General features: G+C 37.7%; 1 protein-coding gene across 1 annotated transcript; it reads left to right on the plus strand.

The window, feature by feature from the left end:
- The first annotated feature begins 64434 nt into the window (after positions 1 to 64434).
- Positions 64435 to 116301, plus strand: LOC131479855 (MICAL-like protein 1). Its single transcript, XM_058661323.1, is given in 6 exon segments — positions 64435 to 64719; positions 100192 to 100197; positions 113352 to 113669; positions 113671 to 113850; positions 113853 to 114630; positions 114633 to 116301. Coding segments are annotated over 6 exon segments (2862 nt in total). The 3' UTR covers positions 115928 to 116301.
- Positions 116302 to 144179: the final 27878 nt, after the last annotated feature.

The raw sequence follows: 144179 nt of genomic DNA on the forward strand, positions 1-144179 counted from the left end.
ATTGCAGGAGCAAAATTAATCATGTTAATAAGTATACATAATGATTCAGTAAGCAAGGAATAATTTTTCTTATTTCTCAATGATGAACATCAGAAAACTTATTAAGAGTATTCTGCTGTTGTGTGGACAACATTATGAACATATTCCTGTTCTTCTATCATGTGTTTTTATACATAGATGTAAACAACTCAAACAACTTATCCTAGTGCTACTAAACTGATACAGAACAGAATGGCACAGAATATGCAGTATATAGAAAGAAAATAAAACATATGTACTAAAATTAATATAAAAGTATAGCCTATACTGGCATAAACAGACTGTGCATTTTTAATGAGTAATGTAAGTGGGGAATTCCTTCGATGTATAAGTAAAGGTGCGTATTTTCAGTGTCCATTACAACACTCCTTCTTGACATAACCATGCAATGCATTAAGCAAAATAAATATAAAATTGAATGCTGAGAACATGACTTTTCCTTTATAATGCCAACTCAGCTCTAGTGAATTCACTGACAATTTCAAACTTATACTGGCTTATCTGGCATAATGAATAAGAATGAGGAAACAACAGTAGCTACATATAATCAAAATCATACAATAATATTTTAATTAAACATACAAGCAACTTTAAATAAATTAATGAAATAAAATGAAATACTAAACTATATGTGAAAACCTTATCGACTTTTAAATCTTGAAGGTTATTCAAATACCTACTGTAATATAAATCACTAATTTACTATTATTTCTTTTAACATTGCTAGGAATCCTACACAAAGAATGTGTTTTGTCTATTAAGATTCATACATTTATGTGTTTCATTATAACTATTTAACTACAGATGTATTTGACTACATTATTCATTCTAGGTTAAAGATAGTAAGCTCAGAGCCTGGTGCAATGGCTCACTTGCCTACTCATCCCTTTTCAAATGCTGGAATCCCATATGGGCGATGGTTCATGTCCTGGCAGCTCCAGTTTCTGTCAAGCTCTGTGCATATGGCCTGGAAAAGCAGTAGAGGATGGCCCCAAGTCTTGGGACCTTGCACCAATGTGGCATAGCCTGAAGTAGCTCCTGTTTCCTGGCTCCTGGCTTCAGATCAGTTCAGCTCTGGCCATTTGGAGAGTGAAACAATGACCAAAATAGTTTTCTGTCTGTCTCTGTTTCTCTTTGTAAAACTGACTTTCTCATAAAAATAAATCTTAAAAAAAGTAAGGTCATAAATTTGACTTTGCACTTAATGGCTTGCTAAAATAAAGTTTGGTGTATAACATCAATTGCATTGAACAAACTTAAATTTGTGAAGAAACAAATCTAAGCATTTAATTCAAAGCAAATAAAACCTGTAGTGTCGATGTTATCAGAAAATTTTCAGAATATTTTTGCAGCGAGTAAACCAAATCTTGTCAATTTAACTAAAATGGCAACCCTGTTACTTTCCATTAATTAAGATGTATGTATAAAACTGAACAGTGCATAATCTGAGATAGTAAAGATTTGTAGAAATGTGAAGATTTATGCTTTGATGATGGTTATATAAAATGATGTAGCAACTGTGAACCTAGCATGGTGTTTCCTCAAAATACTAAGTGCCAGGCATCCAAAGCCATCAGCACATCTTAATCTCATTGTCAAAGCACATTGCAATTTGAGAGAATCAAATAGAATCTCATTAGATATGGTTTAATTATTAGTAATTAGTTTTCAGCTGCTTTCTTTAACATTTCTTAAGTCACAATTTTAGATAAAGCAATTTTCTGATCTTTACAATAATCTTTTGAAATAAGTCACTTTTCTTATAATAGATAATTACCTCTAAATTCATTTTCACTTACTATGCATAATTCTCTCCATTAGTGTGAAAAGGAAATCTACTGTTTTAATGTGATCTTTATCTGGATGTCTCACTCTGTGAAGGCGGCAACTCTGCCTCTCATGTGTGCTACTGCACCAAATCACACATTGCCTTTACATAATCAGTAAAGCTTTCCAGAACAAGCAGGTGAGAGTTTGGATAAATATTAATCTCGTGTCAATGCTACCTTTAATACCTGAGGAGATTAAAGAAATAGCAAAGCAATTCACAACGCAGCAAGAGCAAAGTCAAACGGCAAGTGAGGCAGACAAGGAGAGAAAATAGCACCTTTTGCAATCTAAAGATGATGAAAACAGCCTTGCCCCTCGTCTGGCAAAAGCTTCATTCCAGCTGGGCATTCCGTAAGTTTCATTAAACCCTGCTGCTCAGCATGATAGAGGTTAAAATGATTAGTGGTGTTATGACACTAGATAACCACAATGATGAAAACAGCTATATATTCAGTCCCCAGGGTTCAAGGACAGGGGAGAACATCTTCTGCTTTTACTTTACCAATATATCCACCCAGATCTGGTAGTTGTGGGGAGTAGAGCAGTGAGTTGAGAATCTCTAGGAAGAGACACAGAGAGAAAGAAAGAGAGAGAGAGAGAGAGAAAGGGAAAAGAAGAGAGGGGAAAAGAGGTCTCCTATCGAATGATTTATTCCCCAAATACCTGCAATAGCCAGGGCTGCACAAGTCCAAAGGCAGGATCCAGGAATTCCATTTAGGTCTCCCACATGGCTGGCTGGTACCTAAGTACTTGAGTCATCATCTCCTGTCTCACAGGGTACAACATAGCAGGCAGAAGAACAGAAAGCAGACCAGGGACCTGAAAGCAGGAGCTCCAAGGCAGAATCTGGGTTTCACAAGCACTGAGCTAGAATGCCTGCCCCCTTTTATGTCATTTTTGTATTCCAAATAGTACACACCTCTATAACTGTAAATCAACCTATGTCATTTCTTAATCTTATTATAAAATGTACTAACTTATTTTCTAGGTTATGCAGCATAGAAAAGCAACAGGTTTACAGATGACATTCACAAATCCGTTGATAAATTTGTAGCCTTTCTTCTTTCCCATCTTTGCTATACTTGCTTGCAAAAGGCAGGGATAAAGGAAGAATGAAGCACACGAGTCAGGCAGTACACATTTACTGCAGCAAATTCTTCAGCAGTTATTTTGCAAATCAGTATTGGGAAGGCTTAGACATTCTGGAGTGTAACTGGAAATTGTTTGTGTCGTACTCACCACCATTTGGGAATGGAACCTTCTGACCCCTAGAGTGAGATCTCTCATATCCTTGCATATTAGCATTGGAGCTTGTTTCTGAATAATCCTACTTGTTATACAGAACTCATTATAGATATCATATAATAAAAAAGAAATTATGTGAGTATGTCACTGAATAGTAGGCATAAAAAGAAATATTAACAAGTGGTATGCTCACAAGTAAACCATGATTCATTAACTGAGAAACAATATTGCTCATCGTACTAGGTCACTGGGAATTTTGAAAAGAAAGAAATAGGAAGGACTTTATAAACAAATCTTATTTACATTGCCCTGTGAAAATGAAATTCATTTTTACTCAAGACACAAGGTGAATTAACATAATTCACAATTATTTATTTTATATTAATGTCTTAGTCCAGGGAACAACGGTAGTGGTACGATGGAATGTCCTTTGTACAATAGATATATTTCTTTCACATTATCCCTTATCACTATTTTTTGTATTTAATAACAAATCTAATCCTTTGATCCAAACATCAGACAGATTCACTTACAATAACAAATTTGTTACTTACAGACACTGCATGACAAGGAGTAAAATTTGTATCATGTCTGGCAATTGACTTTAAAAATCATTTTGTCTTACTTCAGCCAAAAAGCATTAATGATACAACCCACTTGTTATATATTGTCTAAAGACTAAAATGAATGTGAATGCGAATGAAATTACAAAAAATTTAAATGTTAGTTGAAGTTATTTAAAAGGCAATATACACATACTTAAATTATGTATTGGTATTAAAAGATCCATAATTTATACATTTTATAAAATGTATATTCATTTAAATACCTATATCAAATATATGCTGAATTTCATCCCGTGCAAAGGAGAAATTTATTCATTAACTAAATCGAACCATGTTGCATTTTGTTTCACTGATTTGGATGGTAAACTTGGAGACCTGAATTGTTAAGGAATATGTGGTAACAGATTTTCAGGCTTCAATTATTAAAAGTTACCATAGAATCTTCTGCCTGGCATAATCTCTTATTTATTCTGTTATATAATGTCTCTTTGTACTGATACATTGAGTATTCTTTCCTTTATTGTTTGTTCCCACTTACAGGGCACATTCTTTTAAGAAATTCATCATGTATTGATTTATCCTCAGTATATTGCATCTGGACCTGCCCTGAGGAAGATAATAGGCAGCCACAAGAAATCACCCTTTACAGTTCGCTCAGGATAAATGCACCTGGAAAAGGTGATTTTGGATCCTCCAAATATAATTAAGACTGAAAGCATGGACTTACATTTTACCAATATTTATTTTACAAAGTGAGAGTAATTCTCAGAACTGTTTGGCCAAAACGCCTGAGCACAGGAGACAAATCAGTCATCCAATTTTGTTTCCTTAAAAGGAACACTTAAAAGTTACGCCATTTTAGGTGACACATTTCTACTCCCTAAGTAGTATCTACCTGAGGATTCAATAGTTGCCCCTGAAACAAAAAAATCTCAAGCATTTTGTTAAAGATCCAAAGCACACAACACACGTATATTAGTCAATTCAGCTGACAGCTGTATGTTGAAAGGCTATCATGTAATGATCACTGCTCCGTGAAATAAATGTTCAAGAATGAACAGAAAAAGTTCAATACTTTTCTCTGTAGAGTTATGTCTTTTCTTTTCCCCTGAAGTTCAGTCTTTTGAGTTGGAACTGATTTAACCGGAAAAGATGTGAGACTGGATTACACATTAAAAAACAACTCTAAGGGTAATATTCAATTTGGAGAATTAATTCTTAACTTTCCCACTCTTGCTTTATTAATTCCTATTACTTCAGAGTTATCAACCTCTTTAATTAATTCAGTAGGTAGCACATAAATGGATTACTGTATTTATTATTCACTGTTTAAATTTGTAAATATATTTATTCATGTGTTACATTAGAATATTATTTTCTGCAGTGGTGATTTTGCCATAGAAATAATTAGCCAAATGCTCAAAGGTGACAGCAAAAACGCAGTATATTTTCTTTAATTAACATTCTTAAAATTCATAAAGATATAGCATGAAAATTGATAAATAAAAGCATTTTTAAAATTACAGTGTGCCACAGTTAAAGTGCAATATGATTTAGATGACAGCTAGTAAATGGTGAGCCTTTGATTAACAACTAAGATTCACTAGAAGTTTTCAGAATTCTCTGAGCATTGGCTATTTTCATAAAGAATCATTTAAACTATTTTGTTAAAGATTTATTAATGTCTGATTTATTTTAAAGGTGTATCAACAAAAGAGGAGGAACAGAGAGAAGAATCTAGTTCTTGGCCAGGCTGTAGTCTGGTCTCCCATATGTGTCGTCATGACCCAGGTACTTGCGCCATCTCCCCCTTTCTTCCCATGTGCAAAAGTGGAAACTGGGTCAGAAGTGGAGGAGCTGGGACTAAGACCAGCACTTCAATGGGGGATGGTGGCACTGTCAGTGGTAGCATAAGATGTGGCAACATGTCTGTCCAAAACTGTATATATATAAACTACTTTACCATGACCTTAGTACAAGACATCTATTTGTGTCACACAATGAAATAAAATATTCTATGGAAATAGAAATCTTAATACCTATTTGTTCGCAACAAAAATAATCTGAAATTGTTTTTCTGATTAAACAATTCAGATCCACTAATCACTCAATGTGAAGAGCATTTTGTAAGGAGACCAGAAATTCAACTACACATTCAGACCAGAAATTGAGCTAAAGACACATGGCTGCTGTCAATTAGTCCTGTGTTTTTTCTTGTCCTTGAGAAGTAGAATCAATCACTCACGCTGATAAGCTCTCACAGAGACACACTTTACACACAGACTCAGGCTCACATCAGCATTCACCCAATGCCTTGACTCATGGGTTCATGGGTGCTTAAAATCCAAAAAAATCACTGGGATGAATTTTTAAATTAAAAGAAATTGTTGAGACAAGCAGTTTTTAGCATTACATATTCTCTGCAACTTACTCAGTATTATGAGATGTACTATTCTCATAATCATATGCATTATGAATATTTCCCAATTTTCTGCTCATTTATTTTCTACTTACATCTTTGAAAACTACAGGTATTCTACTACCTAGTTACTCTCTAACAACCTATAAATATCCTGGATCAAAAGATACTTCACAAAGCTTTTTTTTCTCACTGAGTGTAAAGATGATTATTTCAGTGTTGTATGCACTGTACGTAATTCTAAACTAAATGTGAAAGGATTGTCCTTCTCTAGAGCCTGTTTTTTCTCCATCTGAAGTCCTGATTTCTTCACTAAATTCTTTAGATGTATACCAGCATTTTTGATGCAATTTCCTGCTACAGTTTATTTTCCTAAAAAAAGGAGCAGACATGAGCTTTATCTTCCCATTAAGATTCAATGATATTCATTGTAATGAAGACCCAGAAAATGACAGCACTCATGCTACTTAGAGGTAAATATGACACTCTTCAATAGCACATAGAACTTAGCTCACATTAAACTACTTATTTCCTTTATATGAGGTTCATTCATATCACTTTCGAAAAAGATTTAAGTTTGAAGTTGAGTCACTAAACAGTGGGTTGAGTGCTAGATAGTGTAAGAATCCAGTTTCCATGCTTTCCTTGCTAGCTTAGCTCACTGAATTGGGTGAGCCGTACAGACAGCCATATAAGATAACATCCTCATAATTTACATAATCTCAAGAGGTTCTGTTTAAGAGAATTCCAGGCCCAGGGAAGAAAGCATTGAAGCCCAGTTTGTCTTCATAAAAATACTGTGAAAAGTTCTCTTCAATCAAACATAAGGAAAAGTTTCTTAAATATGTGCATGAAAAAAATCAACTAACATTTAAAGGAATGCCAATTAAATCTACAGGAGACCTCTCAGAGGAAACTCTACAGGCCAGAAGAGAATGGAGTGACATATTCCAGATTCTAAAAGCAAAAAATTGTCGGCCCAGGATAACTTACCCAGCAAAACTTTCCTTTGTCTTTGAAAATGAAATAGTTATTTCATATTAAAGAAAAGTAAAAAGAATGCACCTCTTCCAAACTTGCCCTACAAATGATACTTAAAGATGTTCTCTTGACAGAGAAAAGGAATAGTGTCAAACAAAACCAAAGGCAAATGTGAACAACATACGAGTAAAATAACAACAGAAGAATAAATCAGTGAACACCCCATTTCTAATATTACAGAACCAAATTACCACCTATTTGTATTAACCCTGAATGTCAATGTAGTAAACTCATCAATCAAATGGCATCGATTAGTAGACTGGATTAAAAAACAAAACCCATCTATTTGTTGCCTACAGGAGACACATTTCACCAACAAAGATTAGTGGAAACTGTATCATATGCATTTTGATTTGCTTTTGTTAATTTCATCTCTTCAAAAAATGTCTTTCTGATTAAATTCTTCAGACTCAGATTATACAGTAGCCTCATTTTCTTTTTTTTAAGAATTATTTTATTTTTATTGGAAAGGCGAATATACAGAGAAGAGGAGAGACAGAGAGGAAGATCTTCCATCCGAAGGTTCACTCCCCAAGTGAGCGCAACGGCTGGAGCTTAGCCAATCCAGAGCCAGGAGCCAGGAGCTCTTCCAGGTCTCCCACGCAGGTGCAGGATCCTAAGGATTTGGGCCATCCTCAACTGTTTTCCCAGGCCACAAGCAGGGAACTGGATGGGAATCAGGGCCACTGGGATTAGAACCAGCATCCACATAGGATCCTGGCTCGTTCAAGGTGAAGATCTTTACCACTATGCTATCGTGCCGGGCCCACAGTAACATCATTTTCTTTTCCTTTTTTTTTTTTAGATTTATTTTATTTTTATTACAAAGTCAGATATGCTGAGAGGAGGAGAGATAGAGAGGAAGTGGAGCTGCCGGGATTAGAACCAGCGGCCATATGGGATCAAGGCAAGGACCTTAGCCACTAGGCCACGCTGCCGAGCCCAACATCATTTTCTTCAAGAAGGTTCTTGACTTTCTTTTTCATAATAACATGCTACTGAATGACTAATGTGCTGCTGAAGAAATGAGTAAATGTTATTTAACTTCATGGTGTTGTTAATTTCTTTTTTTCTTCTTGATGTTGATTTTGTTTTGCAGCTTTTCATTTGAGGAGATATATAGTATCTGTGTAATGGAGACTATCATATCTAGCAACATGTCATTTAGCTTCATGACATTGTAAATTTTGATTTTTCTTCCATTTGTTGATTTTGCATTTGGGCCTTTTATTAAAGGGAATGTGCAGTAAATGTGTAATGGGCAGTGTCATATCCAGATGTGAGGATACAATGCAGTACACATCTGTACTTCCAGACAAAGATGGACTCCCAATGAAACTATTTGCTATATCTTGACAATTGGATGCTGGACTCTCTGCCATTGTCCATGCCCGCAGTAATGGACATATGACTTTGTATGAGGAACTATACTATAGTAATGGTATATGGGAACTCAGTGGTTGGGGGGAGGGAATTGGGGAAGTGATAAGGGAAATCCCAGGGCCTATGGAATTATATCGTAAAATGATAAAAATAAATAAACAAATATTGTGAAAAATAAAGCACCACTGAGCAACCAGGAAGTAGGAGGAGCTAAATGTGTGACTGAATTGGATAGCCAGTGTATCTGCAAGCAGGCTCTGTAACTGCACAAAGGCCAAAATTCATCCAATCTTATCATCTGTTCCCTTTATTCCTGGTTCACACTTCCTTCTAGCCTCCTTGAAAAATGCCAACATAGCCAGATCCAACAAGGATGCAGTTCTTGAGATGAAAGTCTACTCTCCCTTCATCTAACAACAGATCAAACATCCTGTTTCTTTTACCGTAAGCCTTATCTTGATGCAGGACCAGTATTGAGCAGTTGCTTACTGTCTCTCAGAATATGATATATAGCAGGAAAGTTGGAATTGGAATGATTGCTGAGATTTTTTTCTTTTCTTTTCCTTTTTATTATTATGTTTTAAAGATTTATTTTTCTCTTTTGCTCATCCTCTGCTGTTTTCCAAAGCCACTAACTGGGAGCTGAATGGGAAGTGAAACAGCTGGAACACAAACCAGCACTCTTATGGGATTCCATTACTTGTAAGGCAACGGATTAGCCATTCCAGTCACTGCACCTGGCCTAGGTTGCTGAGATCTTTACAAAACACTTTGATACAACATAAAGGCATGGCAAGAGACACCCAACTGTTACACCACATATGTGATAAAGTTTAATTGATACAAACGGTGCTTTCTAAGCTGCTTAATAAAATATCCTCACCTTGCAATGCGTCAGGATCCCACATAGGCAGCGGTTCATGACCTGGCTGCTCCACTTTCTTTTTTCCAGACTGACTCCCTTGTTTTGGTCTGGAAAATCCATGGAAGATGGTCCAAAGTGTTGGGATACCCACGTGGGAGACCCAGAAGAAGCTCCTGGCTCCTAGCTTTGGATTAGCTCAGCTCTGGCTGCTGAGGTCACTTGCGGTCACTTACTCTCTGCTGAGACCAAAGATCTTTCTGTTTCTCTTTCTCTCTGTAGATCTTCTTTCCAATAAAAATACATCTGTATTTAATATCATATTGAGAGATAATTTTAATTAAAGATTTAATATTTTATTTTGTTGCCTATAACAAGATGCTCAGGAGATTTCTACTTGTATGCTTTTTTAAGATGCATTTATTTTTGTTGGAAAGTCAGATATACAATAAAGTGACAGAGAGGAAGATCTTCAGCCCAGTGATTCACTCCCCAGGTGAGCTGATCCGAAGTCAGGAGCCTGGAGCCTCCTCTAGTTCTCCCAGGTGGGTGCAGGGTTCCAAGGCCTTGGACAATCCTTGAATCCTTTCCTAGGCCACAAACAAGGAGATAGATGGAAAATGGAGCCACAGGGAATAGCTGTGGTGTGAACTGGTGCTCCTACGGGATGCTGGCTTTGTAGATGGTGGTTCTATCTACTACAGAAAAATACTAGCCCCTATCTTCTGTTTCTCTCTTTCTAAATAATTATTTTTTATTGGAAAGTCAGATCTACAAATGGAAGGGCATGGAGAAAGACACCAATCCTTTGACTCCCCAAGTAGCCGCAAGGGATAGAACAGAAATGATCCGATGCCTCCTCAAGGTTTCCCAGGCAGGTTCAGAGTCCCAAAGCCTTGGGCCATTCTCCACTGCCCTACCAAGCCAAAAGCAATAAGACTGATGGTAAATAGAGCAGCCAAAACATAAACTGGTGTGCAAATGGAATCCTGGCACCTGCAAGGCGAGGATTCAGCCACTGAGACATGGCGCCAGGCCCCGTCTTGTCCTTTCTTAAAGCAAGTAATCAATTTATAAACGTCTGATTTCTGGTGAGCATTTTATCTCATGAGGTTTTTAATTAACACCAATGAATTAAACATTCTCCCAATTTCTTAAATTTCTCATATTAAAGCTGAACAAATAAATTAAATATTTTAGCTCATATAATTTTTATGATATATTTCAATCAGAAATATAGCCAGTACTAACGGAATCCCCATGTGTGCAAGGCAAGGCCTTTAGCCACTAGGCTAGCACACTGGATGCCATTATTCCAATATTGATGATCAATTTAATTTTTATTTTCACTCAAATTTGAACAAAATTCATGTTGCGCTTCCAGGTGGTCTTGTTAAACTGAAATGTAATCCATTCTTGTATCTCAAACTATCAAACATATTAATACAAGTTAGTATGAGCCTAATCAATGCAAAAATATGACTTCCATGCATACAATTTTTTCATAATACATGCTGCATAGGTGTTATGTGGAGAAACCGTACACAGCCTTTTACTCTCCTAGCCCTGCCTTATATGTGTTTGTACTTGATTGTTAATAAACACATAAGTTCACTATAATTATCTCTGGTTCTCCTTTATTGAGAATGCCCTTGCCACCCCATGTTACCTGGGTGTGTGGTTTAGGACCAAGACATCCACCAAGTTCTATGATGTGAAATGAAAAATACAAACATTAATATAATATTTGTACACTGATAATGAAGTACCCGAATAAGAAATTGTGACACTCATCTCTTTTAGCATTGCTTTAATAATAATAAAATTGTATAAAATATGGAAAGGTCCTGGCATAATGTTCAATTGGCTAATCTTCCACCTTCATGGGCCTGGATCCCATATGGGCCTCAGTTCAACTCCCCCTGCTCCTCTTGCCATCCAGCTCCCTGCTTGTGGCCTGGGAAAGCAGCAGGGGATGGCAAAACCTTGAACCCTGCACCCATGTGGGAAACCTGAAGGAGTGACTTAGATCTGCCTTTTGAATGGTGCAGCTCAGCCATGTTAACACCTGGTAACTGAATCAGTGGCTGAAAAATCTTTGTCTTTCCTTCTCTTTTTAAATCCGTCTTTCCAACTAAAAAAGAAGTAAAGATATATATTAAAAATCTAACTAGATATAATACTCTTTCTGTTTTCAAAATATATTAGATGCCACACTAATCAGAGAAGCATGACTTAAGGATAAGAACATAAAAAGAGACCGATCATAGAAAACAGCCCTTAAATTATTTCATGCCTATGTGTTTAGTTTATCTTTAACAAAGCAACCAAAAGCACACAATAGACAAAGGATAATTTGTTTCCCAGATGGTATTGGATTGCACACTCATATGAAACTAGAACCCAACCATATACTACCAAAAAGAAAAAAACAGAAACAAAGAAAAACAAAAATAACTCTAAATAGTTTTAAGATTTATTGATGGAATCTTAAAAGGTAAATCATCCAGAAGAAAGCAAAGTGAAAACTTTATGACTTTGTTTTGTTATTATTTCTAGTGTATGAAAGTGAAGCACAAAAACAGAAATACAAAAGCACAAAAAAACGCAAATTCTCCACAACAGAGTCAGTGACAGAATAATTAGATAGACATCACAAATTAAAAAGAAGTGCAAACTCTACCTATGATAAGCAAATAATATCTTGCAACTAAATAGCAAATAAAGGGATACTTAAGATAAAAAAGGGAAAAAATTAACAGACATTTTTCCATAGAAGACAAACAAATCATGGTTGGTGCTTATTGTCTCTCAGTTCAAGGAAAATGTTAAAGAGAGATATCGTAATGTATCACTTCACATCTGTCAGATTTGTCATCATAAAGCATGAAAAGGTACTGAAAATGCTAAGAAATTTGAACTGATATAGCTTTGTTGGTTCTATGGATAACACAATGCATGTTCCACAAAAAATTACAACTACATAACTTAAAAATTTTGTTTGTGGTTTTATTCAAATGAACCAAAGCAAGGACCACCAGTAAACATTACTGGGAAGACATCATATATGCTATGAATGAATAAAAAAGAAAAAATATATTTTCAGACATAAAAATGAGTTAAATTTTGTCATACATGACAACATAAATGAACTTGAATAATTTATACTGAGGGAATTAAGTCAATCGTAGAAAAGAAATGAGGCAAGATTTTACTTACATAAGATAAATGATGTAAATTTCAGAAACAGAGTTGAATATTAATTAACAGGATGCTGCGAGTCAGAGACTTTGTAAGTTACTAATCAACATGCACAGTTTCCGCTGCATGAGACAGGCCAGTTACAAAGATCTGCTAGTTCTGAAGAGCGTGATTTACCACACTGCCTGTATTTGCCAGTATTTTGTCACGTCATTATAAATATGCTAGGAGGGTACATGTCAGACCAGGTGTTCTTAGCCCAATAAACACAAACAAAACTGAATATATTAGAGGCAATTATCATATGCTGTGCCTCTTCAAGCAAATGTAGTATCTTGCTTCAGTATCATGCAAAGCTCAAAGTACGTAAGGAATTTGTATTTAGACATGCATTTTAAGCATGTGACTGTTAAATCAAGTTTCCTAGATGAATTAATCATTAATTTAAGAGCATTCAGGTAGAACAAAGGGACACATTGACCCACTCAGTGACAATAAATTCCTGGAGTGAAATAAAATAATTACCCTAAGTTATAATCTATAGGATTTCTAACACAATCTTTTTATGTCTGAAGTTACTTGTTTAGACTTCAGATATAAGTATTTCTATGCATTTTTAAAAGGATAGAAAGTATTTTTTAATTTGTATATTATCTTCAGAATATTACAAAATGTCTAATTAAAATGGAGAGCCAAATGGTGAAGTGTTTCATATATTTAGTTACAAAAAATTAGAAACATACTACCTAAGGCATTGCAGCTAATTATTTTCATCTAATTTCATGTGAAATACACATTCTTCATTTGTGCTTATATAGTATGTAAAAATAACCATGTCTTTAACACTCACAGATACCACACTTAATCATACTTAGGACTAAACATTATCAGGAATATATAGTATGCTAAATGATGAACTCTAAAAATCTTCAGGATTTCCATGGACCTTACATGCTGTGAGCTGTAATTATCTACTCCCCGTTTACAAGAAGCATAATTTTGGATGGGCCAATGACAGCATCCAAAATACAGGTTTCTTTTAAAAATATATATTTGTTTAAAAATACATTATATGTATTTTAAAATACATTTATTTATTCTGAAAGAAGTTCAGAGAGAGGGTGCAACACAAAGATCTTCCATTTTTTTTGGTTCACTCTCGGATGGCTAAAATGATGAACTCTGGGCCAAGCTGAAAGAAGGAACCGGAAATGTCATCTAGGTCTCCTTCAGGGAGGGTAGCAGAAGCCTGTTCGGCTGGGTTGTATTTTGCTGCTTGTGTCAAGAAATTTAATTGGAAATGGACCAGTTGGGACATCCTTGACCACCCATAAAAGATGTCGATATTATAAGCGGTACCTTTTTCTGCTATGCCATAAAACTGAGCTCTTTTTAAAAGCTATCTTAAAGTCTTCAAATTATTATACTGAATTATTTTGATAATAAAATAAACATGATGTACTTATTACACTGTAGTTAAGATCTAAAATAATCACCACTAATTCTTTTAAAATTCTCAATTGTACATAATTAAATAAATGATAGCATAATATGTAATATATCACATTATGTGTAACTTCACAGAAATATTTGAAATAATAATATCTTTCTTACATAAAACATTTTAAAGAACTGTCTAGAGAAGAAAAAAAAACAAAATGTTAGAAGCAAATATTCCAGAGAATATCTCCACTATTTAATAATGTTGCTATTTTCTTCAAGGAAAAAAACTCATTTCATACAGAAAAGGGAAAAAAAATTGTAACTGACCCAAACATTTCATTTGACTTTCTCTCTTTGTAAATAGTTGATTTGTAATTTATTTCACAGCATTGAGAATCAAAAGAAAAGTATTTGTAGACATCACAATAAATACTTCAAAAAGTAATTGGGAATATGAATATGACATTCATGTGCTGTAATATGAAGGCAATTTATGATTTCTTCTGGCTTAAATATGTATTATTTACTATAAAAATATAATATTATTAGGTATTGATAATCCATTTTCATAATTTGTTGCATATTAGTCTCTTCCTATTTCTTTTCCTTGTAATTGGGAAAAGCAAATATTTTTACAATATTCACCAAGTAGTAAAAGAGATAGTTGGAAGAATAAATAGATTTTTAGATGGACAGGCAGCTATACAGTAAAATTACAGTGTTCCTCAAATATCCATTGTTTCATATTTTCTAGATCAATCTGTATTTCTTTCCTAAAAGAGATGTGCATATCATATTCTGTTTCATACAATATTGAGAGCTACATTATAATGGTAGACATTATAAGAAATATTTAAAATAAGTCTTAGGGAATAAAGACCAAATGTAAGCAACAATCAATATTTCCTAAATCTCTAAAAATGCCCAGATTTCTCAGGCCAGGATGCAATTGAGCCCTTTAAATAAATATGTTATGAGATATCCTTCCTGCTGATCATAATCAATGAGATCATTCAAAATTAGTTGAAGTTCAACTTAAGATTTCTTCAAAAACAGGCTTCGTGTAGCAGTGTCTCCTAGCAGCTAGAATCACCCCTCGCTTTGATATGAACTTCTCAGCACTGCTTCTGTGTCTCCCTGTGGCTGGACCTCGTACGTCTGCTTCAGTTTGATGTTCTTTCTTGTGCACTTCCTTAGCCAGCTGCATCCGAGCTGACCTGTGCCCTTGCTTTGATTTCATTTTATTCAGTTTCAGATCATTATTTGTTTATAGAAATCAGGGAGAAGATACAAATGGAGACAGAAAGATGAAAGGGTCAGATTTAGTGGGTTCAAGCATGAATCAGGTATGGCAGTGGAAACGTTGGAGCATCAGGCTAGTTCACCTGAGTTCACTGCTAAAGAGCACAATATGGCAACTTGAGTTAATAATGTCAGACAAACTAGAAGCCAGTTCTTTGCCATGTCTTCAATTCTGGAAATAACATAGTGTTCCTTTAACATGTATGGATATTGACGAACTGATGGCAGAGCTCTGTGAGAAGTCACTATCAAGCACATCATCTCACTGGCCTTTGTGGCCATTTTATTAATTACCTTAAATCCATGTCAATGTGCAAGAGACAACATCATTTTTATTAAGCAGCACTCGGAGCATCAAACACGCATGTCCTTATTTTAATGAAATTCTTAAGCAATCCAAAAATATACAGAATCCTTATGTAGCTGGACTTTGTAAAGTCATTTCCATGTTTATTAGCTCTTTATGTTTTACTGGATGTTTTATTGAAACTCTTTGGCAAAGCTTTTATTTTGCTACTTTAACAATGTAAAAAGTCCAATTCTAGAATATACAAAACCCATAATATGGGTCATAATTTTGTAGTATTTAAAAGCTATAATATTCTTCAATTAGAGTGAAAATTCAGGCTACTGATAGTTGGTTTTGTTTTCTGTACTAGTACATGAAAATATTATGGTTGTCCTAATTTTTAAATTGCTCAGTTCTTGGTGCTGCAATGAAATAAATAATTAGATGAATGATTACCCAATTATAATGATTTTATTTTTCCAGACTTTCATTTTTTAAAAGCAGAAGATTACTTGGGTAGAGATAAAGAGAAGAGAGAGAGGAAAGAGAGGATGAAAGAAAAGGAGAAACGGAGAGAGCAAGAGAAAAAAAAAAAAAACATTTATCTGCTGATTCACTCACAAAATGGATACAGCAGCCAGGATTGGAGCAGGCTGAAACCAGTAGGCCAGAAATTCACATCAGTCTCATGTAGTTGGCATAGGTCAGAGTACTTGAGATGTTCTTTGCTGCCTTCCTGGTTACATAAAGCAGGAGTTGGATCAGAATGAAAATCTGGGACATGAACTCATGGTGCAAAACTGTCTGCACGCAACTGGCAATTAAACTTGCTGCACAATGATGCTGCCCACTATTGTTTTATTAGTATGGAGATCTAACTTTTAAGCACAATTTCTGCCTTTTTTTAAAACTATTTTGAATGTTCTTTAAAATGTGTAAATGTTTCCTTTGCTTCAAGGTCAGTTTTCCATTTTGTTTTGCTATAGTGAAACTACTGCTTGTATTATCTTTCTTTGTATTATGCATGGAATATAAACAATGAAATCTGTGACAAGAGTTTAGGTACATGATCTTCAAATACACAACTACTCTTCAGAATTTTCTTTGTTTTAATTGTAGTGTGTGTGTGTGTGTGTGTGTGTGTGTGTGTGTGTGTGTTGTGTGTTTAAATCTGCCATGTGAAATTTGCGGATAGAAATTAGGTTGTCCTGCAGGTCTGAAATGACTTGATAGAGACAAGGGTGAAAGCTAGCTTAGGTCATTACTATGTTTAGGGGCTGAGATAAGATGGAAGGTTACTTCTGACTTAGTAGGGTTCATTATTGAGCTTACTGCTGATGCAAGCGGGGGGCTGCGTACCTGGACTGTATGTTTAGCTTGCTCAAAGATAGGGGACGATAGTGGTGAAAAAGAAACCGTCCCCCCAAAATCTGGTTTTGAGGAGCCACACATGCAGGGACAGGGCTTATACACAATAAGGCTTCAAGTACAAATGATGAAATTTAAACCATATGATTCTAAGTCAATCACCTGTTATTAGATCAGTTACATAGTTGACATGTAATAATTGAAATATTATTTTCCCTTTGGCCAACATCTCCCTACCATCTTCCTGCCTTCCTTCCTTCTTTCTTTCCTTCTCTCCTTCATTCCTTCCTTCCTTCCTCCCTCCCTCCCTTCCCCTTTCTCTCTTTCTCTCTTTCTCTCTTTTTCTATAAAGACTAAACACAAGATAGTATTGGGATACATTCTTAACATCTAAATTGTAAATTTTGCTTTCTAGTTTTCTTTTTCTCTTTTCATAATACATAATAGGGGAATAAATCTGGGAGATTTAAAAAATCAGTCTTATTTCAAATTTCATTTGATTGCTTTGCAGATAGGCATAGACTAGTAACAGCAAAATATATTATATTTTCATTTAAGAAGTTAAAAACCTTCCTCAGGAATGCTTTTGCATAAAAGCTTGCCATTTCCAAGTTCAGGTTTAAAGGCAAGAGAACTGTAAAATGCTCAGTACTCATGAAAAAGCCATTGTCATTGATAATGACATCAATAATGACATTGATAAGACTTACATAGCAGAGATGATAACTTACATAGTAAAATAGAATAATTATTGCTTCTATAATGTTTAACTTTTATTATGAAAGCCAACATTCAAAACATTAAGATTTATTTACACAAGAAATCAGTATTCTTAATGCATCATCTATGACACCAGAAGTAGTAAACGCATTGAGGTGCAGGTGTTGGCACATTGGATGGTGGGCCATTCACTGCTGCTTTCACAGGCTGTCAGCAGGGAGCTGGATCAGAACCAAAGCGGCCAGAACATGAACCTGTGCCCACACGGGATGGAGGCACACGCAGGAGTATTAGCTTACTGAGCCTCTGTAAAGGGTTCATGAAGACATTTAAACCCAGTCTCATGTTAGTGGTTAATAGATTAACATCAGTGAATTTAAAGTGGAGACTTGAATAAATCATGATATCTTAGATCCCTATTGGAGACCTGTGGGTCATTGAGAGACTGTCCTTAAAAGGTAGTATTCACATGGAAGCTTTCTTTTATATATATTTTATATATATATATATATATATATATATATATATATATATATATATATATATAGTCATATTATCTTTGGCCTGGGTTCCTTCTCTGCTTCTGGCTGTTATCTGATGATTCCCCTGCACATTTTCTGCCATTTTCAAGTGGATCTGCCTGATCTGGCCTTCACACCTCCACTTCAATGCATAAATAAAGTTTTATCTCTGTAAGTGCTTCTAGAAAAATATTTTGGCCATTGAAATGAAAAATGACCAATATAATTTTGATTTAAATGTAATATAGCTTTTGGAAACTTTTGTTTCATACTTTTAGCTAATACATATGAAAAAAATCAGAAAATAAATACATTTCCATAAAAATAATGGTAAAATATTGCATTATTCATTGTTGCAGTTGACATAATAATGCAAAGCAAAATGCCTCTTCATGTGTTTGCATGATGTAATTATCAGTTAAAAAAATGAAATAGTGATAAATTAATGTCCTATAAACTGACTATGTCTTTTGCTCAAAAATGTTATTTTTTTTAATTATTTATTATTTAACTTCAGTAATTACATTGTATTATGTGACACAGTTACATAGATACTTGGGTTCTCCCCACCCCTCCCCAAGCCCTCCCACCATGGTGGATTCCTCCACCTTGTTGTATAACCACAGCTCAAGTTCAGTTGAGATTTCCCCATTGCAAGCGTATACCAAACATAGAGTCCAGCATCTTATTGTCCCGTCAGGTTCAACGGCTTCTTAGGTATACCCTCTCTGGTCTGAAGACAGAGCCAGCAGAGTATCATCCCAGTCAATTGAAAGCTCCAACATACCATCAGCAAAAATTTACATCATTATGGAATTAATTGACATAGTAATGAGTAACCAATATGTTAAAAGTAAATGCGAGTTCCCAGCCACCTTCTGTGACCACCTCACCTACACTTCAATTTTAGTTTATACACAACATATAACATTCAAAACATAACATGTTATACATAACATCATATCATCTTAAATTAAGGCAAACATGTGGTATTTAACCTTTTGGGATTGGCTCATTTCCCTTAGCATTATGGTTTCCAGTTTGGCCCATTTGGCCACAAAGAACTGCATTTTGTTTTTTTTAATAGCTGAGTAGTATTCCATGGAGTAGATGAACCATAGCTTTCTTATCCAATCCTCTGTTGATGGGCATTTTGGTTGTTTCCATGTTTTTGCAATTACTGATTGTGCTGCTATGAACATAGGAGTGCATGTTGGTTTCTCATAGAACAAGTGTTCTGGATATATTCCTAGGAGTGCTATTGCTGGATCATACGGTATGTTGAATTTGAGTTGTTTGAATATTCTCCATACTGATTTCCATAGAGGCTGTACCAGCCTGCAGCCCCACCAGCAGTGGAGTAGGGTTCCCTTTTCCCTGCAACCTCGCCAACAAGTGTTGTTGCTGCTTTTATTCATGTGGGCCAGTCTTACTGGCGTTAGGTGGTACCTCATTGATGTTTTAATTTGGATTTCCCTTATTGCCAGGGAACTTGAGCATTTTTTCATATGTTTATTTGCCATTTGGGTTTGTTCCTTTGTGAAGTGACCACTCAATAATATGGATGAACAATGTATTGTCATTCTATTAGTCTTTCATCCATATATGTATATCTATATGTTCTATCTATCTAGCTAGCTATCTTTCCATCTCTGTCTCTGTGTCTCTTTCTGCCTCGATAAAAAATGAATAAAATAATCGAAAGTAAAATTGGGCAACAGTAACTAAAATGATGACTGCTTTGCTGTACGGTCCCTCATAAACTTGGCATCATCACCACCTTCTATTAAATCCTGAATATCATAAGCATGCTGGTCATTCCATTTGTTACTCTTCTTACTTGATTCTGGTGAAATTGCACCATTAGGAAAATCTCACTCAAAGTTTGGATAGAAAGAAAATTAGAAAAACACCATTTTAGGGTGGCTAGTGTGGGCTCCTGCTTGATCAAACACTTTATGTGTATAGAAATTCACATTTTTTTAATATCTTAAGAAGCATTCATGTGGGTTTTTCATGCTGACATAGTCAACTGCAAATTCCCAACTATATCTGAGGCTTACAGCACATTTTAATAGAGCTCTTAAACATCTTTAGTGCTGTAGTCTAAGACCATCATTATTGACTTTAACATTCAGCTCTGCTAATAATTATATGTGTCTCGTCTTTGCTCTGTGAAATCTTTTCATGCTTCAACAAATAGGAGTTCTACTTTCTTGTTTAAGTTAATAAATGTGGAATGATTGTCTCAGTATAAAATAAATGGTCACAGGCTTGTGGACATGATAATAACAAAGATAAAACCGTATACAAAGCATTTAAATACAGGAAATGTAATAATAATACTAGACTTATTTTTAGAATTGATCCTGTATCTATGGCTTCGCAAAGCCATTTTATTGATGTTATAGGTTAATGTGTAACAAATCACATATAGTAATAACATTTATACAATTGTTCAATGTTCTCAGAGGTAAAGCAATTTAACATTTGCTGTTTTCCTTTTAATGTGCTAGCCATTCAAATAAACATTTTTTCATCTTTGAAGATTCTGACAATTAATTCAAGCATGCAGTTGGCTTTCTTACTTAGAATTTATTGCATTTACATCAGTGACACAGAGTCCTTTCTATTTTCTATGAATTGGTATAGCCAACTCCCTAGTGAGACCAAACATAAAAAATAATTCAGATACACACATATATACATATTAAAACTGCCAACAGACTCCACAAAAAAAGCAGGAAAGTTCTCATGATTAACTAATATTGTTTTGCAAGGATAGGAATTTTCTTCTTGGGAAAGAAATACAGTTTAATTTCTTGGGCACAATAAACATTTGGTTTTAGCATAAATCAAAATAACAGCAGTGGGCAGTTTCCCAAAACATTAATTGGCTGCTATAGTGATAGTGTTTAGTTGCCAGCATTTAGTAGGAATAATCACACACACACAAAAAAATATCATGTTTTCTAACAGGTCACCAAAGCACATTGAGAATCTTTGTTTTGGAATACTGAATATATATGTAAATTCTAGAGTGTGAATTGATATTTTTAGTATTCATTATTTTATGATTTTGTAGTAGTTATAGAAAGTTGCACTACTTTCTTGTAAAGAATTTTCTTATTGATTAATTGAATTTTGACCTTGTGTTGGAATAATTAGGTCAAATCTTTGAAATCATAATTGCTGTGTAAGAAGAAAGATGATTTTTTTCCTTAAATAAAATATTTCAGACCACTGATACAGCTGAGAATTTCAAAAAGTATAAAAGACATGCTTCATGAAATGCAAACCTAAAATCTGAAGTAAGAAAATGATCAGTAATTTTTAAAGGATTTTCGTGGCTGAATGAAAATATCAACTGTGGGCCCAGCGCAATAGTCTCGTAACTTAAGAACTCACCATGAATGCACTTGGACCTCATATGGGCCGCTGGCTCTAGTCCCAGCAGACCCCCTTGCCATTCACCTCCCTGCTTGTGGCCTGAGAAAGCAATCAAGGACGCCCCAGGGCCTTGGGACCCTGCACCCAAATGGGAGACCCACAAGAATTTCCTTGCTCCTGGCATTGCATTAGCTCAGTTCCAGCTGTTACGGTCACTTGGGGAGTGATTCATTGGACAGAAGAGCTTTCTCTCTGTCTCTCCTCCTCTCTGTATATCTGCCAGATGGTAATTATACTTGTGCTCAAGACTCAGTCAGCATTGACTTCAAGTTAATGGTAAGTGTAGATTGATAATCCTGTCTTTACTGTTGCACTTTAAACTCTTATCCTGCTTCTAATCACCTACTACATAAATTCATTAAATTTAATGAGATCACCAAAAGACAGATCACCAAGACTTATTTTAACAATTTAAGTGATTTTCCTTTTCTGTCATGCTATTGAGCCATTTTCTATTGCTTGGAGACATTGCAAAGAAATTTTTGCTCCGTAGTTTCTTATTGTTATTTATAGTAGATTTTTTATCACACCATTATTTGCACACTAGTAATGATTAGATTCATTGCACATTAATCTTAAGTTTTTAAATGAAAAACATTGCAAATAAATGATAATAAATAGATGAAACTAAATTAAATTATAAGAAGCAGGATTTTTTTTTTTATTTTGGAAGACCTATTTATTTTTATTGGACAAGCTCATTTATAGAAAGAAGATACAGAGAGAAAGCTCGGAATCCCAGATGTGAAATATGGGAACACGCTGCTAGGCCACTGATTCTGATGGTGAGCATGAGAGCTAAGACTGGGGACAGACCAGGCCTGGCAAGGCTACAACACCTGCTGGCTTGCATGTGCATGTGAATTGGGTAAGGGGTAGAGGCAGGATGGGCTAAATGACTGTATTCATTGGTGCAGACATGAGACAGAATAAGAGAAGCCTGGTTGGGATTTGCCACAGCATCAAATGGCAAGTGTTTGGATTGGGGGCAAATCCTGTCAAGTTAGACTACAGAAGCACCTGGAAAGCACAGGATCCAGGGTAGGGTGTGGGTCCAATAGAGAAACAGTCAGCATTTCTTTGATGGATTGCAACTCCTGTTGAACACGAGACTGGGGCAGGCCTGGCTAGACAAGCAGTGACACCTACTGGCATGAGTAATTGCTGGAGGGTGGAGTCTTAGGCTTCAATGCCCAATGATACGTATGAGAGCTTAATGGGATGTGGGACAGGTTGGACCAGTCCACTGCACAATCTCGGCAGGAACAAAACAAGGGCTGGGAACTGGTCCAATGGGGATTATTGGGGCTCGCTCTGACTGGGCTGCAGTTCACAACAGTGTTCATGGGTGTTGAATGTGTGGTGGGCATGATTGGACTGGATTGTAATACCTATTAGTTTGCATAAGAGATGGAGCTAGAGATAGATCTAGCAATTGCTACTATCACTGTGTGTAGGTTGATGTGAGTGACAGAATGAGTTGGACTCTATACTGGTAGGCGCACATAAGAATGAGGTCTGGGATCACCTCAGATAAGATTTCTTTGAGGGTCCCACCAAGTGAACTCAGAACTCTAACCATGGGGAGTGGCAGGACTTTGATTTGACAGTGGAGTAAAAGTGTCTGAATGGAGCCTTCTCACTAAAGATCACGCAGTAGATAGCATACCCAGATGAACATGAAGGATTACGGAGTCCCTGAAATCCTGCAGAAGATACTTATACCATAGCAGAGGAAATAAGGTGGACCAAATTAGTCAGCTAACCTAGTGAAGCTTGACAGCAAATGTCTGGGTCAACCAATGGACCTTGGAAGAATTTCCTCATCCTTGGATCTGAGAGAGATCAGCAGCATGTCAGAACTATTGTAAACACTTGAACAGAACCCTAAGAACATGTTCCACATCAGGGAATCTGGGATGACATCAGTGACCGTTTCCCATTCCTTGTTCCCCCTTTGTTCCCAGGTATAGGAAGAAAAGTATGGAAATAGTGGTCTCACCCATGTTTCCCTAGTCTTTGAATACTCCCACCCGAAGCAACTGTGTAAACATCATCAAAAAATAAATTTCAAAAAACTCAAAATGATTCAAAAAAGGGGCATGACAGGGTTATTTATATTCTTCAGATGACAAATCAGGTTAGCTAGCAATGAAAAATCAATAACAGCAAATATTTGGTAAACATCCATGTGTACAGCATTTTGATACACTACAGAATGAAAAAGTCAAATATAAGCCTAAAGGCAAGATAAGTACTTTTCTGATTTTGTCACTTTGCTAATACTGACATTTACATGATAATGGTGGTTTTTGTGATCAATGCTTCAATGAACCATGTTTCACATACACACATACACATGATGTATATATGATATACATAGAAATACTTATTCAACTTTTTCAAAAAGCAGATTTATAGAAAGAAGAAGATACAGAGAGAAAGATCTTATGTCCATTCCTTCATTCTGCAAGTGGCCGAAATGTCTGGAACCAGGCTGATCTGGAGTCAAGAAGCAGGAGACTGTTCCAGGTCTCCCACGCAGGTGCAGGTCCCATGGCTGTGGACTGTCCTCTGCTGGTTTCCCAGGCTACAAGCAGGGAGCTGGATGGGAAGTGCAGCAGCCCAGATAAGAACTTGTGTCCAAATGAGATCTTGGGGCATGCAAGGCAACGATTTAGCCACTGAGTCATTCTACTGGGCCCAGGGTGTTTTTTTTTTTTTTTTAATAAGTGAGAAGATCAATATTTCGAGACTGGATACCTGGGAAGTTTTAAACATGCCATGTAACGTAGGATAAAAAGAGCATTCAGTGGCTCTTCAGTAATGCATTACAAATTAGAAGAACACAACAATTAACTTGGACATTATCAGATCATTTTCAAAGATCAAGGGAAGAAAACGAAGCTAATTTTAGCATTCAGATTTTTAATTTTTTTTTCAAGATTTATTTATTTTTATTGGAAAGGCAGATAAACAGAGAGGAGGATAATCAGGAGGAGGAAAATCTTCCACCTGATGGTTAACTGAGCAAGTGACCACAACAGCTGGAGCAGAGCCAATCTGAAACCAGGAGCTCTTCCGGGTCTCCCACATGGGTGCAGGGTCCCAAGGCTTTGGGCCATCCTCAACAGCTTTCCCAGGCCACAAGCAGGGAGCTGGATGGGAAGTGGGGCCGCCGGGATTAGAACCTGCGACCATATGGGATCCCAGCGCATACAAAGTAAGGACTTTAACCACTAGGCTATTGCGCCAGGACCTAGCATTCAGATTTTTTTTTTTTTGCATTCAGATCATTTTATTAAATAATCAATTGCAACCTAGTAATTTTATGGACTGTTGGAAATTATTTCACATGAAAGTCAGCTTTAATAATTTTTTTAAAGAAAAATCATGCTTCAAGTGGCCACAATAATGATAAAAGTAAAAAACAAGAAACAATCCAAAGATTTTTGTTTTAGAGAGTCACAATTATTATGGTGCTTATGCAAATGTGAATATGCAAGCATGGAGTTAGGTTTGAACCTTTGGAACAGCGCACTAATGATAAACTCCAATACACATTCCTTTGCCTACTAGCAGACGATAGAATATATATGAAAATCCCTCAGAAAGTATATCAAATGGATTTGTTTATATTTTAAAATGAATGAGCATTTTTATTTCATTTTAGATTTCCCGCCTTATACTACATGCTTCTTCAAGAATCAACAGGCAATGTATATAGAATGTGTTTGAAATCAAGTATATTTAATATTCATGGTTTCAGCCATGAGTAAGTTCTTTAAGCAGAGCATGATATTTTCCTTCTGAGGAAAAGTTATAAGATTTTGCTCTTATGCTGAGGAAAATGATATTTATGCATTTTAATTTTTATGCATCAAATGCTGCAATATTTTCCATTTATATGTGTGTATGTGTGTGTTCTCTTAGTAATGTGCTGCTGTTACAACAGTAGTCAATTCTTTGCTCTTCAAAATATATAATAGAGACTCACAGACCATAATCTTGTAAAGATTACAGAAGCAAACTGTAGGGAGCTATCAACATAAGATTTGATCTCAATGTGAGAAAATTTAGTTATTTTTCAGAAGTCATGTTGAGTTTAAATGTCTAAATCATAACGGTGAGAGAAAACCTTAGCAACGTAGCTAATATAAAAAGCACTTGAATTCAAAAGTCCCTAAAGATGTACTTCTAAACTACTCAGTATTGTGATGTCTAACATCAGTGATTTGGATAATGTTATACAAAAGATACCAAATCAGTCCCTTAATGTTTGGTTCTAAATATGTCACCATGTAGAAGTCTATTTGTTTGAGAAGTGTTTCCCAGAAAGGCTATATTTCAACTAAATTTCCCCAGTTATACTGCCCAGCCATATATATATATTATATATATATATATATATATATGGCTCAATTTCTTTATTTACTTCCATTATATTATATTAAAATCGACATAATAAAATTACAGCTCTAAGAATTGAGTCTGATCTATTCTTTAGATATTAAAATTTGGTAAATTATAAAACAGTGTCATTCTTGCTAACTTACCTTTGTTTGCTTGGTAAATAGTTTTTCTTTAATTTTTACTAATAAAAAGAGAACAGATTTCTTATATTCCATACATGGAATTCTAAAAGGATATCCACATTTCACGTTCCCTCTCCTGCATGCCTCCTTCCTTCCTTTCTTTGCCTTTGTTTCAAATTTCGCAATGCAAGAATTTAATCCATGAAAAATTGCAAAGATTAACAAGCAAAAGCTTGAAACATCACTGTTTCTAAAGAATATACACAAGAATAAAAACAATAATCAAATGTTAAGGATAATATTCATTCAGGAAAAAAAGAATGAAACTGTGTTTTGTGTGTGCAACTGGATTTCACCATGCCTAGTGAAGTAAGACAGACCCCAAAAGATAAATATTATGTTTTCTCCAATATATAGTAATTAAAATAAGACATGAAAAATGTACAGGGATGAAACTGAATTATTAGCTTATTAGATTTTGCTATTTTGCTTTAAACAACATCTTTTATTTTAAATTATAATTTTATTTTCATTGATGTTATATAAGAAATATTGATTTCTGGGACTGGCATGGAGGTTTAGCAGGCTACTTCTACACCTACAAGAGCTGCCTTCCTATGAAGTATGGAATTTTGAGTTGTCACAAAGGTATTTCTTTCTGAAAGTACAGATAGACGCTTTCATACCATCGTAACTGACAGTTATAGAATAAAGATACAGACAGAAGTTTAATTATTTTAGGATAACAATGAAACCACGGGTGCAAGTAGAAGTTTGGATGACTAAATTCTTTGTCCCTGGCTGCTCTCTGATTTTCAAAATGAATCTTTGTTTGAGTCCAAAATGTCTTCCATTTTAGCTTTCTGAGTGATTACAACTGTCACAGCCATGCATTGGCTATTGGCATACCTTAGGAACTTTCAAGGGCAATTTTATCATGCAGATGTCTCAATTTGCAAATTATTACTGATATTTTTCTAATTTCACTATAGATGAAAATAAATTTTGATTAAAATACATGATTAAGTTGATAAATTTAAATACGTGTTGGCTTATATCACACACACATAAAGAACAGGTTGGGGACATTGAACTGCTAGACTTATCTGTAATACTTCATCAAACATAATTTGAAAATACTATGTGCCTGGGAAAACAGTGATGAAGTCTCTCTTTCTCTGTAAATCTGCCAGTCAAATAAAAATAAATAAAATCTAATGGGTCTACTAGATATTTACCTTTTTAATATACTGGGAAAGCTGAGAAGCAGGGAGGGAAAACAATCAGCAGAGAGGAAAGGAGAGAGAAGGGAAAGAGAGGAGGAGAGACTCTTCTAGCCTCTGGACTTCTCTAACAATTGCTTGTAAGACCGATGATTGGATCATGCCTATGGCAGAAGCTTAGGAGCTCCGCAATCCTCCTGAGTCTCTGGTGGGTGGAACTGGTCCAGGCAGTTAGACCTTCACTTGATTTCTCCCAGGATACATTAGCGGGAAGCTGGATCTGAAATGTATTAGTTGGAGCTTGAACTGGAACTCTAACATGAGATGCTTGTTGTTAAAAGTGGTGGTTAAAACTGCTGTGCCACAATGTCTATCCCGACATTGAATGATTTGATCAAACTTTTTAGTGTTTCTCAAATAAATGTTCTCATTTGGATGGCTTATGGAATGTGGTACACAAAAATGAAATTACAATAATAAGTAACAAAACTTAAAAATTACGTGAAAATATATTTCTTTTTATAATACATGTACTGGATTTATTCTCTCAAAGAAAAAAAAAGATATTTGACAGACAGAAAAACAAGATGAATTTAGTCTCCATATCCTTTTCTTTATTCATATATTTTTGAAATAAAATAACACTTGGGCTGAGTTATCCATATCAATATCATGAAATATCCATTTTGATTTATGTATATGTGAATAGGCTCAGTAGATCTTTACTTGAAAACACTTGCTTGTATTTGTTGGTTCAATGAATAACTATCATAAATATCATATGCACTTGTCATATTTTCTACTTAAATGTGTGCATTTATTTTTCATCTGGCATTCATTCAGTGTTCTGCTTGTTTGCCACTGAGGAATCAGGCCGCCAGCTGCTTACATGCAGAAAGGGAACAAGCTTTGATGGATGAAAACAAAGAGTTCATGCTAAAAAGTTTTTCTAACCCCACTTTTGGATATAATTTCTTTTGGCAACCTTTAGAGGAGAAAATTCTTGCATAAATTGGTGGTCTTTGGAATGTTGTCAATTACTATTTATGGAGAAAGAAATATAGTAACTTTATTCTAATAAAAATTATACCTTGGAAAATCATTTTTTAAACTTGAAGTGACATAAAAAACACATTTCAAACACTAATTATTACTAAATTTTGCATTCCTACCTATTGTTGTGTCATACATGAGATTAAAAGTACCGATTATAGACATTCTTGACCCATGGGTTACCACAAATGCAGACACAAGACCCTTTCACATTTTACACTCCCTCCCTCCCTTCCTTCCTTCCTTCCTTCCTTCCTTCCTTCCTTCCTTCCTTCCTTCCTTCCTTCCTTCCATCATCCATCCATATGAAATCTATTTATATGATTTAGTTTTGTGCTACAAAATTGCTGCAAATGCATAATTTAAAAACACTGAGCAACTACTTTTAGGAACCACTGCTTTTAACTTGAGCTAAGTTTCTGTTGGTCTCTGGTTCTGCTAATCTGTGTCACTGTTTCAGCCTGTTGACTGATATAAAGCCTGTATGCAAGCCATCACTTGAGAAGTCCATTTCCTGTTGAAAGTAATTTTCCCAATTTTTCTCTCAATTTATATCAATAATGTTATTATAATTAGTGCTATTATGATTATTAATCTTTTCCCATGGTCATTATCACCAAAAATATATTAAGCAAAACATTTCCAAAAGAAATAAATTGGGGCTGAAAATATAGAAATCTACATGTATGAGATTTAGTGAAGGTAAAGGGAAACTTCTTGGTCATATGCTATTCCTAAATACTTCAAAAAAACAAATTGTCCCAATTTCTATAGGTCTTATTTATAGTTATAGAAACATGTTCTTTAGCTAAAACATGCTATTTTTTTTTAAATCTGGGGTTTGATTCTAGTCTTAAAGCATTAAAAAGCTTAAATCTTGACTTGTGTACTCATCTACCCGTATGTTTTCTTTTACATTGATCTCTGCTGTGAATATACTTCTGGTCATTTTGAGTATAAAATCAGCATAGAAGGTAATTCAGTCTTTGTGGCATGGATAGGAAGATTGGACTGCTGGTGTTTGATGTAGTATTAAGTAGAACAATCGTGATGCCCATATCCTGTATCAAAAGTTCCCAGGACACAGACCTGGCAGAATTATTTGTTTGTTTGTTTGTTTGTTTGTTTGTTTAGGGGTCCATAGTTCCTGTAAGCGGCTCTTCAAGAAATTCATGTCACACTGGCTGCACTGCTTACAATTTTTTTTCCTCACCACACAGCTTACCTGCAGGTTAGGAACAGTGGAGATGTTCAATAAACATTTGCTGACATAATAAATGCAGGCTGTACTAAACTCATTTCTACCAACCTGCGAGCAAGGCTGTTGGATGAATAGCTCTGTTTAGTAATTGTGAGGGACAATTTCAAAGCAAAAGCTCAGTCCTTGATGATTTTGCCTTATAATTCCACAGCCATTGTCCTGGTTGAGCTCAGCGCCTTTGCTGTCCCTCACAGAATGTGAATTGGGCCATTGTAAAACACTTGCATCTTTTCCAAAGATTTATTGGATGCTGTGTCAATTTTTGCTTTGAGTAATTTTAATTCCTTAGAAAATATTTAACATTAGCAATATACAGTTTTTAGAGAAGTCCTACAATATTAATTTATCTCTTAAACTCTATAATTTATGGCAAATAATGCCAAAAACATAATCCAAAGTAATTATAGATTTTAATGGGGAAATGTTTAAGAAAAGGTAAATTGTTTCAGTGTGGAATACCAGTGTAAGGATTTTGAGTGAGATATTCTACTCTACGATTTAGCATATGCCTTATTTCTTCTGGCATAATTATGCATTGAGGTGGCATAAAATTTTCTTGGATTCTAAGTTTTTTTGTAAATACACTAAAAAAATAAAGAAAGCTCATTTCTTCTTGAGGCTCGATATATACCATGAGAATCTGACTTGAAGCATTTTGGGGTAGCTATTTACTCTAGTCCTAATAAACGTCATCTCATTTATCTCTAAGAAGGCCAAGATGCTGCATCCTTATTTAGGTGTTTTGAGTTAAACCACATATTGCTGGGTGACTAATGTGTAATTTGTAGGGATGCAGACCTGGAAGGTTGAGACATCTCTAGGCCATTAACTCTGTGACTGAGAAAACCACTTGATTCAACCAGAAGGATTACTTATATAACCAAAACTTGGAGTAAGGATGAAATCTTTTTGGAATGGAAAACAGCTGCCTTTCCCACCTACTTAAAGAGAGAAAATAATTTTCATCTCTTTCACCTATAGAGCTTCCCATGATGCAAAAACAAACTTGAAAACTGTCTGGCTGGTTTTCACTGCATGGCGTGACATAAAGGGAAACAATGCAAAGAGGTTGCAATGTAACATGCTTCTCCTGTACTGTAAGAAATTCAATGAGAAATTGGAATCTGAATATCTTCTGTGTGCAGTGGATTAACTTAATAAAGATGAGAGATTTTTTTGCACAGCACTTATGACACTGCTTGGGCTACTGGCAACCCATATCAGGATGAATCAATTCAACTACCAGCCCAGTTCCTGATTCTAGCTTTCTGCTAGTGTGCACCCTGGTAACTACCGGTTGAGGACCAAAGAATCTGGATTCTTGCCATACTCGTGGTAGACCCTGAATCAGTTCAGGACTGCTGCCTTCAACCTGTGCCAGGCATGTCTATGTGGATATCTGAAGTGTAAACCTGCAGATGTGTGACCCTCCTCTCTTCTTACTTTCTTCCTTCCTCCATGCTTCTCAAAAGTAAGTAAACTAGATATAACTTTGTTTATCAAAATATCTGTTTTTATTAGAAAGATATTTATGGGGAGAAGAACAAAGAGACAGAAAGATCTTCCATCCCCTGGTTCATTCTCCAATGCCTGCAACAGCTAGACCAAGGAGCCAGAAATTTCTTCCAGATCTTCTACCACTTTCTCAGACCATTAATAATGAGTTGGATTGGAAGTGAAGCAACTGGGACACTAAGCAGCACGTGTAAAACATGCCAGCAGTTGAGCCATTGTGCTGGCCCCTGTATATAGTTCTCTAAAACTCAATACATTGCTTCTCAAATATATGCCTTCAGTGCAGGCATTTTTGATGTGCCATCTAAAATCACCATAGCTCATATTTATTCATCCTCTGTTTTCTATGATCAGTCTCCTACCTGCCACCTTAAATCATATATTGCACTTATATTCTTTATCACTTCTCCACCAAAATGTAAATTTCAAGATGATATAAACTATGCCTGTATATTTAACTCAATTTTTATTGTAGGACTATATCTAGTTAAATTTCAGGTACTTGTGTATCTGAATGATCTTAGTAATATTGTGATGCTTGTTTTCTTGTTTTAGTATAATTTCTTTTTTTCTCTCTCTCTTACTGTCTTCCTTTATAAGTGATTTTCTAAAATAGTGGATATTGATTTATTGCTTATCATGTTAGAGGAAATATATTGTAGGTTATTATTAAGAAGCTACCATGGTGATGAAAAAATATCTTTTGAACATAACAAGTTGCTTTTGAAATGATAGCTTTTTGTCATTATTGAAACACTTGAAGGCACAAGAGATGAAATGCCAATGAGAAAGCTATACTTTCATTGTGTTTCTTTCTCCACACAACTTGATTTTTTTATGTGTCATCTCTCCATATTGCCTACATGTTAATATAGTATTATGATTATCATTAATTGGTTTGCTTTAGTCTTCATTATGTATTGTAGCATATATTATATATATATATATAATGTGCATGATATATATGTTATAGTTTCAAAAACTGTCTTATTTCCAAAATATTGTTTTAAATAAAACACTTTAGCATTCCCTCAATGAAAAGTACTGTAGTGATTCATTTCTCAGCTTTTTTTTTTGTCTTGGAATTTATCTATGTATCCTTCATACCTAAATCATATTTCAGGTTTACATTTTTTTCCAAATAGTTAAAATTTCATTTCTATCTCTTCTACACTTCAAATGGCTGTTTTCAGGTGTATGATGTTAGCTGAATTAGGTTGGATGTGTAGACTCTCTTTTCTTTCACTGAATTTTAATTCTCTTAAAATTAATTTTTTTGTCATATAAGCTAAATCTTAATAGCAAACTTTGACCTTCCTGTATCCAGATAGTTATTATGGTTTCTCCACTGGAGAATATTTCAGTTAACTTTCAATTACAATGACCTTTCTATGCTGTTGGCATTTTAAAGTTCTTCTTGAACTCCAATGACTCCAATATCAAATATATTCATGGTTTGCCAAAATTTCCATAAAATTCTGTAATTCCTCTCATGTATTTTTTCTCATTTGAATACATAGTTTCAATATTCTTACCTTTGAATTATTATTTCTCCTTTTTGGTGTATTCTACTGTTTATGCCTTCATCATGCTTGTAAGATTTGCTTGATAAATTTCCTGTTAAAACATGTATTTACTTATTTGAAAGTCAGAATGGAGAGACAGAGTGAGAGAGAGAGAGAGAGAGAAGTGATGGCTGCAATGCAATGTATAATGCTTTACCAAACTGAATTCAGGAGCCAGGAATGTCATCCAGCAGCCCCACGTCAGTGTCAAGAGCCTCCATACACTTCTTCTCCCAATGAGAACCAGTGTCCGTCCAACATGGGATTAAATCACCTCAAGCTACTGTCCCTCAATGCAGGCCCCAGCATACATTTCTACTGAAGGGTGTCTCTTTATTTACTCATATTTAAGGCTAAGCTTGTTACAGCAAGCTTAGGTTTCTTTAAATTCCCTGAGAATTTGCAGGTACCTTTCTCTGTTGAAACCTTTTGGTGCCTTGTGTTGGCTCTTCAAGTCAAATCACAGTTTGAGGAAAGCTGTTGTTGCCAGTTACTGTATAATGCCATCTGTGCCTTCAAGGCTTACATATTTATTACAGTACTCATAATCTTCGTTCTTGCTCTTCCAGAAAGTTTAAACAATATACTTGTTCTGTCAAAGTCTGTAGTTGACTCCCTATGTTTTCTATGTTTCACTATGAATCTGTTGTTTGTGTGTTGCCACTTTTTCAGTGTTAAGGTTGTCCACCTCTAAGATATTCACAAATCTTTATTTAGTTTGCTTCTTGTAGAAATTTGGGGATGTTAAAAAGCATAATCTATCTTTCCAAGACTCTGCCTGGGACCAGAATACATCCAGACCTATTGTCCATAATCATTCTGAGATTCCCCATGATTATTGATAGATGTCGTCACGCAGGAACAAACCACGGGCTGCTAGGCAGTAATTTTATTCCTCTAAGGGGAAAGCTGTTCTTACTGTGCTGAATGACTTAGAATGGGGAGGAATAGTGTGGCGGGAATTTTCTTGCTAAGAACTACTGCATTGCTTGATCACATCTGGCTCCTATACTTTGTCAATGTGATTGCAACACAGAAGTAGCATCAGCATACTGATATTTGTACCTGAACTGTGACGGATTCATGGTCCATGTTCACTGCCACCACTGGCGCCTGATGTTGCTTGAGACATAAATTCAACTGGTATTGTAGGTCTATGCTTGGCACTGCAAAGGATGCAGAGAACCTGTATGTATAGATTCTGGTACAGACTGTTGATATCTTACTAATTCTGTGTTTTATCATCCTAGCACTGAGCTCAAGGCAAAGTCCTATGTTCACTTTCCTACCCATCTTACGTGCAACTGCAGGCCAACTCATCACTGTCAGCCTGAGGCCGGTCTTTAGCCACCTGGGCTGACATTCACTGAGTAATTCTTAAGGCTTATAGCTACAGGGAACTACGTAGTCTAACATGCATGCTAGGCCAGCAGATGATTGCCAGCAATTCAAATTAAAACGTAATTTATTTTATTTGTGTACAAAATGACCCTTTTTTGAGTGATGACATGCAATGAGATATTTTGGACCCATTTTGTGCAACTTTTCATTGTGGCAGGCTTTCTGGGGATTTCTAAAACATTGGCTTTGCAAAGAGAACACTGAAATATACCACCTTCATAAAGTGATAAAAGTAGATATGGTGCCATGGCTCAGTAGACTAATTGTCCATCCTTTGGTGCCATCAATCCATGTTGGCATCAGTTCTTGTCCCAGCTGCTCCACTTCCCATGCAGCTCTCTTCTTATGGACAACGAAAGCAGCAGAGGATGACCTAATTATTAGGACCCTGCATCCATGTGCAAGACCAGGACGAAGTTCCTGGCTTCCACCTTCAGATCAGCTCACCTCCGGCCATTGTCCCTTTCTGGAGAATGAATCACAGGATGGAAAATGTTTTCTGTCTCTCCTCTCTCTCTCTCTCTCTGTAAACCGGCCTCTTAAAAATAAATAAATAAATTTTATTTTAAAAAGTTGATATTGTCAATAATGGGCCAAACTGACAATATGTGTCTCTGGGTTTGACTCACTGGGGAGAACATATGTTGCTACTTTCATACAATAACAGAAGATGTTTAGCTGAATCCAACTGTGAAGAAATAACAGACAAGCTCAAAACAGCACAACAATTAGCCTGGACTGAAAGAGAGCTGCCTATATCATACAGGACTTTTAAAGTTGTCCAAGAAAAGAAACAGACTGAGCAAGGTTTCCATATTTAAGAAAATGGGCATTAAATGCAGTATTTGATGCTGTTTTAGATCAGGAATAAGCAAATGCCTTATTAAGCAATTATGGTTTTTACCATTATATTTATCTATGTCAGAAATCATCCCTGTTTTTTTTTTTTAAATTCTTATGGTGATAAAGACAAAACTATGTCCTCTTCTTGTCATAATAATAGTGTTTTACACTTTACAAAGATTGGGGGATTAGGATGGTGCTGCACCTTCTATTGCATGGGCTCAGTCCACAAGTGCTGTGCTGCGGGCACAGGCTGTGGGTTTCTGTCCAGCGCTGTTTCACTATGACTGTGCTGGCACTTGCCTTCATTCTTAGGTCTGGACTAAATTTTCTTGCACTACGCAATAGATAGTCATCTTTACATTGCGCATTTCACAGTTGAAGGCTGGATGACCCAAACAATTGAATCTTTCTGCTTTCTCCCCTTTTCCTTTTATGATTGCAATAAGGAACTGGGTGTAGTATTCTTTCATTTGGATTTCATAACTGTTTAAATTAGGTTTCATGCCTGCGTTCAAATACATGTCTCTGTTGGGAGACAATTATTAGAGTATGTTTTTCAATCATTATCTTGCCCCCACTTGAAAATCACTTACAAAGTTAGATGCAACTGTGTGCTGCCATTTGTAAGGGGGAGAGAGAATTTATGAAGGAAAGCGAATAATGAAAAAATCAAGAATAAAGAAATGCTTTTGTGTAGAAGTATTGCTGCAGATATAGATTTGTTTTATATCTTTGTCAAATAAGTTGTCAAGAATGATATAATGTTTCAAATAGAATCATCTGCTAGAGGAAGTGTGTCCACTGTTTTAAAATAAATACACTGAAAATCAATTTATTTTCATATGTTCTGCTTTAGTAACATAGCCCGCAGGCTGCACTTTGTGTCTACACCATCTGCTCTTATTTAATGAAAGCCCATTTTTTACGAATGAGCTGAATGGTTATTTCAATCTTTCATTTCACTTGTCATTTGCAATCACAATTTTAAGGATATTGAGAAAAAGATACATACACTTTTCTTTGAAAAAGAGGGTCTTTTAAAATATCACTCAAGTGTAACAGTATTTTTTGTAATGAGAAATACGTATCCATTTCTGATGTATACTGAAAATTCAACACCCATTATTATTGGATTTTTTTAATTGGTGGCATGTTTCTTTAGCTCTTTCTAAAATTTAAATCTTATGTTTGCTCTTATTTAATGTTTAAATTCACATGTGTTGTATTTACATATGGACAACATACATGTTGTCAGAGCTTGTTACACAAGGAATTCATGCCATCCTTGTGGGTTTGACAGGATTCTAAAGTCAGGCAGGAGATTTATAGTGACAAGCAGCAGAGGTGCAATTTGGAGGCTACTTGGATGGAAAGTTCTACCTGAGCCTAATAGAATCTAAACACTCCACATGCTTGGATAGAGAACATTTTTGTCTCTCTTTAGTTACTCTTAGAAGCAGATAAAAATTAAATGCACCAGACAATGATTCCTTTAGTCAGGTCCCTGCCGTACACTTGAGAGACACAGATGCAGTTCTCAGCTCTTAGGTATTTGGGAATTGGAATACTTCATGACACTCAGGTGGCCTCTCTTTCTCTATTCTATAGATTTTTTTTTTACAAAATAAAAATTAGTATAAATTAAGGAGAAAACCCTGGCCATACATAACTCCTCTCTTTTAATAATTTTTGTATATTTGAAATGTATAGAAAATAAAAAGAGACAAAAAATGAGAGAGGGAGTGAGGAGGAGAGAGAGAGAGAGAGAGAGAGAGAGAGAGAGAGAGAGAGAGAAAGAGAGAGCAAGCATATTTCATCCACTGGTTTAGTCCCCAGGCAGCTACAACAACCTAGACTGAACCAGGCTGAAGTCAGGCGTCAGAAACTTCTCTGATATCTCAAAAATGGGTGATGGTGGGATCATCTGCTATTTCTTCCTCAGGCGAATAGCAGGGAACTGGGCTGCAGGTGAAGCAGGAAACCACATGTGATCCTGGGATCCAATGCCAGCCTGCATCATTTCATTTTAAATGTATATGAAGAACATCTTTCAGGAGAGATTTTTTTTTCAAAAGCATATATTCCCTTATTTTTTTAAAAAAATATATTTTATGTATTTTTCTTAAAAAGGAAGACCAGATTTATGGAGAGAAGGAAAGACAGATCTTCCATCTACTAATTTACTCCCATCATGGCCACAACACCTGGAGCTGAGCTTATTCCAACGCAGGAGCTAGGAGCTTTGTCTGGTCTCCCAAGGCTTTTGGCCATCCTTTTCTGTTTCCCCAGGAGGTAAACTAGGGAGCTGGATGGGAAGAGGAGCAGCTGGGACATGAACTGGCATCCATATGCGATCCTGATGCTTACAAGGAGAGGAGTAAACTATTGACCCATTGTGCTGGGCCCTTGTATTCCCTAACTTCTTAAAATATGTGAAGAAAAGTATGAACTTAATTTGTGGATAAATTCTTTACTCACAATCTTTCTGTTGAATTCATCTGTTTTCTCAAAGAAATGACTCTGAAGAATATAAAATATCTATTAGGATGCAAAACAAGCCAGCATAGTGGAGAGCAGAGAAGCATTCAATTTAGTAATAAAACACAACAAAGCCTCATTATCAACAATGACACAATTTTCACGGCAATATTGGAGAAGATTTTCTAAAGAGAGATAATAACATTTCTATTATCTGAATTATTCTGAAGAGATAATAATAAAATAGGAGATAACTGAAATAGGATGACTGTTTTTGTCAAGATTGAACATCATGATGATCTGTTACATGCAGAAATTCTTTTGACCTTTGATTTGTGGAAATAGCTCACACATTTCTCAAAGTGCAGCTGTAAAATTTAGCCAAAGTAATTTCTTTCCAGGGCTTTTGATGAACCATTTCGAACCTTATTTAATTATGATTAAACAACTTGTAATGACTTGGTGTGCTCTCTGCGACTATGCCTGTTTTTTGTTTTTTTTTTTTCATTAAGCTTCTAGGCCTAGTTTCAGGAAATAAGATTTAAATGTAAAAGTCTGAGCCTCTAGTCTGTTTGTAAATCTTAAGCCAATATAAGCAATTCAATTGATTTGCTTCAGTTGACAATTACTAATATCAGTCAGCATTTTAAAGCCATGTCTTAATTCTTCTATTTCCTTATTCCTTTATATGTTTGAGGGACATAAACGGACTCACCCAGATGTGCAGTCTGTTTGATTATTCTGCCAATGTCCACCATAGCTGGGACCTGGACAGGCTCAAACTGTGAGTGCAGAACTCCATCTGCATTTCCCAAGGTAGCACCAGGAACCCAACCACTTGATTCCTTGGCTGTTTCCTCCCATGGTACACATGAGCAGACACCTTGAACCCAGGTGATCCCACATCTGATGCAGGACTCCACAAAAGGATTTTTAAAAATAATTATTTGAAAGTAGGAGATACAGGAGAGGAGACAGAGAGAAAAAAGCACCACACACACACACACACACACACACACACACACACACAGAGTCTTCCATAGCTGGTTATTCTCCAGACAGCCCTGTAACTGGAGCTGGGCCAAGTAAAGCCAGCAGCCAAGAAGTTGGTTTCTTCTACATGAGTGGCAGGAATTTAAGAACGGTTGAGTTTTCTGATGCATCGACACTGAGCTGGATAGGAACTGGATACCAGTACTGCAGGTGCTGCTGCTAGCTGCTCTGCCACAACACGGGCTCTTCTCCTAATTTTGGTAATTAGAGATCATTGTTTAGTAGTCATTTCTGCTATTTTCAAATAATGATATTCAAAACAATAATTTTCTTTACACATGTAACTCATTAAGCTTCTCAATCATTTGTGGTGCAAATACCCTGACCATTGTTAATTTCAACTTATCAGCCTGAAGTCATTGAATATAAACTTACAAAGAAATGTACAATATCAGATATTAGAATTATATAGTACCGTTATCTCGAAAGGACCACAGATCAATATGAAGATAGTAAATGTTAAAAACATCCAGACATAGATTGAAGTCAAATACACTAGACTAGTCTGAAATAATGAGTTTGGGAAATTCAGTACTAATATGCTTACTTTTATCTAGGATCAGTTAACTTTTTAAAATTATAACTGAGTTTGACAATTGGTTTTCCAAACTCTTAAACATGAAAAAAAGATCTTGAATCATATGAAAGCTTCTAGAATACTATTGGTTCCAGGTGATAAAGATCAGCCCTTAAAATGAACTAATACTTACAAAGACTAGGGAAGGTTAGAGGGGTACGTGGGCATTAAAGAAGATAAGGATGGGCAGAGACTTGTGAGGAATTTTGCTGTTAGTTTGATGACTAAAACAAGAGAATGTTCTAAGCAAAGCAGAGACATATCTGAATATTATTTGAAAAGGGTAGCTATAACTGCACTGTTTTGAGAATGGATAATGAAATTAGAAAATATGATTTCAATATTTACTTATCTTTATTATTTTGTAAAGATTTTATTGGGAAGGCATATTTCACCAAGACAACGAGAGACAGAAAAATCTTTTATCCACTGGTCCATGCCCCAAGTGGCTGCAATGGTCTGAGCTGAGCCAATCTGAAGCCAGGAGTCATGTATCACCAGGCCCTATTTATCTTTTCTCAAGAGGCAGAGTTAGAGAAGAGGAAAGACAAAGATAAACCTTCCATCCACTAGTTCATTTCCCAAATTACCATAATGCAGGAGATTGGCCAATCTGAAGCCAGGAGCCAGGGGATTCTTCCATTATCTCTCACAAGGGTTTCTGGACCCAAGCATGTGTGACATCATTTGCTGCTTTCCAAGGTCATTAGCAGGAAAACTGAATCAGAAGTGGGACATCTGAGACTACAGCCAACAAACACTTAAATGGGTGGCTCGCAGAGCACGCAGGCATAAGCTTAACTGGCTATGACTCAGATATACCTAATCAGATGCAAAACTATTTGAAATGTGAAGGACTTTCATCCTTGTATCATAATAGAATGTATTAGAGAGCTATGTAGACACTTGACTAAGCATATATAGGTTATTCAGCATGTTCTTACCTGTACAATATTGACAATTCTGGCATTTCTGAATTAACATGTCATATAGCACAAAATAGGAGAAATATTGAATTTCCTGTATCAGGCTCTTAAGAATAACCCAAGAAAGTGCCACTTTCTTGGGAAAGAAAACAAAACAGAGCCTTTGCCCACGTCAGGGCTGCCATGAATTTGGCCCTTATGCAAGAGTCACCAAACATTGTCTTCCAAATCATGTTTTCACCATGGTCTAAGAATGTTTTGGATCAATTGAACATGAAAGGCACAAACCATGTTCACTATTTCTTCAGTTAGGCGAGACAGTTTAAGACCAGGCTGAAAACTGTCAGGTCTTCCGTCAAACCACTGGGTCTTGAAAATCCTAGCTTCCTAGCTTGATAGCTTTGATAGTCTTACTGCTTCTCATTGGACCATGCATATTTAATGTACTTATTTCTTTTATTGCTAAGAGACTATAGATCACTCAGCTGCAGATAATTATAATGTAGGAATTCCCAGTTTTCACACCAGGTACTGGGTCTGTGAGCTCAGGATGTGGGTAGTCCAGCAAGGCCTGGGTTACCTGGCCCCGGTACTTGGCTCACCTACACATTGGGTCCATGAGCTCCAAGGTGAAGGACTGGTAGGGAATTAGTTGACTGACTCAGATCCTTGGCACACCTGCGAGAACCAGTCCACCTAAGTGGAAAGATGTAGTAGTGGACAACTGGTCCAGATCCAAGTGGAGGATATTGTAGCACATTGGGACCTGCAGAGGACATCTGTACCATTCCAGAGGAAGTAGGACAGAACAAATTGGACAACCACCCTATCCAAATAACCACAAATATCTGGGCTAATGGAGAATGTAAGATCTACTATGTCAGCCAATGGACACTAAAAAGCCTCCCTTATCCTTGAATAGGGGAGATTGACATTTTAGGACTATCAAAACCACCTGGTAGAACTCTCAAAGTGTGTGCCACATTGGGACCCTGGATTGATATTTGGTGGCCAATCCTTAACCCTGGGTGCTGGAGTGGTTGAGAAGCTGGGTGTGGCTTCTTCCAGAACCCCTCCTCCCAACAAATAGGAACTAGAAATTAATAGAGATTTATAGATTTATAGAGAGAAAAACATCTGCTGGTTCAGTTGCTAAATGGCCGTATCAGCATAAGCTGAGTTGATCTGAAATTAGGTGACTCATTTGGGGTCTCCCATGTAAAAACAAGAGTCAAAAACTTCAGTCCTCCTCCCTTGTTTTTCAAAACAAGGAGTTGGAACAGAAGGGGAGCAGCTGGGACACAAACCAGCACTGATATTGGATGCTTGTGCTGCAAGCAGAGAATTAGCATGACCCCTGAGAATGGCAAATTAAAAATAGGTATTGTATAAGTAGAAATGTTCAGTGGGAATTGGGTAAATGAATATCAATTTTGTACAAATAGCTAATTAGCCATAACAGAAATGTAACTCACAAACTGCTCAACAGTAAAGGCCAAAGGGGTGATTTAATTGCTGTGTAGATAAAACAGTGACTTGCATCAACGAGGCAATATTTTAGTGATCATACATGAAATCACATAATAAGGATAACTAGTTTCAAGGAGATTTATTGAAAGATATGAATCATAGATAGTGGATAAATTGATGGAAATACCTTTTCTTAGTTTTAAATGCTGTATTTCAATAATCATCACCCAACAACTGTTGTGTAGGTTTTGTTTGTTGTTTCATTTAAGAGTTTAGTTTATTGATGCATTTCCTTGAGCTCCTTGAATTTCCCCTCTCACTTTCCCTCCCCCTCCCTTATTGTCTCCTATATTGTAAAAACAGTATAATCCTTCAACAGTCACAAATCCATCATTCTTCTATTTAAGTGTATCAAGACATTGCAGTAACTGTTAAAGCTCACAATCACTCAAGACGATTCTGAACAGCTGAATGCTCAAGTTCCTCATGCAGCCCACGAAAGCATGTGGATCTTCCTTACTCTACCCAGTTACAACTTAGAATAACAATAATTATATTTTGTAAGGATTCCTGTTACAAGTATACATGCATATGCACACACATACATATATATAATTTGCGTATAAACATGTATTTTAACATTAAGTGTTATTTCATATCTTAGACACAGAAGTCTGACTACTTTCACAGAAATATTTTTAAAAAGTGATTTGGTGTTCCTTTAAAAATTTAGTAGACATCATGTAAGGTAAGGCTTCAAATAATTCCATAAAGTAGGTAAATTTGCATAGGGAGAGTACTTCCACTTTGGAAGTCCTTGTGCAGAGGTTCTCTGCTGAACACCATCCTTCTGTCCATCTCTTATTGACGTAAACCCTTCTTTACTGGGCTGGAACCATGGGTCATCAGTATGAGACCCAGATAAAGAACCTGGAATCTATTGGCAATGCCTATTTGATTCAAATTAGCAATTCTGTACATGCTGGTAGAAATAATTTGTACAGTTCATTTACATTAGAGCGATATATAGCTATCCTTGTTCTCATGTTGTTGGGATGTAGGAACACTTAGTCAGTTACATTAAATGTCAAATATGTAGCTTAACAAAATGAAAATATTGCTAAACCTGTTGCAACAAAATTTATGAAATTGAAAACCACTACATTTACTGAAATAAACCAGTCCCAAAAATATAGATATCACTTGTTTTCTGACATCTGTGGTCTGAACCTTTGCGATTAGATTGACTATTGATTATAAACAATAATCTTAAAGAAAAGCATTATGTTGTTGTTTTGTTTTTTCTACTCTCTGTTTTTGACATCTTTAGCTAATGAAATGTTCAGTTTATAATTGCTACATAAAATTAAAATCATTGAAAAAATTAAAAGAGAAAGAAGAAAAGATGAAAGAAGGAAGGAAGGAGAAAAGGAAGGAAGGAAAGTAGGGAAGAAGGAAGGAAGGAAGGGAGGGAGGAAGGAAGGAGAGAAGGAAGAAGTAGAGGAGGGTGAGTTGGGACCAGGGCAGAGGGGTGAGTAAAGTAGGAAGTGTCACTATGCCCCTAAGTCTGAATTATGCAATATGTGTTAACCTTACATAAGTAAAATTATCTTAAAAGAACACAAAAGAAAATAAAGCAAAATGCCATGAAAATCACAGTAAAGATGTTTAAATAAAACAACACACTCTTTATGCAAATAACAGGATTGGATTTAAAGTTGGGGAATGAATGTTGAAGAACAGATTATTACACTGAGTTCACTAACTAGAAGGAAAGAATATGAAAAGTTGAAATTTTGTTTAAAGAGAATATATTTTAAAACCAAAAATATGAGTTTGGCTGGAATGGAAGTCACAGTAAATGAACCATATGTTCTAAGGCTGTAAGTGCTAAATAAGTTATTGGAGAGTCTGAAAGCTAGTGTGAAGTAATTTTATTTTATTAGTCAGTATAATTAATGTAAATGAGCTAATATGCCTGTACACTACTATGTCATGCATATTTGCTCTACCCCTTGAACTCTCTACTCTGAATTTCCAGTATTTGAGCAAACATTCTGATTTGAAAGTGTTTTGAAGCTTCTAGTTGTTTCTAGCTGAACACAATCCTTAATGGAATGACACAGTATTTTCCAGTGTCAACCTGCAGTATCATATTTATGAGGTTTGGCTTATCATTGCTAGGAACAATGCATCTTTTAAAAAGAAGAGAAATATAAACATCCCATCCCAAACTACATAATCAGTCTGATCTAACAATATGCATAAAGTTAGATATAAACTTGAAAAAAAAGGCATAGTTCTTTTCAGTTACAGGAATACGTATCAACTTTAAATGACTTAAATTTTCCATTACGATCGTTTTAATGATTCTATGTGACCATAAATTCATTTCAGAAAAAGTTTCAACAGTCAGTTAAATCAGGTATCAGCTGCAAAGGTGTAATATCTTGCTATTCTTTGATTTCTCATTGCTAGCATGTGGCATGGTGTGGCACAAAATGCAGGCAGATACAGGGAGGGAGAGTAAAAAGTAATTTTTCCCACTGGTGGTTTGTTTCCTTTGAGATAGGAAACATAGAGAAAGCACTGAAAAACCAACCAACTGGGGGCAAGAAAAAAACATTAAGACAGAAAACATGACTACTTTATCATAAGTAATTTATCTTTCTTTTTTCATCCTTCAGTTCCTTTGCACAGCTATCAATGATATAAAAATACTAAAGTTGTACTATGGAATATAAAAAGTAAATGCAAATTTAAACATTAAAGGAACTCTGAAACTCCCAATATAATTACTCTTCTTTCTTATTTAATTAATCAAGACAAATTGCTGTTTTTTTTATTTACTAGATCAGTGGTTTTTTTATGAAAAGCAAGGGGAACAGACACAGAAAATTACAAAATGTTCAGGACATATCCAAACATGCATTCAAAAGAATAAGCCAGAAAGCTGTTCCTTATTACATACTTCAAATATTCCCAGTAGAAAACAAAATACAATCACATAAAATATTTGACAAAATGCTTGATAAACATGCAGAAACATTGGGTTATCTACCTGTGAGATATTCCTCCTCTTTTTACATATTATAGATATAAGTTCTCATGAGTTCACTATTTGCTATAGAATTTAGATGTGGTCATCTTCACCTTTAGTTATTAAACCTGATGCGTTTAATGTAAAAAAATCAGGGAGCACCGCATTTTAAACTGATGGGATTAGTCACACACATTGGAAGTCTTTTCAAATAATAAGGCCATTAAAGATACATGCTAGAAAGTTACATGAAAATTTAGCAGGGGCTGCCAAAAGGCTTCTCATAGGTTAGGGCATCCTCCAGTGGTACTGGCATTCCGTGTCAGCGCTGGTTCATGCTCTAGCTGTTCTGCTTCAAATCCAACCTGTTGGTGGTAGGTCTGCAAGCCGGCAAAGAATGGTCCAAGGGCAAAACCCATGTACCATGAGGGAGATCCAGAAAGAGCTCTGGGATCTTTGCCATCATCAGTCTACTCTTGATATTTGCAAATGTCTGTGAATTTTGTGGATAGATTCAAGATCATTGTTCAGATTTCAACTTCAAATCACTCATTCACTCAATGAATTATTTTTTTTTTCAGCAAAAGGAAGTTTAAGTCATTCAAATAATACAAGATTAAGACAGAGGAAAGAAAGGAAAACAAGTGGGAGGGAGGGAGGAATGAAGGTACAGCATTTTTCTGCTGATCGATTTAAATGATGAGGCTAGTGTGATCATAGGATTGTTTTCATCTCAAGAATCTTGCCTAAGTGAAAGCACACTTAGGAAGAAAAAAAATTGAACGTAACCTAATTTAATCATATTTTTAGCATTTTAAAGATTTATTTATTTGAGAGAGTGGGAGAAGCAGAAAGACAAAGAGATCTATCTGATGAATCAATCCTCAAATGGCCACAATGACGGGGATACTTTTCATTTATGTTATCAAGAGGAAGAGAAGTGTGTGTGTGTGTGTGTGTAGATGGGGGATAGTTGGAATGGCTGATCAATTTTCTAATGGCTGATTCCCTCCCAAAATGCCTGCAGCATCTGGGGTTGGACCAATTTGAAGCCTGGATTCAAAAAATTCCTCCAGGTCTCCAGCATCAGTGGCAAGGTCCTTACTATTTGAGCCATTATTTGTTACTCCCAGTTGTACACATTTCCAGAAGGTTAAATTAGAAGAGGAAGCATTATTTTTAGAATGTGTGTTTCCTAAGTGGCAGATTGATTTGCTACACCACAATGCCTGCATCTTGAATCACAAACTTATGCTGCTGAATTTAGAAGAGTCTCTGTGTCTATATTATTATGTGACATGATAATGACTTCCAGTTGTTGAAGGTAAATGAGTAGTATTTTGTTACTCGCATCTTGAAGCAAGTTTGTTATCATTGCTGTACAGTAAATTAAACCATATTGGATGCCTGCCTACATCCAATATGAACATTTGAGCATCAGTTCAGCTCCCAGTTGCACCATTTTCAGTCCAGTTTCCTGATAGTGCACCCGAGAAAGCAGCGTAAAATGGCCAGACACTCAGGTTCTTGCTATGTGTACGAGAGATCCTGATGGAACCTTAGGATTGTGGCTTTGTCCCTGATCAGTCTCAGCCATTATGATCATTTGCGGTGTAATCTAACAGATGGAAGACAACTTCTCCCTGAGCCTCACTCTCTGTGTAACTCTGACTTTCACATAAACAAATCCTTTGGAGTGGAAAAGTCACATTGTTTTTAAAATATACAACACCTAAGTGAATTACCTACTGAATGAACATCTAGTTTTAGGGAAAAATATTAAAAACTTCTCTTCAATATTGGTTACATTCTCCCATGCAAAATGAAGACACATTTTTATCACTCGGATTTTAATTTCTAGGTAGAATAATTGATCGAATATTTCCAATCAACTTTTAAAACTGAATTAAAAATTCCTGAAGTTTATAGTCATCTGAAGTTAACAAATTGCAGATTCCTGTACTCTTTTGGGTCACAGTCCCTGGAAGGTGGGGATTAGAATTTTAAAATCTAGTTAATCCGTTTAAATCTTAGATGTTCTCAAGTTTGTAATAGAGATATTGTGAATTTTCTGTCCTATCATAGTTCTTCATTCCTTTATTGAATTCTTTTTTTTAAGATTTATTTGATTTTTATTACAAAGTCAGATATACAGAGAAGAGGAGAGACAGAGAGGAAGATCTTTCGTCCGATGACTCACTCCCCAAGTGACCGCAACAGCCGGTTCTGTACCAATCCAAAGTCGGGAACCAGGAACTTCTTCCAGACCTCCCACACGGGTACAGGGTCCCATGGCATTGGGTCATGCTCGACTGCTTTCCCAGGCCACAAGCAGGCAGCTGGATGGGAAGTGGAGCTGCCGGGATTAGAACCAGCACCCATATGGGATCCCAGGGAGTTCAAGGTGAGGACTTTAGCTGCTAGGCCACACTGCCGGGCCCCCTTTATTGAATTCTTAGTTTGCTTGATATTATTACAATGGCTAGCTCATCACAATTCAAATCTCTGTTAAATAAGATTCAAATCTTTGGTACCCCAAACTAGCCATTTTCCAAAAAAAAGTAACTGTCCTCAAAGTCATAGAATTTGTTAGGTATACTTTAAATTCTGAAGCTAGTTCACATCATAGCTACCATACCTAAGGATGAGTGTTAATTTATTTTAGATAATTTGAATCAGTTACTTCACATTGCTTGAAAAGTAGAGATAGGACAGAGGCAGAGGAAGTTCTTCCATTGTATTCTCCAAATGCCCTCAAGAGACAGAGTTATTCCAGTTTTCAGGCAGCCATCCTTAACTCAATCTGGACTCTTGTCAGTGTTGCAGGGACCCAAATCCTGAGACCATCATCTGATGCAACCAGAAAGTACATTATCGGGAAGCTGCAATCAGAAATGGAGTACACACTTTAACCCAGAGCCTTTGATACTGGATGTGGACATAGCAAAGGTCATCTTAGCTGCCTTGCTAAACACTCATCCTGAAAGTAGAGTTTCCAGTTTATCTCATTAAATGAATGTCATTTAGAAACAGAGTGTACTGAGGAGATTGCTAGACATCACAATTCCTGCATTTTGTATAATCACTGTTATATAAGTACACATATATTTATTTGAATGTTGCTAATTCAGTATAGATTTCGATGATCTCAACTGTTTCACCAAATCTGTTGTCCACGGTCCAACACAGCAGATGTTTCTCCATTTCTTAAGCAACACTCCCAAGGTTAATTTTAGATTCATCACAGACTGAAGGATTTCTCTCTTTCTACTGGGACCTGTTCCAAATCATTGGATTTCAGCATCTGCCTACTGACCACAAAGCAAACACAAATGGGTTATGGAAATTATCTCTGTCTTTCATAGCCTCACGTGAATTGGTCTACATTCCATGGTGATAAATCAGAGGATTGGGTTTGGAAATACGCAAGTAATCACATACTGCTCTTTGTACTGGTGATTAAACCACCTTCACCACTGAAGGTACAGGCTGAAACATAATTACGAAAGAGGCAAATATCTAGAGCTGTCAGTCCCATTCTCTATGAAGATGTTGTGCGGCAATATGACTGGTTATCAAGGAGCATTGTTTCATTTTAGTCTGTTATGCATTTGTTAAGCCATTTCAAAGAGGCCCCATATGTAAATGAGCCCAAATAATCTGCAATAAGCAAAAATCTGAATATTAAAGCACAAAGGTTGTAATTTGGTTATTATATCTCCACGTTCAACATGTATACATTTACTTCCTTATATATACCTATAAAATAATTCTTTGCCAGCCTACTAACTCAGATTTTCTAATTTTAGGAATAATTTCTCTAACAGTAATGTAAGATGGGTATAAAACCAGTTTACATAATGAGAATGATAAACTTTCTGTTGAATTATCATTTTAGTATAAATACCAGAATGCAGCATATTCACAACTTTTTTTTTAAATATTTATTTATTTTATTACAAAGTCAGATATACAGAGAGGAGGAGAGACAGAGAGGAAGCTCTTCCGTCCATTGATTCACTCCCCAAGTGAGCCGCAACGGGCCGGTGCGCGCCAATCGGAAGCTGGGAACCAGGAACCTCTTCCGGGTCTCCCACGCGGGTGCAGGGTCCCAAGGCCTTGGGCGGTCCTCGACTGCTTTCCCAGGCCACAAGCAGGGAACTGGATGGGAAGTGGAGCAGCCGGGATTAGAACCGGCGCCCATATGGGATCCCGGGGCATTCAAAGTGAGGACTTTAGCTGCTAGGCCACGCCTCCGGACCTCAACTCACAACTTTTTTGCAGCATGATTTTACATACAATGTTTACTTAATTTAGCTAGAAAATAGTAGTCTTTATTAAAGATTCTATTTCCATAAGCAGCTGAAACTTTTCCAATGAGTGCAATTTACATTAATGATTTAGTTCATGCGTAGGAAGGAAATTTTTTGCATGTATTTAAAGATTTACTTTCTTCTTAAAAACATTTTATTTATGTAGGTGAACAAATTTTCCGAATTGCCCAATACAGATGTGAGAGTATCATGTTACTTCCCACCTTACCCACCTGCTGTTGGTGTTCCTCACCCATCCTCCGACTCCTTTACAGTATTTTAATTTTCAATGACAATTAGGTCATATTTTCAGTCACTTCATACTCACAGACTAAATGCTACATTAGGCAAAGAATACAACAGGAAATAAGGAAAATGTTCCTCACGTGCATAGATATAGACAGACATGGGCAAAGGCTGTAAACAGGAATCAACTCTCAGGAGACCACAAACTATGTAAACCAAGTATCTTTAGTCTTAAATGAGGTGATAACATGCAATGCAATAATAATGGTGGCCTCAACACCACATATATGTATGTGTGTGTTTATATATAAACATGTGTTTTACATGTATGTGTGTGTAAATACATACAGATGTATGTATATATACATATACTTTTATGAAGAGCCTTGATTGACAGATGAGTGCTGTGTATGGTAGTAGAAAGCACTAAAAATAAAATATGACAAGAACAAGCAGTATTAGCACTGGATGGCTGCCTTTTTACTTTTTTAAAAATATATTTTTGTTGGAAAGACAGATTTACAGAGAAAAGGAGAGACAGAAAGATCTTCCATACTCTGTATCACTAACCAAGTGAACCTCCATGGCTAAAGCTGAGGCTATCTGAAGCCAGGCACCTTTTCAGGACTCCCATGAGGGTGCAAAGACCCAGGGCTTTGGGCCGTCCTCTACTGCCTTCCCAGGCCACAAACAGGGAGGTGGGGCAAGTGGAATATGTGAAAATCTCTGTGCTTGAAAGGTTACTGAGTTTTTGTACCGGGCCCTAAGAAGTCATTAGAGAACAGGTAAGGAAAATGAGTGATTCTTAACACTGTATAGTAGGAGCCGATCATTTCAGGCAATGCAAACAGCTTCTCAAAGTGTTCTCAGCTTAGACCATTTTCAGATTGTTTAAAGAAAAATGAAGCAGCCTGTCAGTCATTAAGTGAAATGGAAAAGAGACTTCTTAAACTGAATGAAACATGCAACAGAGGATGGATCATGTTGCATATGGCTAAATATTTATTTTTTAAAGTTTCACTTATTTCTGTATATGAAAGGTAGATCTATAGAGAGAACAAGACACACAGAGAAAAAATAGATCTTTCATCTGGGGGTTCACTCACCAGAATATTTGCAACAGCTGCCCATGGGTAGATCTAAGCCAGGAGCTAGGAGGTTCTTCTGTGTCTCTTACGTGGCTGCAGAGGACCAAGATTTTGAACCGTCTTCTCCTGCTTTTCCAGTCCATAAGTAAAGTACAGAAATAGAATTGCATCAGCTGCACCAGAACAGGTGGCCAAATAGAATGCCATTGCTGCAGATAGGGGATTAGTCTGTTCAATCACTATGCTAGTCCCTATATGGTAAAACTTTAAAGGACTTGATGAATCTATTTTGGCTGTTATTTGAGATAGATAGAAGTTTGGAAGTTAATGAGAGGAGAACTAGAGTGACTTTCATTGCTGGATAGAGAAAGAAAAGATATATATATATACAGTAAATACACACATAATACCACCTTTTGGGGAGAGAACCAGTCGATGGAAATTTTTTATTTCTGTCTTTCTCTGTGTAAATCTGTCTTTTCAAAAGAAAGAACTGAAGGATACATTGGAAGGGATGGGGACTGGGAACAAAGCAACAGTGACTCACTGAAGGAACCTTGTCATGTGCCTCAGAGTCTCCTTGAAAAAGTGAAGATGGTCTGAGAACCATGTCATTGTTCAAGAGGAGTTTCCTAATAGCAGGTACCTCAAGTGCTCTAACAGAACACTATAGTATAAGAAAATTAGCCTGCTGGTCAGCCAAGTACTGAAGCAAAGTTTTTAAACCCAGCTGTAAGTTGTTCTAACTGTATCTTACCTCATGTACCAAGTATTCTGAGACAAATATCCAGCAAATATCCACTGTCTTAGAAATGCTTTCAATATTTAATTCTATTCTAACTTTGTCATGGCAAGGGAAACCGTGTTAATCCTAGAAAATTGTAGAACCGAACCTGTATTACTTAAACATGTTGTTTGAAGGCTATGAATTTTACTAGGAGGGTTGTGTCTGAGTTAAATTAATCTCAATTTATTTTTATACCAATGCTGGAAGGGATACAAAGTTAAGATAGAGAAGAAAAAAAGTAAAAGTAAAAATTTTCATAAAGGCATGAGTTTATATATTTGTGAAGTATAACCATAGTATGGAAAAAAAACTGTAAACTTTCTGTTTCTAATACGTTCTCCAAAATCCTGATATTTATCTAAGGTAAATGACTTCAGAGAAAACTTAGAGCCCATGTAAGGTTTGCTGACCACCAGGGAAAGAAAAAAAGCCTTGGCTGACTGTTGACAAGAGGCCTTTATTGGGAGCAAGTCTGTTGCGCCTTTTCTTCGCCCAACGGAGAGGCAGAGAGAAAGTGGGCAGCTATGGGACTAAAAGCCATGCAAAGAAGTGTGCAGGAGGCTTTTATACCCCTTCTGATATGCAAACCAGAGCGGGTGCCCTCAGGTCCTTACTAGAAGAGGAAACGCCAGCCAAGCGCATCATTGGTCCTCCAGGACTCTGTTGTCCTGGTGACATGCAGGATCTACACATCTTCCAGTCCAGCCAGAGGTCCAAGTAACAGGTAAGTCAGACGCAAACTCCCACCACCCACTTTGGTAACCATGGAAACCTTCAGATGGATTTTTTTCAATGAGTTTTAGATATTTTAACTTTTTACATATTAATAAAAAATATTTTACAACTTTGCAATTATGAAGATTATACTTTTATTACTTAAAAAATGTTCATGAAAAATCATTGCTTGATCTCTTTGCATAATTGTCACCAGAGATTTGTTTTATCACTTAATGTCAACTTGGAATAAACATAATACATTGAACATATAATTATATTGAAGTAATGTGGGCTTTTGTTACACTAAATTGCTTAGCAATTTTTCTGCCTACTCTAGTTTATTTCATTATTTTATATATCTTTCTCAGGAGAGATTTACCACCACAAAGGGAAAGCTTTATTTTTGGGATTCATAACTTGATTTTTTTTACATGTATTTCTTTTAGTTTAAGCATAACCACCGAGGAATACTTGCTTAGGATTCACTATGACAGTCAACCAATCCGTCAACTCTGCGCCAAGTCTTGAACTAAGTTAGTCATGTTTCTGCAGCTGTATTTTAACCAATTAATACAGAGTCAGTGCAGGATTAAGGTAACACTAATGGGAAAACATTCTTGCAACAGGAAGAAATCGGCAAGGAATTCTGGTAGCAGCAATACTTTAATATTCTGGTGGTACTGGCTTTAGACAATTGCTATTTTGAAAATGAGATTTTGTTTTTAAAGATTTATTTATTTTTATTGGAAAGGCAGATATACAGAAAAGAGGAGAAACAGAGAGAAAGATCTTCCCTCTGATGGTTCACTCAGCAAGTGGCTGCAACAGCTGGGGCTCAGTCAATCCGAAGCCAGGAACCTCTTCCGGTTCTCCCACGCAGGTGCAGGGTCCCAAGGCATTGGGTCGTACTCGACTGTTTTTCCAGGCGACAAGCAGGGAGATGGATGAGAAGCAGGGCCACGAAGGTTAGAACCAGCTACCATGTGGGATCCCGATGCATTCAAGGGCAGGACTTTAGCCGCTACACTATTGCGCTTGGGCCTCCAAATAAGGAGATTTTAAAACTTTTCTTTAAAGATTTGTGCATGAACATATAAACACTGAGAAAATGCAAACTAGCACCATCACTCTACATTCTACATGATTTATACTTGATGTCCATTTTTCTCTAATTTTACCCCTGCATGCAAGTTTTGTGAGCATTGGTAGAAACTTCAAGATGCTATTATCATTGTTATTATTATTACATATCCTACACCTTAAAATATCAATGAAATAAAAAGTGTACAAGTAAAATGATTTATGCCATAAAAAATGTTTGCATTTCACTCCATGATACTGGAACAAATAAAAGCCGTGTCTTTAGTTTTAGAAATCAAAAGTTTGCTCTTTTTTATTTGCCATTTACTTGAGAATCATGGGCTTCACACACAGCTACAATAGTGATCAACAATGAAAAGGTAGAAAGACTGCTTCACAGGAATATGGACAAGAGATTTACACAATAGTTAAATCATGCAACATTACCATAATTTTATAAGCAGTTCTTATGAGATGCAAATTAGCAGTGTAAGAGCTAAACTCCTGTATATTCAAAGATATTTTCCTATAAATCACACTCTAATGCAAAAATTATATAACTTATGTATGATATAGCACAGAAATATAAAAGCAAACTTCAAATATGTAGAGAAAAATTGCATTAAAAGGTCTTTATTTTTGAGTAAAATCTTTTTGAATTCCATGAAGTTTTTTTCATACTATATTATTCCATGAACATTTGACATTTAAACTACCTATCATAGAAAGATATATTAATGCGATCCTAAATTAAAATATGTATTAATATATTTTAATAAAGTAGTGCATACACGCAAACATTTGTTTAGCTAACTGTGCTTTCTATAGCACTATGTGCTCATTTTGCTACTTTGCTGTTTCCAAAATGATGGCATCTAAGACCACACGTGAAACCAAATGTCTCATCTGAACTCCCTCTCTTCTCGGTCTCTTCCTGTCTTGTGCTCAAGATCCGCTGCACTGCTGCTGTGAGTCCACTGCTACTCATCTTCAACACATTGCTTTTCACACCTGTTCCCTGTCTGAGCTGCTGGGTTGTGACACCTCACTCCACTGGCATTCAGTTACTGTGGGCTGCTTAGTAAGTGGAACAGTCAGCAGAACTGAAACTATCCCCAGCTGTCTGCATGCATGGCTTTTGTCTCAACTAGGGGAAGATCTGTTTCATTGATTTCTGTTGAATCCAACACTGTTCTGGCTGCTATCATGATTTTGCGATGACCACTCTGGGCCTGTGCTCCAGAGTCTGAACTCTAGACAGTAAATTTTTCCTAATAATCGTTGCAAAAGTTCAGATTAGTCAATTCAACCAACATTTATAAAGCATCAAGATCAGCAGTAAGGATGAACAATACATATAAAAATAACACGTACTCCACAGGTCATTTATGATTTTAGATGGAGACAAATAATACTGGACCTTAGCAGGGCTTGTACTTACTGTACTGATGATTTCATAAATGTATTTGCTCTTCTCCACTGTGATTATTCAAAAACATCAATGATCCACTTGCTGAAAAGGGTTGCTGTGGATAACAGACTTTAGTAAAACTCTGCTTATTAATGAAAATTGGCATTTACTTGTGGTATTTTCAAGACAACACAGGTTTCACCTTGTCTTGTTTTGCTTCACCTTGGTTCTGTCTTGTGTTGTTAAAGAATGTGTATCTTTCCTCCTTTGTTTTCTATTTCATGGTACACTTATATTTATCAACCAATAAGAAGAACATACTGTAAGGCTTGTTTGTATCCCATAATGAGAGAAACCAGAACATGCTTTTTGTGCTCTGTCTCCTTGCAATAAATTCAATAAAGCTTACTTAACTTGTAGAAAATAGTATAGCTAATAATGAGATTTTTAATGTTATGGTAAGCGTCACAAAACTTCAATACTAATTTTACAATATCAGACCTTAGTATGCCATGTGGACATACAGACATGGGAGAAATTTTATTTTAAAATCAAATTTTTAAAGCTTTTTGTGAATGTAAGTCTCAATATTCCAAAGCAAAATCTATAGTATAGCCGGCGTGAAGTAGCAACTGAAATTTTTCACTCCATGGTGCTAACATCAACTTACTGTTTCTAATCTGTGATTTACATTAAAATATCATATATATGATATATATATTGTATATATGTATAGGTATGCAAGTCATATATATATGCAAGTCATATATGTATTATACGTATATATGACTTGCATATATATACATATATATGTATACGTATACATATATATGACACCTATACATATGATACCTATATGTATATGTATACCTATACATATATGATATACGATATATGATATATATATATATTGTCTCATTTGTATGCAAGTCATATATATATAAATTTTGGGTTCTGGTTATTTTCAGCAACTCCCTTATGCAGTAACCTGTGTTAATAATCTTCTGTGAAAGAATTTAGGAGTATATTACTTGAATATATTCCTGCAAAGAAACATGAAGAATTGCTGCAACAACAAAATGTGTTACACATGACTTTTCCATCTAAAATTAGTCCATTGTCTTTATATTTTCTTGTAATGTATTTATATTATCACAGTCCTAATCAGTTGATCCGGTTTCAAAGTGTCACTGTGTTTTTAATTTACTATTTAAATATGGTAGATGAAACACCCAAATGAGGCAGTGAATTTAATAGACAAACAATAAAAGTGAGCTGAAAGTAATTGGCTAGTTTTATATTCTTTAATATCCATGAGAAACTGGTTAAAATATCATGTAAGATGTAGATTAAATTATCATGTATATTGGTCTGAAATAATCTTTTGGATTAAACATGTTCTTTTCCAAAGTTTATTGTTATACTTCATGGTCACATTGAGAAAGCTTGTTTTCTAATTGAATGTCTATAAGCAATAAGAGAATAACTGTGCAACTAGAAAATGCATATAATAAGACAAAATATATGCAAGTATAGAGACATATTTTAGAAATCATTATTTACTTATTAAACTTGAAAACGACTGTTAGTGAGTCCAGTGTGACAGCCTAGTGGCTAAAATCCTCGCCGTGCATGTGCCAGGATCCCATGTGGGCACCGGTTCATGTTCTGGCTGCTCCACTTCCCTTCCAGCTCCCTGCCTGTGGCCTGGGAAGCAGCTGAGGACAGCAAAGCATTGGGTCCCTGCACCCACATGGGAGACCTGGAAGCAGCTCCTGACCCCTGGCTTCGGATCATCTCAGCTCTGGCCATTGTGGCTATTTGGCAAGTGAACCAGGAGGTGCAAGATCTTTATCTCTCGTTCTCTCTGTAAATGTGACTTTATAATAAAAATAAATAAATCTTTAAGAAAAAAAGAAAATGACTCTCCATATAAAAGCATCCAACAGCCACCCTGAAGATAAGTTTGTATTTGTTCACATTTGCCTCAGAGAGATGAAATGATCCAGAACACGGTGCTTTGATCAAGCTTTCTGCTTGATGGAAATGTTCTACATAAGCACAGCACAGTGGCCTCAAGCTACATGTGTTTACTGTTAAAGTTTAGGTTGCAAGTTAGTACTTTTAAATATTGGCTTTGTCTTTAATACTTGCAACATTTCACATGATTGATGGCGGCTCATGTCTGCCATATGAACAGAGCTACAGTACATTTCCATCACTATGAGCGCTTCTATTTCTGCATGTGTTTAATCTTCAGACTGTCTACTTCATATTTTAATACAAGATTATTTGCACGTAATCTTTTATTTTATATTTTGATCAACATTTTATTTAATATTTAAAACGCTTTTAAATAGCTATTTTCCAAAATATGAATGTGCATTTTAGTTCACACATAGAAATAGATTATATCTGATCGATGCTTTGGGTTTTGGAAAGAAATAACATTTACTTTAAGTGTAATGGAAGTTCTAATCTCTAGTATCAGGCATCGAAGAAGGCAGTTGCAAAAGTGGGCCTGTGTGCCCATATGTATTTGTGCTTTAATTAAGGTAATTATGATACATTTTATAACTTGTGAACACAGACAGCTCTCTTCCAGTGGTTTGCTCCCCACATACCAGGAAGATCTGATCAAGATAGACTGAAAACCAAGAACCAGAAATCAGTTCAGGGTTTCCATACGAAAGGTCGGAGCCCAATTACTTGAGCCATCTCAGCTGCCTGCCAGGGTCTGCTTTAGCAGAAGCCTGATGTCATGAACCCAAATCAGTGATCAGACTCGGGCACAAAGGACTGCTAATGGATGTCTCAGCCACACCAACCGACTGGAATCTCACACTGAAGGACCTGAGTAACAGGCTGCACGGGACTTTGATCCCCAGGAGAAAGTTCCTGTTAGCACCGCTCTTTCACCACACAGCAAAGTCCAAGCAGAATAAAAGTGAGACAACAGTCTGCGGTTGCTGCACAATGGCTGTCCACGAAGAGAAAACTACCAGAAGATTCTTTGAAGGTTTCGTGCGGAAGGCTAGATATACAGTTCCAGAGGAAGAGTCCCATGAGATAGCAGGTGTTGCCCATTGTAACTGAGCGGTAGAGTAAGCAGAGATCAGGCAGTGCTGGTAGAGGATTCCAGCTCAACCTGCCTGAAGAGACGTCACTGAGCAATGCAGTGATCTGCAAAAAAATCCAGGTGAAAAACAAAACAAAAACAAAAATTCAACTCTACAAAAGCAGAAGCATATGAGTTATGAATAACACCTATCTCTATAATAAAAATAGGTGGGCAGTTTCTCTGCTAGAAAATTTACTAAGGCAAGAAAAATTAAAAAAAAAATTTATAAACTTCATTCAATACCTAGATAAACAAGAAACACATTTTAGCTTGATTCGCCACTGCAAATAACACTGCAGAAACAGATATCAGAGGCGCGGTGAGAATATCCACTCATAGATTTTGGAAGATTCCAGCAATGGCTTTAGTCAAATACAAATAGCATGAACAAACAAACAAAAGAACTGCATCCTTTTGTAGATCAATATCTCTCATGGCTATGCAAAAATAGCTAACAAAATTTTAGCCACTTGAACCCAAGAAGTAAGTTATGATCACATGATATCTTTTTCAGCAACTTAGATTTTGATTATATGTATGTTTATTTACAGTAAATATTGAATCAGTAATCAGTTCATTTATGTTTAATCACATCCAAAAACATTGCAAAAATAAAACTAAAATACATAAGTTCTGTTAATAGATGCTTTCTTGAAATAAAATTTCAATTTTTTTTTCTGTTAAAATCTCTAGGTACCAAGGAGTCTAGAAAAAAAGGCAATCTGTTCACGTTGATTAAAATTTAGAGGTAAACCTTATTTAGTGATAAAGCATACATTCCTTTTAAGAGAGAGGGAAACATATGTTGTCACTCTCAGCATTTCTAGTTAGCTTTGTACTGTGGTTCTAGCCAATCCAATCAAGCAACGCAGATTTTTTTTTTTTTTAAGATTTTATTGTTATTGAAAGCCAGATATACAGAGAGGAGGAGGAAGATCTTCCGTCCGATGTTTCACTCCCCAAGTGAGCCGCAACGGGCCGGTACGCGCCAATCCGATGCCGGGACCAGGAACCTCTTCCAGGTCTCCCATGCGGGTGCAGGGTCCCAAGGCTTTGGGCCGTCCTTGACTGCTTTCCCAGGCCACAAGCTGGGACCTGGATGGGAAGTGGAGCTGCCGGGATTAGAACCGGCGCCCATATGGGATCCCGGGGCTTTCAAGGTGAGGACAGATTTTTTTTATAAGTGCACCTAAGTTCTGAGCTCAGACACCTTGGAAAGGATCAAAAGATGTCTGAAGTGTTTGGGTCCCTGCCCCACAGGATATGTATGTATGGGAGCCCCTGCATGCAAATGAATCGCTTGCCTACGGTCTTCGGCCTGACATCCCTATTATTGTGGCCATTTGGGAAGGAACCAGTAAGTGGAAGACATTGCTGTCTCCTTTCTCTGTGTGTAACTCTTGTGCAAAACTTTTGTTTCCAAAAATTAAAATAAATCTCAAAGATAATAAATATGCATTTACTAAAAATTAGAGCAAGGGTAGTTAAAATGGTGTTACGACATTCAGTGTTACTGAAAGTCACTGTATAAAAGTCACTGTTTTATTTTTTTAAATATCTTATGCAGTGAAAATGTTTTAATCATTCATTAAGGATGAGTCAGTATATATAAATAAATTCCTAGTTATTATTAACTGATTATATTGCAAATTAAGATGTCTTTGAACTATGTAATAATCATTATAAAAACAACTGTTTATTTTGGTTGTTAGATGACTGTTCTTTCCAAAAATCATCTGTTCTGTAATAATGAGCATGATTTTTCTTCTCTGATTCACAGGTTGACTCACAAATATTAGTGTTAAAATATTCTGTTAGTTTATGATTTTTATACTGTTGCATTTTAGGGCCAGTCTATCGGATGAAATAACTGGGTTCTTAGCAAGGTGTTCATGAAAAAACATGCTCATTCAAACTATAATTTCTGGAACTAACAAGTAGGATTCATTTCCTGAATATAAAAAGAAGGTTGTTGTATGTGCTTAAAGAATCTTTGACTTTTAGTTCTGTTTTTAAAAATCCAAATTGCCACTGCCCGCAATGGGATCAACAGGTTGAAGATGGAGGCAACATGCAATTAAGAAAAAAAAAATTAGACACAAAATGAAGACTACTATTGCCTGTGTCCAGAGCGAAGATCTCTCTTGTGAGCAAAGAGTTTGACCTAGGATTTTCAAGCACAATGTCATATTGAATTGCTTGGGGAGTAAAATTATAGGAATCAATGTGTCACAAACATTGATACCTATGCCCCACAGCTTACTTAACTAGCCGGTGCTTAATGGTCAGGATCTAGCAGCATGACCCAAGAACAGGTACAAGAATACCTCAAGGATATCCAGTTCTGTGGCCTTGACCTGCTGTCCAGTTGTGTACCCTTGCCCTCAGGTCTATAGGTTCATCTTGTATTAGACGTGTTTTCCACCCGCAAGCCATTGCCCACAGCTTCAGCCTTGGTCGTTAGCACCAACAGTCTGAACACAGGATTCAAGACAGAGTTCTCCCTATTTTTTATTATGTCATTTGTTTTGGCTTGGTTTTTGCTAACTGTCAATGGCCAAAATTACCACAAAGAATCTATGAAGCATTTCTATATTTCTTATGTGTCTTAAACTGTGTGTAGTGTTTGTTGTGTACGTGCATTTGTGATACAGTGCAGGTCAATATATCAATCATATATTGATTTATAAAACCCAAAACAGAAGTTTTAATGAAGTCCTGAGCAACTTTCAATACATGTGGTATATATTCTGCAAATGATTGACTCTCTGTTGGGTCTGTATGATTAAACAGATAACAAAGTCGTTGTTTGATTTCTTATGATAAACTCGGCTGAGGGTGAAACCTCAGGATAACACTGCTTTGTAACAGAAAAGCAATGCTGTCCTTCTGTAGGATTGATTATTTGAATGATTGCTACACTCATACTTCTCTACTGCAGGATTAAATATTAACTTAATTTTGCTATTTGTTGAGAAATGTTCAAGCTAGTTTATGAGAAATTGTTCCTAGGGGAATCTTAGTACCTCAGAGGAAATATAAAGTCTAATAAATGACTGCAATGACATACATACACTATCTTATCATGAGTTTACATTTTACTTAACTAATACTTTAAAAAATAATATAAAACCTATGAAGAAGGGCCCAGCAGTGGCCTAGTGGCTAAAGTCCTCGCCTTGAACCTGCCGGGATCCCATATGGGCGCCGGTTCCAATCCCAGCAGCCCTGCTTCTCATCCAGCTCCCTGCTTGTGGCCTGGGAAAACAATGGAAGATGGTCCAAAGCCTTGGGACACTGCACCCAGATGGGAGACCTAGAAGAGGCTCCAGGTTCCTGGCTTTGGATCAGCACAGCACCTGCTGTTGCAGTCACTTGGAGAGTGAATCAGCAGACAGAAGATCTTCTTCTTTGTCTCTCCTCCTCTCCGTCTCTCTGACTCTCTCTCTCTATATATACGTATATATGTACATATCTGACTTCAAAATAAAAATAAATTAATCTTTTTTTAAAAAAATCTACAAAGAAGTTAAAATCTGTCCAATAACCAGATGTTTCCAATAATTTAGAATTAAATATTTTGATTAATAATTTGGATCAGAAAATTAGAACGGTGTTTAAATTGATGTTAAAAATAAACTTATAAAGTTTTTTTTTTTTCAGAGAATATCTGATAGTGAAAATTGGGATATTTCATTTCTGTATTCTATAATATATATCTGACTAATGGAAAAAAATCAATCAACTCTAGCATCTGCAGTTACATGCACACATGTGTCTGAATATATTTTGTAGCTCCAAATCAAATGTCAAAACTTAAAACTGGTGGGCCCGGCGTGGTGACCTTGCCGGTAAAGTCCTCAACTTGAATTCACCTGGATCCTGTATGGGCACCAGTTGTAATCCTGGAAGCCCCGCTTCTCATCCAGCTCCCTGCTTGTGGCCTGGGAAAGCAGTCAAGGACGTCCCAAAGCCTTGGGACCCTGCACCTGCATGGGAGACCTGAAAGAGGCTCCAGTCTCCTGGCTTTGGATCAATGCAGCTCCAACTGTTGTGGCCACTTGGAATGAATCATAGCACCAAAATTCTCCCTCTCTGTCTCTCCTCCTGTCTGTTTCTATCTGCTTTTTGAATAAAAATAAATAATTCTTTAAAAAAAGTTTACCTTTTTTTTAAGATTTATTTATTTTATCGGAAAGGCAGATGTACAGAGAAGAGGAGAGACAGAGAGGAAGATCTTCTGTCCAATGATTCACTCCCTAAGTGAATGCAACAACAGGTGCTGTGCCAATCTGAAGCCAGGAACCAGGAACCTCCTCCAGGTCTCCCACACGGGTGCAGTGTGCCAAGGCTCTGGGCCATCCTCAACTGCTTTTCCAGGTCACAAGCAGGGAGCTGGATGGGAAGTAGAGCTGCCGGGATTAGAACCAGCGCCCATATGGTATTCCCAAGTGTTCAAGGCAACGACCTTAACCATTACGCTACAGCACTGGGCTCTAAACTTCCACTTGAATTATTTTTTATGCACTGTTCCAATTGTCATGCTGAATTATGTTTTTATTTATTTAGTATTTTGAGCTCTTTTATTTGGTGGATCATTAAGTTTGTGACTACAGTGTAAGTTTAAATTTTATCTCAAAAATAAGAAAATATGGAAAACAAGCTTAAAAATATGTATCTTTTTTCTTTATATTTATTGGTGTACTGAAATAAAATGATATGAAGATTCTGTCCATAAGCTGTTCTAAAATGCTTACAGTAAGCATTTGATTTGTGTCTGTTAATGAGATTACTATGAGCATCCAAGTCAATGAAAATGTAATTTTGTCTCTTCTTTGAATGGGTCATTTGATACTTGTACGACTGGTTGCAAAACCGATAGTACAAATGTGTGATCAGACTTGGGCAGAGAGCATAAGTAACTATGAAAAATCAGAAAGGCATAACCTATGCTGCATAGATAAAGTATGTAAAATCAAAATATCGAACATAAATATTTAAAATAGCTTAAGCAAATATCTTTCTGTGAGTCTACATTTCTCATATATTTCTCATAACAGTTAATACACGAAACAAGGTATTTCATGCAACTCTATTAATAAAAAATGTAAATAACAACTTTTTTTACAATTATTGTATTACAACTATTTGTGTGAACTTTAATAGTTAAGGCTTACCCATGTGTTTTTAAGTTGCATGATGAGATTTTCTTGTTTGAAAATTGAATTGCCCTATCACCAAAACATCTTTAAATAAAGATCATTTAGACATGAAAATTAAAGACACTGAGACATATATCAGAAGAACAAAAGGGAAGAGACAAATTATTTTGAAAACAAACTGAGACATACTTTGTCCACTTATAATTTCTACTTATTTATTTATTTCATGATTGGATATGAATACAGTCTAGCAAGCCACATGTTGTAAACAAAATGATTTCTGGAGACAACTGAATAAATGTTTTGGCAGTAAATGTTTAATATTGAGTTTTCTACAACATCTGCCCTGTAATGTAGTTAAATTTGCAACCTGAGCAAATGTGCTTCTGCTTGCTTGCAATTATCTTCTCTCTGGAATGTAATTGTAAAAATACTTAAAGTCCCATGTGTAAATTGACAATATGCTTACACTGAGACCACAGACAGGATGATAGAAATACTATTCCCTCTCTCTGCTCACTTGAATAGAAAAAAAATCAGGGGTAACCAATTGCAAACTGTTCTTCCCACTATGAATACTCCCTTCTGCCAGTATCTAAGGTGAGACATGCAAATCGTTTTTAACACTCACAGTTACCTAACAGCTAGTTTTTCATTTCAAAGGACAACTATTTTGGCCCTCACTAAATATTGTAGTACCCACTGCCATGAAACTTATCTTTTCTTATTTATTTTTGTGTATTCAAGATTTTGCTCCAAAAATCGATTATATTTTAGCCATGTTTCAAATATGCAAAAGCTAACATTTTTGTATTACACATGATAGTGAGGATATTTAGTATTTGGTTTACAAAGTTCTGATAAATAAAACACATTTCAGTAGAATCTAGCAGAACATGATTACAAATTCATATTCTGTAAAATTATATTAGGGATTTCAATTCTAGTTTACTTTATTTAATGATTACATATTTGAGAAGGGTGCATTGTTCTATTGAAATAAAATGATTTGAAAATGTTATGTGAACTACTGATTAGGGTGGGAAGGGTTGAAGAATAGGCAAACATGGATGAGACCATTGTTCCTAATTTTCTTTTTCTTCTTCCTGTATCTAAGAAGGGGGCAAAGAGGGGGAGAAGCTATGTCCGATATTCCAAATGCATCAATACCCCGGGATAGGAATCGGTCACCCAATGTCCTCCAGGGTTTCTATGTGGAGCATGCCTAGAGGGTCCTGCTCAAGTGGTTTTAATAGTTCTGAAATGCTATTGATTTCATTGTTATAAAGATGAGGGAATCCTTTTGAGGAACATTGGCTGACATAGTCTACTTAGAGTTTCTACTCATTCAGATACTTGCTGTCAACTCTTGATTGCTAGAGTTGTCAAATTTGTTCTGCCCTCCATCCTCTGCTATGGTACTAGATGTCCTCTGCAGGCCCCAATGAATTGCCATATTCCCCATGTTGATCTTGGCATGCCTTCCAGTACATAGTCTTTGGCAACCGAAGAGACCCAGTTCACTCCATGGTTAGATCTCAGATCCTGCTAACTTCCTCATGGTTGGAGTTCTGAGTCCAGGGGTCTATTTGGCGGGTCAGCAAAACCTCAACAGAGGTAATCTTAGCACTGACTCCTGTATTTGCCAGTCAGTACAGGTTCTAATTAATCCATCACCCACGTTAGTCCCCCACCCCCACCCTACACACACTGATAGTTCAAGTTGTACAGTTAGATCTGTCTCCAGCCCCATTTCTTTTTCAAACCAATGGATGCTGCAGTCCCACCTTACCCTGCCCAGCACACACTTGGCCTTCATATACACCAGTAGAAACTATAGCCCAGTTGAAGTGACCCCAAACCCCCCCGCAAGGCCCACTCCTAGCCATGGTTCCTCAGCATGCTGGTATGTGCAACAGAGTGATCAGTCTGCCCCCCATCCCATTTGATGTTTGTACACACCTATGGGATGCTGCAGCCTGTGTCAGCCCAAATGACTACACTGTCCAGCCCACACTTAACGTTAGTGGGCGCTACCTCCTGCCCAGCCAGTTCCATCCACCTTTAACCATGGTTCTCATGCTCCCTGATGGAAGCTGCAAGTCCATCAGAGGGTTGGCCATAATTTTTCTAATAGATACACTTCTAGCCCTGGATATTGTTAAGTTCCAGGTGAGTCTACAGGCTAAACTAACAAGACTTGCCTACATTAACCAGCACTTGCCAACTGATTCTGTGACAAAGTCCAACCATATATGAACAATGCATATAATCACGTAGTCCAAGCTGGCTCTCTCTGTAACCCAGTACATATGAAGGCCAATAGGTTGTGTAGCCCTGCCTGGCCTAGTCTGCCCATGATCCCAGTTCTTAGGCTCACCAACAGGAGCAGGGTACAGTAGGGGAGCCCTCACTTCTCCCCTAGTGGACTCCTACAACCTCCAGTGTTAAATGTGCTGATGACTACTGGGACCTTGTCTGGCAGAGCCTGCCTCACCTTGGCATTTGCGTTGGTGCTGCAACATTCCTGGCCCGGCTGATGCCAAGTGCTGGGTCTAATGTGAACTGCCTGGTGTTGCAGCCCAACATGGCTTGTCCTGCATCCTGTCCTTGTTTTCATATTTACCGGTAGGTGCTATGAACTGGTCCAACCTGGCTTGGCCCCACACCTGAGCTACACATTTGTGCGTACTGTAACCTGGTTTGATATGTGCTGACCCAAGTCTCAGTCCTGTGCTTACCTGCATTCTGGCAGAGGCATTCTCCAAGTTACTCTATCATGTCACCCACTAGTGGCAGATCTCGCACATACCAGGGGGTCCTTGGCCCAGGTTGACTTGCTCACCTACTGTCCATGCACAGTGGCCTTGCCTGACAGGCCCACACCCGTTTTGGCCCTTACTGTTGAGAGCTACTGTCCATCCACTCATGATCCACACCCAGACCCAGCTATCACATGGTTCAGTGGGTACTAAAACTGTCTTAAAGCCACCTTGGCTCTCATGAGTACCTGCATGTGTTGGAACCTAGCCTAGCCTAGCACACTCCAGATCAAATCCATATCCATGCCAGAAGATACTACAGTCATATCCAGCCCAGTTTGGTGCCCCCATTCTGGCTCTTTCACTTACCAATGAGAACCACAACTATTCGGGTTATCCCCTAAGCTCCTGGAGCAGGCCTGCTGCAGCTACAGATTTTTTGCATGCCACTGGTTATTCTGACCAGGCCTGCATAGCCCATCCTCCTTTTTGGCCTTTGCCAACAGATGCTACAATCTGGCCTGGTCCAACATTAACAACCCTACTCCCCCTCACCCAGTCCAAACTTTCACAGTTTGGTGCTGTAGCCTAGTCCTGCCTAGTATGCCCCCATCCCAACTTTGGTGAAAACAGGTGGGTTTAGTAACCTAGCCTAGCATTGCCTACCACACACCGAATCCTGGCTCCTGAGCATGCTAGTGTACTATGGCTTTTTGTTTGTTTGTTTGTTTGTTTGTTTGTTTAAAGTTTTATTTTATTTTCATTACAAAGTCAGATATACAGAGAGGAGGAGAGACAGAGAGGTAGATCTTCCCTCTGATAATTCACTCCCCAAGTGACCGCAAAGGCCACTGCTGCGCCAATCCGAAGCGAGGAGCCAGGAACTTCTTCTAGGTCTCTCACAGAGGTATAGGGTCCCAGGTCCCAAGGTTTTGGGCTGTCCTTGACTGCTTTCTCAGACCACAAGCAGGGGACTGGATGGGAAGTGTAGCTGCCGGGATTAGAACTGGTGCCCCTATGGGGTCCTGGTGTGTTCAAGGCGAGGACTTTAGCCACTAGGCCATGGCGCCAACCCCGATGTATGCTAAGGTTTGACTTGGCCCTGCCATGTTGCCCACTCTCCTGTTTTTCAACGGACCCGCATGCTCGCCGACAAGTGAGGTTGCCTTGCCTGGATTGACTGACACCCAGGCTTGTGTCACATGCTCCCCAGCAAGAGCTTTGGCCCACCAGAGGAGTTTGCCGAGTTCCCCCACCAGGTCCACGCCTAGACCCAAACCTTACGTTGTGCCAGTGAGTGCTAGACCCTTACCCAACATAACCTGCTCTTTCTCTCTTGGCCTTTTTGCATGCTGGTAAATTTTGTGGTCCGGCTCATCCCGCATCCTGTTTTGGGGCACAACTATTGGTGTTTGCAGCCTGAAACAGCATGACCTGTCCCCAAATCCAGTGTCCACATGTGTCAGGGGTTCCATAGGTCAGCCTATCAGTACCCCTAGCTCTTGTGCAAACCAATGGATACTGCAGTTCCACAGGGGTGAGCCCACATATCTCCAACAGCCTCTGCCCCCATATTGTTGTCTCACGTATTGGTTAGTGTCACGGCCTAGCATAACATTATGTCCCCCTTGCTACACTCATTGGCCAGTACTGTGACTAGCCTCAATATGTAGGTCCCCAACCCTAGCCTAAGTGTGTGGTGATGGGTGATGGTCAGCAGTGGTTGATGCTAACTAACACAGCTCAGGTCTCCAAAATGTGTAGGTACATTTGTTTGACTCAGAAAAGTCCTCCAGATTCCAGATTCCCTCCACCAAACCAGTTGGTCTCAGCCCCCTCACTTACCTGAGAGTTCAATTCCCTTGTGAGAGGAAATCCCCCAAAAGTTGAGGACAACTGCAACATACTCTTTCAGCTATCCTCCCTCCCACACATCCCCATTGTACCTTCTCCGAGCATTCCACAGACCTTTGTCCCCCAGGAATTCATGGGTTCCCCAATACAGTTTTCTCAAGCCCAATTAGTGTGTGTGTGTGTGTGTGTGTGTGTGTGTGTGTGTGTGTGTAGGGGGGTGCTGGCCTGGAGCTCTGCACAGCAGCCAGGGACCCCAGCTCATACATGAATCCTGAGACCTGGACCTCTCATGTGTTCTGGTGTAGGACCCTACCCCTCTTCCCACCCAAAACAACTATGTTTACTGTTCCCCAAACCTGGTCCACCAACACATAATCCCAGCATGCTTACTCCCTGCACCTCACTACCATGTTCCCCACCATCAGCCAGATGCAAAAAACCCAGTCTTTTTCCACCTGCCTGGGTGTGAGCCCACTAGATAACACACAACCCTGCCAGAGCCACCCCTGTCTTAATATAAATTCTAAGATTAGATTAAGAAATAACCGAAGTTTATTTTTTCCTTGTCAGCATATGCATGTGGATTGCTTTGGTGTGTACGCACACACACACACACACACACACACGCGCTAATAAAACAGAAAAAAGAGCCCACAACAAATCAGTAAATATGTAGACAACTGTTGTACAAAAAAAAAAAAAAATCTAATAAGCAAGAACATTTTCTTCAAAACATTCTGTTGGTAAGCTGAATTACCCATATACAAAGTTAAATTTGACACTTATTTCAGGCTATTCTTAAAACTGACTTTAATACTTTAAAAAATCAGATGCAGTATCTGCATCTGTAAAACTCCCGAAAGAAAAACAAAAAGAAAAAAAATGTCATTAGCACTGATATTTGTAATTTTAAATATTTATACAACACCAAAAATGCTGCGATAACAAATCAGATTCTATAAAACTAAAGAGTTTCTTTAGAGTGGAGAAAGCAATTATCAAAATGTATCCAACTGTTTATGGAGAAATATTATTAGAAAAAAAATATCTGATGAAGACATATTGTCCAAAATATGAAATAAAATATAAACAGAAAAAAATACTCAATTCAAATTAATAACAGAACCGTAATAATTTTTTTTAATTATTTTGCATTATGTGACAGTTTCATAGGCTCTGGGATTCCCCCCCCCACTCCTCCCCATGCCCCTCCCCCGAGGTGGATCCCTCCCCCCACCCCAGTCTCGCCACTCCCAGTTCGATGAGGTCGTTGCAGAGTTCACTGGTTGACACTGTCCTTCATAGAGTCTTCATTCGCGCATTTTTCGCTGCCAACATATATCTGAGATGGTTGATTGACCCGCTCTGTCCTCTGTCTTTTCTTGGCTAGCGTTCTGAGTCCAGCTGTTCATTGCCTCAATCAGCTTGTACTGCAGTTCCTGGGCTGGTTCTGTTTTCGGACTTGAGTTGCACTGGAACCAGTAGGTGTTGCAGACCAGGTTGGTTCTGCCCAGCACGCACTCGGCACTTGCATCAGCCAGTGGGGGCTGCAGCCTAGTCGGGGCGACCTACAATGATCCCACTAGGCCCGTCCCTTATCCTGGTTTACCTGTGTGCATAGCAGACTAGTCCAGTCTGTCCCACATCCCATTTACCTCTTGTATTTGTCCCTGGGTTTTACAGCTTAGTTCTAACCCACCAACTCAGCCATCCAGCCCCCACAGATGTTGTTGAGTTCTTCTCTGTCTAACCACCCCGGGCCCCTTCCATGTTATCATGTCCTCCCGCGGGAGTAATGATCCAGGAGGGGGGAATCCATTGTTTCCCTCCTGGATCTCTCTCTGTCCTGATTTATGCACTCTTCGGGTGTTTCTGCAATTTGACTTAACAGAATTGGCCCCCAGAGCCATCATCTGCCAGCTGGTGTTGCGTCTAAGTCCTTACAAGCCTCATTCATCCTAATTTATGCTTGCCCCAACAGGGGATAATTTGCTCAACCTGGCTTTTCCCTGGTCTAGTTCCCATGCGGCGCTCAGGTGTTGTAGCCCTGCTTAGTGTGGTCTGTCCCCAACCCAGCCCACGCTCTCCAGTAGGGGTAGCTGTCCGGCGAGGGGACCAGCCCCTAAGTCCCCATGCCAGTTCTGCCCTTCCCGGTTCTCACATGTGCTGGGTGGGCGCTGCAGTCAAATCTAGTACTGGCAACCTCGCCCTGGCATTCCACATTGTACGCTGGTTTTGTCTCAACCAAACCCGCCCAACCCACACTCTGTTCTGGTGCCTGGATTAGCCAGTGGATGACATGCACTGACCCAGCCTGGTCCGCCCCGTCCCGTGCCAAATGCATGCCCATTGGAAATTTTCCATGGCCTGTTCTGGGCTGTTACCTATTGTACTTCTTGCACTAACCTGGAGGTTCTGTATCTTGCCAGAGGAGTTGCCCAGGCATCTTCCTCTGAGCCTCTCCCATTGCCAAGTTATGCGCATACCAGGGGGTTTTTGAGCCAACTCTTCTCAGTTCACCTCCTGTCCAAGCAGGAACAGTGGATTAACCTGGCTGGCTTTCACCCCATTCTGATTCTTCTTTTTTTTTTTTTTAAGATTTTTTTTTTATTATTATTATTGGAAAGCCGGATATACAGAGAGGAGGAGAGACAGAGAGGAAGATCTTCCATCCGATGTTTCACTCCCCAAGTGAGCCTCAACGGGCCGGTGCGTGCCAATCTGATGCCGGGAACCAGGAACCTCTTCTGGGTCTCCCACATGGGTGCAGGGTCCCAAGGCTTTGGGCTGTCCTTGACTGCTTTCCCAGGCCACAAGCAGGGAACTGGATGGGAAGTGGAGCTGCCGGGATTAGAACCGGCACCCACATGGGATCCCGGGGCTTTCAAGGTGAAGACTTTAGCCGCTAGGCCACGCCGCAGGGCCCCCAATTCTGAATCTTGTTATAGGATGTCCCAGCCCAGCCATGGCTCGTCCACACCCACATACAGTTCACAAGTGGCTCAGTAGGGGTTCGAGACCCAGCCCAGCCAGTCTCATGTCTACCTTGGTCATCCAGGACACATGACAGTGTTGGGGTCCGGCACAGTCCGGTACATCCAATCCCAGCCCACAGTGGTGCCTTGGGAGACTACAACTATTTCTAGGTTAGAACACAGCCCCCATTCCAGCACACGTTCCCCCTGGAGGGAGCCTAAACCCGGTTAGGGTGTCGCCTTGGCTCCCACCCTGAGCCTGTTACTAGCCGTAGATCATACGCCTACCGGTGGTTGCTCTGACTCATCTTGTTTCATTCCCTCATTTGTCCCAGCCTCAGCCCTAGACTTTATGGCTTCTGGCCCTTGGTTCAAGCAGAGTACCAGGTGCAATGGCCCAACTCGGCTTGACCTGTGCTCCATCCTGGCAGGCCCGGGCACAGTTCACCTCGAGCACCTCGTGGCTGGAGTCAGAATCTGAGCAAGACGCCTCATCCTGCATCCCCCTGGCAACCTCCCAGCTGCCGGAGGTTTGAACTCCCGGGGCCTAGATCGTGCCATTTCCCAATCCCATTCACCCTCCAACGAGGGCGGGGGTTGTGTTGTCCTAGAAATTCAAGCCTCTCTACCTGGATATTGCAAGGAATCCTGTCTTCCCTATACCAGTGTTGGGCCTACTGATGCGTGTCCCCAAATAGCTTTCCACATCGTAAAAACCTCTGAGTTCACCGCCGGGTGGCCAGCAGGCAAAGCCTGGCACCACTTGGTGCACTGGCCGCCCAGAACAGAGTACTCACCCACAGCCTCCCTGCTGCAGGTTTGGCGAGTGGAACTCACCCGAGGTACCCTGCTCCCGCCTAACTGGAGCAGGGTGGAGCTCAGGCCTTAGCCCGGCTCTGAGGTGGACCGCATGGCTGCTAACCTGCCAGAACCGTAATAATTTTAGACTTTTGTTAATAGCAGACATGAAAATGTCCAGTAGGTATCAAATGGTAATAAACATTATTAACCATCTATGAAACACATATCCGTGTCATAAAGAAATATATTTTACCTATGAGTGTTGCTATTATCATAAAACCAAGAAATAGCAAACATTGGTTAGAAGATAGAGTAAACATAGACTAAAGAGAACTCTGTATATGTTGCCGGAATAATGGAAAGTTGATGCACTCACTCTGAAAAGATACATAGGTAAGATTTCCCCCAAAGAACCAAAAACATGAAGACAAATTGTTTATGGCCCAGCAATACTTTTTCTGGTAATGTATCCAAAGGAGAGCAAACCTGTGTCTCATCTTCAATTCAGTGTTATTTATAAGAGCCAAGAGATGGGGGGAAAAGTGCTCTTTGATGGGCATTTGAATAAGGAAATAAATGCATATAAGTAATATTTATACATATAAAATATGCTAATACACACATAAATTTCAGCAATAAAAAGAAAACTTGAAGCTTTTATGAAAGTATGCATGAATCTGGAGCTATCCCAGCAACTGAAGAAAGCCAGTTGCAGACAAATACTATGTGATTTCACCAGAACGATTTAACTGCAGAAAGTCCAGGGCACAGAAGCAGAGCAAGTCAGTGGTTCTCCAGGCTGAAGAATTCAGGAATTAGACATTGGGCAAAATACACAAACTTTCAATTATAGCAGAAATAAATCCAGATATCCAAGGCACATCGTAATGTTTATAGCTCATGATACCAGATGATGTACATGAAATTTCTTGAGAGATATTATCTAACGAATTCTCACAACACCAAAAGTGGGGGAAACAGCTATGTGAGATAAGAGATAAGCTAATCAAGTCGATTATGGCAAACATTTTACAACAAATGTGTACCAGATTGTCAGACATAATTTTACTTCCAAATTATATTCTAATAAATTTGCATATAGCTTCTTAAAATTAAATATATCTTATCTCCTATTTCCTTTTGTTAAGATTATCTTAATAAAAATATTTTGAGATAGAAAATGTATGATTTAACTCCTATAAAACATATCATGTACACATGTGTGCAAAGTATGTAATGCTATTTGTGCATAAAAACAGGAGAAAATCTATTACATTTGACAAAAAATGCTATATGTAGGATAATTATGATTATATACAAAAAGAGGCAGTGATTAGGAAAGATGACATTAGGAAATTGTAAGAGTCTATGAACAGATAGGTAAATTTCCAAACATGTATGGTCACAGAACAGAAATATCTGAATAATAACTTTGTAGAAGTGAAAGAAGAATGAGCTCCTATATTAGAAAATACTGAAAGTTTTACTGACCTTGGACAGAGAAAAATGAGAAAAGAAATGGTAAAGATTAATTAATTGTGGGGAGATATATGACGGGAATGGTAAAAATAAAATTCAGGGAATGTTTTAAAGATAGTGAAAGTAATCATTTGTAAATAAAACAAATCATACATTTATTTTCCTCTTATTTCATAATTTTAATTTTGATAGAATTTCACAATGTTAGTACTTCTAATGGATATTGGTATAATCACTGAACTGCTATAATCTTAAAGAAGTTGAGTTCACTAATAGCTGTTTTGCGACCAATTAATTTCTATACATGTTCATTAAGCTCTTTAAACTGAATTTTCATTGAAGCTACTGAATGTCAAAGTGTTTCTGTACTAAATATATTCATATATCTTTGTTGAAGAGATATTTAATTTAAAGATTTGTTTGTTATAATTCTCTAAATCCAACATAAAATTATTTGGTCAGCGACTTTCCATCTCTCTTTTCTGAATGTTGCCAATGTAGAAAAGTTATGGCGATAGAATGCCTTATCCTCCCTTTCAGCAATTTCATAGGAAAACTTCTAGGTCATTTTTAAACTTTAGTATCTTGAAATATTAATGACAAATTTTCTATTTCAGAATTTCGACAACATTCTGAAGCAGTGAACACAAAATTTGAATGAAAAGTAGAATACAAACTATTGACATGGTGCTTTTATTTTATTTTGTTTTAGATAGTAGTTTTTCTTCATTGTTCATTTGGTAATAACTAGGAAATGTTTTAGCTCCTTTGAAGATAAAAATATCAATCTGACCATACACAGCATATATTCCGACCTAACTGCCAGTATCTAGAGCAAAATAATTACTATCTCTGCCTAGAAATAGCATTCATTAACCCCACTTTAGTGTCTTCAAGTTTTTCATCACTTGAAATTCTTCATAATCTTTCAGCTTCATGCATTAAGATCATCTATCATCTCACATACACTGTTAAATTTAATTATTGACTTTGCTGTTGAGTCTTAAATCAAAAAGCCAACTGCAATATAGCAGCTAAGCTATGGTAATAAGAATAAAAATGGTAGCAAGCAGTCTTTAGTTTCTTTCTCTACCTCTTTTTTCCTTAGTAGACAATAAATGAGATACATGCCACAGATAATCTGCAAAACAATACCAACATGATTTAATAATAATACCTGGGAAGACTGTCATGGAGTCTTGAATTTACAGACTGGAGACCAAGAATGAAGTCTGTGGCAATGTTTCACACCTGGGCAAAAATCAAAGACCAGAGTTGAGACTTGCAGGCAAGGGTCTGTAGCTGGGGAATGTTCCAATGCCACGAAACTATGAACTTCATGATATCCTTGAGGTAGTCACATACTGGTTTTTGTACTTAGATCACACTGTTGCTTGCTGAATATCAAGCTTGGCAAGCTAGCATCACTATGGGACATAGTTGTCAAAGTTTGTGCCACATCAAGCCCTGTAATTTGATGCCGCAGCAGTTCAATAAAAAAATTGAGGCAAGGATCTCTCTAGATTTACCGCCTTCCTCAGACAAGGGGGCTTGCCTCAAGCCACCCCATTTTGTAATCTTAACCTTATTTCTGTCTGATTCCACCTCCTTCTCTAATCCTGGTCATGCTATGCTGGTCGCGGTAATACTAGACATAAGCTTAAGCATTTAAGATGGAAATTTCATAACTCAGGTAAAACATGACTTAAATTTTCATTCATCTGGGATGACAGAATGTGAATCTCATTTGAACTGTTAACCCTCTGCTCATCCCCTGATTTCAAACCATTTAAACAACTAGAATGCCATCAAGGCAGGGTTGATTTACCTTTTGTACTATCTGTCCAGTACGAGTTCCCTGAGGCATCACTGATCTGACTCTTTATGCTTCTTTTTATTGACAGCCTGTGGTTTGGGGCATGAGCAACAGTAGGAGAATTCTCATTCTTGGGCAGGGACTCTCCACAAGGTTGCTAATTGCCCCATTTCGTTCTTGAAGAGTCAGCCCTATTTACAGAAGCATTAAAACTAGACTGATCCACATGTATGGATGCAAAGAAGGGAGAAATACTAAAATAAGGAGAAACAAGCCAAAAATAAGTTACACTTCAAACAGAACCAACAATCCATAAAATTACAGTGATGAAATCACATGTTCTTAACTTTATCCAAGTAGGCAATTCCCTTCGGTGCCACGAGGCCTAATATAGTCACCAGAGTTTCAGAATACAAAGGAATAAATAAGCCAACTGATTGAAAATCTAATTAAAATCACTAAACCATGCAGTATTCAAACATTTAATATCTGTCATGGATTAAACAAACAAAAATTTTGAGGGTATTGACACAGAGAAAGAGGAAGGGCATAATTCCTCATGATGTTAATGGCTGTAACTTAACCATGCCTAAGAAAGCAAAATTAGGAGCATATAAGGCTGGAAGAGAATTAATATATGAAATTTGTTGGCAGAAATTTTAAAGTAAATGAAGTTCAAATTGGTAAATGCAGCATATTCAGTCAATAAACAAAATTCAAGAAACATGGCTAAATTCTTAACGTTTAGAGTTTAATTGTTGGTTTGGAAAGTTATATTTGTGTATGTCTGTGTATACATACAAACATACATTATTTAATTAATAATGAAATGCAACACATTTTAGTTATAAGAAGGTACTTTAAAAATACATGCGATTTGTTCCTTTCATATTAATAAAAAATCTAAAAAATGGATTTCAGTTGCTAGGATTATTGATTTACAGCATAATTGAAAAGAACGTATATAGCTTTTGTCATGTAAGCTGTGCCTTCACGTAAGAAATTGAACTACATGGATTTAAAAAAGTGCATTATTTTATATATGTATCTACATATACATAATTATAATATAAATGTAGTTCCATAATCTTAAAAAAAATGTGTTCTGTCAATCTTTCCCACTAACAGAAACACTCCTGCAAAACACTGATTTTTTTTTTTCCTCTTTTCACAGTTTTGTCTGTTTGAGAATGTAATATAGTTGTCTTCAGCACCATGTAGCCTTTTTAGATTGTGTTCCCTTACTTAAAAATATGTGCTTAACTTTTCATCATGAGTTTTCATTACCTGGCAGCTCATTCATGTTTGCATTGCATAGATTGTTCAATGTCTCAAGATACTTTCCATACTGTTCTGTGTTCTGAAACAATTTCTTTCAATGAGTAGAGGGAAATTCAGTTGATTTCAATGAGCTGTAATGATATCATACATTGAAATATTTAAAGGTGTTTTCATATTTCATTTCTCTGGTTTCCACAGAATTTCACAATCTGTTTACATATGATTTTTTCAAGAGTATTCATGTCTTACTTTAAGCATTTTCTCTCCTCAGTTGTTAACACGAGCTCAAACTTTACATTTAACTCTGTCTACAAATGAAATACATGAGTAACACGTTTGCAGAATGAAATTATTGACACTAAACTCATTAGACAACAGAATGTTGTCAGCCAGTAACATAAGTCTCGTGGAATCACCAAGGAAGTACCTTACATGCAAAAATGAAATTGTCTTGATGGCTATACATGAGAATCCCTTGTCCACAGACCCAGTCTGAATCCCTCTTTCAAGTTTCAAGTTTGTACATTTGTTTCAGTATTTGACATTTTGAGTTGAAACCGTAGCATTTTTGTTCATTGCAAATTTTCCTGTTTTGAATGTGCAACACTTATTTAAACTTCTGAGTCAGTGAAGGACACTATTTTCTTTCTTTTTAAATATTTTTTTTAAGATTTATTTTTTATTGGACAGTCAGATATACAGGGAGGAGCAGAGACAGAGAGAAAGATCTTTCATAAGTTGATTCACTCCTCAAGTGGCCACGATGGTTGGAGCTGAGCCAATCTGAAACCAAGAGACTTAATTCTCTTCCAGGTCTCCCACATGGGTGCAGGGTCCCAAAGCTTTGGGGCATCTTGGACGGCTTTCCCAGGCCACAAGCAGGGAGCTGGATGGGAAAGTAGAGCTGTCGGGAAAAGAACAGGCACCCATACGGGATCCTGAGGTGTTCAAGGCAAGAACTCCAGCCGCCAGGCTACTGTGCAGGGCCAGGACACTACTTTCTGAATGGACACTCATTGATCATTAAGGCAAGTCAAAAGCTTACACCTGCCTTTCCCTCTAACACAGCCTCATGTCATGATGGAGTACCTATAAACACAAACATAAAATTGAACTTTGCTCTTTCTTCAAGATCCATGTTTCTTGTGTTATCTGTCGTCAAAAATGTTCCCCTACTTGACTCAGTCTCTTTTGACCTTTGTCCCACCCCTTACATGACTATTAATTCATTTTTTAAAGGATTATTTATTTTTATTTGAAAGCCAAATATACAGAGAGGAGAGACAGAAAGGAAGATCTTTCCTCTGATGATTCACCCCCCAAGTGAGCACAACAGCTGGAGCTGAGCCAATCTGAAGCCAGGAGCCAGGAGCTTCTTCTGAGTCTCCCAATGAGTACAGGTTCCCATTTGGGCCATCCTTGATTGCTTTCCCAGGCCACAAGCAGGGAGCAGGATGGAAAGTGGGGCCACTCGGATTAGAACCGGCACCCATATGGGATTCCAGTGCATTTAAGGTGAGGATTTAAGCCACTAGGCCATCTCACTGGGCCTTACTTCTGTTCTTTAAGTCTAGTTTAAATTTCCATTATCTCTGTCTCCAAACTTGTCCGAAAAAGAAGCCATTATATCATTTACACTGGAAATGATGTCTCCATTATTATCATCTGTCATAGTTCTACTTAACTGGATTGTTAATCATTTATCTCTAAAAGACAGTATCTAGCCCACACGTTGAGTCACCCGGCACTGCATGATGTCTTAATAATAATGAAGGAATAAAATTATAATTCCTTATTTTCCATTTTGCTTTTTAAAATCTTCCTTTATTTTTTTATTTATTTTTATTGGAAAGATGGATATACAGGGAGGAGGAGAAAAAGAGACGAAGAGCTTCCGTCCGAAGGTTCACTCCCCAAGCGGCTGCAACGGCTGGTGCTGCGCCAGTCTGAAGCCAGGATTCAGAAGCTCTTCCAGGTCTCCCAAGCGGGTACAGTGTCCCAAAGCCTTGGGCCATCCTCAACTGTTTTCCCAGGCCACAAGCAAGGAGCTGGATGGGAAGCAGGGCCTCTGGGATTAGAACTGGCATCCATATGGGATCGCGGTGCATGCAAGGCAAGGACTTTAACCACTACACTATCATGCCGGGCTCTAAAATCTGACTTTATATAAGAGAGGGCGTTGTGGTGCTGTGGAGTAAGCCATCATTTTGGGTATTTGTATCCCATAGATCTCAGATTTCTTGGTTTGTGTCCCAACTCCTCCATTTATAATTCTTTTGTGTCTTAGGTGATGGTAGCTAACTGCTCAATGACTTTGGCCCCTTGTACCTGAGTAGGAGACCTGGAGAGACTTCTAGACTGCCCTCTTTTGCCTCACCCAGATTTGACTATTGCAGGCAATTGGAAACTAAGCCAAGAACTGATGCAACATAACATACACTCTCTCTTTTAAGTAAATGAAACAAAATAAACAATGTTTACATGTATTTGTATGCACACACATACACACACTTTCATACACAAACATATATTATATATATACACTATATATATATTATATGTATATAAACTTTATTCCTCAGCTCTATTTTTCAAAGTTTTGGATGCTAGGAATGCCAAGTCCAGGAGATCATTTGACTCAGAGTGTAATGAAGCAGCGTTTTTAGCTGGTGGCTGTCCTCACACTATGACTGTATGAGGTGTAATCATCAAAGGAGCCCACTTCAAAAGCTTTGCAATCCTGTTCTAAGAAACTCTGCACTAAAATCTTATTGTCTCCCCAAATATTCACATTCAAAAATTATCATATTTGTAATTTCATTTCAGCATAAAAATTCTGGGGACCCATACGCGTTAAGGTCATAGTATAGGGCCTGGCATGGTGGCCTAACGGTTCAAGTCCTTGCTTGAACGCACCGGGATCCCATATGGATGCCGGTTCTAATCCTGGCAGCTCCACTTCCCATCCAGCTCTCTGCTTGTGGCCTGGGAAAGCAGTCAAGCATGGCCCAATGCTTTGGGACCCTGCACCCACATGGGATACCTGTAGAAAATTCCAGGTTCCTGGCTTCAGATCAGAACGGCAGCACCGTTGTGGTCACTTGGGGAGTGAATCATCGGATGGAAGCTCTTCCTCTCTGTCTCTCCTCCTCTCTGTATATCTGACTTTGTAATAAAAAAAATAAATCTTTAAAAAAATATATCACAGGATAGCTTAGCATTCAAGTGCATTTCAACATTAACATCTTAAGGAGAAGCAAGTGTTAAGAACACAGCATATTATTATACTGAGGATTAAGGTTAGACACATAGGTTGGGGTTGGACTTGCCCATTTATAGTGTGGATAATGTAGTGCAAATTGTTTTCTTTTGGCACTGCTTCTCCTATTTTGCACACCGGCATAGCTCAGCTGAAACTTTATTTTTATAGTTAATCTTCACAGTCTCTAAAAGTAGAATAAAATAAATGTTTTAAAAGTGTATCAAACAATTGATGGTACTAAAATCACACTATGTGAATGAAAACTAAAAAATTTTATTCTTGGAGATTAAATGTAGTTTTAAATCATAGCCACAATAAAGATATCAAAACTATTAAGTCAGTTTCCATGCTCAGTTGAGTCAATTAAATAAACGGAAATGACCTGTTTGGTGATATCCTAATTAGAAAATTTGTGGCTAATGTTCATCCCTGAATTATTTATGAGAACACATTCGAAATAACGGGTAATAGCATAATATGTTCTAGAATTCTGAGGAATTCCTGAAAGAAGAGGGATGTATAAGATAGTTAACACAAATTCACAATTCAAAGTTCCCGTAAAATTGGGAAAACCGTTGGAGGAATTAATGTCAAGATAAGATTAGAGTTGTGTGTCTAAAGAGAAAAATATTTTTTCCAGGGCAGAATATAAAAAGCTTAAAAAGAGCTGAGTATCAGATTGTCAACTCAGCATGATTCGTGAAGTACAACAAGATAACAATGACAATTGTTGAATTGTTAAGTGGCACTGAGAAAGAATGAGATAATTCTGATTTTACTTTCATCATTTTATGTGCCTTGTTTTCACAATTTAAAAAGAAGTTGTGGGAAAAGTGGGGAGAGTTCAGGAGGCAATGCAGTATGTTTCAATTAGGAAGATTCTATCATTTAAGTTATGGTGAAAAGCAATAAGTATTGTCGTGGAAATGACAATATTCAAAGAAGAAAAAATGTATTATGTAATGCAAAACAGTGGCATGTAAAGGATGGGTCCTGGTGATCCAGACCAAACCCAATCATACTCAAGAAAGATGAAGAACAGAGAAACGTAGATAAGAAATGCTGAGAATTACTAAGCCTTGATAAAACATTAGCAACAGACACCACAGAGTCACAAAGGAAAGTGTGTATTTGAACTACAAATAGAAGATTACCTAACAATTCATCAAGTTGTATTCCATTGGATTTTTTATCTTTTTTTGTTTTTTTTTTTTTGTTTGAATTTATTATCATTTTATGATACATCCTGGAATTTCCCTTATGCCCTGCCCAAATCCTTCCCCTCACTGTGTTCCCCTGTATTATTACTGTAGTACAGGTTTTCATGAGCAGTCATATGCCCATCATTGCAGGCGTGGAGAGTGGCAGAGGGTCCAGCATCCTATTGTCAAGATTCAGTAAACAGTTTCAATGGGAATCCACCTTTAGTCTGGAGGTAGAGATGCATACTGCATTGTTTCCTCACATCTGGATATGATAGTCTCCATCACACTGTTACTATACATCTCCTTAAATAAAAAGCCACCAAAAAAAATCACCAAAAGGAAGAATAAAAGGAATAAACAACACCATGAAGTTAAATAATATGCTACTGAATGACTAATATGTCACTGAAGAAATGAAAATCATCCTTCTTGAAGAAAATGATGCTACTGTATGATCTATGAACCATTGAAGAATTTAATAAGAAAGTGTTTTGAAGAGGTGAAACTAACAAAAAAATCAAAATCCATGAGATACAGTTTCCGCTGATCTTTGTTGGTGAGATATGTCTCTTGTAGACAACAAATAGATGTTGCTTTGTTTGTTTGTTTGTTTAATCCAGTCTACGCATTTATGAAGTTTGATTGTTGAATTTAAGCCATTTACATTCAGGGTTAATCTGTGTGAGTGTCAGTTTAGCAATAGGTTATTTATTTATTTAGTCTTCTGTTGTTATTTTAATGGAATGTTTTTCACATTTACCTTTGGTTTTGGTGGGTGCTATTCCTCTTTGTCAAGAGAACATCTTTAAGTATCATTTGTAGGACAGGTTTAGAAGAGGCAAATTCTTTTAATTTTTCTTTACTTTGGAAGAATTTTATTTCATTTTCAAAGACAAAGGAAAGTTTTCCTGAGTACGTTATCCTGGGCTGACTTTTTTTATTTTTTTGCATTTAGAATCTAGAATGTATCACTCCATTCTCTTCTGGGCTGTAGAATTTCCTGTGAGAGGTCTCCTATGAGTTTAACTGGCATTCCTTTATATGTCGAATGATATTTTTCATATACACATCTAAGGGTCTTTTCCTCATGTTCAATTCAAGAGAGTTTGATTACCATGTGTTGTGGTGAAGATCACTTTTGGTTAACTCTGTTGGGAGTTCTGTGCCCCTCCTGGATGTAGTTTCCCAATTGTTTATCTAGATTAGGGAAATTTTCCCTTACTATTTCATTGAATACACCTTTAATTCCAGTATCTCTTTCTGCACCTTCCGGGACTCCGGTAACACTTATATTTGGTCTTTTAATAGTATCTTTCAATTCTTGAACAATTTTATTTTGCCTGATCCAGCTCTGCTTCAAGCATTTTGTTTGTTTCTCTCTGGTGACAGGAAATATCTTCTAATTTTGAGAATCTTTCTTCTGCCTCCTTCATTCTAGTTTGAAGAGTCTCCACTGTACTTTTAATTTGTTCTACTGTATTCTTTATTTCTGATATATCTGCTTACACTTGATTCATTTCCAGTGTGACATATTCTTTGAATTCCCTGAGTGCCAGCTTTACGTGCTTCTCATTTTTGATAAATTTTATAACAAGTGTTATGAATTCTCAACCCCCCATTTTCTCCATGTGTTCCTCAGTGAATTCTGAGGTTGGCAAAGGGTTTTGTTTTTTTGCAGGGTAGTCTTCAGTAATGTTTATTGTGCCTCTGCATCCTCTTTTGCTCTTGATCATTGTACTTCTGGTTAGCAGAGTCTTGCCCTTAATGCAGGTTTCTAAGCTGTCTCGTCCACAGGTCTACAGTTTCATTTTGCTTATTGCAGTTGGTACATGGCTGTTTTTCGGTGGTCACTTTTGCCATTCCCTCCAGTGAGATCCATGTCTGGATTCTTGTGTTATATTTCCATCATGGTCCCTGTAGCCTCAGCACCTGGCTCACCAGTCTCCACCTCCTGTGCTCCCATGCTGAGGCTTTATCATTGTTTGTACAACCATTCTCACATTTCAGGCTAGAGCAGGTCCCAGGATTATGGAGACACCAGGTGTCCTATATTGCTAGGTTGCTTGGTGCTAATCTTGCAGGAAACTGTTGGCCGTTAGGTCTGAGGGCCAAATGGACCTATTTTGAGCAGTATTATGCCATAGTTGGTATTGTTTTCCTGTGGGACCAATGCAATGCACTGAGCTGTGTGAGTTCTCGCCAAGCTCATTACAAGTACAACTCACTGTTGTTCCTGCAGTCACAAAGCCTTTGCTACACAGTACAAATCTGTACTTGATGTGCCATTATTAGAGTTCTGCTGGCCGTCAGTTTTGAGGGTTACCTAGCCCTGTCTTGGGTCGAACCTGTAGGATGCACATTGTTGCTGTTCACTTAGCCCGAAATGAGTTCACTTCCAGCTCAGTGCATGCGCAGTCCTGCCCCATAGCCCTTGCCTCCTTAAAAACAATGGTGCCTGATTCAGCTCTAGGGCAGACTGGGCTGTGAAATCCATCCTGTTCTCGCGCAGCTCATCTGGGACCTGCCACTCTGCTTCAGCTCCTGGTCAAATCAAACAGACTAGCAGGATGGGCAGTTCTTTGTCTAGGTCTACCTTCTGAGTCCCCCTGATGAAAGTCCCTTCCCATCTTGTTGCTGATGGAGTTCTGGCTGCCACTGCAATTCAGAGCGCCACTCATTGAATGCCTCTGGGCTATGGCTCACTGCAATGCCACATCATTGTGTCCGCTGCTTTCTTGTGTCTATTGGTCTCCAGGTGCCCCTCTGCTGTTGTTCTGTCTGCTCCTGTTTCCTGGAATGTGTCCTCTCTGCTTCACACTGGCTAATATTTCTCAATGTATTTAAACATTTCCTTACCCTATTCAACCATCTTGATTCTCCTTCCACTTACATTTAATTTCATGGATTATGCAAATGGTATTATTTTAATAGAGTAATTTCAAAATAAGTCCTTACAAAAAAAGTGTTAATGATGCCATTGTGTACAAATCCAGGTAGCAGAAACACTGAGAGATATGATAAAATGTAAAGATAATTAGCACACAAAAAGATAGGGCCCAACATGGTGGCATAGTGGCTGGGTCTTCGCAAGCACCAAGATCCCATGTGCACACCAATTTGTGTCCCGGCGGTCTGCTTCCCAACCAGCTCCCTGCTTGTGGTCTGGGAAGGCATTGCAAGATGCCCCAAGGTCTCAGTACCATGTGACCTTGTGGGAGACTGGAGAGGGCTCCTGGTTCCTGGCTTTGGACTGGAGCAACTCCACCGACTGTGGCCACTAGGGAGTGAATCAATGGATGGAAGATCTTCCTCTTTGTCTCCTGTCCTAGTATTTGACTTTCCAATATAAACAAATAAGTCTTTAAAAAAAATAGAAGTAACAACAATTAACACTGAGGGCCCTGTGGAGTAGCCTAGTGGCTAAGCTCCTCCCCCTACACCTGCCAGGATCCTATATGGGTAACATTCTAGTCCCAGCAACCCCACTTCCCGTCAATCTCCCTGTCTGCAGACTGGGAAATCAGTCTAGGATGGCCCAAAGCTTTAAGGCCCTGCACCCGCGTGGGAGACTGGGGATAACCTCGAGGCTCCTAGTTTTGGAATGGCTGAGCTCTGGCCCTTGTGGCCACTTGCGGAATGAATCAACTGATAAAAGATTTTTATCTCTGTCTCTCCTTCCCTCTAATCAACAGAGGAGAAATCTTTGTCTATCCTATTCTTCGCATATCTGACTTTACAAAAACAAACAACAAACAAAAACAAACCACTGACTCTGAGTTCTTTGTAAGTGCCAGTCTGGACTCCTTATGGTTATCTTTCTTTGAGACTGTACATAGATACTAGTATGTAATTTACAATGTGGAAATGGGGGATTGCTAAAGGAACCATGAGAAGCACAAACGTATAATTAAAGCACATTATACAAACTCACACAGATTTGAAAGTAAAACACAAAAGTTCTTAAAAATCAGAAACTTCCCATTGCTTCCCCCGTTGTATCCCACATCCCATACACATGGCATTGATGTGAGGAATGTTTCTGTAAGGTTATCATACATGACACATCTTTGGAAATGACAGAAATTAGAAATAACTTCAAGCAAGGGAATATCGCAACTTTTAAAGACTAAATTTTGTAAACATATTGTTTGTTTTCGTTTGAAGATTTCTTCATATTGTCCTATACTTACAATGCTTAACAATAATATTTAAATGTTAAGGCAAGGAAAATATTTGTTACTATGTGAATTTAATAGAGCTGTATTTGAATAGCAACCAAATAATTTTAAAATGATTTGTTATATATATATATATAAATATATTAAAATCATAGAAAGAGAAGCCTGTTACATGAAAAGTAGGAAATTTCTTAAGAAAACTAAGATTGTGAAAATGATATTTAATGCAGCATTGTTAATTGAATGTCTTGTTTTACAGATAGATTTTAAGTTAAACAGCATTAGAAAACATTCTTGATTACAGTCTCAGATAATTGAGATTATAGATCACATGTATACTTCGGTCCTGAAAGTTATATGTGAAAACATTCCAGGAATTGTGTTGGTCAGGGTTCTTCAGAGAAGTAGAACCAGAAAAATATATTGGTGAAGGGGACTGACTCAGGAATTAGGACACATCCAGTCCTGGAGCCATAGCCTAACAGCTGGAGTCTTCAACTTGTATGCGCCAGGATCCCATATGGGTGCCGGTTCTAATCCTGGCAATCCCACTTCCCATCCAGCTCCCTGCTTGTGGCCTGGGAAAGCAGTTGAGGACATGCCAAAGCCTTGGGACCCTGCACCCACATGGGAGACCTGGAAGTGGATCCTTCGGATAAGTTCAGTTCCAGCCTTCGCGCCACTTGTGGAGTGAATCAGCAGAGAGAAGATCTTCCTCTCTGTCTCTCCTGGTCTGTATATCTGACTTTCAATAAAAATAGAGCAAATCATAAAAAAAAAAAATTAGGCCATACAACTGTGGATGCTTGGTTAATCTAAAAATCCCTGAAGAAGGTGGACAGGAAGAGGCTCATATCCCAACCCTGAAGACTCCAAGATCCTCACTATGGACTATCAATATGAGCAACAAGGACTACATCCCAACTGCCAAGGAGACCACGGGGAATAGGAGTGCCTTCGGAGGCCAAGAACTCTGAGGTCACCCACCCCCAATTGGATCTACCACATGGGATGGAAGAAGTCCAAACTGCCATCCAGGAACCAGCGTCATCGGAAGGACAACCAGGAGCCCTGAGCAATCCATAGAAACAGAAAAACAATAAACTTCCTTCGGGACTAGGGAGAGGAGCTTTCTCTGGTCCTTGCCTGGTTTTGGATCTGGGTCCCCACCCTCTTTCCCAATGACCATCAGGATCGCTCCAGAAACCCCTCAAAACAAACAAACATACAAACAAACAAAACCTAGATTAGATAGACAGACAACAACAAGGAAAGCTTACAATCAGATAGGAAATGGTCAGCTTGGATTCATTCATACCTCACCAGGTGGAACACAAAGATTAGCTACTCCTCACTGGGGTATTGATGATTTCTCTGCACACCCCTCCTAAAAATGTTCTGTACCTAAACTGTTGACACATGTCTTGTTAGAATTATAAGCCAGTTCAGACCACCCAAAAAACAACCAGGTTCAGCAAAATCATGCTTACCTGCATTTTCTTTTTAACATATTGGTTAATCAATACCATGTCAATTTATACCATAACATTGTAAATTGTCGCTGATGTTATGTCGGGGCTTCTAATTAATTGGGATGATACTCTGCTGGCTCTACCTTCAGACCAGAGATGGTCTCTCCAAGTAACCGTTGAACTTACCAGGACAGTAAGAGGATAGACTTTATGCTTGGTAAATGCTTGCAATGAAAAAATCTCAACTGAACTTGAACTGTGGTAATGCAACAAGGTGGAGGAATCCACCATGGGGGAAGGGTTTGGGAAAGGTTGGGGGGAATCCCAGTCCCTATAGCACTGTGTCGCATATTGCAATGTAATTAATAAAATATAGGAAATTAAAAAAAAATGCCTGAAGAAGCTGGGAGGCTGGGGACCAGGAATGCTTTGCAGTTTGGAGCAAAAGCCGTGCTAGAGGACTGGAAAGAGCCAAATTTGCATAATCTTAGTATCTAACAATGTGACTTGAGTGAATATATGTGTTTTTTTCAGTTTTAAATGAAACATAATTTTAAAAGCCCAAATAAAAATACACAGAATACATCCTGCAACTTATATGATAAAAAGCTCAAAAATGGTAATCCAAAACAGAGTAGCTTTATTTTTCTCCTAAATATAAATATATACAAATTGTTTGAGCTTTTATTCTAAGCCATAACTTGATATTATCTGTTTTTCCCTATGTTTTGTGCAAAAAAAATATATATGTTGTATTATCGTCTTTCATCACTGGTTTATCTGTTTTTCAATACTTTCAATTATTGTGTAGCTATTTATAATACAAGTTTTCTGTGACTCTGAAAATTATGTAAGCTTTCAATTGTTTGTTTTTAGAGTAATTATGTCTGTTAAGAAATCATAGATATATTATTTCTACTGATTTTTAATATCATTTGGATTTGATTTTTCTGTTGACAGCTTGAAAGGAAATTTTTCAATAATTGGCATGTTGAGCAGATATTAAAAATTAGCCACTCATCTTCAATTATAGAAAAATTCACATAGTATGACATGTTATATTTTAGAGAACGTTTCATTTTCAACCAAAAAAAAAAAATGAAAGGTAGTTTTGACATACCGAAATTAAAATAAGTTTCCAAACCAAAGCCATGAGAGAATGGGGAGGTATAGAAGCTTCAGACAGTCACACTTCAGAGAGGACTTAGAGACTTAAAATGTGAACACAGGGGTAAAGATGGCACCATGGCCTGGCACAATAGCAATTTGAATGATCTGGATATATACATGAAATAAATTCCTTATAAAATAGGAAATTTAATATCCTGATCACCAGTCTACACAAGGATCACATATTGGTCATGTGATTGACAGAACGGGTAGAAAAGAAATTATCACTCAAAGCCAAACACCAGTGAATGTTTCAAGTATACATAAGGTACATATTATTGTGTGAGTAATCCTTGGCTAAGACATTAGCATAACTGCTCTAGCATTTCTTATAACCCGCCGCAAATATTACTGCACAAGTGCACAATTCCACTCTCTATGACTCCACTAGAAAAAAACAATTCCATTTGCAGAAAAATCAAATCACACAAAACATGGTTACTTAGATCATCAGAGGAAACACTTGCTGTGAGAGTCAGTAGGTGCCAAGTAACAGATTCTAACCTCACAATCTCAAAGAATTACAAATGGAGAAAAAAAAATGTTTCAGTGTTCAAAATATATTTGGTAGGAAGGAGAAGCAATGGCAGGGGAGGTGGAAAGAGGGAAAGAAAGACAGAAATAGAGAGAAAGAGGAAAAGAGAGAGAAAAGGGAAGCAGGGCAGAGGGAGATTTTCCATCTGCTGATTCACTCCACAAATTTTTGCAACATCCAGATTTGAAGGAGGAATCCTATTTTTGACAATATATGAAAAAGAATTCAATATAGCCTATTCAATTCTATTGAAATAATTAGCAACACATGATCCTATTAAAAACAATCAAAGGATTTGTAAACAAATAAAATCAATTGGACCATGAATTTTCTGAGCCCCTATTTGCATCATTCTTGGAAGTTTGTTTTGGGAAACATTGCCAAAAATAATTGTACATTGTTTACTAAGGGAGGGACGCAAACAAACAAACAAATATTATTCTTCTCTGCTAAGAGTATGCAATGGCTTACACAATCCAGTACTAGATATTTATCCTAAAAGAATAATCATGGCTAATGAAAACAAAAAAATTCAATATCACAGCCTTTTTTATAAGGAAAGTTCTTTGTACTTAGAAGCTGTAAGCTGGATAATTGACTGATCCCTGAGACCTGTGAATACACTGACATACATAGTGATAAAATAACTTTACAGGTGAAAGATTTTAAAGTGGGAAAATTACCTTGGGAAATCTGGGAGAGTCCAATGTAATTTCAACAGTCCTTATAAGAAAGAAAAATGAGCCGCAGTCATAGAAAACATTGGACAGTAGAAGCTGTAGTGTTGTAGTTGAAGTTGAAGCTGAAGTTGTAGTGTTATGTACTGCTCCCTGAAGACGAAAAAGAGTGGGCATCTGGGAATGCAGACAGACTCTGTAAGTTGTAAAATAAAACAGAATCCCCAGCACCCTCTTTGTCCAAAGAAAGACACCTGGTTACTTGATTTTTTAAGTTTTCTGGATCTCTTGAACTATAGCATAATAATCTTTGTTATCTTTAGTCACTAAACATGTCACATTTCTTAGAGCAGCAATAAATCAGTATATTCAAAATTAAGGAATAAAAATGTTAAGATATATTTAAAAGCAGAGAATTTGGTAAATGTAAGGATATATGTATATGTATATTTATGTAAATACATATTTTATATATATTAAACCTATAGGCTTTTTTTCAGTCCAGGGATTTATTAAGATGTTGTTATTTTTAAATGTCAATGTAAAGATACTCTACTCCAGCTGGTAAACCACACTATAGCAGGTCTGTATTGATTTAAATGACTGACTTACACTCTCATTCATAGTTATATTAATGCCAAGGAAAGGATATCCTCTTGGAGTGTTATGAAAGCAAAGAGGCCACAATAAGTGGAGAAATTTAGGGTTAGACTTGGGTAATATATTGACAAATAGCTGGCAATGTTATATTCATGTTATGAATAAGCTTAGTAGTGGAATCTTGTCTATGATTTTTTGGTACCGTATTTTTGGATGGATCACTGAACTTATTGACCCAGGAATTAAATGTAATACTAGTTTCAAAGCAGCTTATGATTAGTAGCAAAAAAAAAAAAAAGGTAGTATCCAGTTGTACCCAAAGAATGATTCATCAAACTTAAAGCTAAATAATTACATCAGAAAAATAGACAAGAGAGGTTGAAAGTTCTTTGATGGGTACACTATTAATTTTGATGATTTTTGGCATTTTCTTTATTATTTTATGACTAAATACAACCACAGATATTTGTTGATTAGTTAGCTTCATAAAGAATTCATCTGATTTTGTAGTTTAGCTTAGAAATATAAGAGCATAATAAAAGGTGACAAAAGAATGTTGATTAATCTTAAATATAAGATCTAACACTTTGAAAGTGCAAGAAAACTGAAAAAAAGAAAAAGAAATGAAAAAAAGTTGTGTGTATCCATACTACTTCAACTATGGTTTTCCAAATATTATTTTATATAGTTGTCAAACCAGTTATTAAGAGTTATATATTATTTTGGCATTAATTATCTGTGGTTATTTCTAAATTTACTACATATAAGTAAAATGTGCATATTTTCAATTAGTGTTTATACTTTGTATATACCTGGCACATAACAAGTCACTGTTTCAGTGAGTCACCTGCTCTACCAAGTTAATTGCAATACTCTTCAGAATAGTCAAGATTTGAGGTGAACTAACATGCACTTCATCATATGGATAAGTAATAAAAAGATAGCTCATACAAACTATATATATCATGCACAGACAATAAAATGTTATTTAGCCAAAAAATCAAATCCTATCATTTGCAGAAATTTGAAGACGTTATGTGGAAAAAGAACATATTAAGTGAAATAAAACATACAAAAGAAAGCAAATTCTGCAGAGGCACTCCCTTCTGTTGGAATATAAATAAACTCAATCTAAATGCAAAGTGGTGATTATCAGAAGCTGGGTGGGCTGGGGAAGGAAAAGGAGTTTGGATACTAAATAGGAACTTGTTATGTTGAGGGAATAAATTCCTAGTGTGACACACCAGGGTCAGAAGACCATAATTACAACAACTTAGTGTTTATTTCATGAACAAATAGAGGAATGAATTTCTGTGCCTCCAGTCAAATAACAAGAGATGTTTACACTTATTTGAACATTATATGTTGTAAATGTAGGTTGAAATGTCAAAGACTTTTGCCAATAAATTTTTACAATTGATGTTAACTTAAAAAGTCAAAAATAGTAAAATTGATAAAATTCTTATTATAAGTAAAATGAAAGAGACCCGAATGGATTAATGATTTCTGAAATATATGGCTCCAATAATGGACTGGTGCTTTCAAATTTCAGTAGATTCTTCGAATTTTATTATTAGCTGATAAATATGAATTTATTGTGCATAGTGACTGACCTCAAAGATTTTTATGTTTTAATTGATTTAATCTTTAACAGCCTTTTGCGAGTGAGGTGCTATCATTAGAATCAATTTATCCGCATGATATTTGATAGCTTGCCAATGATGAAACAGCTGATAATCAGCAAAATTGCAGTTATATTCAACCAATAGAAACTAGAACCCAGAAATTTAAAAATGGCTCTGTTGCTTATTCACTATGTTTTGAAATTGCACTCCAACATATATGAAATCAAGTACTTCCTCCTGAATTTTTGTTGTTGCATTTCAAGACAATTCTATAAGCATATACAATTCTGTCAGGTGCTGTTTTACATTAGTAATTTCCTTACTAATACATGAGCTTTGTTTTCCTTTATCTTTCATCTTGGCAGTTACGCTTCAGATCCAGATCTGAAAAGCACCAGGAAACGGCCCAAGGGCTTGAGATGGTGCTACCCAATGGAGAGTCCTGGAAAATACTCCTTACACCAGCTCTTGTCCTTGTCATGTATGGAATGAACTTTGGATTGACAATCCCATTCAATCTCTATAGCTCTGAGCTTAAAACAAATAAATACTTTAAAAATGTTCATACTTATGACATTGATGTAAAATGTTTTAAATAAGAAAATTTGCCATATTTTCCAAATAAGAATATATTAATCTTTACATACTGCTTATGATAAGTAAACAGAAGATTATAAGTATCGTTTTCAAAGTAGAAATACCACCTAAAGTTAAAATAACTACATCTGAGCCAAATTCCATGTTAGAAATGGCTAATAGAACTACAGCAGCTGAAACCTGTTATTGCATTATTTGAGCCTTTTATTACTTTTCCAAACACAGTTTTGCTGCTTGGGTAACACTCCATCCATATTAATGATTTTTTGCATGTAAAATATAACTTGTAAATTCAGTTGCATCCATTAAATTAGATCAGACTTTCAGAATTATGTTGAGGAAAAGATGTGTCAGCTTTTTCTAAGGAGGTATAAACATGAGCTATATAATCTGACTACAAAATAAAGTTGACAGAACCCATATAAACCGTGCCCTCTGCAGTCTTTATAAATCTGTACAAGCCTTTCCAAAAGCAATAGTAGTTGAAAGCGTACAAGTTAACTACAACAAAAGGGAACATTTAAAACTTAAAGTCATTTAAGAAATACTGATTTTATTGGAGAATAATGAGCACAGGAACAAAAGTCAACATCCAAACAATATTAGATCATGTGAATATTTGACCATTCAGAAAACAAATGATCATGTAGAAGCACCTAGTGATGATGATAGATTTGAGACATGCTGAAAGCAATGTGTCCATTTCCTATCCCAACAACAAATTTAAATATGATAACTGATAGCATTGTAGAACGTGTGCCTCTGTGCTTTCTTGCTAATACATATCTTGTAATATTCAGCATCCCTCTTTCTTTCCATTTCTTTCTTTTTTTATTGATTATTAGGTGTGGCAAACCAATTTTAATTTAAAAAAAAAAAAAAAACGGGAGGGCCCGGAGGCTTGGCCTAGCGGCCTAAGTCCTCGCCTTGAATGCCCCGGGATCCCATATGGGCGCCGGTTCTAATCCCGGCAGCTCCACTTCCCATCCAGCTCCCTGCTTGTGGCCTGGGAAGGCAGTCGAGGACGGCCCAATGCATTGGGACACTGCACCCGTGTGGGGGACCTGGAAGAGGTTCCTGGTTCCCGGCTTCGGATCAGCGCGCACCGGCCGTTGCGGCTCACTTGGGGAGTGAAACATCGGATGGAAGATCTTCCTCTCTGTCTCTCCTCCTCTCTGTATATCTGACTTTGTAAAAAATAAATAAATCCTTAAAAAAAAAACGGGAAACAATTTAAGTCCATAACACAATGTTGAAACAGATTGTACACAGCACTATTTGAATAAGGCACCCTTTGAATAAGGCATTTACTCTGCTTTGGTTACTGTTTTATCAATATTCATGTGGTAAAATGCAGGGACTGACTTTGTTTTTAATGTATTTATTTTTATTGGAAAGGCGGATGTACAGAGAAGAAGATCTTCGGTCCCATGGTTCACTCCCCAAGTGAGCCCAACTGCTGGAGCTGAGCCAATCCGAAGCCAGGAGCCAAGAGCTCTTCCGGGTCTCCCACGCGGGTGCAGGGTCCCAGCTTTGCGACTAGAGCCAGCGACCATATGGGATCCCGGAGTGTGCAAGATGAGGACATTAACCCCTCCGCTACCACACGGGGCCCAGGGACTGACTTTTTAGAGCAACGGGTAAAGATTCAGCTTGTGATACTGAGTCACACCCATACCGCTCTGCTTTTGAGCAAGCTTCCTCCTGATAGCTTTAGGTCACTGTTAGAAGATGTACGAAACACGTGGGCCTCTTAAACCAGTGTGCAAGCTCAGAATAGTTTGTGACATGTGGCTTCAACCTGTTCCTGTTGTCTTGCTCTTTCAAAAAAAATAAGCAAATAAATTCTTAAAAGATAGTCTAACGAGAATTGTATTTTGCCTGAATCTCACTGAAAATAGTAAATTCATGACTTCCATATTACTATTTTCAGAAATATCCTCACATACTTTATTTAAAAATAATAACACCGGGCCCGACGGCGTGGCCTAGCGGCTAAAAGTCCTCGCCTTGAAAGCCCCGGGATCCCATGTGGGCGCCGGTTCTAATCCCGGCAGCTCCACTTCCCATCCAGCTCCCTGCTTGTGGCCTGGGAAAGCAGGAGAGGACGGCCCAATGCATTGGGACACTGCACCCGCGTGGGAGACCTGGAAGAGGTTCCTGGTCCCAGCATCGGATTGGCGAGTACCGGCCCGTTGCGGCTCACTTGGGGAGTGAAACATCGGATGGAAGATTTTCCTCTCTGTCTCTCCTCCTCTCTGTATATCCGGCTTTCCAATAATAATAAACTCTTAAAAAAATAAAAAAATAAATAAAATAAAAATAAAAATAATAACACCATGACACAGCTTTAAAAAATGTAATGTGAAACTTTTTTAAAGTAAATTCGTATATACTGGACTATCACTATTTTCTGGGAGATTTTAAAATAATACATTAGAAGGTTTTAAATAATATATTTATAAATGTGTTTATAAATATTTAAATGACACGGTCAGAAAGTAGAGGAAGAGAAACATCCTGAGTAAATAAAACTATGATTTTGTAAAAAAAAAAAATGTATCGGAGCACTATCAATAAAAGTCAATAAGGTAACCAAACATAAAACATCTAAATGGTTTTCTCATTACTTTCTGCCAGAGACACATTCTATCAAATTTGAAACTGTCAATATCTCTAATGAGTAGTTTTAATTGAAATTATTTTTATTTTATTCATATTTTGTGTTAATTTTATTCTTTACAGATTTGTGGAAGATTAGCGAGGGGTCATATTTTCTTCATTAAAACTGTGACAATAAAATTAGACTGCTACAAAACTGATAGCTCAGTCTTTTATATCAAATGATTTGTACTCCTTTCTTAAAACAACTATTGAGATTCTTCAAATAGAGCTATATGAAGAAAAGACAAAGTTTTCTAAATAAAAGAAAAAACTGTTCAGGAAATCTAATATAAGGGATAATTCAACAGAAATTATGGGTGAATCAGGAATTGGGACATCAGAAGCCCTTGCGCAAACAGTTTTGTTACATGTTTTGGGTAAGATATGATTAACTGTGTTCCAGTGTATTTGGGTTCCTCTAGCAAAATATCATACACTGAGAAGTTAGCATAATGATGATTTTTTTTCCCTTTAGAATTCTATGTGATAAAATGTCTGAAATCAAGGAATCAACAGGAATAATGATTGGGGAAAGCCCTTTGCCTCATAAATGGCATCTTGGAGCTGTATGACATTGTGACCTCGCTCCCTGCGGTTTCTTTTTGTCATTATCACATTTTTTAAAACATTACTTATTTTAAAGATAGAGAAATTGAATACTGCTAACTTTGCTTTAGAATTCCAACATAAAAGTTTTGGGGGAACATAAATATTCAGAGCATAGTGATGTATGTCATAGACAGTTTACTACAGGTATGCTAAACAGAGCTGAACCAAATGACTTATAATGGCCAGAAGATAACAGATGCAAAGCCAGGGGTCTCTGGTCTCCCACTCGAGTGCAGTGTCCCAAGGACCAAAGAAAACTTCTGCTGTTCTACAAGGCCACAAGACGTAGCTGGAACGGAAGTAAAACAGCTGGAATGTGAAATGGTGCTAGCATCAGCAGGCGGCAAATTATCCTGTTAAGCAACAGCTCAAAGTACAAAGGAAAAAGTTTCCGTATTTACAAAAGCTATTAATGAAATTATTTTTTTCTATGATTTCTTTTCCCGAGTTTATGGAATTTGAGTGCATTTATCCATTCATTTATTCAACAGATGTCAAGCAAGTGTTCATCATTTATGGCAGAGTACTCTTCTCACACACACACACACATAAAAGCAATGAATAATGCAGTAGGCAACAGTACTTCTGGAATAGAACTAATACATCTGTGAGGAGGAACACTGCGATCCTCCTTCAATTGATGCACTATGGTTATTATTCATAAATTTCTTAAGCCTTAAACAATTTGTGTTTTCTAAAACATGAAAAATATATGTCATGTACTCTATATTGTTATCGATAAATTGAGTATGAAATAACTTCTCAGTTTTAGCTCCTTTCTGGAGTTTGCAAAATCCAAAATATGACCAAACCAAATGTTATTATGCCAAAAATTCAGGGGAATGCTTGAATACTGTGTGAGAGTTATCTAAAATGATACTTTTTATGGGAGTGGCGTTGGGTTGTAGAAGGTAGAGTCACTTCCTGCAACATTGGGATACCATGTAAGTGCCAGTTTGTATCCTGGCTTCTTCCCTACTTTCAACCCAGCCCTCTGTAATGGCTGTCCATGTGGGAGACCTGAATGGCAGCCAGCTGCAACTTCAGACTGGTGCTGCACTGGGCATCATGGCCATCAGAGGCTCACCCCCGTCTCTGTAATTCTGATTTTCCATAAATCAATTTAAAACAAAAAAAGATGTGCTCAAAGAGGAGCATTCTCCACAAGTTCAGAAATATTTCAAAATATCCAAATTTAAAGTCATTGATAATCATTCAATATTTGCGATTTTAATGTTCTTTAAAATGTTGTTTTCGGCCAACCGCTTAAACAATACTTTTCCAGTTTAAAGCAACTTGTGTAAAGTTTAAATGCAAAGCTACTAGTTCAATCATTTGGAGCTCCAGAAAAGCAATGTTAAGAAGTTCCACTAATACAATGCAAGTACTACTCTTCAATGTGACTTGTCGAAACATATTGATCTTTGTATAATACAAATGTTAATCTTTGTATAATACAAATACATGTATCATTAACTTAAGATGAATAATAGAACAGAATGTAGCAGCATATATTTGCATGCCTTCATTAACATTTACATTAGTAGAGCAAATATTCCTGTCCAAGAACAATGATAACACCTATGTGTGCTCATTAGGTTCTTTATAACAGCAAAAAGAATATGTTCAGAAGCTTCTATTTAAAATTTGTTTTTTTCTGAGGCTCTCAGATTTTCTTTTCCTTTAAGGAGAAACCTTTAGGTGCTAAATTAATAGTAAATTGTCATATGTCCATGTTTGAACTATTAAATGATGGACAAAGCTGTAACTATCAGCTGTGAAGTATTAGCAGACAGCTGGAATCCTGCAAAATACATTTAGCAGGTCTTGTTTAGCAGGGGCTTTCTAATTGGTACTTCATAGGGAACACTAGAAGCAAGTTGGAAGGAAGTCATTCATAGTTTTACTTTGTACCTTCATACATTCCATTTCTATCATCTTTGTCTAAACAATATTCTTCATCTTAACAGAGATTATGTAACCTTTGGTTTCATTATTCAATTTCATATTGTTTTTCCAATGATAGCCAAATGCTACCTACTGAGACACAGTGTGAGCCCAGAAAAATCCTCTCAAGAGTTATCTGAGTCACAAATCAACAGGCCACTTGGACAATTCACAGATTATTCAAAGATTCTAAGTTAACTTGTGGGGGACTCAGTCTTTCAAAAGAAGCTTTATTTGCTTAATGTGTTCATAATCTCATTTTTCCATATTTTTGGCTTTGAAAATAACTGCAATTAGTTCTCTGCTCGGCTAGCTCATGTTGATGGGTTCTTGACTAAAGCAAGTGTGATATAAAGATAGTTTTATTAATAGGTTATTAACTCACTTACCATAATGAATTTTTAAAACTTGAATAAATTTCCAAAATTAACTGAGACCGTAGTAAAAGCTTATTTCTAGTCTGGTCACTCATTTCTCCTGTGACTCCACACTAAACAACTCTAAGCTATGATGCAACACAGGCATAGAAGGAAAATTCTGACAATGTGAAATGTTTGTACTAGCTAATTGTTTCAGTTTGGGAGCAACAACACATTACAGAGGAACTTAGCCACCGACAAAGGAAAGCTGTCCAAGACAGATTATTTCTGACATGCAATAAAAACATACAGCAATAAAAAATACCTTGTGTAGATTGTCCTATCCTAGATTAAATGAAATTCTGCTGCAACAAACTGTTCGATGAAAAATAATCCCCTGACCAGTATTTTAGTAGGTGTGATTCTGTTCCCACAGTCATTCTTAGGAAGGATGAATAGAAGACCCAGGATTAGGTTCACACAGCAAATCCAAATAACAAAGCAAGTTCTGAAAACTGAATTGCTCTTAAACTATACCTGGCATTGGGACAAACCTAAGGTAGATCGCTATTTAGGAAAATAGATATATAAGCAGAATTCACTTTTATAACACAATATACAAAAATTTGAGATTGCTGATTAAAATCCCTTATGACAAGGATTACGGAAATCACAATTTTGAGAGAGAATCCACTGATAAAATGAATTTTCCACCCAATAAAAATACATGAAAATGATGTACATCTCATTGCAAGCAGTTAAAAATATCTTTAACCGCCTCCCCCCCAAAATATTGAAAATCTGAGCAAAAAATTACAAGTGGAATTCTCGAAAATGAAGCAAGTGTTGTTTAAACATCCTGCCCAGGCAGACACTGTCTCTGCCCTGCCCTGTGTTGTCTTTCCAAAACTGAAATTTTGCATACTTTAACCAACCACTAGTCAGATTCTCTCCTTTGCTGAACCCTAAAACCTAACATGATATTCTAAAGGTGCCTAAACCTAGGCTGAAGGCAGACTCAAGTTGACTAGTTCACACTGACTTTTTGACATAGTGCCTCTATTCTTGAGTACCTTTCTCGGAGTGCATTGTTTCATCAGTTTCTCCCTTATTGATCTCCAGGATGTGTGGAAAACACTCATTCATCACAATGTGTAACTGGTTCACTACTGTAGTAATAGAGATTCCCTCCCCGTCCTCTAAAGGGACTCAGCATTTGGGTTATAGCTTCTATTGCATGTTAAACAGTAAAGCTTTCCCGTCAAAACTGCCTGCAAAGGTCTCTGGAGTTCTGATATTTTTTTAAGATACTGCTGTGACTGTTAGATGGGCTAAAAAGTTATTAGGTTCACGTGCTTGTTGTAATGAGAACTAGGAGTGTCTCTTTAAAAAGTGTGCACGATTGTTGCTTGTGTCTAGAAGGTACTTGTGGGAGGACAAAAGCCCTTTCCGACCTTGCTGGGCTAAAAACATATCATGAAAATGGAAAGAAGTTACCAGTCACATTCTTCTGACGGTTTTAGTTTTATCGTGAACAAGCAACACAGTAGTGTAATTCTGATCTTTTTATGGGTTTGATTCCCAGTGAAACTTAAAGGGAATCCCTGAACACTTCCTTGTCTGGGTAGTTGCTTGGGGAAGACCTTCCCCATCAGTGGTCTCTACTCAATTAGAAAATTGGTGCACAATTACTGTATTGTCCACTTGAAGGTGTCATTTTTCTGGCCATCTGGTGAGACAAATGAACAACTGGCAAAAAATAAGCTTCCTGACAAATGGTGTAAATCCCTTCTCTGCTGAGTTGCCGGCTTCTAAGGATTTAAACAATATTTTCTTGTCATACTCACACATAGGGCAGTGAGATGCATGCCCAAGGAGAAAGCTATCACAAAATTAGTTGTTATTGCAATCATGATTAATCTAAATTTTTGTCATTCACAATATGATTCTCTCTCTCTTTATGTATATATATGTATATACAATCTATTAACAAAGTGTTGCTTCTGTTGTTCTGTAGAAATTGATGCAAAAGATAGAGGAAACCTTGGTTCTAGATTCAGATGAAAGGATTTCCATGTCTATAATTCACTGAACAAAGCAAGATTCATCAATCAATAATGTTTAAGAGAGAAAGTCCTGAAAATCTTGTCAAAATCCACTCTTTCAGGCTAATTTTTGGGGGGTTTGAGGGATAAAATAGCAGTTTACAATTAATTAGAATTAGGATCAAACTATCTAACTTGCTCAAAAAGATAAAATAGTGTTGTGCCCAGATTTTGAGATCTTCAGAAATCACCAGGAGTCTGAAGTCGATCCAAGTGCACAAGGATGGTTTATTGAAGCTCAGCACATCTGAGCCTGGGTTCTTGGTTGACAGCAGGTTTGGCCAGCCAGCCAGTGAGGACCAACCCCCTTACTAGAGTGTGGCCCGGAACAGCACATTCATAGAGTTTTTATAGGGGCAGTCCACCATAGCTTGAAAAGGGGCAATTCACAAAGGCTTGCAAGGTGAGAGGGAATACCACACATTCCTTACCTGTCTGGCTTGTCAGCCCATGCCCCCAGTAACTAAAAGAAGCACCGGCCTAATCACTTGGAGCCACCTGTGAGATAACCAGACTAAGTGAGCCTTGAGTCTTAAGAACTAGCGCCCAGCAGTGCTAAAGGTCACATAGCAGTTTGGCCTGCAAGCTCACACAGTTTCTTAGTAGCAATGAGCCATGAGCAAATGATTCAGATTTTGATACTGAGGTTCTCCAATGGCTTTTGAAAGGGTGTGATTAGTAACGTCTTTCTTTTCTCATGAGAAGTTAAACACTCAAAAGTGTGAACTCACTGTTTCTGTGGTATCTTCATGATAAAACTTGAAACTCAGGAATGGTATTAACAAGCTGCCTTGCTAAATGCAGCTTTTGAAGAAAAACATAATATAAAATTAAAAATTCTCTCTCTTTTTGATTCCATGAGAATCCTGGCCCTATATGCCTATTGGTGCATCTTACTCCCCAAGATACTCTGCTTAAATGTCTTGTTGACCAGAAAATGAGTATTTTCTTGGTATTCCTAAGGTTCATAGCACCTTGGGAAGGTTGTCTAATTTCTATAATATTCAATAAGCTTCTTCAAAATTCCAAACTGCTTTAAAGTAACTATAGGTCTTAATTCTGGATGTCCTTTTTTATTTAGTTAGTTTTATTTTTTTGTTGTTGTTGTTCATCTGGAAGCATTGAGGATGGATTGTGATGTGAACTGAATAAATAGGTAGAGAGAGAAAAAGTGGAAAAAGGTATTCACAGAAGACTGTATTCTTGGTAATGTACAGTTAACAGCATGCTTTAAAATAAAGACAGTTTTGAGAGAAACCAAAGTTAGAGGGTTGAACAGTCAGGCTTTCCTGCCTAGACTTATTCCTCTAGGTTAAAGCCACCTTGACCCCAAACATGAACTTGGAAAAGGCCCTCAAGAAATACTGATTGCAAACAGGGATACCCATGTTTCTTCACTTCTCTGCTAATTTGGAACAATGAGGAGATGACTAGGCATAAAACTATGAGACCAACTGCTAGCACGTCTGATATAGGACAGTCCAATGCCTTTTCCTTTTTTCTTTTTTAAAGATTTATTTATTTTTTATTACAAAGTCAGATATACAGACCAGGAAAGACAGAGAGGAAGATCTTCCATCCGATGATTCACTCCCCAAGCCAGCGCAATGGTCAGTGCTGCGCAGATCCGAAGCCGGGAACCACGAACTTCTTCCGGGCCTCCCACGCCAGTGCAGGGTCCCAAAGGTTTGGGCCGTCCTCGTCTGCTTTCCCAGGCCACAAGAAGGGAGCTGGATGGGAAGTGGAACTGCTGGGATTAGAACCGGCGCCCATATGGGATCCCGGGGCATTCAAGGCAAGGACTTAGGCTGCTAGGCCATGCCGCTGGGCCCAGTCCAATGCCTTTTCTTGATCACCCAAAATCCCCATCCTTTGCCCGGTTACTACCATCACACTGCCCCTAACCAAAAACCTATTTGCATCCCATCTGATTACTTACATTATAATGATTAACATCACTGGATCAGCAGGTTCGCAGGATTAATTACTGTGTTTTTCCACAAGAGTAATAGCAAATCCACACAACCTTTGTTTCTATCACCCACCCCACATTCTCTCTACCTAACTCTGTGTTTAAGTATCAGTTTTGATTGGACTGTCTTCCTATAAATCGTCTATGCTGCTCGCCAGCTGTCAGAATTCCCAGAAGTCAACGATGAACATCTACTGATTGAAAGACTGGTTCCAAAAGTCTTTTGGATACCTGATTTGGGTCCCTCCTCCCAACTGTAAAATGCATATGAATATTATGATGACATTTAGTATAACCAAAGTTTTCAGACACTTCCTATTCTGCGTTGTGTGTGTATGTGTGTGTGTGTGTGTGTGTGCGTGTTTTCTTTTTTTGAGTCAGTGTGTCCCTTTGTTTTACTGTTATATCCCACTTCTACATCTTGTAATTCTGTTCCAGTGCACTCAGTGTGTTGACACTCAAAACAGAGCAATTCCATCTTAATTGTTTCAAGGGGGTAGCTTCCTCATATAATTTAAATATATTTCGGAAACCACTTTTGTAGAATTCTTGGCAGAGATCATTTTTAAAATCTATTCCAAACCCCCCCCCCAAAAAAAAGTCAGTAAAAATAAAACAACAACAAAAAATATGAGCTGTTCTTGACCAATAGAATAAAACACAAATGGAAGAATTACAAACGTAAATCTGAGATTTGGGCTATTAGGTTCATTACAAATAATGTTAACTGCCAAGTTGTTACAAAGTATTGCAAATGCGTTGTCTCAGTGTTTCCACTAGCCCATTAGTGTTAGTGATCACTTCAGGGATCTTGTCTGTGACACTGAGTATATCTTGATGTTGTCTAATGATGATGTATAAACTAGTAATTCAGAAATCTGGACACATGTAATTCTTCTCCAGTAAATTCTAATTGGCTTCTTTTAAGAGCTAAAGTTCTTGACTCATGAAAACCCAGGAAAGTGTTATTTATAATTTTAAATTATATGCATTTAAAAATATTTATAGCTGTGTTTTCTACTTGGTGAAATATCAAAGGGTAATGCATAGGAAATAAATAAAATCAGCTGTTCATATCCAGTATGTTGTTGAGAGTCCTTCCCTGAAGGCTGTGCAGAGAGAATTGAACCATAGCACGTAACATAGAGTGCAAGCACAGCATTGTGTTGACCATAAACTTGAAGGAGAATGAGGTAATCTTTCTCATCTTCCAGAAATTGCCTTTTCAAAATTCCTGGTTCCTTAAGTACTATCAATATCCACATTTTCACTATCTGAAGGAAAAAAAAATACACTTCTGCCCACATAACTTGATTTCTGTGTCAAAGGTGTGGGCGAAGGATAGCAAATCTATGTATGTGAAAACACAGGCATTAAAATCAATGACAGCTTCCTCTTCTCGGGAGTTCATTCACTATATTGGACGCAGTGATAGCAATGGTGAATTTCAATTAACCTAAAAGCTTTTTTGGATGGACAGGGCATGGGATGTTGATTTCTAAAAAAAATTTGCAAATGTGTTTTGTATGGTTAATAACTCTGTACCAAGGGGGTATGAGAAAACTGTCTTAACTTTTGTATAGATGATTTCCTTATTTTATTTTATTTGTTCTAATGGTTAATAAGTCATAGCGATAACTACTTCATCTGCAATGAAGTGAACAAAGTTCCTACTCAAGTGAGAATTTCAGAGTGACACCCATTGTGATAGTATAGAAAGATAGAACTGAATAGTAACTTTATTGATGAACGATAACAAATATCAGCTTTTATGTTAAAGATTTATACTGACAGGTGGAAATCATATTAATTATGCATACCCTGGATATAGAAACAATACATCATAGGATCTGCTCTGTGGCCTTTCACATTAAATTTCCACCTGCAGTGCCAGCATTTCATATATACTCTGATTCAAGCCCAGGTCCTGTCCTTGGCCTATGTGCCTGAAAGCAGCAAAGGCTGACCCAGCTACTTTGGCCTTTCATGCATTTGGAGTCTCAGAAGGTGATTCTAGTGCCACTCTTTGGACTGCCTGAGTCCTGGCCATGGTAGCCACTTGGTAAGCGGATCCCTGGATGTGAGATAGACATGAAGCCTGAATATTAGTAATGGCATGGCTTGGGTTTGTTTTCTTGACCTCACGGATGCATTTCAATTTCACTTGAAGTAATTAGAGTGGCAACTTTGGAAAAAGGTATGGAACCCTTAATAGTTGGGTGTTTGTAGATCAGTAAGAAATACCCTAGGGAAGGATTTCACATATGGCCCATTGGTAGCCCTTATGAGTTGTTACAAAAGACTGAGCCAGTCACTGTCCAGTCTCTTTCACTTGCTATTCAAAATGTGATTCTTCAGCATGTGTACTTTACTATCCAACACTATCATATTTCATGAAACCCTCAGCAGAACTGATCCAATGCAGGCATCATGACTTCCAACTTACAAAACTGTGAAATAAACAAAATCCCTGTCTTGATAATAGATAGCCGTCTGAGATATTTTGTTGAAGTAATGTGAAGTTGAATAATGAAGCCACAATATCTGTCAGATACCCACACATGTTAGTTATGTCATGACACCGTGACTGGTTCAGAGGGTAGAGGTACTCTTCACACTGAGAAGCTAGTTTGCATCCAGCTGAATAACTACAATAGTTTAACTGCTGTCCACATGCTGCTGACCTTTTGCGTGTGTATGTGAGGAGGCACTGGCACATTTGTATAATCACAAGGAAAATAAATTCTTCAAAATTGTTATTAACTTTAGGAGATAAAATTAATGAGCATGCTAGTACATAAAGATAAAGGTCCTTCTTATATCAAGATAGTGGATTTAATGGCAAAAATAAAAACTAGAAAGTATTGACTATAAAGCTTCATGACTAGATTGAAGGTATTGATATGAAAAGAAAGTCAGATGAAAGTTATTTAAAAATGAGGTCAAGTGAAATTCTTGATCTTAACAAAGAAAGCCTGCCTAGAAATTCAATAAACTGAGTATTCAAAATAGTCACAGTGCCCCTCTGGTAACAATAACTCAAAGGACAATGGATATTTGCATTCTATTTTTTGTTCATTTACATATATATTTATAAATGCATATATATTTATATATTTATATATACATAAGTATTTAAATATTTATATACATGTCTATAAATACATTGCACTTACATTTGCATGCATTTTATACAGATTTATGTAGAATGTTTATTGTCTATATATACACATATACTTATGTATTTATGTATATAATGTGTTTATATATATTTATGTATATGTGTGTGAGTGTGTATATGTTCATTATATATTTATATATACACACATTAGACCTGCATTTGCATATATCTTATATAGACTTATGTAGAATATTTACTAAGTGTCTATGGCAGATTTAAAATATTCAATTAGTTAAGGATTTCACAAAATATTTCTGCGTTTATTATTTTGGCAATAATTCTTCAAGAGAACATCTATAGAAAAGGATACATTTCATCATCAAAAAGGGGTCTGAGGCTCATTCTATGCATCAACACATTTTGGCAATATACATTATCTTATCATTTAATTTTTAAAATATTTTAGTATTCCATTTACATTTATTTTCACTGGCACAATCATTCAATTAAAATAAAGACTATCTTATTTTCCCATTTCCTTCTCAGTGTTTTTGTCACTGAGATTCAATAGAATATGTAACTTTCTTGTTAAATGTTTGTAGGCTCTTAATGAGTCATGGTTAATTGCTTTACTTTAGCCTGCAGTAATATTGAATTTCTATACTTGCCACTCACAATATTCTCTTTCCTTCACCTCTTTCAACCATGTTGGAATCTATTTTGTCTCCACATGGCCAATATTATTATCTGCCTTACATATCAGCTTATCCCATGGAGATCAATTTTCTGGGCTTGGTTCTGCAATCTTTCTGCTTCGAAGTTTTATTCCATGTCCTATCCCCCTACAGAAGCATATATATTTCCTGATGCCTGAATCGATAGGGCTAACTTCTTATATTTTGTTTTTTTTCCCTGAGATTTTGGTTCTTTTTGGGTCTAACGTTGATCACAATTTCTTTCTTCTATTTTTTCCTTATGCTTTAGATCAACAGAAATATATGCATACACTATGTACAATAATAATATGAAAAAGTGTCTGAGTTATACACAGGGAATTGTAATCGTATCTCATTAAAACGGTAGCAGCATAACATTCTTAAAAATTATTTGAAAAAGATTGAAACTGAAACATGCTGAAGACAGTTTATAATAATTATAGTAGTATAAATAACAGTATTACTTGATGAGAAAGAGCAGAACAGATTGTGTCTCCAATTTTGGGTTCGGAGACTGCTGCAAGTGTCAGTGACCAAGGTCAAAATCGGTGGATTTCTGTATTGGGTGTCACTGTTGCTTACTCATCATTAGGCATTCGCTGGTTATCAGTATGGGCTGTAGCTACCAAAATTTGTGCTACATCAATCACTGTGATTTGGCTCTCCAAGCAGTTAAAAAAAAAAAAAAAAAAAAAAAAAAAGAGCTGAGGCACTGAGCCTCTGGGTTGACTGCCTTTCTTAGAAAAGTGGGAATTCCATCTTCCCATACCATTTTTAGTCTTTACCTGTGTCTTGTCTTGCTTTCTCTCTTTTTTCCCCTCCTTTTGAATTGTGTATCACTTCCATCGCCCACTGTATTCTTATCATGATGATCACAAAAAGTATGACAAAATACTAGATCTTCAGGATGCACATGGAAATTACTTTTTTGTTTGTTTGCTTTTATCTTTTGATTTTTAAAAGTATGTATAACTTATTGTCTGTGTATTTATTTAACATTCTGTATCTTTAATATTACTGCAAAATCAGTGAGAAGGACTACATCAATCTCTTCTGTTTACCACTACAGATAGTTAGCATAGTATCTGCAAACACTATGCACTCAGAAAATATAATATAAATAAAGAAAAGGGGCCTGGTGACAGCTTAACTGGCGAATACTTTGCCTGCAAGTACAGTAATTTCATATGAATACCGATTTTTGTCTTCAATGCTCCACTTTAGATCCAGCTTGCTGCTTGTGACCTAGGAAATCAGTGAAAGATGGCACAGAGCCTTGAACCCCTGTACCTATTTGAGAGACTCAGAAGCTTCTGGCTCTTGGCTTTGCATCAATTGAGCTCCTGCTGTTGTAGCTGTTGAGGGAGTGAACCAGAGTAGAGATGATATTTACCTCTCTGTCTCTTTTGTATAGAAATTTGCTTTCCCAATAATAGTACACGGATCTTCAAATAAATAAATAGATCAATAGAATTGAGTTTTATTAAAAATTGAAATCAACTAATTATATTACAGTGGTTGTTTTTTAAATGTGGTCAGTAAAATAAATACACACCAAGAAGTCTGTACCCTTCTAACATCTTAAATATCTTTCTTTCACCTTCATGATAAACTTGGAGCTGCATCCATTTTCATGAGTTTGCTTGTTATTTGTGATGATGAATCCAAATATGTGTCAAGTATTGGAAGTGAAAAAAATAGGGAGAAAATTAAGCAATGAGAGGTTAATACACACTTTTGAAGCAAAGAAAAGGTGATTTTCTATTGAAATATGTTGCAAACTACAATGCGAAAGACAGTTATTCTGAACTGGAAGTAACTGTACTCAAGTTTCTAACTCTGACCCTCAGAAGAAGGTCATAAGTCAATTCAGGTACAGATTTGAGTATGGTAGCTCCATTTCCCAGACTGAGAGCAGGATTTGACTTCAAGCTCTGACTTTTGCAGCTGTACCAGTTATCTGATACTGAAAAGATAGCAATCCCAATATGTAAGTGCCACTATATACACGGGAGAATTTCTGTCCTGTGTCTTCCTAGATTTAGACTAGATCCACTTCCACTGTTTCAGGAATGTGGGGAGAAAATCAAATGATGAAACTTCTTTCCTGTCCTACCTCAGAACCAAGAATTTAAGTTAAATTATTTTAAAGTATGTAAACTTAATTATTTATATCTGCTTTCTTCAGTATATGATAGAATTAATAATGTTTTATGTCTCTCATTGGATTTTGACACATGTTGTAAAATCTCATATTGTAAATATTTTATGCAGTATGTATTTCATTTTTAAGCTATTCAATGATTACTCTGTCCATGACAAACTAGTTACCTGTTGATTTTCTTAATGGTATAAGTCATATGAGATGTTTACCATAATTATTGTGTTGCAGTTAATTGACATAAAATACATTGAATAGAGTAACATAATCCTTTTCCAAATGTTACAAAATAATGGCAACTTTACAAACTTTTGCAAACTTACTACCAACAATCTAGAGAAAACAGATCAATTTATTGAATTTGTTCTTTAGACAGCAGCCGAGAGCCAGGTGTGCAATTTATTTGATGTGTTCTAATTTGTCCTTTTTTTATTTCTAAGAAACGATTTTCACTAAAAATGCAGCACATTTTCATGTTACATTTTCATTTGTCTAGGGCAAGTTTATCTTAGAGACTAGTCATTAGTTCTGGTCTCCACTGGAGAAATGCCTCTCATAGTCCAAACAAAATGCTTGAAAAAGCAAATGTCACTGCACCTTTCATGATGGTCAAAGCCTCTGCAGTTATGACAAAATAAGAAAGAGGTCAAATTTGGAATGCCTCCAAGTGGGAGAAACAAGAGCAATCCCCAACTGTGCTTACAAAAACATCAACGGGGAACTCCAGCTGAATATAGCATCTATCACATATAGGCACTTAACTTGGGTCTAGGTATATAAAAATGAGTTAGAAATAAAAATCCTCTTTCTGTGGAACATGTGAGTCACAAAACCAAAAAGGCACAATCAAGCCCAGTTACATCGTAATAAGTGGTGAGTGGAAAATTACAGCATACCCTGGAGAGAGACACCTTGAGAGAATAAGTTCTTTCAAAAATCAAGAGTTTCAGTTAATCAATTTAGATATCTTATAAATAATAAAATTATCAGAATAGAGCATGATGCAGGCAAACAAAGAAAAGTCTGGAGATTAAAAGCATAATTATATGAAGTCAATTTTTATATGTAAATTCACTTTGTAATGACTCTTAGACTATATGTCTAGAAAGTAGGTCTTCGTGACAGAAATACCTATACCTTCCAGTTATCCATGTTTGCAGCAGGTTATTGGTGTCCAAAACAACTGCTTTTTTCCCAATTCACTGAACATCCTATATCAATGCACAACTAATGTTTCTGAGTAAATGGGTGCATGGTTGGCATAAATGGAGATTGCGTTATTGGGTTAAGGAAGGGAGTGTATAACTTCACAAAAATGACAAGGATATGCTTGTTCTCACAATTGCAGTGCACATTTTAAGAATCATCACTCCTTATTTTGAATAAATAAATACTATTGCTTTTTAAATTTGCATTAATTTTGGTAAATAATAACAACAACAAATTTGCATGAAGGAAAAAGTAAAGAAACATTCAGGAACCAAAGTATCAAGTAACCTCAGCCAGTTACTAATGTAATAGTTCAGTCGTTTTGCTATGTACATAGGTGTAATCCAAGAATCCCCAAGCAACCACTTTGCCAGAGAAGATGGACAAGTAACTTACGATTAGCAAAAGTGAAGAAAATGATTCAAAGTTTAAAACACAGAAGATAAAAACTATTTTCAAATGCTAATTTTAAAAATGCATCATGAAATCAGTGAGTATATTCATTTATGCATGAATTAATTTAATATTGCATGCACATTTACATTGTACATATGCAATGTGTAAGTTATAGTAAATGATGAAAATCTATAATTTAAAATGATTTCAAATTTATATGAAAGCAAGCAATTTCAAAAGAACAGAGAACTTTGGAGCAAGGGTTTGAAGGCTTGAAATATTTTTGATTGATGCAAAATTCACTTATCATTACCTTTTCTTTCAATAGAGTCACACATAAATAGATACATTTTCTTTACACGTATGCAATTTGTCTCAGATAACATTTTCTTTTGTGGGTGCAGGGAGTGAGTGTATAAGACATCCTTGAAGGAAGTAGACACGTTAGAAAGGTAAGAGTGGCTAGAAAAAAGTAGTAGGTGATGACCAGAAGCAAGGTCATTGCAAACAAATCCTACAACCCACTTATGTCTTCCAGACATTTTCCAATTTTTGCTAATGAGTTAGGATTTTCTATTCCTGGCTTAGTGTACAACTTTATCTTTTAGGCAAAAGTTTCCAAAACTGCAAAATAACATTTTCTCTTAGTTTTTCAAGGTTTTCAACAATATACCTAAGTTCTGAAAGACCTGGAAGACAACTGATTTTGATGGCAGATTTTATCATTTGTAATTTCCATTTTCTCATGAATAACATTTTGCTTTCAAGATTTTATATCTGAGAGTGGTTAAAATAATTGTATATGGCACAGTATACATTGAGTTCCTTTCCTCAAATTTCCTTTAGACATGGCTTCATCTTGAAATTACCGTGTTGGGATAAGGTAAGCTGACACTGTCACTGGTCTACATTTCTGTATACCTGCAAATGACTGAAAAGTATCTTTTGTTCAAAGTTTTATTTTATTTGCATTGCAAAGTCAGATATATATAGAGGAGGAGAGACAGAGAGGAAGATCTTTGCTCCATTTATTTACTCTCCAAGCGGCCAATCACAAGAGCTGTGTTGAGTCAAAGCCAGGATCTCAGAGCCTCTTGCAGGTCTCCTCTTGCAGGATCAGGGTCCCAAGGCTTTGGGCTATCCTCGACTGCTTTCTTAAGCCACAAGCAGGGAGCTGGATGGGAAATGGGTCACCAGGACACGAGCCAGCACCCATATGGGATCCCAGGATGCGTGTAAGGTGAGGTCTCTAGTTGTTAGGCTAAAACACCAAGCCCATCAAAGTAGCTTAAATTAATAGTTCTTTAATTGACTTTCTATGACAATATGGATTGCCTGAGTTCCACAGTAGATTCAAGTATACACAGTATTATCACCCTGGCAATAAAGAGAACGTGTGGCACATTTGGTCTACTTTTTTTTAAGTAATACTCACACCTGAAATATCTCTATACTTACTTGTCGCCTGCTGAAATACACTGAGTGAAATATCTGGCTGTTACATCACTGATACCATTGCCGATGACAGAATAATCGAACTGAAACTTGGGCAAGCACTAAGTTGGTAAAATAGCAGGTTGTTTTGTGTTATCCCCAGCCCCTTGAATCTGCCTCACATAATATGGTTCGTAATCCGATGGAAAGCATACTTTAGGTATCATGAAAAAGGCTGGTGATTTTTATGCCATAAGAAATATTTTTCCCTTGTTATTTTATTGCATTCATAATTTTCTGTGAAATTTTGTGAGTCTACGTATTTACAAAACCATATTTAATCATGACATTTGTTATTGAATGTTAGATTATGCCCAAATTTAATGACTTAACATTATCTCATGTTGATTTACACTACAATTTCAACATCTAAAATAGTGATAAGCTTGTAATGAATAACAGAATTTCTGTTAGCAAAACATTGGGATTTAGCTAGGAGTTAACTAGAGTGACAGTGGCTGGAAGGTTCCACTTCTTCAATTATGGTTAGATGTTCATGCTCATATATAATGAAAAGTAACTCTCTGCGGACTCAGTATTTTACATACTGGATGTTGACTGCCACGTTTACCAAATTTATTTTTTACTTGCAACAGCGTAATGGCTTATGTCTTTTTACAATTTATATGCATTTCTATAGTCTAGGGACTGGCAATGTAGACACCTGTTTTAATTTCCACCTTTACTTCAGAGTATTAATTTTCTAAGTTTTTGCTCTAATGGAGATTGTGTTAGAGTATAAGTAGGCATGAAGTTGTTGATCGTTAATTTCTACTGCTTTAGGAGCTTCCCCTAACATGCCTTAGTTTTAAATGAATTCTGAAGGCTGACATCCAAGGGCATCTACTAAAATAAATAGTTATCTTAGTGAATGAATCCCAATGCTAAACCTAAGATGCCTGTAAATATTTAACTTCCCTTGGCTTAAATGCAGTAGTAAAATTATGTATATGTGTGATAAAATTAATATTAACTTAAGTGTGCAGAAACACCAAAAGTTAAAAATCTTTTTCCTCACATCGCAGGCAAGAGTCTTGATAATTAATGATGTTAAGTTCACTTATGACAATTACAAACACAATGATTGAGGTATAATTCTGGATGACACAGACTATCCAGATAGGTAGAAAACAGACCAGAAATATGTAATTGTAAGATCAATGAAAAAAATCAATGAGCAATAAGAGACATACAAGACATCAGGGGAGGTTTTAGAAAAGACATGCCATTTCTGAAGCAGAGGAATGAATCAAAAATTGCTGATATTTGTAAGTTTGCAATAAATAGGAAACAGAGAGTCAACCCAAAATCCAGCGCATGGGATAAGTACCACACCATAACCATATTAAGTAAAGCTTGAAAGCTTGTTGCCTCTGGACATGCATACAGGAAAGTAAATCATCTGAGATTATAACAAGTACTACAAAGTAACACCTGGAAAAAATAGATGAGTGACATGAATAGTACGGACATGCTTGTGGCCCTGATACAAATGGCTTTGCAGCAAGACTCTCGCATGCTAGACAAGAAGGGATGGTCCTAGAAGACAATGAGGAGAAGGAACATGTGGAGTACAGAACTTCTTAATATACAGCGTATATAATTTTATGAGACTTGAGACTTTGTGAATGAGAGAGGAATTGGAGTTGGGCTTCTAAAAATTATTAGGTATCTATTTAGTAGTTAGGACATATTATGTAGCATAGCACACGTACGTGGACCGTCTTTCTTATTTTCATTTTCCTCTGCATTGTTTGGTTTAAGTGTTGCACTCATTTGTAACTGTGTTTTCTGGCTCTCCTACCATGAAATGAGTATTATACTGATTTCAAAAGTTGACAGGTTTATATTTCTCTGTATATAATGTACAGATTAATGCTCTGTTTTAAATTTAACATTAACTGAAAATGAAGAGTTTCCATTTGCAACCACAGTCATCATTTATATATAGTACCTCAACTATTTTTTGGAAACAGAGACAACCAAGGACTGTTTATACCATTTTTTAGATTTTCCAATTTATTTTCTATTAACAAAGTGAGCTTTTTAAAATTAGTTTATGACATAGTACTGAGCAGCCAACATGTTAAAAATAAATGTGATTTCTTAACCCCATTCTGTGACCACCCCATTCACATTTCCATTTTAGTTTATATACTACATATGACATAACATCCATAACATAACATATTATGCATAACATCATATCTTCTTAAATTAAGGCAAACATGTGGTATCTAACCCTTTGGGATTGGCTCATTTCCCTTAGAATTATAGTTTCCAGTTTGGCCCATTTGGCCACAAAGAACTGCATTTTGGTTTTTTTAATAGCTGAGTAGTATTCCATGGAGTAGATGAACCATAGCTTTCTTATCCAATCCTCTGTTGATGGGCATTTTGGTTGCTTCCATGTTTTTGCAATTACTGATTGTGCGGCTATGAACATAGGAGTGCATGTTGGTTTCTCATAAAACAGGTTGCTGATAATATGTTAGTGCTTTTATTTGATCGGGATGATACTCTGCTGGCTCTGCCCTCAGACCAGAGAGGGTCTCCCCAGTAAGTAGTTCGACTTGATTGGACTATAAGATGTTGGACTAGGGCCCGGAGGCGTGGCCTAGCGGCTGAAGTCCTCGCCTTGAAAGCCCCGGATCCCATATGGACGTTGGTTCTAATCCCGGCAGCTCCACTTCCCATCCAGCTCCCTGCTTGTGGCCTGGGAAAGCAGTTGAGGACGGCCCAAACCTTTGGGACGCTGTACCCGCGTGGGAGACTTGGAAGAGGTTCCAGGTTTCCGGCTTCAGATCGGCGCACACCGGCCATTGCGGCTCACTTGGGGAGTGAATCATCGGATGGAAGATCTTCCTCTCTGTCTCTCCTCCTCTGTGTATATCTGGCTGTAATAAAATGAATAAATCTTTAAAAAAAAAGATGTTGGACTCTATGCTTGGCATATGCTTGTTAAGAGGGAATCTCAACTGAATTTGAACTATGGTTACGCAACAAGGTGGAGGAACCCACCATGGGGGGAGAGTGTGGGGAAGTGTGGGGAGAATCCCAGTTCCTATGAAATTACAACACAATGTAATTAATGAATAAATTTAATAAAAAAAGAGTAAAAGACAAACTATAGGTAAACAAAGATTGATGAACTAATATTCAATCTTATGTTCAGCAAGTGTCTTTCTGGCTTTCATGTTTACTCCCATCCCTTTTCCCATATCGACTTGTATGCACTAACATAGTTAAGAAGCATAATAATGAAAATGATTATTTCATCTATAGTTTACCAAATAAATCTGTTGCAACATCAAGAAAAATAAATAAATAAAATTAGTTCATGGGGCGGGCCTCGGGCGGGGACCTAGTTGGTGAGAGGCCCGCCAGCGGCCGGCCCACAATGAGGGGAACCGCTGCCGTGAGTAAGGGCAGGCAGCCGGCCGGGGCCGGGCCACGCGGGGCGGAGGCTGCCAGGGCAGGGGCAGGTCGGGGCAGGGCTGGCCAGGCGGGCGACGGCGGTGGGAACCGTGCCTGGGGCCCCGCACCGCGGAGCCCGCGACCTAGGACAGCTAGGCAGGCCCGCCCGATGCCCCGCGCCCTGCACCCCAGCACCCGTCAGTGGGCGCCCCGAGCTCCGAGCGGCGCCGGGCAAGAAAAGCATGCCGCAGCCGCAGCCGGAAATCAGCCTCGGAAATCGGGGCCCCACCAAGCCAGAGTCAGAGCCCCAGTGAAGACATGGCTGGGCCGAGGGGCTCCGGTGAGGGCTACCGCGGCGTGGAGATCCGCGACCTGAGCAGCTCCTTCCGGGCCGGCCTGGCCTTCTGCGCCATCCTGCACCGGCACCGGTCCAACCTGCTAGATTTCGATTCACTTTCCAAGGACAATGTTTTCGAAAACAACCGCTTGGCCTTCGAAGTGGCTGAGAAGGAACTGGGCATCCCTGCTCTCCTGGACCCCAATGACATGGTCTCCATGAGTGTCCCCGACTGCCTCAGCATTATGACCTACGTGTCCCAGTACTACAACCACTTCGCCAGCCCAGGCCAAGCTGGTGTCCCACCGCCCAGAAAGGACCCTTCACCCTCCTCCTCACCCACCATCTGTGACACCTAGTACTGAAGAACCAGGAGACGGGACTCAGGGCGAGGAGCTGTCTTCCCCCAGCAGCCTGTCGGAGCAGGGCACCCACCAAATCCCCAGCAGCACCTGTGCGGCCTGCCGGCAGCATGTGCACCTGCTGCAGCGATACCTGGCTGATGGCAGGCTCTACCAGGCTCTACCAGGCTCTACCACCGGCACTGCTTCAGGTGCCGGCAATTTCCCAGCACCCTGCTGCCCGGGGCTTACACTAATGGACCCGAGGAGGGAACCTTTGTGTGTGCAGAACGCTGTGCCAGGCTGGGTCCAGGAGGCCGACTGGGACCCCGGTGTGCGCCAGCCACACAGTCGAAGCCGCTGCCGGCTGCCAAAGATGAGGATGCAGGTGACACCAGCCCTGCAGAGGGCGCAGGTGCCAAGGCAGATGATGCCAAGGCCGTCCCTGAGGCCCGGCCCCAGCTTGCTGCAAAGCCTCGGCTTCCCAGCAAACCCCAGGAACTGACAAGTCTTCCTGGCAGCCGCCCCACACCCGCCCCCAGAAAGGCCTCCGAGAGCTCAGCCCCGACGCCCCCCACACCCTGACCCCGATCCAGCCTGCAGCAGGACAGCTTGGCGGAGCAAGCTGGTGGCAGCAGCCTGGTGAACGGAAGACTGCATGAACCCCCTGTCCCCAAGCCCAGAGGAACACCCAAGCTGTCTGAGAGGATGCCACCTCCCAGGAAGGACCCTCCTTGGATCACACTGGTGCAGACAGAATCCAAGAACAAGCCAGCCCCGCCTCCACCCCCCAGCAGCAGCAGCAGCAGCCCTGGGCTCCCCAGGCGGGGCGGCCAACAGCAGGAGAGCGGGGGTGTGGAAGAGGCGCCCCAGCAGAGCCCCACTGCTGCCCAGGAGCACAAGCCCTACAACTCCTTTGAGGAGGAGGACGAGGAGGAGCAAGAGCATGGGGAGCAGCCCCGGCAGGGCCCAGCCCTGGCCCGGCACACACAGAGGCTACGCCCAAGTCCCTGCACCTCTGGTACGGCATCACCCCCACCAGCGGCCCCAAGACTAAGAAGCGCCCTGCCCCGCGAGTGCCCAATGCGTCTCCACTTGCGCTACATGCTTCCCGCCTCTCACACTCGGAGCCCCCATCGGCCACGCCGTCGCCAGCACTAAGTGTGGAGAACCTGCCGTCAGAGAGCTGTAGCCAGGCTGCCAGCATGCAGCTTCTCGAGCCGCCCGCTGTGCCCAAGAGCTCCTCGGAGCCCGCCATCCATGCCCCTGGCACGCCCAGCAACACTGCCAGCCTCTCGGCCAACTCCTCCTTATCTTCCTCCGGGGAGCTGGCACAGCCTGGTCCCAGCCTCGCCCCCAGGACTCTGGCCAGCCCAGGTCCCCAGCCAGCCAAGCCAAGCAGTCGTGCCGCCCCCATCCCTACCCCTACCCTCACCTCCACCCCAGTAGGAGACAAGAGCACTGCACCTACACCTGTACCTGTACCTGCGCCTGGAACCTCGTCCCCCCAGTTTCAGGTAAAGTCTTCCTGCAAGGAGAATCCTTTTAACCGGAAGCCATCCCCTGCAGCATCCCCTGCCACCAAGAAGGCCACCAGGGGATCCAAACCGGCAAGACCACCTGCCCCCGGCCATGGCTTTCCACTCATCAAACGCAAGGTCCAGGCTGACCATTACATCCCTGAGGAGGCCATCCATGGAGAGATGAACACCATTGAGCGCCAGCTGGATGCCCTGGAGCACCGGGGGGGGGGGGGGGTCCTGCTGGAGGGAAAACTGCGTGGGGGTGTAAATGAGGGCTGTGAGGATGACCTGCTGGTGGACTGGTTCAAGCTCATTCACGAGAAGCACCTGCTGGTACGGCGGGAGTCGGAGCTCATCTATGTCTTCAAGCGGCACAACCTGGAGCAGCGGCAGGCTGATGTGGAGTATGAACTGCGCTGGCTCCTCAACAAGCCGGAGAAGGACTGGACGGAGGAGGACCGGGTCCGGGGCAAGGTGCTGATGCAGGAGCTTGTAACCCTCATTGAACAGCGCAATGCCATTGTCAACTGCCTGGATGAGGACCGGCAGAGGGAAGAAGAGGAAGACAAGATGTCGGAAGCCATGATCCGGAAGAAAGAGTTCCAGAGGGAGACTGAATCTGAGAGCAAGAAGAAGGGCAAGTTCAAGACCATGAAGGTGCTGAAGCTGCTAGGGAACAAGCGTGAGGCCAAGAGCAAGGCCCCCGGGGACAGGAGCTGACCACGACAAGGCTGCCGGGCCCTGCTGCTCCTGGATCGGCTGCCAGGCTGTGCTTCAGCCGAGAGGAAAGGGAACTTCTAGGGAGGGAGCCCCTGACCTGCGGTCTCTCCCTGTTCAGGGTCCTTTGGCTGGTCTGGGCCAAAGAGTTTCCCCCTTCTCTCTGTGTGCCCCAGGCAGTGGTGACTCAGCCCTGCCACCTCCACATGCTGTGACTGACCCCAAGACCAAGTTGACCCCACCATCCCGGGTCTGCTTCGCTATGTGCCACCCCTACTCTGGTAGGCTGGCTCCTCACTTCATTTTCACAGTCCCAAGTTTTGACCGCCGTGGCAGGTGCAGGGGCAAGGCCAGCTCTTCAGCTTCCTCCTGCTCCGCAAAGGTTCGCCCCATCCTTCACTCTGCTCTATTTCTGAAATCCCCGTTCAGTCTGTGCTAACTGCCAAGAGGGTGGGCTGTGTCGCTTGCCCCGTCCCCTTACCCTTGGGCTTCTCCCCAACTGACTGCTACCCCCAGCCTAGAGCTGGGGGGCCAGGCTGGGGTGGACACGCTCGGGTAGGTGCTGTTCCCAGGCCTGGTGGAGAGCACTACACTGCAGGGTCAGGGCCAGCACCCATCCCTGGGATGTCCCGGAATCTCTTGCCCCTGCCAGCTGCACTCCCCTCCGGGAGAAGAACACATGCTGTACCAACTCTCACTCGCCTTCACCAACAATAAACAGAGACCACCTCCAAAAAATAAATAAATAAAATAAAATAAAATTAGTTTCTAATCCTAAAATCTTACAAACCATATAAAAAGATGATGCTCATTATATCCATTTCATCTTTAATATTAATGTGAATTAAGCAAAAATATTTTTAAATTTTAGCTGGAGAGAAAGTGAAAATGATAGTGATAGGTCTTGAAAAGAACATAGTGTGTCAGTACATGTTGTCAACCATTATTTGTGATAATCACTGTGTAGAATGAAAATCTTGGAGAATCAGAGGTTGAATGAGACATGAAAAATTCAATCAAACATTCACATACACCCGCAAACAAATTATGCCGTCACTTACCACGTTAACTCTAATGTACAATCCAGACAAGAAATGAATCTTTAAGTTCTAAACATAAAAATCTATTGTGTTGACATTATATTTGATGCACTGTTTATTTGAATACAAGCATTGCTTAATCTGTTAAAATCTGGAGAAATACTGATTTGATTCAAACAAGATTTTTGTCTGTTGGAAGCACAGGCTTTATGAGAAACTGCGACAAGCAAAGATGCACCACAGTGGTTTTAAAGAGGCATGTAGATCTTTGCTAATTTTCTTTTTTATTTTATCTCAGTGTCGACGATGTATGTAGTCCGTATGTTTACGAAACACGTTCCAAGCATTTAAGAGTGATATAGATTATTTCAAATCTTGCAAAAAACTATCCAAAATAAGATTAAAACTGGTAATAAACTGCCCGCCTACTATACAATGAGGTTAGAAAATTTTATACTGCAAAGGAAGCAAATGGCAACAAAATAATGGAGGGAAATCAATATGAAGAAGATACAGACGGGCCATTTGTCGAGGTAGGGAATGGGGAAGTTGGAAAATGGAAACTAGAAATCCTATGTCACTCGCTTGTCTTGCCAATTACAACTTAACCCACTGTGTGAAAAGAATTTCCCAATATTACATGCAATGAAAAAGGAAATATTTAAATGCAAATGGAGTGAATTGATTTATTTAAACATTTTATACACAGTTATATATTGATTCAAAGAAAGGCAAAACAGATCAGCTTAACATACGGCACTTTGACATAAGACAAACTTTACTATCCAAATTCAACCTGAAAACAACAGCAGACACAAGAAAGATATTCCAATCCTCCACTTTTCTACATAAATGAGATTAAAGAACAACAATAACAACACCTTCCTGTATAAACATGCTCTCTTGTTACCAGAAAAAAAAAATGTCCTGATGAAAAGTCATTCCCAGGAGAAGACGGGAAAACATATTTTATTAGCAATTGTATTGACCATGTTAATGTTCTATGTAGTTTAGGTACTTAAATATTTTCTTCATTCAACCTAATAATCTGAAGTGGTTTATGTATGTATATTTGCATTTTACCACTTCTTTTGTTCTTTACTTTTATTTAGGCCTCCAGTATTATAGGAGGTTTATATTACCTTTTCAGGTTTTCTCCTGTTTACATATTTTATGTCAAGTCCATCGTCAGCCAAGACCCTAAGAGGGGAGGCATTGTTTACAACTGAATATGCTGTCTTCCACTGCTTTTTCAGGCTACAAGCAGAAAACTGGATGGGAAGTGGGGATGCTAGGATTAGAACCGGCAGCCATATGGGATCCTGGTGACCTCAAGTTGAGGACTTGAGCTGCTAGGCCACCACGCCGGCCCCGCTATTCTCTCTCTCTCTTTTTTGTTGAATTTATTCTAGAATATCTAAACATGAAATTATCTAGAATATCCAATAGACATAGGTGATAGATATAAATATAATTTCCTCTGTTGTTACTATTTTTAAATGATTTATTTATTTTTATTGGCAAATCAGATGCACAAAGAGGAGAGAGACAGAGAGAGAGAGAGAGAGAGCAAGACCCATTCAATGATTCACTACACTGCCAGAGCTGTGCTGATCCAAAGCCAGGAGCTCTTCTGGGTCACGTGGGTGGGTGCAGGGTCCCTAGGCTTTGGGCAGTTCTCTACTGCTTTCCCAGGCCATAAGCAGGGGGCTGGATGGGAAGTGGATTGGCCGGGATTAGAACTGATGCCCATATGGGATCCTGCACATACCAGGTGAGGACTTTAGCTGCTAGGCTACTGCACCAGGCCTCCTGTTATTATTTCTTCAGCAATCTCATTCGTAATGTAAGCATTCCTATGAACTGTTCATTCTAAAATCTATCACAATTTCAACAAATCCAAACAGTGTTGTCAAAACAACAAACTTTTGCCTATATTTCATAGGTTATTTGCAACTTTCTTCTGTGTTTTGAAAAGTTAAAGATGAACAATTTAACTCTTGAGGTTGTAACCCAATGATTTGAAAATTGGCTGTGCTGAGCCATGAATGTTAGTTCCATTGCTGAGAACTGGGCATTAGCTGAATCAGGTGGGGTCTACCTTACATGCACACGCTTTCAACAATGTAATAAAACTTTTTTTTTTTACATCATGTATGACTTCCTGCATCTCCAAGTTCAAGGCATTTATCAGTAGGAAAGTATAAAGCAGACAATAAATGATGGTACAGAAGTGTATGGTAAATTAGAATTTAGTTAGACCATTATCATGGTACTCAGCACACGTTGTATTCGAAAACTGCCCTGTTATATATCTGTAAAATGCTTTTTTCCTAGTGCTAAATTATTACACATTTATGACACTAACACTACTACTTCCAACTTATTAAAAATGCATTTAGTATTTGAAACGGAGAGTAGCAAAAACACTAAAGAGACACAGAAAGAAGGGATTGCCCAACGATTGGATCATACTCCAAATGCAACCACATGTGGGTAAGTCAAAGTCAGCCTAAGAACTGCTCGTGGATCTCAGCCATAGCTGGCAAGGCTAAAATACTTAGGCAAATTCTGGCTTCTTTCTCCAGGCTTTGGTGGGAGCTCTATCAGGAAACGAACCAGGACCCGTGTAGGATGCCAATGTAAGCTGTTGTGTCACAACTCCATCCCCCAATACTTAAGCTCCGGGAGTATTTTTCAAAATTTTAATGTCCTTTATATTTTGTATTGTTCTCCCGCATGAGGTGAAATTCAACTGACTAATATTTACATGTATTTAAGTTAATCTATGCAGCCAGTTTTAGATTTATTTATTTATTTGAAATCCCAAGTGACAGGAAAAGATCAGGAAAGATGGATAAAGAGAACGAGACCTAGAGAGAGAAAAAGACATTTCTTCCATCCACTGATTCAATCCCCAAAGGAACATAGCAGCCAGCTAGAATTTATTTTACATTGTTAAAATATAGGGAAGTAACTGTGCCCAAATTTAGCTGATAAAATATATCTGGCTATGTCATGCTGATAGTGAAAAGTAAACAGAAACTATTTGCCATTCTTATAATTTCATTTTTTACACATGTGATATGACTTTCTGGTATTAATTTCTATTTTATTATTCTCCAAATTCATGTTAAATTTCATTGATTTTTTTTACTTGCTTCAATATCTGCCCAGTTTCTAAATACAGTTACAATTTATATGTAATCTCTACTAGGTACTATTTTCTAAAATTCATGAGAGCCAATGGAGACATGTTCCAAGTATAGAAAGAATAGCTAAAATATACATTCAGGCTTATTATCTGTAGAAGCAGCATTTTTTCTTATAAAATATAACCGGTTTCTTACTAACTGTCAGTTTTACACGTCTAAAGAATTAGAAACAGCTGTGTTAGAAATCAATGCTGGGCTTGGCATGTAGCGTAGTGGCTAAATTCCTCATCTTGTAAGTGCCGGGATTCCATATTGGTGCCGGTTCATATCCTGGCAGCCCTGCTTCCCGTCTAGCTCCTTGTGTCTTGGGAAAACAGTGGAGAATGGCCCCACACCTTGGGACCCTGCACCCATGTGGGAGACCTGGAACAAGCTCCTGGCTTCTGGTCAGCTCAGCTCTGGCCTTTGCTGCCACCTAGGGAGCGAATCATCAGATGGAACATCTGCCTCTCTGTCTCTCCTCTTCTCTGTATATATATGAATTTCCAAGAAAAAAGAAATATTAAAAAAAAGAAATCAATGTTGCTGTAATATGTTTTCTAAATGTTATATTCTATTATATACAATATATAGTCTCACAGTGATAGTAATTCACATATACAGGCAAAAATAAAGGATATAATTTAAAAGGATAAATAGGAAAAATCATAAATAATGTCTATCCCTCCTATTTGAAATGATGTGGGACTACAGCAGAAAATAAATGTCTGACAATAATTTGTGTTAAATTGTTTTTGTTTGTCAAGTTTAAGCATCAAGAGAAATTCTCTAAGAAATATTCAATTATAAATTCTCCTGAAATTGAAAAGACAAAAACATAAACTCTTGAGCAGAACGCTGTATGAAAAATGTACTACACCAACAATGAGATGTGATTCCTTTGCAACACATTCATACATCTTGCTACTTTGCCATAAACAACTCCAATTCGATTTGCAGCATGATAGGCCAGAAAAATGAAGCTGAGGGATGGATTTTCAGAAGAGAGCTGAACTGATACCCAAGAACCAAATCTTTCACATTGTAGATAACTTTCCTCTGACAAAGAGAAATTGGAGCATTAGTGCAGGAACATCTATGAAGTAACCAGAATGCAGGAAAACATTTTAATTATTTGAGACGGAGGATATTATGTTAGCAACCATGGAAAAGAAAACAAGCAGAAGTGGCATGCTTTTCAGAAACACCTGTGCTAGGCAGTGAAAGTTAAGATAGCAGACAGTTTATAGGTAGACACAATGTAGAAAAATTAACATTCCAACAATGTCACAGCAAAACCATATATTATACTAAAGCCAGCTTTCTGAGTTTCATAAAAATGAGAGTAAATCTTCATTGTTGTGTTTGTTAACAATAACAAATAATTCTTCTAATGACAAAAACTGTTTTTCAAAACACAAACAATAGAGAAACAATTTTATATATGCTGTATTCAATTCCAGTGCCTGATAATGTCTAAGTAGAATTCATATTCTTTCTCTAACATCTTGTTAAAATATTGGGGAACCAGAGAGTGGTAACATATAGGTTCATTCTGACTCAATAACATCTATTAGGAACTAATAGGACAAATGATTTCCATTGTGATGTCTCACATTTCAATTTATGTATGTCAGTATTCATTTTCTTCAATTCCAAAATGAGATGTGATTGTGTCTATAGGCAATCAAACATCAACCAAATTTTTCTCTGTCATGAGAAATGGTTGAATAGGGAGATGTCATACTGACTTTAGCCATGAGATGATACTAAAAAAGAAAGCTAAATAATTCCAGATGACGGAAATTTGGGGGGGAGAACTAAGAGAAAAATGAGTAGAGATTTCTTGTATAAGCAATACCAACACTGCCAGTGACATCCACGACAGGCAATCGCTTGGGAAACAGCATCTGCCCCAAAGCGAGAGGAGGTTTTTTGCAGGCAGCACCCCTGATTTTTTCTGAGAAAGAACTCCACATTTCTCACTAACTTAATTCTAGCCTGAGGACCAAAAAGCTCCACGACAGTGGACTACATCGCTTTCCTCTCCATCCTTTTATCAAAGCACTGGACATTTGTTGAAGCAGAGCTGCAACCAAGTTATTCGTTTTAGGGATGGAGTAGACTGCAGGGCAGAAAACAGACCACTTGTACCCTGTGACTGTAGAACTGAACTCTGCACGAACTTTGCATAGTTCATGAAAGCAAACGTTGCACAGGGTATGATTGATTTGGGGGCATTCACGTGGTTCAACTCCAGAAGCTCAGTTGTTCCTGAGGGCAGGGCAGGAACATCATAGTGAGATTAGCTCTCAGACTTTAGAAAAACATGGATGCCCTGTGTATCATGCACCTCTTTGGGTGGAGTATGCAGGTATGGTGAGCTCACTGTAGACAGTGAATTAACTGTGTTGCCTTGGTATACAAATGAACTACATTTCACTATTAACAACAACCAAAGGAGATTCAGCAAACCCATTTTTTTAACAATAATCTGGACAATTGCCAGATTCAAAACTGTGGCTGGTGCTCTGTGATCACTAACACCACATGCCAATGGGTATCTGCTGCCTTCCAAGAACAAAGATATCAGAGGAAATATCAAAAAGTGACTCCCCAAATGCATGAGATTTAACCTAAAAACATAAAAAGCAATGAATAAAGAAACGACTATGACCCTACCCCAAAAGGAGCACAATAATTACTACTGAACTAGGAAGATATGGAGATTAATAAAAGGTTTGAAACGGAATTCAAAACAAGGTAAGATTACTACAAAATAAAAGAGCCTTACATGAAATAAGAAAATCTATGCAAGACCTGATAGAAATGCTGTAAGTAAGGAGTACTGCTGAAGAAAAGACAAGCTACACTATTAGAAATGATGTGCCTTCCAAGTCTTTTCTTATGTCCCGAGAAACAGTGGAGGGTGGCCCAAGTTATTGCAACCCTGCACCCACATGGGAGACCCAGAAAGTTCTGGATCTCGGCTTTGGATTGGCTCAGCTCCAGCCATTGCAGCCACTTAGGGAGAGAACCAACACATAGAAGATCGTTCTTTCGCTGTCTCTCCTCTCTCTGTAATCCTGACTTTCAAATAAAAATAAGTACATCATTAAAGTGGCTATAACTATGTAAAGGATTTCATTCTTTAAATTTATTCTATGGATGAAAAATACATGTTGGACTTTTTGAGTGCTTGTTCTAACTTAGTAGCAAAGAATATAAAGTTTTTAAAATTTACATTTTGCTGAAGTGATACAGCACTTAGATTGATTTGCATATATTACACCGCTTATATATGGCAAGGATAATTCACCCTTGGCCATTATATAATATTTATTAAGTGTTGCCTTTGATTTGCTAATGTCTTATTAAATTTTTTCTCAAAATTCTTCATGAGAGAAATTGATCTCTAGTTTCCTTTCCTGTGGTGTCTTAATCTATCTTACGAATCAGTGGAATACTAGCCTCATAACATGAATTTGGATGAATTCCACTTTGTTCTAATTTTTTTTAAAGTTATTTATTATTATTGCAAAGTCAGATATACAGAGAGGAGGAGAGACAGAGAGGAAGATCTTCCATCCAATGGTTCACTCCCCAAGTGAGCGCAACAACTGGAGCTGAGCCAATCCGAAGGCAGGAGCCAGGAGCCTCTTCCAGGTCTCCCATGTGGGTGCAGGGTCCCAAGGCTTTGGGCTGTCCTTGATTGCTTTCCCAGGCCACAAGCAAAGAGCTGGATGCGAAGTGGACCTGCTGGGATTAAAATTGGTACCCATAGTGGATTCCAGTGTGTTCAATGCAAGGACTTCAGCCAAGAGGCCACCGCGACGGACCCACTTAGTTTTTAGAAAAGTTTCTGCAATATTTGTCTTAATTATTTCATTATTTGATGAGATTTAGTCATGAAGCAATATGGTATAACAAGGGATTAATATCAGAAATTGATACATAATCTATAAAGCCACAGTTGTAAAATATTTTTTAAAAAGGTAAACAATTCAAACTGTTTGAGCAATATTCTTCGAAATAACACATAAAGTAAGATTATATAATAATATATCTGTTTAAATATATCATTATATAATTATATAATAATGTATTTTATATATCTATATATATATAAAGATACATATTTATCTAAAGGTATATAGCATAATTATATATGTACATTATATAAATATACATATATATATATAGAAATATGTAAAAGACATATATTACTTAATAAGCTTGATATGTAATAAATATATGAAGATTTTTTATATATCTGAAATGTATAAATAAGTATTTGTAAGATATTATTATAAAAATATAATAATATTATTATAAAAATCTATGATATTAATTTCAATGTTGTTTAAATTGATCCCTGACATTGGCCGTAGACAATGACAGATTTACTAATTTATGTTGGGCTTTCTAGAATAAATTCTCCATCTTTGCTCGCCTTCATCTAGGATATCCTTGTACTTGTTCCCCCAGCGACCTCATTTTATAATTTTTTTGTCTTTACCTTCCGAAAGTGTTACATTTTTCATTTACTTACTTGGTCCATATTCTGAGCTAAGCACCTTCAGAATTTGGCCCAGCATTATGCTACTGAGCACACAGCCTTTCTGTATGTGTGCGGACTCTGAGGTGGTCAGTTCACTTATTGCCTACATTTGTTTTCATTTGCAAAGGGAATATCTTTTTCTATTTTTAAGTAAAATTTTCTGTGCATTTTAAGGGCACAATAGAATGTCACGGTATATCTACAAATAATAAATTTGTTACTATCATGAGGCAAATCAATAAACCCAACATCTCACATTGTCAGACATTTTCTTTCTGTTTTATTGGCAAAAATTTCCAATATCTACATCTTTACCCTGACTCACACTGCAATTGTGGTAACTGTGGTCCTTTATGTTGTACAATGATTGCTCAGCTTGCTCATCCTATATATTAATTACCTTGTAACCTCTGTTCACAGCTTCTCTCCTCACCACCTCCACACCATCACCCTGACCCTGACAGCCACTGTTTTAGTCTCTGCTTATTTTTCCTGGAATTTTAAAATATTCCACAGTGAATTCATTAACAATGAATTTCTTAATGTATGTTACACTTACTTCTTTTAGCATAATGTTTCCCAACCTAATCCATGTTTTTCCACATCTATATTTACTGTTGAGTGTATTCTTTCTTATTTACTATGCAATAGTATTTTATAGGATTTTTGATTTGCACATACCTTGGAGTACATTAATGTACATTAATAATTTGTTTCATAAAAGTCTATTAAATGAAATGTTAACGTATTTAAAGTACATTTTAACATGTTCATTGAGACTCAATTTGCTTAGCCAACTTTCCAAGCAGAAGTATGACAAATTAAATTCTACATTTTTCTGTGGTCCCCACTTAACTTTTAAGATGCATTTATTTTCATTTGAAAGGCAGATATACAGAGAGGAGAGACAAAGGCCTGTCCCACTGGTTCACTAAGTGTTTACATAGGGGAGCTGCACTGATACAAAGTGAGGAGCCAGGAATGTCCCCACACTGGCATAGAGTCCCAAGACGCTACGACCTTCTCAGGCCACCAGCACAAATCTGGATGGGAAGTGGAGCAGCCAGGGCGTGAATCAGCAGCTCTATGGGGTCCTGGCACATGTAAGGTAAGGAACTGGCCACTAGGATATTTTACTGGGCCCACTTGGAGTCATCATTTATTTAATTTGTTTAATATTTAAGTGAACTAATTTTGGGTTGCATGTTATCATACTTACGGGTTCCTAGTTTGTTAGTTAAAAGCAGTCATCCTGACAAATCAGAATAATAGTATATTGTGCATGATACAATTTTTTCATTGTCACACAGAATAAATCTAGCACAATCCAATTAGCTGTCATATTAATAGAAGGAGTTTTTCTATTAAAAACAGTTTTTAAAGGAAATTTTTTTAAAGATTTATTTATTTTTATTGAAAACGCAGATATACAGAGAGGAGGAGAGACAGAGAGGAAGATCTTCCGTCTGATGATTCACTCCCCAAGTGAGCTCAATGGCCGGTGATGCGTTAATTCCAAGCCAGGAACCAGGAAACTCTTCCAGGTCTCCCACGTGGGTGCAGGGTCCCAAAGCATTGGGCCATCCTCAACTGCTTTCCCAGGCCACAAGCAGGAAGCTGGATGGGAAGTGGAGCTGCCAGGATTATGACCGGCATCCATCTGGGATGCCGGTACATTCAAGGCGAGGACTTTTAGCCACTAGGCCACCCTGCCGGGCCCTAAAGCAAAAATTTTAAGTATGTTTGCATTGAAAGCAAAATCGCTTCCTGCAGTCTGATATCCCCTTCATCTGAAACCACTTCAAGATACATAAAACCCAACTGTTGAAAGTATTAAACATCAATGTACTGCCTAAAATTCTCTTTTAAAATCTTATAAAGAAAGTGTAACGCATGGACACATCTGTTAATGTTTCATTAGTACGCTATAACCTGATTACTTCATGCATTGTTATAGTGCACAGGTTTTTATTGAATTTTCATCTTGTCGCTTTTCATTTAGAGGCACAACTGTGACTACATGTACTTTTTGTTCTAGGTTGTTCCAAACACATCTTTGCTATGGAAATCAATATATAGTTGGATAAATAATCGATATCAAGAAATACGTGTGTGTGCAACCAGCAACCATTATTTAGAAAAAAATAAAATCAAGGTAGTATAATTTAAGTAAAAATTAAAATAATAATTCATAAACTTCCTTGGTAAAAGAAAATTATAAAGTAATTACTTTTTTCATCTTTATAATACAAAATAGAAGAATAAACGTAACATGTATTGTGAAAGTGGTATCATGATTTTTTTTTTTACTCTTTTGTAATGTGTTTGCCTGGAAACTGGGTCATTTTCTTATGGTGGGATAACGAACCTAAAATGCCTGAGCCAGATACATTACCATATAAATATCTTTCCCCATCTCAGACTTAATGAAATGTAAGATTGTTCTATTTAAGAATTACTATTACAACAACATGAGCAAATACAAGCGTAAGGGAGTGAATAAGGAAGTGGTAATCCTTGTGTCTATGAAATTGTATCATGAGAAAGAAAACAGAATTTATGACTTAAGCCCTTGGGCACAATCTCAGCCATTGTTATTTCAGACTCTGTGGGAGTGTTTGATGTTATGAATCTAATATCTAAGGGTCAACTGCTCCGAGTTAGAGTTCACGAGGTGGCAAGAGTAGCAATATCCCTGGGGTCCTAAACATTGATGTAGTGTACCTCACGTTGCCTCGCCTCTGTATGAGTAAATACATTCTTTTATCTGGTGCTTGATCCGTTTTTTTCCTTGGCAAATCGGAAACTTTTCCAAGGGATCGTAATATTTGGACTTCTGTTCCTTGTAATTGATGTGCCATCTATCTGGGAGACTCAAATGAAGGACTGGACTCTTGGCTTTGTCTTGGCCCAACCTCAGCTATAGTACTATAACAATACAAGAATTGAAGCAGCTGTTGAAAAATCTCTGTTTCTCTCTACGTCATTTTAACTTTCAAATAAATAAATAAACAAACAAATAAATATTTTAGTTACATATATAGGGCTTAAAATAACAATCACTAATTTAAGAAAGGCACATTGCTTAATTAAATGCAAAAACTGTAATTATCAAATTACGTTTTCTTTTTCTTTTTATGATGTTTTTCTAATTTGAAAGACGTATCAGATTTGCTGAGCAAAGAACAAATGGAGAGAAAGATCTTCCATTCAATGGTTTGCTCCCCAAATAGTCACATGTGAGCACTGAGCCCATCTGAAGCCAGGATACAGAAGCTTCGTCCTGGTCCCCCATATGGGACCCACCAGTTCAGCCTTCCAAGGCTTTGTGCCATCCTTCACAGCTTTCCCAGACAACAAGCAGGGAGTTGGATGGGAAGTGAAGTATCTAGGACACACCTGGCACCCAAATGGGATCCCGGCACTTAGAGGTAAAGGATTAACCAACTGAGCCATCACACCAGGCCCTAATTACGTTTTCTAAAAACCACTAAAATCAGAAGTGAAATTGGGAAAAAAAAAAAAAAAAAAAATCTAAAACTTCTAAACATTTCAGATGTAAGCATTATTTTCCTCTTTTAAAAAAAATTGACATGAAATCAAAATCTCTGATCTTTAAAAAGCTGTAACTGTCCATTCTCAGGCAAAAGAATACTTAATTTTTACATTCTTAGCATTAGCAAAAGCAGCATTTTCACATTGTTTTTATATTTTTCTGTCCCCAGATTCAAGACATCTTCATTGGAATACAGACAGGATCAGCTGACCTGGCCACATGGAAGAACAATTGTGGAGCTGAGCGCAGGTTTGTTCCTGTTTATTCTCACAGCAGCAGGTGGGTGCACACACAGGAGCTACTTACTATCATAGTGCTAGGTGCCCACATAGGTGGTCCATGCTCAGTTATGACCCAATTTTCTTCTTTTCTTTTTAAAACATGTGTGCATGTATTTTGTAGTCAGAGCTACAGGGTTAATAGAGAGAAAAATCTTCCCTCTGCAAGGTTACTCCTTAATAGCAGATGATGGGATGGGCCTAATTCAGGATTCAGGAGCTTAGCAGTAAGGACCTTAAGGGAGCCTGACTTATGTTACTTTCCCAACATTGCACACTTTCAGAGCTCGTTATCTTACATATCCACTGTCTTTAGTGTTGATCCTGTGCAAGGGGTATTGAATATTTCATCCAGCTTCCACAAATACAATACCAGCTACTGCAAACAATCAGAAGGCTGCATATAAAATTATGTAATTTGAACCAGATCATCCCAAACAGAAGAAGCCAATGATGGTTGTGTTTCTTTTTTTTTTTTCTTTTTTTTTTTTTTTTTTAAAGGCAAGGTGTCTGCTAGCACCACTATGTTCTTGAAATCAAGATCAAACTGATCCAGGCAGGATTGCAAATAGCCCATATCCTTTTTTTTTTTTTTTTTAAAGATTTATTCATTTTATTACAGCCAGATATACACAGAGGAGGAGAGACAGAGAGGAAGATCTTCCATCCATTGATTCACTCCCCAAGTGAGCCGCAACGGGCCGATGCGCGCCAATCCGAAGCCGGGAACCTGGAACCTCTTCCAGGTCTCCCACGCGGGTGCAGGGTCCCAAACCCTTGGGCCGTCCTCGACTGCTTTCCCAGGCCACAGGCAGGGAGCTGGATGGGAAGTGGAGCTGCCGGGACTAGAACTGGCTCCCATATGGGATCCCGGGGCTTTCAAGGTGAGGACTTTAGCCGCTAGGCCACGCCGTCGGGCCCGGTTGTGTTTCATTACAGCTCCCTCAGACTGATGCCTTTGCATGGGTTCAGGTATGGCTCCATAATGGCAGGAAGAATTGCATCCATCCAACCAAATCTCCTTGATGTCTGTCACTCTCCTAGGTAGTCCAGATACAGAGTTAATTGGCAGCTCAGGGCACAACAACAAGCTGAATGGTCAGCTATCATTGCAAACATGTGTACTCAGACCACCATGGTGTTTGCAGACACTAAGAATTGTGAGACCAAGAAATAAAATGTCACCAAGAACGGTAAGTCCTAACCATCAGTTATACAGATAAAACATTAATCTTGAGGCATGACAACTTGCAAAAAGACTTGTCCTGGCCTCTTATACCAGCCTCAGTGATTTTGTAAGACCCTCTTGTGCATGTAGGGTAATGGAGAGGGTTGCACTGGCCATGAAGCTAAGACGAAAGAACCTTTGAGAAAATAGTTGCCTCTTTCTTCCTGTGACTTACGCATCCTGATCACAGGGGGATGGGCTGTTCTGCACAGTGCTACCTGCTTGTCGCTTTCTGTTTCTGGACCATATGATAACAGCAAGGCAAGACAGGTTTAATTTGCTTTCCATATTGCCCACACTGTTAGGTAGGACATTTCTCTGGTTCAAGAACTTACTATTCTGTTTTACACACATGTAGCAAGTTCTGGAAGGTCATTCTCTCTAAATAAAGTCCCCCTCCCCATCTCTACTATCAAGCTTTATACATATTTGCAGCACCATATGAGCGCTCCTGAGCCACTGGCTGCCCATAGGGTTTAATAGTAGAACAGTATATGGTGGGTAAAAACCAAAGTTAGAATTGCAGGCCTGTATCATGCATGAACAACCCCCATTTAGAATTTCCTTTCCTTAGGTATTTCTAATAAATTATCTCCATTATATAGATTTATCAGAGCCTAGTTAAGCATTTATGAATTGCAGCTCTATTTTTTAGGAAACAAAACCCTCATTATAAGCTCTGCACTTCAAAAATACCTTCAAAAATATTTTTACAAGGATGTCTGAGAAAAATATGTAAAATACAGTAACACTATTTGCTCAGTTCAAATTTTAGCGAAGCAAATAAAAATGAAACAAAACCAAAGAAATGAAAGAAAATGCATGAATCACTTGTGGGGAGCCATTCGGCAGCCCTTCACTCAGAGAGCATAGACCTATCCCACTCAAATTATTAATATACAATACAATGCTTTCCCTGTCCTAGTATTGCTGAACACCAGAAACCCAGGACTTGCATATCTTGAATAGTTGAAGTTTTTCATCGCTTAAACACCATGCCTTTATTCTTTCCTATCCCTCTTCCAGTAGGACCTTGGAAAGCACCATTTCATTTTAGACTCCATATTTAATATGTTTTTTTTCTGAATTGCTTATTTCAGTTAGTATTATGCCTTCCAGAATGGAGTATATTGCAGAACATGTAAGAATTATTTATTGTTATCTTTAAGGCTGAATTCATTATTTTTCTCTATCTGTTTATCCATTGATGGACATTCAGGATGTTTCCAAATATTACCTATTTCAATAGGTGCTGTTGTAAACATAGAAGCGGAGCTGTTTCTTCACCACTGTGATTTCATTTCCTTAAAAATTGTGAGCATAAATGACAACTCATTATTATAATAATAGGCATAATTCCCTATTATTATTCATTTTAGAAACAGAGCGATAAGGAAAAAGAAAAAGACATTATATTCTCTGCTACAGTCCACAAATGCCAGCAATAGCCAATGTCAAGGACCTGCAGTTTCCTCTGATAACCCACATGGAATGCAACAACTCAAGTACCTTAGTCATCACCTGTCTTTCAAAGTATATATTGGCATGAAGGTGAATTGGATTTAAGGCTGAAATTCAAGCCCAGGTCCCTGGGATATGAGTAAACAAAGCAGTGAATTTTATGCCATGACATCTGTCCTACCTTTTTCCTATTCTTGCTAGAACATGACACCTTCGTTCTTACAAAGATGGCAGTTCTAATTGTTGGACCTTGCTGTGTGTTGGTTTGCATTTCCCTGATTATTACCGACGCTAAACAACATTTGATGTAACTGATTACCATTAATTTTGCAAAAAAATGACTTAGATCTTTGGCTAGTTTTTTCAGTTCCGCCAAATTAAACTCTTCTCATCAGCAATTTTGATCTCAACCAAATCACATGGATGATTAAATCACCACTTCACAATACCGACTGTGAACATGGAATTGAATATTAAATACAGAAGGAATTTAAAGGGGATTGAAAAAAAAAACAGAATAAATAGCCACGGAGAAGATACTTACCGAACTGAGCTCTTACATGTCAGAATATATGTCACAGACAGGTGCTGTGGCACAGTGGATTAAATCAACCTGAAATTCTTTCATTTCAAGTGGGCACTGGTTCTTCTTCCAGGTTCTCCACTTTTGATCCTGCTTCCTGATAAAAAGTGGCAAAAGATAGCCCAAGTAAAAATCTCCATTTTTTTTAAAAAAAGGTTTACTTACTTCTTATTTGAAAGGCAGATCTACAGAGAGGAGGAGAGACAGAGAGAAAGATGTTCCTTCTGCTGGTTAAGTCCCCAAGTCCCTGCAACAGCCAAAGTGAAGCCAATCTGAATCCAGGATCCAAGAAATTCTCCTGAGTCTCCCACATGGTTGCAGAATCCCAGGGCCTTGGGCCATCCTCTACTGCTTTCGCAGGACACAAGCAAGGAGCTGGATGGAAAAGGCAGCAGCAGGGATAGGAACTGGTGGTTATATAGGATCCCGATGCGTGCACGGCAAGGATTTAGCCACTAGGCTAGTGTGACAAACTGTTCTCCATGAGTAAATATCCCTTTCTTTTTTTTTATTTTTAAAGATTTATTTATTTTTTTATTGTAAAGACAGATATACAGAGAGGAAAGACGGGGGGAAGATGATCTGTCTGATGGTTCACTCCCAAAGCAACCACACAGGCTGGAACTGAGCCAATCCAAAGCCAGGAGCCTCCTCCGGGTCTCCCACATAGGATCCCAAGGCTTTGGGCCATCCTCAACTGCATTCCCAAGCCACAGACAGGGAGCTGGATGGGAAGCGGGGTTGCCGGGATTAGAACCGGCGTCCGTAAGAGATCTTGAAATGATCAAGGTGAGGACCTTAACCGTTATGCTATCACGCTGGGCCCAATATCACTTTCTAATCCTTTCTTGGTTATTGGGGACTGCTAAGCAATGTAATATTTGAAGTGATTGTATTTGGAATATGTCTGTTTTCACAAATGTATTTTTTTCTTAAAAGAAGCAAGGGTATTATATTTCCTATTTCCATGGTATTCCTACTAATGCAGCCATTTTGGGATTTTATCAATACTACAATTAAAGATTTATGTATTTTAATTGGAAAGGCAGATCAGATTTATGGAGACAAAGAGATACTGAGAAAAAGATCTTCCATGTGCTGGAACTCTCCACAAATGACCACAACATCCATAGCTGAGCCAACCTGAGCTAGGAGCATAGAAATTCTTCTGGGTCTCCCACGGGGTGAAGGGGCCCAGACTTAAGGCAATCCTTTAATGCTTTCTTAGGCTATAGGCAAGACACAGAGCTCATGTGGCAACCCTATATTTGCAAGATTAGTATTCAGCCATTGAGCCATTATGCTGGGCCCAACAGCAAAGTTTTTGCCATTATTGTTTTGCTCCCATTGAGAACCTGTAAAAAGTCATAAAAATGTAACACCAGGCATGGGTGCTTTGTGTGTCAGAGAAACAAGATTAATAGACTACATACAGGTAATTGAGAGGATTTATTATGTGATTGGATTATGGAAGTGGAAAGTTTCCTACAGGAGCCCAGGGAGTATATTACTCCATCCACATTGTTGAGAGCATGTTTGTCAACTTTACTTAGGCTACTACTAAAGACATAACCCACAGCCACTGTTTTGCCAGCTTTCTGTGTATTCTTTGACTCATTCCAGCTGATTTACAAAATTAACCATTACAAATACAGTTTGCAGGTCTATTATCTGTTACTGAAATTATCTACGAATGTCAGGTCACAGATATGTTTTCATTGTGCATTAGCAAGTTAATCTTTTCAGGGAAACTCAAAATCTAGCTATTCCTATTCATATGAGTAATAATTAAGGTATTTCTAAGTGATTTATTTTTGGATATGATCAGCACAATTAAAATAATTTTTATATCCAAAAAACAGATGCAATTGTAACTTTAGAATGTGCATTAAATTTGAACACTTACATAAAGTTTTAAGATATTTTTTCTTTAATCCTTATGTCTATGCTTGTTTCATAAAAAAATCCAGGTTCAGCAAAATTATGCTTCAACGCTATAAACTGCTAAATACTATAATGAAAATAGACACGAGACAGCTGAATAGTAATCTATAGCCATTTTAAGGTACATAGAACCCAGTTGTGTATAAACTAAAATTGAAATGTCAACGAAGGAGTCACAGGATGTGGTAAAGAGCTTGCATTTTTTTTAACATGTTGGTTACTCAATACTATGTCAATTAATTTCATAACGTTATAAATTGTTGCTGATGTTATGTCGGGGCTTTTAATTGAATGGGATGATGCTCTGCCGGCCCTACCTTCAGATCAGAGATGGTCTCCCCAACAAGCTGTTGAATTTGTCTGGACAATAAGATGCTGGAGTCTATGCTTGGTATGTGCTTGCAATGAAAGACTCTCAACTGAACCCAAACTGTGGTAATGCAACAAGGTGGAGGAATCCACCATGGGAGGGTTTGGGGAGGGGTGGGGGGAATCCCAGTACCTATAAAACTGTGTCACATAATGCAATGTAATTAATAAAAAAAGTTAAAAAGAGTTTAAATTTTCACCTTAATTGGTGCAACATATTTTTGAAAAGAATTTTGCATTTTTTCTCTTTCAGAAAGAGGATTTACTGAATAGTCTATCACATGTACCTGAAAATCACTGTTATTTTGAAGGAGTTTGTGATAAATGTGCTCCCGAGAACAGTCACTGAGTACCATTTTTAACTAAATGACATTTTCTAAGTCACAGTTTTTTTTTTCAGAAGTCACCAACCTCTCATTTATTTCACAAAGACACTTATGAACTCCCCTGAGGACTTGTTATTGTTGAACAGAAGGTGCTAGAGAAATTGCTAATTTACATTGAACTCTGGATATTTTCTCTGAGTGGAGGTTTGAAAACCTGAAGCCTTATTTCCCACAGCAGTGGGCTTCTCTTTCCTGAGACAGCTTGATGAATAGCATGGGCAACTAAACATCTACAATATTCTCTCAGGTTCAGTTGTAGTTATTCCAGTGAGTCGAGATAAGGACGCAAATGATGTGTGGGCAATTTGTACTATGACGTGTGAGCAAAGTGTAAGGGAAACAAACTCAGTGTTTTTATTTATGGTTCAACATATAATGAGTCCTTGCAGACAGCATTAGGGGAGTTAGTCTCTTCTGAATCAGCTCCTGCCCAAGGAACATGTCATAGGAATTGTAATCACTCTTCCTCTTTTTGAAATAGAAAGTCCTGGGAAGCGTATGTATTTTTCCTAATGTCAAGCTGCGGAATATGAACAGAAAAAATTTAAAGGACAGCTAAAATGGCAGCTGGAAAACAATTTTATCCCTTTAAAGTGTTATTCTCATTTCTGATTTGACAAATCAAAATGTGACAAATTCATGTACATATACAATATAGAATCATTATATACACTAACAGGTGTTTTATCAGCCTATTGCTTTTGTCATGAAACAGTTGTCAGTTACTTTTATTTTGAAGCGTATTGCATGCTATTCAAAACTATATTCAACACACTTGGAAGTAGATTGGAAAACACATTTCTTACATTATTCAGAAATTTTACAGTCTTTGATTAATAAATTCCCAGTCCCTTCTTCCTCTTACTGACATCCTCTGGTAAGCATAATTTTATTTTTCTACTTATATATGTGTGGGATATGTATTATGGTACCTGACCTGCTTTTTCTTCCAAAAATTATATCTTTTATTTATTCAAAATACACTTAATGTGTGATGCATTTAATAGCATCCTTCTACATTGTGGTCTCCAGCCGTTATCCGGACAGTTCTTCTTCCTTTCTGTTTTTCACTTCAAAGATGTTCCTTCCAGCTTCATCTCAGTATTTGCTTCTTGTATGTCCCAGGTAATGCATCAGGAAGAAGAACTTATACGAAAAAATAATGGCTTGGCAAGAAGTCAAGAAGTTCTAAAATTTTGGAGTTTCTGAAGTAAACACTGAACTAGATTGATTTGACAATCTGTGATGATCAATTCTTGGAGAACCATGTGCCCTGACCTGACTGATTTAAGCATACTACCGTGTTAAGCTTTGTTGGGATTTCTCTACAAACTGATGCACATATCAAATACAATGCTACAGAGATGGCCCAAATCATGCAATCCACTCCTGTCAACTTTAAAAGAAGTCAAGTAAGACAACTGTACAGACGAAAAGAAAAAAAAATCACAATGCACATTGGTGGGAGTTCAATGTGATGTGATCTGGCTGTGTGTCCTCATACTGATTGCTTTGTAGCTCATGTGTTGGCTGTCAAATAGAATATAGCACGATTTATATACACAAAATGATAATTAAATGACATTCTGTAAACTCTTCAGTAGTGTCCTTGAAATATATCAATTGCTTACTAGATTTGAACTGTTTTTGCTGTTACTGCCAGCAAAACTGCTATTACATATAGTGCTGGTATTATCACTAGCAACACCATGCTTTGACACTGGTTCAATTCCAATATCCCAGTGTGAACCACTTATGCAACTTATGATTTTGAAAAAAATACATAAACACGAGGAGACTCAGCTTGTACTGCATTGATTCTTTCATTGTAATTTCATTGAATTGTTATCAAGTAAAACGTTATTGTCCCAACTTCAGTTCATTTTCAAAGTGAAATTCACACATCAGTATCTTCTCTTTGGTACCAATATCTAATGTCCTGTACACACAGTTTTAAGACTTTTTCCTTTCACTTCTAAGTTGACAAATGTAATCCAAATACTGTTTAATCTTTTACTTTATCTTCATGAGTATCTTAATTTTTCACTTTCATAATATTAGCTTTTTTGTCACTCTAAATGGAACTCTAAACATATTATCCTATGTATCAACATTTCATGTTGCAAAAGCTATTCTACAAAATTTTGTGTTACCATATTCAATGTTTAGAAATATGGAAATGATAATTTACGTAGCTTCAAGGAAAATGCTTATTCAAAACTATTCTTTACTACAATGTTTGTAAGCATTGGGAATAATAGTATTTCTCATTTTTTTCACATGAGTCAGCAAAAGAAGGTAATAGATATTTTCTGTTTCTTAGAAATTTTGAAGTTTGAGTTTCCATGATTTTCTCTGTTCCTCTATTGTTTTCATAAATGTATTTTTTTTCATTTTGTGTTACATTTATTTTTATTGGAACTTCTTAAGTTGTATAAGTAGATTGTATGAGGTAAGATGTTGTAACAGTGGTGCTCCTAGGAAAACTTGGTGCAGAAGACATTATGGTAAATCTCTATGAAATTCCTACAATTGAACTTCCACTGTTCCCATCCCCTAAAAGAAACTCCTATAAGCCATTCAACTATGTCTCCTATTATTTTCCTAAGTGTTATATATATATAAAATCGCTGAAGATGTGGAATGCAATCTATTTATCCTGTTCTAAACACACTGCAATTCCAATAACTTTTTAGACTTTCTTTAGTCTTTTTTTGTTTTAGTATCCTTCCCTTCAATTTCAACCTTGTCTTGTATTTGAGAATACGGCTCTCACTGGCAGAGTTTTGGGGAAGCTCTGACAGCTAGTCTCTTAACTGAATGCTCTGTTCCAAGTGTTCCCCCAAGTCCTTCATTTTTCATGCTTTTGCTTATTTACCTTCTGTGATAAAGTATTGAATGTCACTCATCTTCGGATGATTCTCCACAGAGAAACACACACTGCTGAAACTCTTTGTCATTGAATGGAGAGTCCTCTAGGGTTTATTCTCAAACCTAACTTTGAGATTTAATTGGCATTTCTTTCCAAAGTTTATTTGTTATAACAAGATATAAAAACATTTTAATTTTGTATTGCATTTAGCTAATATTTTAATCGAGTAGTTTGAAAGTCACATCTAATCATTAATAACGTGTGAATCACTGTTCCACAAAACACAATCTCCTCACTACACATATAATTGCTTGATACAAATAATATACATATAATTGCTTGATACATATACGTATTCATATAATTGCTTGATACATACAACTGCTTGATGCAAAAACATATATATAAAACATACAAATACATATACATATACTTATATAAAACAGATACATATATATAATTGCTTGATACATATGACTGCATATAAATTACTTGCAAAATGATTTAACACATTTATCTTCTTTGTTTTAAAATGTAGCTACAGTTTTACTCAATTTCAGTATTACATTAAGTAATACTGGAGTTAGCATTGCCATACAGTGGATTAATCCTATTCCAGAGACATCAACATCCCATCTGAGCATCAGTCCACCTCCGTTCTGCTCCATTCACAATTTGTCTCCTTACTAAAGCATTGAAAGTAGCAGAATTTGGCCTAATACTGTGAAACCCTGCTACAAGACGCAGTCCCTCTGGCCTAGCCCTGCCTAATTGCTGACCTGCTCTTGGTGTTTCTGTATGAAATGCTTTGCATGCCTCCTGCCTGTTGGGCCAGACCACAAGTTGCAACAGACCTTGCCTGCACTGGAGGAGAAAGAGCAGACAAGGGTGGTACCATGACAAGCATTTCATAAATAAGTTTTCTCAAAATTTTTTTACCATGTCCTGCTTCTCATGATTGTAAAACCCATCCATCCTATTAACAATGTCTGTAAAATTTAGCTCGGGGTCACTCTCTGCAGGTAAGGAGAGCTAGCCAGCTGGTCTATCCGCCTACTGTCTCAATAGACTTTTCTGTGGGTTATAATTGTCTGGCTGCACACCTTTGGGTTAGGGCTGGGTGTAACAACACTTAGACCACCGACACACAGCTGAGAGAAGCAGATGGTGATCTCGGCTTCTTGCTTCAACTGGGCTAGTCCCAGATGTTGCAGCCATCTAGGAAGTGAAACAGCAATTGGAAAATTCCAACACTCCTTATAAACTCTGTCTTTAAAATTATATAAATTATTACAAACAAAATGACATAAACTGTTACAGAAAATGATAATGTGTGTTCATTAGTGGATAGAATGATAAATAATGATGATAGATAAATTCAGTATGTCTTTATTAATGCTACTGAGCATAAGATACTTTGTTAGTTCTTGGGGAGGCAGGGATGAGGATAGTAAAACATGATCCTATTTAGTATTTGTGCTGCTGAAGTGAGCACTAAAGCATGATCCTTATGTTTGTGAAGCAAAGCAAATGAGATAATTAGAGCAGCAAGTTATAGTGTGTGTTCTAATAAAGTGTACAGCAGTAGCCTTATAGCGGAATGGTCCGGGTTATTTGAAGAAGTAACCACTGGACTGAGACTTTAAGGCTATAAAACATAAATGAAGCAAGGAGGAAAGTGAAGCACCTATGTGATAAAGAAAAGAGCATGTTTGGAAGTCAGAAGTGAAGACAGCGCTTAGAACATCGAGGAGAGTGACAGCGAATTAATTTGATCAAATATTAAAGCAAGGGGCAAGTAAGTGTCAATGAGGGAAGGAAAACAGTTTTCTACGTTACTCTACAAAATCTAGGTGGTACAATTTCGGAAAACATTACCAAAATTATAATTGGCAAGATAGTTTTAAGGGATGTGGGCATATTTACAGGGGATTAGGTGGCAAAATGTAGATGGGTTAGGTTAGCAAAGTGGCAAAGGGTAAATAAAGAAAATAAATAGATTTGCAAGATGTTTGAGGATTAGTTTGACAATCACTGTTGCATTGATAAATATTCATTTCTTCAATCTTAATAATCAATGCATAGTCAAGATAAATTTAATAAATACTGTAAAAATAATGAATTAACTGTCTTGGAAGCTGAGAATGACTGCATCAAGCTGACTGCTTTACAGTAAGTTTTAGTGAATACCATAACATTAAGGAACACTGCATTTTTGCAGAAAAATGCTTATGCAAGCACTCCATGTCAAGCAAGCAGCTTCAAAGTCTGGCGATTGGGCTGGCTTCAAGTTTTCTGATAAAATAAGTAAAATGCGTAATGAGATTAAATTGTTGGATAGAAGAGGAGATGTAGGAATGTTTGATTGCGTGCTGGGTGAGGTCAGAAAGTAAAGATGGTTCTTCTGGAAGGATTTCACGAGATTTTTAAGGAAGACCTGAATATTGGGGTTTTACACAATGCTATAGCTGGTCTAATTCATAAAATACTGTTTCTTCTTAATCATTTTAATACAATTTAAAAGAATGTATATTCCTACAAGCATAGACATAAACACGCACGTGCGAACACACACACACACACACACACACACACACACACACACACACACGATTAGAAACAGATTGAAAGTTTTAGGTTAAAATGTGCCTGTCTGTTACCACCAGAATAGGGAGCACTAAGAAAAATGACTGAATTATTTGAGTACTTGAAGTGAAAGGTGACTATGAAGGCTGTTAGTTGGACAAGCTCCACAGATCACACAACTCTCGATAGAAAGCAAATAGTTGCTTTTTTTTTTTTAAAGAGTTATTCAGTTTATTACAAAGCCAGATATACAGAGAGGAGGAAAGACAGAGAGGAAGGTCTTCTGTCCGATGATTCACTCCCCAAGTGAGCCACAGCGGCCAGTGCGCGCGGATCCGAAGCCGGGAACCTGGAACCTCTTCCGGGTGTCTCACACAGGTACAGTGTCCCAATGCATTGGGCCGTCCTCAACTGCTTTCCCAGGCCACAAGCAGGGAGCTGGATGGGAAGTGGAGCTGCTGGGATGAGAACCGGTGCCCATATGGGATCCTGGGGCTTTAAAGGCGAGGACTTTTAGCCACTAGGCCATGCCGCCGGGCCCAATAGTTGCTTTTTAAAATATTTTTTAAAGGATAACGTTTTTATAGATAGCATAATTATGACTCTCCTGTAAATAAACACCAAATGAACATACAGCATCGGTTGCATTTACTATGTTACATAAGAAACCAGTAACATCATACAACTGTTCAGGGCAAAACAGAATTAGACACATGTGTATGCAGGGACAGGACATCACAATGTAGTTCTTCATTTTAAGCTTTATTTCTTTAGATTCAAAAGCCAAGTTTACAGAGAGAAAAAGGAAGAGAGAGATCTTCCATGTGCTGTTTTATTTCCCAAAGGGCCACAATGACTGAAGCTGTGTTTTTTCAAGGCCGGAGCCTGGACCCTCCACCTATTCTCCCATGCAAGTACAGGGATCCAAGACTTGGGAGACCCTATTCTGTTTTCCTAGACCACTAACAGGGAGCTGGATTGTAGCCAGAGCTGCCAAGACTCAAGCAGGTGCTCCTTTGAGATGCTGCTGTTGCAGGCAGAGACTTAACCCACACTAGAGCAACAAATTGGGCACTACCATTTAATATTTCTGTGGCTAAATGAATTTGAATTATGGATATTCTACAGTTTACAAAGCTTTAAAATAACTCTAAAAAAACAAGAGAAATAAATAAGATGGCTCTGTGGGATGGACAACACCCCCAAATATTTTCATAAATATTTTTAAGTCTTTATATTCATAACTTTCATCATGATTCATAGTTGCACTTGATATAGTAATTAAAACATTGGTAAAGTCAGATCTATAGGACCACGAATTATATGAGTAAAAATCTTCACCTTCAGGCATTCTCATAACAACCTAAAAACAAGTGTATGACAATTTTTATCTGTAGTAGGAGAACCAAAGTTTATTCACTTCCAAAGTTACTTCTTTGTGTCTATTCTCTCTGATATTAATTTAAGTCCAATAACTGTGAGTCATAACATAAATCTGATAGAAGAATTTGAGAAGATTGAAATTTGTAAGTAACGTATCTTTTTTTTTAATTAAAGATGTATTTCTTCTATTGGAAAGTTGGATATATGAAGAGCAGGATATAGAGAAAGATCTTCCATCCCATGATTCACTCCACAAGTGACCGCAACGGCTGGAGCTGAGTCAATCCGAAGCCTGGAACTAGGAACCTCTTCCACATCTCCTAAACAGGTGCAGAGTCCCAAGGTTTTGGGCCATCCTCGTCTGCTTTCCCAGTCACAAGCAGGGAGCTGAATGGGAAGTGGAGCTGCCAGGATTAGAACCGGCGCCCATATGGAATCACAGCGAGTTCAAGGCGAAGTCATTAGCTGCTAGGCTTCCACACCGGGCCCAATATCTGGGATCTTAAAGAAATAGGAAACACTAATAGTTGGTGAATTTAGTAACCATTTGCAGTGTTAAAAACTCAAAAGAGAGAGTTTAATATTTAGTTGTGACTTGGCATAATGGCCTAGTTGCTAAAGTCCATGCCTTAGAAGCGCTGGGATCCCATGTGGGCTCCGGTTCTTATCCTGCAACCCAGCTTCCCATCCAGCTCTCTGCTTGTGGCCTGGGAAAGCAGTCAAGTACAGCCCAAAGCCTTGGGACCCTGCACCTGCGTGGGAGACCTAAAAAAGGCTCCTGGCTCCTGGTTTTGGATTGGCTCAGCTCCAGCCATTGTGGCCTCTTGGGGAGTGAATCATCAGATGGGAAATCTTCCTCTCTGTCTCTCCTCCTCTCTGTATATATCTGACTTTGTAATAAAAATAAATAAACCTTTTAAAAAAAGTTGTGAATGCACATTAATATCCAAAAAATTAAAAAATAAATTACAGGAAGGAATTTGAGCATGAAAATAAAATGAATGAGAGTGATTGTAAAATTAAGGGAATTGCGTGACCATAAGGATGGCATTTAAATTCAAAGTTAAATATATTAATAATCATTTAAAAGAAAATCTCAGTAGAATTGAGATTGGAGATTAGAGGAAAAAGACAGGAAAGAAAAATACAAAGTAAACAATGTGAATGTCCTTAATTTTCCAGTTCTCAACAGAATTGAATGTAAAACCTGGGTATCACACTTGACACAAAGTCACCAACAATGTTTAAACTTAATCAAATTAATTGATTTCTTTGCATTAGAAAGATTTAAGCAGGGAAGAATGCACAGAAAGATGTTCTGTCCACTGGTTCACTCCCTAATGACCAGAGCTCATCTGATACAAAACGAGACTGGAGCTGCTCTGATTCTTCCACGCAGGTGCAGGGTCCCAAGGTTTTTTAACCATCCTCGACTGCTTTCCCAGGCCACAAGCAGGGAGGTGGATGGGAAGTGGAGCTGCCAGGACACGAATCGGTGCCCATATTTGCTCCTGGCATGTACAAGGCAAGGACTTAACCACTTGGCCACTGGGCCAGGCCTACCAGTATTTATTGTAATAGGTAAAAATGTTTGTTCTATGTTATCAAAATTAATGAAAGTAGGAAGGTATTAAAGATAAGGAATTTGTAAAATTGAAAACTTTTTTTCCTTTGATATAGCCACATTTAGTCTGGGGAATTTTCTAGATTTAAAACATTACTCGTGTGGTATCGGACTGGATGGTATGAATTTTTGTGAATATTGCTTGTACATAGTGATTTCACAAATTAAAATTTAAGTCCAATTTATAACATTTTTCAATGTTAATATTAAAATGGAGAATACTTTCTCATGAGACCATCTTTTTAAAAATTTATTGTGAGGGCACATTGAATTCCAGTTTAATTATAAATAGGATATAGCAATATTTACATTTGTTACATTTTTTAAGAGTGATGTCTCTGGTTTGCTAATGGCCAACATACGAGATCTCTAAAGCCAAGTTATTACACAAGAGCAAGATTAGTTCCTTCTAAATCCATAATGGAGCGACATTGCCACGTCTCTGCACTGGGCTTGTAAATGTCTTCTACACTTGTCTTCTCACATCTTCTGTATACAATTTTCTTTTAGTAAGCAGACCAATGTATTGGATTAAGCTTACCCTATTTAATTTAAATATAAATCACAGCTATCAAGACACTATCTGTAAATGCTGAGGTACTAGTATTACACAGACTGATAATCTGCTTTGGGGAAGCATCAAATCCAAGCTATAGCAAAGAAAGCCTGCATGTGCCATACTGCTTCATATTATTTTTTGTGGAAGTTAATGAGTTACATGATACTCTTTGGTGCAGGTACAATTTCTATCAATAAATTCTGTATTTGAGCCATGAATAGGTGTTTAAGTAGAAGATTGCTTTCCCTCTTATTAGATGGGAGCAGTGCAGATGTGATTAATTCAGAAAGCTAAGGAGTCTGAATTACTAGTAATCTTATGTAAAAGCCAGAAGTTTAGGATAGAACATTGGAGAAGCAAAGAGACAAAGCAAGAACACACTCTTCTTTACAGGGATGGGCAGAGCAATGGGGAGCCACAATGGCTGTAGGGAAAACTTAGATCTTAAACAACTTTATAAGATGATGTAGAAAAAATACTTATGAAGAATTAGATGGAGACTATGTGATGGACTATGTCAATCAGCGGATTCTTCAACGACCTCATTGTGCTTGGAGTGGCAAGATTGGCAGCAATTCAGAACTGTTGAACTATCAAAACCACTTGAGCAAGACCCTCGGAGCATGCCTCA

The sequence above is a fragment of the Ochotona princeps genome, chromosome 3 (assembly GCF_030435755.1).
Source record: "Ochotona princeps isolate mOchPri1 chromosome 3, mOchPri1.hap1, whole genome shotgun sequence".
Classification (NCBI taxonomy): domain Eukaryota; kingdom Metazoa; phylum Chordata; class Mammalia; order Lagomorpha; family Ochotonidae; genus Ochotona; species Ochotona princeps.